The 144,179-nt window shown below is 39.0% G+C and overlaps 2 protein-coding genes across 4 annotated transcripts in view; one reads left to right on the forward strand and one right to left on the reverse strand.

Annotated features, from left to right (window-relative positions):
• Positions 1 to 23,440: 23,440 nt before the first annotated feature.
• Positions 23,441 to 103,870, forward strand: ARHGAP8 (Rho GTPase activating protein 8). Of its 3 annotated transcripts, XM_085324456.1 has the most exons (14): positions 23,481 to 23,522; positions 34,785 to 34,875; positions 44,179 to 44,290; positions 47,457 to 47,594; positions 57,209 to 57,296; positions 59,989 to 60,120; positions 63,026 to 63,112; positions 67,500 to 67,598; positions 68,721 to 68,831; positions 79,217 to 79,290; positions 91,074 to 91,151; positions 91,847 to 91,975; positions 95,398 to 95,501; positions 101,909 to 103,870. In XM_085324456.1, exons 3-14 carry the CDS (start codon positions 44,254 to 44,256, stop codon positions 102,104 to 102,106), a joined length of 1,275 nt encoding a protein of 424 aa, XP_085180582.1. In that variant the 5' UTR covers positions 23,481 to 23,522; positions 34,785 to 34,875; positions 44,179 to 44,253; the 3' UTR covers positions 102,107 to 103,870. The 3 variants fall into 3 exon arrangements, with proteins under 3 accessions (XP_085180581.1, XP_085180584.1, XP_085180582.1); XM_085324455.1 differs by lacking the exon at positions 34,785 to 34,875 and having other exon boundaries at positions 23,441 to 23,522; XM_085324458.1 differs by lacking the exons at positions 34,785 to 34,875; positions 59,989 to 60,120 and having other exon boundaries at positions 23,441 to 23,522.
• A 17,639-nt stretch (positions 103,871 to 121,509) lies between these two features.
• Positions 121,510 to 144,179, reverse strand: part of PHF21B (PHD finger protein 21B) — a 165,958-nt gene continuing 143,288 nt past the window's right edge. Inside the window, exons 8-14 of the mRNA XM_085324404.1 lie at positions 138,400 to 138,476; positions 135,573 to 135,627; positions 129,882 to 129,904; positions 128,335 to 128,493; positions 127,179 to 127,254; positions 126,117 to 126,220; positions 121,510 to 123,769 (exon numbers count right to left, since the gene is read on the reverse strand). Coding sequence (XP_085180530.1) covers positions 123,545 to 123,769; positions 126,117 to 126,220; positions 127,179 to 127,254; positions 128,335 to 128,493; positions 129,882 to 129,904; positions 135,573 to 135,627; positions 138,400 to 138,476 — 719 coding nt within the window. The 3' untranslated portion in view covers positions 121,510 to 123,544. The remainder of the gene's footprint in view (positions 123,770 to 126,116; positions 126,221 to 127,178; positions 127,255 to 128,334; positions 128,494 to 129,881; positions 129,905 to 135,572; positions 135,628 to 138,399; positions 138,477 to 144,179) is intronic.

The following is a 144,179-nucleotide window of genomic DNA, read 5'->3' on the forward strand; positions in this document are numbered from 1 at the left end:
GCGGTTCCACATAAGCCACTTTGCTTTGTACTTCCAAGAGAATTCGCAACAGGATTGCTCTTGAGAGCAGTCACAGAAATACCTCTAATTTCAAGCAATTGCCATACGTTTGACTAATTAACAGTGTGATTGATATGATGGAGTTTCTCTAACTTTGTGAACTGGAGAAAAGAGCTGGTAGCGAACAAAGACAGTACCRTGTAATCCCTGACCTCAGAGAAAGAGCATGTCAGGAGGCTGAAGCTGCACTCCTCTGATATAGACTTTGTGCAGCMAGATATCAGAAATACAAAAATGGGCACAATATCAAGTGGAAGTAGGGCACTCCAAAAGCCTTGGAGTAGGAATGTGGCAGGAACTCAAATACATGCACATAAGTTCACACTTTGAGCTGAAATTTTCAGAGACTGAAAAAACAGCAGAGTGGCAGTACTGTTTGTTTTTCATCTGGAGCTGAGCAAGCAACTCAGGTGAGATTTTTCTACGACTTCTAACCCGTGGGGTTTAGTCTCATCTCTTTACTTCCACAGAGTAGTATCAGAGAGGAGGTGCAAGTGGGCATCGCCAGCAGAATGTTTTCTCTTCACAACTGTGAAGACTCTCTTGGGGTAGGTGTAGTCAAAGTCTCACGGTTGAATATAGAGGAGAAACAACACCTGGAACCTGAATTCTAACTTCTTTGGCTTTTAAATCTTCTAAAATTTTGTATGCTTGCATTTGGCTCAGTCAGATCCCTAAGAATCTGACTAACAAATCATTCTGGTTCTCAGCAGTACTGGGGCAAAGCTCTTCAAACTCTTCATCTGGTTCTTAAGCCAGAGAAGCAAACAGGTTTTTTCTGTTGCAGGCTCAGTGCATGTGATATCCGGCAGGAGCTGGGTAGTACCATCAAGAGCTTTGTAAGAACAAAACAGGCTGTTAGTTTGGAGAAGCATATACTGTTATCCGCAATTGTCAAGGCAGGAACATTAGCTGCAAGTAGATGTGGATTCTGGGAGTGGTTTTTCCAACCACCTTTCCTTGAAACAACCTCCTCTATSCTGTCTGGAAATGCCCCCTGAGTTCCAGACAGGACCTAAGGAAAAAGCTTTCTCTGCATTAGAAAGTATTCTTATTAAATAGGTCCCAGCTTACTATGTTACAGGTAGAGTGTGGACCTGTAGAAAGCCAGTGCCAAAAGTGTGACCAAAGGTTCTCTGCAGCCTATTTGCTACTGCTTTTATTTTCTCATACACTGTTTGCAGGTGGGGGGGGGAGGTCTGCTGGATGCAAAATAGGAAATCCTTTTACTAAAATGAATTTGTAATACCTGTTAAGTGGCACTGCAGTATGGGGCTGTGCAAAGGGATCTAGAGGYAGGGAAATAATGGAGCATGTCAAATCACTGAGTTCTTAACTCTCTCACTGCGATTAGCTGCAAGCAGCAGTACAGGAACAATTGCTGCAGTTTCAAARACTCTCCTATTTACACAGAAGGTTTGAAATGAGATGTCTTTAAAAGATGGGGGGAAAAAAAAAAGTTCCCCCTGCTTCCACTGCTCACCTCAAATCTCAGAGGCAGCAAGCAAAGATATTACTAATCACTAACACCAAGTACTACTGTGTATTCAGCTGTATTCAAAAAAAAAAAAAAAAAAAAAACAAAACAAAAAAAACAGGTAAAACTCTGGTGAAAAGTTGCTATCTCTCACATCAGTTAGTAAATGAATATCATGGCCATAGAGACCATGGTTCTTAGGAACTAGTAATTGTAGGTATGAAGCTAAACCTTTATTTGCATTGGTTATACCATATTTGTACACAGTAAAAAAAAAAAAAAAAAAAAAAAAACAAAAAAAAAAAAACAGGTAAAACTCTGGTGAAAAGTTGCTATCTCTCACATCAGTTAGTAAATGAATATCATGGCCATAGAGACCATGGTTCTTAGGAACTAGTAATTGTAGGTATGAAGCTAAACCTTTATTTGCATTGGTTATACCATATTTGTACACAGTAATGCCCCTTTGCTTTGGTTTGTTTTTTTTTCTAAAGCAAGCCTGTGGTGAATTAGGAGTTCATACAGTATCTGAAGGCATTGCATCTAAATGCCTGTTCTCCACATGTTACTTTGATGCTCAGTGGAAGAGAAGGAGCAATTCAGAGCAGCAGGCTAACTTAGGTGCTCTGAATCACACTTTAGAGGAGTCTCCATCTCATTGCTAACTGCATAAGGAATTCACTGAGAGCACCACAGTCACGGGTGTCTATTGTCCTTCCTCCCCTTCTCACTCCACCGCAGAATGTTTATCCTTCAAGAATGACCTTGAGAAACTTTAGACTGTTTCTGGGAACTTTTCTGTCTTATGAAATTATTAACACAGTATGGAACTAACGGGGAGAAAGGGAGGAAAGAATATCAATACTCTGTATTTAGGTCCTCATGTATAAGGGCCCTTGTGGGTCCTTATTACTGAAAACAAGGAACAGTTCTATTGAGGCTAGACAAGCGATGAACAGACTGAATCCAGAGATCTGATTACCTATATGCTCTTCTTCCTCATCAGTAATGACACATGAAACATCACAACAACGATAAGGAGACCTAGCTTGAGTCATAGATCTTCGTACTGTTTAACCTACTTCTCTAAAAGTCACATATAGCACTTTAAAACTCTGCCTTAAGTAAAAACAGAAATGTATGTCCCTTAAGATATAAGCCCCAGATGGAAAGACTTTTCCCAGTGGTTCCATGCCAACAAGTCAGATAAGGCAACTGATTGGGCCTTAAATAGATGAAAATGAGAATCTACYGATCCATTTGTCTGGTAGGATTGCCCTCAAATGTACAACCTATTTCTCACCTCTGCTACACCAATGCTTTTTCTCACAAAGCTATTGCGCTCTGATCTCTTGCCTTTTAAATGAATTGGTCAAGCTGTCTGTATTACTTGAGCCTGGCACTGACTCTTCTGTCTAGAATTAATTCAACCTTAATTGGAAACCTTGCATTAAGTACTACTTACATGGCATTAAAAAATGAAACCACTAAGATAACGTGAAAGAAGTCAGAGAGGACTTTAAAAAGGCAGTAATAGTTATACACAGTCTCATTTCTGCTGTACATTGGAAAATAAAATAAGTTGAGCAAAATAATTTAATTGGGAAGAGAAGGGGCAAATTCAGGGCCATTTTCTGATTAGCTATCCACAAAGGTCTGATCTAGATCCTTCTGAAGTGAGTGAGATGTCCTCAGCAGTTCGAATGCAGCCCTAAGCACCTGAAGGACTGAAAACACAAAGACCCCTGGCTGCTTTTTSTGTGCCCTCATATAGGAAGCAATCACACTCTTCCGTGCTAAATATCCCCAAGTTAGAGTCATGCCAAGTTATAGCACTGCAAGTAGACAGTGCTGAAAGGATTGGAAGTGAAGCCATGCTACAYTTTATTAAGTGCCTTCATCATCATTCAGCAGAATTTATTTAGCAGTTAATGTGCTGAACACTAATGGCTGTAGAGAAGAGAGCGAGGTGGATGTTGCTGCCATTTTATTTACCAAAGATACCTGATTACAGACTAAATTGTTAGCACTTTTATATACCTACACATGGATTTACTAGGCCTCAGAGAGCGGCAAAGAGCTTCTTCCATTTGCACTCCCTTTTTTCTTCTCATCCACTAGAACTATACAACCACTATGTCTCATGTAAAAAGAGCAATTAAAAAGCATCCAATCCTTGATAAGTATGCTTATGCCCTAGTCTGGACAATTCCTCAATAACAGTCTCATTTGCTAGCATGGACAAGGGAGTGTTGGGTTACTGGCATTAAGATGACTAACTTAGACTGGAAGCAATTTAGTGGCCCGAAAAGTTTAGGGACAACTGAGGCAAGTATTGCCATCAAACTACCGCAGTCAGCTTCATGTAGCTGATCTATAGCYGTAAATGCCATAGACTTGCTCCGAATGTTGCCTCCACTTTGATTCTCTTTGCAGTCACTTGTGTATGGTGTCCTTCAGCAATAGCAGGCCTTCACTCAGCACTGTGATTTCCTTTTGGAACTCCTCCATAAAAGCCACAAATCTCTCCTCCAAGTATTTCTGCATGACCAGCTTTATTGCAAAAATATCTCTAAGAAATCAGCAGGCCAAACTGAGCCATAATTATTGAGAACAGATGTTTTCTAAAAAGCCATGTGAAGACAAAAACTGAAATCACTTKCAGTATAACAGAGTTGCATTTTGCACAGCAGCTAGCCTCCGTGACCATTTGGTCTTATTTTCTTCTGCTGTCCTTCCTTGTGTCATTTCTTCCTTTCAGCCCTTTGTTCACAATTCAGTCTGAGAGGTTTTGAGGCAGTGGGTGGGCTACTGCATGTAGCACATTTCTGCTCAGAGCCTCTCTGACAGAGTCTTCTTCCCTTTCTGCAAGGACTCTTTTTCTCTCTCTCCAGCTTCCTAATCAGTTGCAAGTACCCTCTGATTCCTTTTTACCATGCTTGTTTTTTTCTCAGTACCAAAATTGTCAGGATTCTACCAGATGCCTAAATCATAACCTGATACTTCAAAACAGGCTATGCATTCAACAGCTATTGTGTTAGGCAAAGAAGAGCTATCTATTTGAGTGTTGTGTCTCATCCTGCACTGCGCAGAATCATATCAAGKGTCCATACTACCATGAGCACTTTTGCCTTATTCTTAGATGCTGACTGCATCAACAAGAGGTGACAGGGAGCTGCAATGTGTCATGGTGTAGGTGCCATTTTGAGATACATGCTGCCACATGGCTCTGTGGTGACTCRTTGACTTCAAGCTATAGAGCAATGCTACAGCATTTCTAATTGCTAAATCATGATGCCTGCTGCCTTACACCATGAACTCACCAATGTATGCCTCTAGGCATTCATCTCTGCAAAATGAAAAATGCTCTATAAAGATAAAGAGACTTCTTGAGATTGTCTCAAGAAGAGACAATGCTGGAGACAGCCTGCAGAGAGAGCGAGAGATTATTGAAGTTTAGTTCTTTTCTGGATTCTCTCCTGTTAACSTGCTGCATAGCCCTTCCTCCTGCCCTTTTCATGTTTGGCAACAAAGTACCGTGTGTTGGGATTATCCTTCTGTAAGGTCATCTCTTGTGCACAGACTTTTTTGAATCAGTGGAAGGCACTGTAAGAATGGCCTGGTGGCTTTTGACAATGACAATGATTGGGAAGGAGGAATTATTTTCTGTCAATATTATGTTACATAACAAAAAACAGCCACAAGGAACCTGCTGACAGTTTATCACTTGGAGGATATTTATTTTTCTTTCTTTTTTTTTCGCAGTGTGCATTCAGTATTCTGAGTGGAGGAGGGGGACTAAAATTTTCTTCCCACGGAAGAACAGCAGTGGCAATCTCACTTCCATTGCCTAAACTGCATCATTTTACGTGGAGCAACAGACCTGTTCTTTCACTGGTCTCCTTGCTGAGGTGACTACAGTAGTTGGTGGTTGTGCTTATTCTGGCACAGATTACAGGCTTCTAGAACTGGACTGATATCAAGACAGATTATATGAAATGTGCTTTAATTTTCCAATTGATATCAGGATAGTTATTATTTATATAGTCCCTRAGCCAAAGTGCTCAGATGCTATAGTCAACTTGGCTTTTGGAGRTGATGCAAGTGACTGCCATGTGTGGAAACAGTAAGCTGATGTTGCCAGTCGACAGAGCTTTCTCTCTAGAGGGCTGGGCTTCTCTAGATGGTGAGCTGAAGCATTAGAAACAGAGAGAGGATGGCATCCYCGGGCTAAGGTTAGCCTTTGGGAAAGCATAAACAGAAAAAGACATGAGGTCTTCACTTGTATGGGGCTAAATTGCTCTGCTAAGAATAAAAAGTAAACTGACACATTAAATTATGAGGACTTTCTGTAAAAATTTCTGACAAACAATAGAATGAAGTCCCTGCCCTGAATCTAGATGGACAAGGCATTACGTTTGAGAAAAAGGAAGGTGTTAKGCATTTCCTCAGTCAGGAATTGGGTTATTAAATAGCGGAAATTTTAAAGATCTGAATTTCATCCTGTATTGATTCTCTTGATACCAGTGAGACTTAAATGGCCACCATGCAGAGGATGAAAAACCCATTCTTTGATATTTGCACAGCGAAGTGCACAAGAAGCCCAAGTTAGAGAAGAAATGTGGAAAACTTTGTACCTTCCTCCATTAAGTAATTCCATTTAAATAGCACTAAGAATATRCAAACACTAACATGAGCACATATGACTCTGCTCAAAGGATGAGGTTCTCGTGCTCCCTGCCAGCATGGATTTCTTCCCACTATTTTCTAAATGGCAGGCCTGTTTTTGATCTCTACATTGAAGCATAGCAACGTTTTTGGTTGCATTTTTTGTAAAGAAATATTTATCTCTTCTAATACCCTTCTTCCTCTCTAGAAAACTTCTTAAGCAATATCTCCCTTTCATCACTAAAGCAGAAAAGATGCTTTCATCTTCCATCTCTAGTTATACTTCTCTCACTTCATCCTTTAAAAGCAAAAATCCCCTTTTGGTAGCAATGCTGTTCAGAACTTTGTTGGCCAATTTGCCCTRGGTAATCTCTCTGTCTCCCAAAAAGGAAATGGGTAAACCTTCTAATTTGAAATGGTGTTCTGCTTGTGGGGACAACAAAGATAAATACATACTCTGCAATATTGGCCTACACTGTGTAATGATGCCAGAACAGAGGATGTAAACCGCAAAAAAGGCAGTCTCTCAAAATGATAAAGCAGCAAGGATTTTCTTATCAATTTTGGTAATTATTTTGTTTTACCCCTGYGAGAGAGAAAGAAAGAAACCATATAAAATTGCTGGGGAATCTGAAAGCTGCCCCTGCCCTGGAGAGCCTTCACAGTGCTGGGCAGCACAGCACTATTTCATGCCATAGCAACAGGTGTGTTGCAGGTTTCATTTTCCACATGGATATTCTTGCAATTATTATTTCAAAACATACATGGTTGTTCAACTTCTTTGGCCTAAATGATGTATTTCAGTAAGATAAATGCAGTTCTTTTCTCCATTTTCATCATGGTGTAGCTCCAGGGTATGTAACACTTTGCTGGTGGTAAATGAAGAAAGTGCACAATTCCCTCTAATCCCTGGGATATACTAAGGGCATCTCAGAGTGGCAGCAGCACTGAAAATGATAGAAAAAATAATAGCCTGTCRTTGTTACTCATTCAGGTTTCTTTCCATTCAAGAGACAGCATGTCTCTTACGTACTTGCCTGTGTTTATTTACCTCTGAACAACCTTTCTACAGTTTCATTTTTTTCTGATTGTTGTTGTTTATCCCATACTCGGTACATAAGGATTACCTATACAAATTAAACAGACACAGCTCTTTCCTTAACATCTTGTAATCAAAGTCCTATAGACTAGAAAAAAATTCTACTTTACAACTCTTAAAATTTTTATTTTGGTGGTACATTATTATTTTAGTTCATGCTAAACCAGGACAATTCGTTCAAAAGTGTTATAACTCATACTCATATAAGCTGAACTATAATAAGCTTGGTTTCAACTGAAAAAAGTGCCCAGGCAGCCTTTTGCACTTACCTATGCAGGTAGACCTTGTTTATATGAGACACCTAACAGTCAAAGGCCGGAGCCTAAAACAGGCTCTGGATTTCGTTGTAGCATTGGGGCCAACTATAGACAGGAGAGATGCAAACATAACAGCAAAAATGGTAAGAAAATGAAGATAGAAGGAGCAGGGTCACATATTTATTAACAAGGTAGTCATGAATAGTTAATTCAGATGAAGTTCTCCTGGTAGAGAGTGTACTTTTTTGCCTTGCAGCTAAGCAGTGCTTCCTTCTCACTCCTGCAAGCTTTTWTTCCCTCCTCCTAAGCCACAGGACCTGTGTGACCTTGTATTCAGGAAATACCAACTGAGCCTTTTTTAGCACTTCAGTGCTATTACATTTTTTCCAGCTCTATTTTGCAAGATTTAAAGACAGTAAAATGTTACGGTGTATTTAAACAGTAAGATTAGTTCAATTGTTCTTATCTTTTTGTTTAATAAATACACAGTGTTAACTCTGCTTTGTCAAGTTGGGGTATGTGAATGCATGTGCGTGAGAGGAAATTCAATGAGCTGCAGTGCTGAGAGCAGCAGATTATTTTTTGCTCTTCTCAAAACAAATAGCTGTGATTACAGTTCACTCTAAGAAGAAAAAAGAAAGATGAGTACAGGCTCTTAATGTGTGTCAGACTCTGGATTTCCATTTTGCTTCTTTGACATCTGACATGGATAGAATTATGTGGTATTTTTAAATTTGGATGGTGGCCTTTCAGCAACATTCATGGCCAGAGTTATGCTCTCTGCACACTATTGCTTAGCACCTCAATACAAAAATTTCACATTTACATAGTGAGTCTTGTAACAAGCTCTTCAAAGGTAGATTTTATTAAAGATAAAAATCTGTCTTAAARTGCTAAAACAAAATTTTGTGTCTTGAAATAATATCAGATCATGCAGAGTCTACAGAAACAGGGAAAGCAGGGGGCCCACAGAGAACTCTTAACAGGTCTCACTCAGTTTTCTCTTCTTTTATGCTGGCTGTTGCTCAAACCATCTTTTTCACATTCTCTTCACCTCAGCTTCTCTCCACACTTGTATCTCTTCAGTGTTCCCTTTCTTTTTGGTTAGATTTTTAAATACCACTTCCCCAGTAAATCCATGAGAGGAAAAATATAATAACCATAGGGTTGAGGGTTGCTATCACCTGATATGTTTAGCCTATTGGCTTATAAATGTTGTGTTGCGTAGACTACTTTGCAAGAAAAGGAACTATCTCTGGGTGCTCATCAGACACTACTACCCCAACAATCGTTAAAAACTTTATGTCAGCTGAGGATGTTAGCATTAGCACTAATTGGTGCAAGTCTGCTAACTTCACTTTACGTTAGAGCAATTGACAGCCTCTAACGTTTAAAAATCACTTTATTTGTAACAACATTTCATGCAGCATCTTTGTATAAGCTCTCACATCTGCCAGATGCATTCACAACAACACCAAAAAGCCTCCTTTAACTTTTGATCATGCTAATGATTCAGTATAGGTTCCAGCAAATAAATTTGCTTTCCTTAAATAGGTTTCAGAATAATGCTGCCATTCATGATGCTTGCTTTTGTATTTTTAAAGATTGCTTTGTAAAGCAAATATCCCTGGAACAGCAATATGTGAACACTGATTAATGTTTYACATATTGGGACAAGTCATTCCAGCTATGTCTGTGTCTTGTCAAAAAATAACAAAGCTAAATGAAAATGATAGTATGAAAACAGCATTCTCTTCTTCTGCCAAAGGTTCATTTTTCGGCCTGTCTGCCCTTTCCTACAAGTTACAGAGTCCTCGTTTCATCTTAAACATGGAAAAAGAGACTCAAAGACATGGTGGCTTTTCCTTTTAAAGCATTAATAAGTGACAAAATGTTAACATAAATGAATGGGACAAAACCAGTAATTCACTAGAACCTATGCGACATATGAAGGATGGGTGCACTTGAGCTTTAAATAATTACAAACCCCTTTCTGCTCGTAGTTACCTAAATTGCTTGAAAGACGGGTGAACTCAGTATAGAGGTTTTTTGTCTAAACATGATGATGAGCTACTTAAATGGGCTTYTGGTCTGTTCCTTAACTTTCAGTGCTTTTCTCAAGGTGACCAATCATAATTTACAGCAATGGATAGTAGCAGTTCCTAGAAAACAGGCAGTACCATTGATTTTGACCTAAGCTTTCAGCTGGTAAGCTACCAATTACTTCTATATAGGTTTTGTTGGCTCTGTGGGGAAGTACGCTCTGCTGGCTCTTTGGCAATTTGAAATGGTAGCATAGCCAAGGTACCAATTCTTTTCTTTTGATAAAGCTCCTTGTAAGAAGCTGCTGTAGGGCTACTTATAGGTCCAGCTGCGAGATGTTTGATCATCTCAGACTGAATACCTTTCCTGAGCAGAGTATTTAATGTGCATATATTCTTTGGCATTTATTGAAGAGTTTACAGAGAAAGTTACTAGCATATACTACAAACAAAATATCCGTCTCTTTTTGGCAAAAATGAATCAAATAGAAAGTAACCTAATACAAAATATCCAAAACACACTAGGCAAATCTTGAATAGAAATCTAATTGAAATTCACCACATGATGTTTGATTATATGCATAGGGCTTAGAGATTTTCATGCCAAATTTGGAGTCTCACTTTCTGTTTTTTTTTAATATATATATTATTTATTTATTGTGGGTACTGAAGAATCTATCTATCTTACAGTTTCTAAAGGTACTGTATAAAGGGTTCTAAAACTACTACTAATCACAGTAAGCAGATTTGCAAAATCCTTTCCTTTATGTGCAAAGTTCTTCATCAGATATAATATTCAACTGCCTGGAAAGCTATTTGATGACTTCTGATACCACTGGAAACTCCAGCTATATTTATTGCTAGAATCAAAGCTTAAAAAATAATAAACTGCAGTCACACACTAAAACACAGGCATACATAGAGGACAAAGAATGTACGTACGTCACATAGATGAGCTCTGCTTTAAGACAAAAGGTATTTTTTTAAGTTAGTCACAATTGTGTTGGTTTGGGGATTACAATATGATAGAATAACTCATTGCTGCTGCTGCATTACTGCCTGTGTTTTCGGTGTTTCTTAGATTGTAARTTCTTGGGGGTCTAGTTCACTTTTGGTTTGCATTTGTGAAGATCCTAACACAGTGAAGCTCAAGGCTTGAGTTTCTACAATACATGTAAAGAAAAAAAAAAGTTATAGACCAGAGATGGAGAAAGACCATCTATAGAATACATAGTATTTCCCCGGTAGTATTGAAGCTTAGTAAAGAAACTTGGGACTTCCTGAGATGAAAGTTTCCATGTAAGTACAAAGACTTTGAAAGAATTTCTCAGAACTGTACACCTTCTACTTAATGTTTTCTACTTTATTTCCAACGGCTTTTGACTTCTTCACATGCAATGGTTGTTCATAGTAATAAACCCTAAGAGAAAAAGCTAGTGTAMTGCTTCTGAAAATACAATAGATGCTTGTAATATTATTGCCCTCTCTACAGGGACTTCTGTAAACTAATTCCTTGCTGTATTCAGCATGTTAATATCCAGGAGCAGAATACTGTTTGTGGGACATACAATGCGACTAAGAATTCGAAAAAATKATCCATAGGGTCTTATAACTACAGCAGCTCCAAACTGTATGTTACCAAGCTGCCTCTACTCCACTGATTTTCAAACATGAAGTTTGCAGTTTGCATTTAGAGTCTGTTCTGAATAATCTTCACTTGGTACATCCTTTCTAAAAGATTGTCAAGGAGAATGATTATCTGTGAAGTACTGACATGTTTGGGAATACTCAGCACAAGTTTGGGAGTGTTATTCATATGAATGACTTCTTTTGTCACTGTTGAAATATTCAGCATCACTCTGGCAACCTCTGTAGCCTGGAAGGTGTGCAGCACAACAAGAGGTACAAATGAACGTGAATCAGGCAGGATGGCATACATGATGAAGGAGAAAAGAAATGTCATTAGAAAGGCTTAGGATAAAAACAAGATGGGAGAAATAAATCTCTTACACTGGAGTGAGGTGGGAAAATGGGGTTGGTATACCTTTCTACTGCCTTCACAGGTTTCTGGAAGTACATGCAAGGGCTTAGAGTGAAAACATGCATGAGAAATGCAGAAGGCCATTAAAAAACATAAACTTGTTTCCGGTGTTCAGTTCTGGCATGGCATTATTTCTCTCCTCTGACTCCCTATCATTTTCCCCTGATTTCTCAGAAGTTTCTATCAATAAAGTGAAATCCCCATGCTGCTCTGGCAGGCTTTGTAGCTGCAAACATATTTCTGGTSCAGAATCCCCTCTCTCCCCATGAGCTCTTTTGTTATAAAAAATTGTTTTCAGCCATAGAAATCTTCAGCAGTACTCACAACTCCTGTCACTGTATCCCTGCAGCCTCATCATCCCACTTGCAGACCCTGTTCATGAACAATAGCCTTCAGCCAGCTTCTTTCCAATACATCAGTTCTAATATCCAGCTCTACTCTAAGGCCAACATTGTCTTTGCATTCAGCCTCTACCTGTCTACAGGAGCATATTAAAATCATATTTCCCTCAGCAACTGAAAAGAAAGCAGAATTGCATCCCCTCAGCTAGCAGTTCTGACTTTTTATGATCAAAAATATTATAATCTCAGTAAGCAAAATGTCACCATATTTTTTGGTTTATATTTGGGTTTTCCTTATTCTTTTTTCCAGAGTGGTATCTTCAGYGCATGATTAAATGGATGAAATGGAATGCTTTTCATGCTAAATATTTTTTAAAAACTCTGACATTTGAAAGAAAGATAGTTCTATGTAGTGTGCAATGCAGTATGAATGTTTTCAAGAATAATGCAGGATGTTCATTTGCTTTTCATTGAATAACAAATTAAAATTTTACATGTTATGTACTCTTCTAGTCCTGTAATTTGGGAGAATTCCAAACTCAGTGCAAATCTGTGCAACAGTTTTTTTTTTTTTTTTTTTTTCCTATGTTTTTTTGAAAATGGCAGTATCTGAGCAGAATACCTTATTCCTATCTGTATCAGCATCCATTTTAAGAGATGGTTGTATTACCTTAAGTATATCAATATAGCTAAAGCAGTGTATTTTTTCATATTGGCGAGATATAAGATTGCCATTTCCCTTGAACAATCCGTCACCAATTAGGCATATATAAAGTATCAAAAAAAGTATATCTTTCAACTTACCTGCAACATATACTTTCTACTTTTAAAACAGATAGTAGGAGTGGGAGTACCCACTATTTTATATGCACTTYTAAATTGGTTGGTTATCTCATCCCTCTGCTAAGCACTACAAAAGCTCCATTCACAAAGTATTCAGTTAAGAGGAAAGTTCTTTAAGTACTCCAGACAGTTAAATCAATCCGGACAGTTTAAATCAATCTGCAAATATACTGGGAGGCTTCTGACTCTGCACAGCTTAATCTTACAGAACCTTACAGTTTTTTGTTAATCCTCACTGTCATCACTGATGGATTATAGACATCCCCCTTCCAAGTCTAACTGATTATCAGTCACATTCTCTAGTTCCCCATTATCTCAGCTGCACAATTATGAAACAATTAGACTTCATTTTCTCCAAAACAATTAGACTTCATGTTTTCCAGGCCCATCTAGCATTGCTTTGGCCAACACATGCTATTTGGTTTTAAGTATATACATTAGGACTAGCTTATGAGTATTTTTTGTCTTCTGAATCCCCTAGCTCTTTTTCAAATGAAAATAAACATGCTTTATGGTACTGCAGGTGTGGTTTCACAGAGTCAGTAAGGTTGGAAGGGACCTCCGGAGATCCAACCTCCCCAAAGATTTCCTGGTGCTAGTTTTACCGGGGCTTGAACCCAGGACCTTCAGCATGTAAAGCAGATGTGATAACCACTACACTATGAGTTCCAGATTTTATAACTTGTGTAACAGCATCACTGTCCTTTGCAAATACTGAAGTATTTGTCATCAGAAAATTACAAGTGCCATCCTTCCCCAAACACTCTGAAACTTAGTGTCTTCTCTGGATTACATTTTCTGAAAGATGTTCCATGACCAAAAGACAGGCTAGATAAAGTCATTATACAAATTTGATACAAAATTATTTGGGAAGATACTGCACATTTTATTTTCCTCTTCAGGATTATAGTGCCTGTGTCTAGGAACTGACCTTGTGCTCAGCATGGCAGTCGTTTACCCAGTTAGTCTTCCATGCTTGTGCTCTAATGTATCTTCCTCACAGGATGCCAGAAACACATCCAGTGTGCAAGGTCATTGGACAGCCTGAGGAGTCTCAGCTCTTTCCTTCTACATTGTTTTTGTTAGCTAGACCTAAGGATCTAGGAAATTCACTTTCAGAATTTCTGAAGACTGGTCATGTTTTCTCTACAACTACTCCTRCAAACCTCTTCCACATGATAGCTTTGTCCTCTGCAGTTCCTGATAGCACTGAAGTATTTACTTTCTGCACCTTAACTCCTCTCTCCTCTGGTTGAGGCTGCATAACTAGGAAAGCTTGTCCCATATGTGTAAGCATGTTTAGTAAAGAATGCTAATAATCCCACATCACTGGACAGTGATTTGTCTTTTTGGTTTGTTTTTGGTGGGGTCCTGGAGAATTTGCATAAATAGAAAGACAGGTAGGCATAAAGCAGTGATGAATGGATCTCTCAGCTTCCACGGTAAGCCGCAGCTCCAGCTTGAGCGATGAGCCCAGAGTATTAAAATGATTGCCTTATACAATAAATAGTGTTATACGTGTTCCCAGGGTGCTTCTTCAGCACTGGCAATTATCTCCGTTAATGATGCATTTGGAGTGAAGCTTGCTGGACTTCTTGGACACAGTTCAGTCCAAACATCACACCATCAGCTTCAGTGGATCTCAGCCCATTTAAATGAAGCCTGAGTTTTTTTGCTCCATGATTTACAGCATGTGATGCCTGGACAAAAGAGAACTGTAGTTGTACACTGGCTTTTAAAAATATTTTCACTGTTGAAAGAAGCCTGATTGATAAAGAATATGAGCCATAGAATAACATACCAGATTTTACTAAGAACACTCTAAATATGCAAATTTATGGGAGGGAAGCAATATTCTTACTCCTATTTAGGATGGTTTTGATAGACAGAAATAATTCTCTTGTCACTTGTTACAGAGAAGAATTATTAATTTTGCTTTGTCTGTAGAAAAGCAAAAGCCAGCAATCATGTTACAAAGTAGGCTGCACAAATTGGTTGACTTTCAATACCTCCTTCCCATCACATCTCGTACAGAAGAAAAGATTTCTTAATGGTGCCAGGTTCCATTAGAGCAGTAGCACAACATAGTTTTAATTGACGCATACTATGTCTTAGGAAAATAACAGGCAAACTCCCTGACCATTCAATTACCATATAAATAAGAATGCGCATATCTCCTCTCATATCAGCATCTTGCTTTTTTTGTTGTTGACGAAAATATGTTAATGGCTAAAAGCAGCTTTTCATTTGAATAATGACTTAATGCTTCTGTGAATTTCAGATGGTGGATTAAATGCTTTCTTTAAAAGTTTGCAATTTCCCTATAGTTCACCAGCTGCCTTTGCTCAAGGAGAAAAAAAAAGGAAAATGGGAGACTTCAAACCTCAGCACCTGCTAGGGTGTTGCTGTGGTTTATAAATCTGTTTAGGGAAATGAAGCATGCAAGTCCTCTGCTATCTTTTGTCCAGAGGACTGTCATTGATGGGAGAGARAGAAACAACCAGTGATGTGTTTTATGGTGTAGCCCAGGCTGCTCAGGGTGGTGGAGGCCTGGTGGGGGGGGAGAGGGGGATAAGCAGAGCTGGTGGTAACCATACGCCCCTGATAGTAGCAACCCTTTTTGCTAACTCTTTCATATAGACAGACACTTTGCACACTGGACATCAAACTTGCCTCAATCTAGCTAAAAAATCAGTAGCATCCCAATGAATATGGTACTGACATTGTGCAGTAGCACTCAGGCCAACCACAAGGCATGTGACCAGTGATACATAAAAGGTGCAGCTCAACAGCCAGCCTTTAGGCACTTCTTGATTTCTGGAGGAAAGCTCAGAAGTTCAAAGCTCAAACAGGTACCTCTGTTTAAATATGTCTGTATGTGGTTCAGATTCCTATTCTAGGAAGAAAAATAAAGGCAGTACTATGTTCCCCACATCTCAATTCTGAAACAATTTCGTCCTGTACATAGACTGCCTAACAGAAGTCTTAACCATGTGAGGCAAAGTGAGAAAGTGGTCTGTGGCTGGAGTGTGCATCAGTCGAGTGTATTGTCCCAACCTACAGTTACATGCTGGGATACATAGTAGTGTAGGACTGTGCTTGTAGTGGTTGTTCGATTAAGCTGATGGTTAAAATTGCAGCCTGTTCTGAATCAGCTGTTAAATAAAAAGCTTCCACTAGGTGGAAGGCTCTTCTTTCTACTTGCTCCTCATCTCTTCTGCCTGCTCACCCAAACTCAGAGCTGAAAGCCACTGTGCTCTGACTGTACCCCACATTGCTTGGAGGAGCACTTTTATTACATTGGCAATTCATTCCTGTAATGGCCATCTTCCAAGTCTGCTTTTCCACAGGTATACTTAGCACATCTCTCTGAAAAATCCAATCTGTTAATTACTAGCTCCAAGTGACATATATGTTCAGACTGAAAGCAGGAAAAGCATTGGGATCTTCACAACAGTATGATTTGTTTTTCCCAAGTGAATTCCTCAAAGTATCTATGCCTTTTTATCCCTCTTGCTGTGGAATAAGAATCTATGTCCATTCATCTTGCCAGCTAGGAAAATGATCTGTGTTGTACTATGCACTTGGAATGGTGCAAATAAAGGTATGTGTAAATAGGAATCTTTGTTTATAATTGCTGCCTGTAGCCATTGTATTTCTCTCTTAAGACCCATTACTGCAATAGCTGTGCTAAAACAAAAGGACCTATGTATGTCATTAGTTTAGAAGAGGCTTCCCTGGAAGAAGAGTAAGATTCAGCTTACCTATCATCTTTATCAAACAGAAAAAAATTAGGTAGGGTTCAAGTAAGCATGATACTGATTTAAAAAATCATATTTTCAAATCTGGATTGCTAATTTCATACACCCATTCTAAAAAGCAAAAGACTTTGTATTCTGTAATAGAGTACACAGAAGTTGAACATAATAGATACAAGACAGCAGAAGCCATATGGAACATGCATAGGATTGCCTTGCTTTGCTGCCCATTATCATCTTGGTCTTGTTCCATACGGTGATTGAGTTCTGTTTACATGACTTTGATGTCTAGGCATCTCTGTTATCGGAGCTGTTAACCAATTAATAAAATCTACTGCCATATGTGCTGATTCTACATTTAGTTGTTTTATTTGCATTGAAAACTGATTTGGGAAGATCTCTGTTCTAAATTCTATTCTGATCACAATTATGTCCCTTCAAATGGAGACTGTATTCAAAGCTGCACTTACAGTTTGTGCTTATTAGACAGGGAACTATAAATTGATGCAAAACCTTTGGTAGAAATTCAGATGCAAACAGTTCATAACCTGAAACAAGCCAGATAGAACTTTGGAACAAATTCTGATTAACAAATGCATGTCAGAAACCAAAGTTTAAATCATCACCTTACATGTAATTCAGGAAGGTGTTAAAAGAAAGGATAGGTGTAAAGATGAAGTGTTAAGAAGCTCATGAAGAGCTTTCTGAACAAGGGCTGATGAAACAGATGAAAAAGAACTTGGTTTAAGATTATTCATCAGTGGTTAATACAACTTGAAAGGGATACACAACCTCGCACTTCGGCTGAAGACCAGATATTTTAAGGATTCTGTTGAAAGTTTTATGAAGGACAGATTTTGTCATGCCTTTCCACTAGGAAGTGTACAACTTTTTTTGACCCACTTGGTTGACGTTTAGAGGCAGGGTGATCCATTCCTAGGTTGAGTGGATCATTGCTCAGGGCCAACGTATGTCCTCACTGAAGTCTTTGGTGAAGTAATTTCTCAGAGAAGTACATGTATGTCATCTTCCTCCATTGACCCCCACTTATCTCTGTCCTCCAGGAATTGCCAGACAGATTCACTTTGCCTTACGTTTACATTATCTACTAAAACAACAAATACATTTGCACAGCAATGGCTCAATACTACTTGTTCTATGTCACAGAAGAGTTCTCTTGCACCGCTATTCTATGTGTCATAATAAACTTGTTTTTGCCAGTGTAAAAATGTTTTCCTGCTGTATTCAGTGATGCTAACCCAGCAAATGAGGATTTGGCCCATATTAGAGTTCATTTCCGTTAAAAGAGATGACTTGGAAAAGAATCTGTGTATTTACCAGACTGCTATTACTGTAGCTCACCAATACTAATTACCATGGAATTTCCTGTTTGAGGAAATCCAGCTATGAGTTCATAAACATGTGGGAAGGCAAATGGAGAGGAAAACCAAAATTCAAACAACTCTTCAGTCACTTAAATCTTGCTTTTGAATCATAGCTTTCTTTCTGCATCCTATTCCATTTTGTAGCAATGAAAGGATCTGACAAGTTGCATGAACGGGAGAAGTATTAAAGAAACAAAACAAGAAAACAAGCAATTCTGTTTTACTGACACATGTATTATTTTTACTGTAAGTGGTATAACCTGAAATTTTCCTTGCCTTTTAAATTATGTTTTTGCTTTATTATGTATACAGTAGTACTGCATTGCCATTTTAGAAATTACACACACATTCAAAGAATACTGGAGGTTCTATTCAATCTGTGTATTTATGCTGCACTCATCCTGGTAACTGACTCATTATACATCATAAATGAATCTAATATTAAAGGATGAGGTAAAGCAGTTTTGCCTTAGAAGGCTTTTGTTTGTAACTCTTTCTAAAGCAAATTTTAACAGTGACTTACATTCCTTAAGTGGACCTGGATACAAATTACAGATTTACAGACAACAAATAATACATATTTTGTTATTGTTCATATAATGATAGGCTAGAATATTAGAGTCAGTTTGCATACACTTACTCTGTTTGTAAATACCACAAAGGAAACTGAGAACTCTCTTATTTTGAAGAAAAGAGATTACATGACTGATTAAGCTTAGCCTGGCAAGTTGTCACAGTCATACTAATTGATTTCTTGGCAATAAAACCTTGCTATTTCTACTCATATTTCTACCAGTTTGCATAAGGTCAGCTGGTCTCAGTGTTGAAACTCATCTTAAAGACCCAACATGCAAATACGTTTCATTTTGAAAGAAAAATGAATGAATCTTCTACAAATCTGTCGCCTAGCCTGGTATTACTTCAGATTTTTAAGCAATAAAATTTGCTTTCTGTAGGCAAAATCTAGTCTATATTTCGCTTTAGAGCCTACCTACAGACTATTGATTATCTATGGGTGTAGTTAAATTAACACCTTGCACAGGCATTCTGCCAACAGTAGATGCTGAATAGCTGTGCTGGCACCAAAGTCTTGCAACGATGACCCTGTAGCCCCTACAGTTATCGCTGCTGTGGTCTGACTTTTGCTGCTCAGAAGATTGCCGTGACTAGAAGTTCCCCTCTTTCAAATCTCTGAACTACCTCTTTTTTACAAATTCAGCTTAGTGATTACATAAGCAGGGAGTATATAGAGCTATCTCTAAAGAAGCTGTTTATTCAGACATGGAAAAGGACCTAGAGGGGCTTAGGTAYAACAGGGAAGAGTTGTACCTCAGTACAACTCATCATAAGGAAGATGGATGAAGGATATGGAAGTACAAAAGTCCAGCCAAAAATCTGGAGTTGTCTTCTTCCCTTCCCCTTTGTGCTACTGCTACAAGGAATTAAATGTCATTCTTCACAAGGACCTCACCATGGATGATGTCTGGAGGAAAGCATCCTACAATTTTATACCAGTTGGGAGCTAATTAAGAAAGCAGCAAAGTTCATGGAAGGAAATCTCTTTTAGACCAAACTAACAGTAGAGAATGCTCTCTTTGGGTTCTACAGAACAAACTGACACTTCTTTCACTCATGTACTTCACTTCTACACGTACTCRTGTACTTCTACATCTCCTTTTTCAGATGGCAGTTGGCTGCCTTTGGACACAAGTAAAATAAAAGTGTATTTTAAAGTAATAAGGTTTATTCTAAATTCACCCACTGGAGGTGTTACCAAAGGGAAACTGGAAGCAGTGTTCTACAGCTGCTYTTTTGGGGCTAGGGATAAAGTGCCAATATAATAAAAATAGAAATATAATGCAATGCATTTGAGACAGAAAAGATGTGCAAAGCATTATCAGCATATTGAAGTAACATACATAAAATCAAAAAGACATGAATGTAAGTAAATCTGGGAACTAAGCAATCTGAATGCATGGTTTTGCAAAAGAAACCTTTGAGACCTGCTTTGAAGTACAAAATGTAACATTTGGCTTTTTCAGATTGATGACTAAGCCCCAAATCAATGACAGGCAGCTGTATTTTAATTTGAGGTCAGACCTAGTGACCACAGCAGCCCAGAAAAGAAACAGAAAGGTCTAGAGACTTTTGTGGGGGACTTGTCCTCGGTGAGAAAAAAGGAGTGATCCAAGTAACTACAGGCTCTTTTATCTGACCTCATTAGTACACAAAGCTTTAGAACAAACGCTGAAGAAAAAACTAATTAAAGATGTGGAGGTAAATGGAAAGCTGGTTAAAATGCAGCAGGGCTTCACCAAAGAGAGAAAATGCCAGACTAAGTCAGTATCTTTCTCTGATAAATCATTTTTTTCGAACAATGAAAATATGGTAGATGAAATCTATCTGGACTTCAATAAAGCATTTCAGAGGATTCCAYGTGAGAAAATATTAATTAAGATGGAGAGATGTGGATGAATGTAAGAAATGAAAAGTAAGGACAATAGCATGTGCTGAAAAGGAAAGTCTAGATGGAAGGAGATTACTAATGCAGTTCCTTGGGGACTGATCTGGGAACAAATCTTAGTTAAAATTYTTATTAGTGACCTTGGCACAAAAACCATGAGTCTGCTAACAAAATTTGCTTATGACATAAACCTAAGAGCTGCTGTTATGACAGAAAAGAATTGGAATACCCTATAGAAAGAACAGGCAAGACTGTGGACAAGAGGAAGAGAAACGATATGAAATTCAATAGTAGAAATGCAAAGTTATGCAGTAGCAGAAATTCCTATTAATTCCAATAAAGCAGGGTGAGGTAGATGTCTGCGTCTTACGCAGACTGCAAAATCACACTGGACAGACATCACCTGTTTACCTCCTGGTCAGACAAAATCCGCTGTTGGCAGCACGGACCTCATCAGCAAGTACATGCCTCTTTAGATCACTGTAATGGACTATAAAGGGCTGATCCCCCCCCACACACACACTCTGTCAATATGTTCATTAATCCCTGCTGTAGTCAGATGGTGATGTGATGCTAGAAAACTTGAAAACTATTTTTTTCCTCTAAAAGGACGACAAAAAAAGGGGTTAATCCTTGCATCTTGTTTGTTTTTTGTTTTTTGTTTTTTTTGGGGGGGGTTATTTTTCTGCTGCCCCCGGACTAATTCAGATTTCCACCCCAGCCTACGCCGGACTTGGCCCACCAAATAGGTGGCAAGCTCGGCGCAGGACAGGGCAGCTCCGGAAGCGCCTCACACCTCGCAGGAGGAGGAGCCACCTTTCCCTGCCGCCCCATCACACGCGCGGAAAACGAAAGCGAAAAGCCGGCCCCGCGGCCCAACGGTCCAACGGCCCAACGGCCCAACGGCCGCGCCTCGGGGCCGGGGTGGGGGGTGGGGTTGGGAGCGTGGCGCGCGCCGCCACCTCCTCCTCGCGCCGCGGCCTCGCCCCACCCTCGCAGGTGAGCCCCGGCCTCGGCTGCCCTGCGGTGCCTGCGCGCTCCCCGCCGCTTGGCCAGGTAGGTGCGGCAGCGCCGGCGCGGAGGGAGGCGGAGCGGGACTGGGGTTCCCCGAGGGGCGGCGGCGGGCGTCCCTGCCCCTCCTGGCATGGGGGCGGAAGGAGAAGGAGAGGGTTGTGGCAGCCGCCCGCGCAGGAAGGCCGCGGTGGGGCAGCGCTGCCCCTGTCCTCCGCGCCTCGTCTTTTAGGGAGCATGTGTGTGTGGTAAACCAAGGATTTGGGGGTTGGGCTCTTGGGGTTTCTAATAGCGTGAGTAGTTCTGCTGCACTTTGGGTGCCCTATCTAAAGGTAAATCGCTTCTTCTGGGACTTTTTTTTTTCTTTTTCCTTTTCTCTCTCTCTCTTTCTTTTTGTTTTCCCCCTCCCCTTTGCCCCCGTAAGCCGCGATTGCACAAAACTCGTAACGGGAAAAATATGCTGAAGGCAGTGTTGCTGCAGCCGCCGGGGGAGGGGCGAGATTTTGGAGCGATCGTCTCGCCCTCCTCCCAAGCATGGAGCAGTTTCTTGGGGTTTGTCCRTGAAGACGAGCAAGAGAGGTTTATGTGGTTGGCCAAATGCGGATTTACAAACTAAAGTAGTTAACTTTGAGTTAGCCTTAAGGGGAAGTCTGGATGTGTACTTGCAGTGGTACACTGATTTTTTTCTGCAGTTTCTCCTGGTAATGTGACTCAGAGGTCATAGTGAGGAGCCGAGGTCTCTACTGTAGCAGGTATTTTATGGCAGGTGTTTTGCAACAGTGCTTACATTGCGACCTGAGAAGYGATTCCTGTGATTACTTATGCAAGTCCGTGACTCGGCTGAGGAGGATTTGGTGCACTGGGAGTGTGTGAAATAGTTYGCAGGGTTTGATGGCACGTGGGTGAATTTGCGCACTTGTGACTCTCCTCACTGACTTCAGGGTAGAGCTWCATAAGAGCAAAAGTTCCTGCTTATGTGAGAGTCCTGCTCGAGTCAATGGAAAGCATCGTAAGAAACAGAAAAAATGGGGCAAAGACTACAGTAATAACTGTTACTCTGAGTGAGTCACAGGTTGTGTGGTGAGATTCAACAGTCTTTAAGTACAAGCCATATAGTACATCGTAAAGAAAATGTGTAGCTATATAGTATACTTTTTTTTTCTTTCTCATTGTAATCAGTCCTATGAATCTATCTTCCCCTCCATTATTATGTATTTTATTAGTTAAATTTTCTGGGCACTTTCTAAATGTGTTGTATTTTTCCTTTAAATCTTAAAAGATTCATTTACATTGTTTATTTTCGTGGGACCCCTGCAGTCTTTGATGACCAAAAAATTTATTGTGTAATTACAATTCATGTCAGAGTGCACATGCAGGAGGGGTTGAATTCACATTGTACATGAAACTTTCTGACATTTCTGAACGTCTGCTGAGTGATGTTCCTTTAACATTATTATTTTCCAATACATCAGTTAAAAATGCAATGCAAAATTTAGTTAAGATTAGTTTAACTTTGGGGGAAGTGGGAGCTGTGATGGTCAGGAAGTACCTTCTGGAACCTGTTCCACTTGTTAGCCGCTATTTGCATTCCTGTAATTCCTTCCGTGCATCAGCTTCCAACTGCCCCTCCCCACCCCCGTGAAACAGTGGTAGAAGTCATCCAAAGGCTGAAACTTTTTAAGGCATTAAGGCAGAGACAAAAGAAGCTAAGCCCCCCTTCTCACRCTCTTGCACTGCAAGTAAGCAGCTCACCTAATATTTGAGGGAAAGGCCCATTCACAGGTAGAAGCCTTTCCCAATCTGTTAAATGTAATTTGAGTGCAGAACCAGAAATCTGCTGTCCTTCAGGTTATATGTTGTAATGATTGCCTTGCTGGGTTTAGGTTTTTGTTAATATTACTATTATTATTTCATATTTATTTATTTATTTTTAAACAGATGTGTTGTCGGCCAGCTACTTGAGCTGRAGGATCGGTGGACTGCTTTTTGTCTGGTCCTTTGCTTTCCAAATCTGCCCTGGGTGTTCAGCTGCAGGAGTGAAAGCTCCTTCTGGAACCGTGGTCTGTGTCCTTGAAGGTAAGACTTACTTTCACATCAGTGCCCTTTTCCAAGGAGAATGACCTCTGCGTCTGTGAGAAATTTCTGAATCTAAGCCTATTTTTGCCACTGACTTGTATGAGCCTTGATTTGTTGCCTGAAAAAGAGTGTGCCGTTTTATTGTAGATATGTATTTTTGGTGACAGTTTTAGTCTCAAATTTAGCAGTTTGCCGTAGAGGACTTGGAATAGAATTAAGAGAGGCAATGATGAGTCTGTAACTGAAAAACTTCTTTTAAAATTGCTTTTACACAAATAAGTAACTTATTCCAGTGTTTTCAGACAAATATTTGGTATTACTAAGTGGAACTAACTTTAATAAGTGAAGTGAAACTGACTTCCTAGTTTTGTTTTCTCCATTGTTAGAACAGGAATTCAAAAAGTAAATAAACACAATAAGAAGTGAACTGTATTTTTGAARTTCTCCTGGTTTGAATAAATGTTTAATAATAGTATCACTGAAGAAATGTGTAGGCAGTATTTTTCATACTCCCTTTATGAACTCTTAAGCTTATCTTTAAGCATAAGGAGGAACGCATGAAATCACTGTGCTACTGAACTGAATGAATCTATTCATAATTTAAGCCTATGTACTAATGTGGTTATCTGTTTAAAATTTAGCAGTTTTAAATTTAATAGTTTATCAGGAGTTTTAGGGTTATCAGTTTTAAATTTAGCAGTTTTACCAGTTTTACATTTAGCAGTTTTATCAGTTGAATTACTCATAACTGACTTTGGTGTGAAGGGTTTGTGCATAGCRTAGCTGTCAGTACTTGTGCTGTACTGTCTTAATTGGTTACATTTTGAAATTCAGATATAACAGAATATGGTCATTGTTTCACAGATATTGTATTATTGAAATTATAACTCCGGTTTTATTTAAAATAACTGTAAATTTGATTTAAAAATATGAAATATATTTCATATTTTTAAATGAGACTTAACCAAACGTTATACGTTTAGGTTAAGGGTGGTCACTCTCCTGACCATATAAACTGCAATCCAAAATGTTGCTGAGGCTATAGATGCAGTGTGCAGCTCTGAGAGGTAGAAATTGGGGAATCCAGGCAGAGGTTGCTGCTCAGGGCTGGGTCACATAGGCAAGCCACTCAGCAGTGGCTCCCCAGCTTTAGTCTTAATAGTTCTTGCTGCTCACTGTATTCACAGTTGGGATTTCAGATTACTTCGCCAGTGTCCACACCAATATAACCCACTGCCAGTCAAGTAATACTGACCTATCGTGGTAACCACMTATGACCTGTTTGAGTCATGTGAGGCTAGAGACACATAGGTTGTCTGCCACAAAGGAAGGAGGGGGAAAAAAAATCCACCCAACCTAAGCTCAGAAAAGTAGTAGTTACTTTCATGTACAGGAGTTAAGAAGTCCAGTTACAGATTTTTTTCTTTAAAGAAAAACTATATACGTATTTTTTCGTGAAAAAATAGACTGAGGCCAGTATCAGCATTTCAGTGGAAGAATAAATACTGAAAATTTTGAATTTGGAAAATATAAAAACTTACTRTTTTTAAATGTTATTTTAATAGCCTTAGAATGTGTAGGTGAAAGTACCGATTAAAGGAGATATTTGAGTCATCAATGCGTAAGACCAAAATGGAAAGAAGGTAAAAAGTAATAGTAAAAGAATTGCCAAAAGACCTTTATATTTTAGCAGTTCTTCTGGATGTTACTATACAAAGTGCAAATTCTGTTGTGCATATATGCTATTCAAGCCTGACAGCTTAAAAACTAACATCTCAATACCTTTTCAAGGAGACAATTATCCAAAAAAAAAAAAAAAAAAGCTTTCTTTTTATCAATGAGATACTGGCAGGTACTATTACCAGTACTAAGAATGGCTTAGTCGCACCATCAAATTTTCCCTGACCCAAACTAAAATAAGCTGTTTTATTATAAATTATAAAGCATTTTTAAAAGAAAGCTAAATGTAATCATAGGCTTATAATACCCAGTTAAAGAAACAAGAACATTTGAAAGCAGAAAAAAGAAAGAAGAAATGCTTTTCTGGTGCTACTACAAGTCTTTTGTTCACAGTTCCTGAATCTTACATTCTTTATTACTGAATTCACTTTATATGATATTGATGCAATCCACATTCCTTGAGAGTTTCTCTTCTTCCTCCTGTGCACTCTGTCTTTAGGAGACATAATCTTTGATCTATGATGACAATAATTTTCACAGCATATGCAGACAGTGACTGTAGATGGGGAGTAAGTAGCATGAACTGACGAACATGTAAGAAATAACAATCCTCTAATCATGCAAATGTGGAGTATGGTGGGTCATACTACACTTGCATAAGAAATTATGAATCCTGTGAGTGCTGCAGTTTACTTCAGCAGGGGCTGCAGGTACCTCTGAGAATCAAAGACTATGTGTCTGAATTCAGGCGTTCAGAACCAGTAGACAACACTGAACTGGAGCTGTTRTTTTGATTTTCTTTGACTAGTGGTTTTACTCAGTTTTCAGTGATTCTCAAACCAGCCCTGTATGTCAGGATACTCTCAAAACTCTCATTTGTTTGATGAGCAAAAGTGCTCCTTGCCCCCTTTCCTGCTCTTTTTTTTATATATATATATATATTTTTTTTTCAAAACTATTTTCATCCTCTTCCAAAAGCAAGTTTGGTACTTCTGTTTTCACCATCTGGGGAGCATGGCAGAGGTGTCAGTCATGGATAGCAGGCTAAGATCAGCTCTCAAGAGGGAAACACTCCATTAATACTAGTTGCGTGTTGTCTGTAGGCAAACTCATAGGTAGTCTTAAAATCACCTAAGATATATAAGTTTAGTTTAATGATTTACAAAGTATTTCACTGGAAACTGTTGGCAGAGACAAAAATAGAATCTGCATCTTTGATATTAGCTCTGAGACCATTTTTTTTGTGTGTGTGCAAGCCATAACACCATGATGATATTCTCTATGTTATTTAACAGGAGAAAGACAAGTCATCTTTTCATTAGAGATGAACAGTTCTCCTTCAGTGCTCCTAGATCACATTCTCCTGTGCTGTGACTGGGTAGGAATTCCATGGAAAGAATAAGCCTGTAATTAAAATGTAGTATTACACATGCACATAGGGACCTACAATATTGTTGAGGCAAGCTCAGCTCTGGCATTCCTAAAAGTTTGAGCACTAGACTTTCGAAGCTTATTGATGATCTTGTAACAAACTGTGTGGCTTTGTATGCATGTATAATCTTATTTATTTTTTTTAAAAGGTAATTTATTGTAGGACATTATATTAACGCCAGTGTAGGCTATCATTAAGGCTGAATCTTAAGATTAACCATACAGACTTCTGCGTTTTGATATGATGGAAATAGCAGTTGTAGGTTGCTGTTTCTAAGGCCAAGCAGTGTAAGTGGATGTAACAGTAGATGTGCTCATAGGATAGAAATGGTGAGACAGAACAACCTTAGGTTTCCTTTCAAGCTGCATTAGTGGGCACAGATGTTCGGCTTATTATCCCTGGTTGRGGTTCATTCAACTTCTCTCCTATCTCATCTTTTCTCTCTTATCTCGTTCAAATCCCATTTCTTTCACTTAGCCTTCTCAGTAACCCTTCCTGAACTCCAGTCTCACTTGCGTGCTTCTTTCAAGGTTGGAAAATTTCAGCCCACAAATAAAGTTGTGAAGAACTGAAAGTAGTGTCTTAGATTTGAAAGTTTCAGGTAGCCTTAATATATCAACTATGCTATGATACCAGTCTCGTCTATAATAAAGAAAATCCCCAGCAGTGTAACTTTATTGCCCTTCAGTGATGTCTGCCTCGAGGGCTGTTTCTTTGACTTGTTCATTCTCAAGATACCTTTTATTCTTTTTCTTACATTAATATATCCTGGGGATATTTCTTTAACTGTAAATTCTTACTGAAGACTATAGCTGATATTTTATGTATGCTGTGCAGTGCTTGCATTTCACTGAATTTTTCTAACTTTGACATTAACACCACTGGAGACTTCAGGCTTCTGCTTCTATGTGGCTTCTACTAACATCAGGGAATAAGGTACCTTTGGGATAACGTTGCAGGATTACACTCATAGGCTGAACATCAGACCTTCACATAGAAAATTCACCAGGAATCCTCATAGGGGATCATGGTGTTCATCCTCACCACAACTTTCTAAAACATACTAAAATCTATTAGTTATTCTGTCTAAACAGTGACATGGAATGGCTGCATAATGCAATGGAGGTAAACATGTAAGAAGTAAAAACATACCAAGTTTCCACAAATAGATTAAGATACTAATTTTCTTACTAAAATATTAAGGTTTATTATTATTATTTTTTGTGTAGCTTTTAAACCCCTTGTAGAGTTCTCAACATTTGAGCACCTACTTAGTAGCGCTTAGTGGGGATTTTGCTCGCTGTCACCAGCCTCACAGATATGGGCATGTGGAATTTGGGCTAGATGCAAAGAGAGTTACATAGGAAAAGGGTACTAGGTCTTTTACAAAGTAGTAGCCACATTTTTCTCTTTTCCAGTGAATAACTTCCAGATAGTCTCATCTTGTTAGTATTCTGCTGATAATGAATTACCTGTGCTATTCCTGGTTTGGATGATATTGCTCTTTTACACCTCTTGCTCTGTGCATACACACATGTGCGTGCACACACACACACATCTGAATTTTCTGCTGAGATCCCTACCAGCCTAGAAGCATTAGAGCCACCTCTGTGTGAACATTCAAGAAAAACCTATGCCATGTCACTTACTAGTCCACTGAATATGTGAATGCCTGATAATACGTGCACTGAGCAATCTGCTCTAGATGCTACATCCTCAAATACTTCATGGTAGTCTTTATTCCGTAGCTGAGAAGAATTAGATTAAATTCTGAACATCAGACTACTGAGTACATTTTTATTTATAAAAAGCCATTGAATTATTGAAGAAGAATGCATAACCTGCCATACAAGAAATTGAAAAGACTAAGATATTTCCTGTCACAGACTTTCTACATCCATCTTTTCATTCATCATTCAGAATTTTACCTGACATTTGAGTCAGAAAAAAGCACAAAAATGTATATTTTTTTTTACTGTATACACAGTCTTTAGGAAGTTTAAATGTATTACACATATAGCTTAAATGATTTAAAATTGCTAAAATGAATTGAAACAATGATAAAAGTAAGGAGTTGGATGTGGGTTCCCCCCTCTCCCTCCCCCACCCCCAAACAACCATCGTCTTCCTTCTCTTCTAGTTAATGTTAGTAACTGGTGTCTGTAGCAGAACAGAAGTTTCCACTTTTGGAAGCTGTCCCAAGCTTGGAAGAAGCTTCMTAGAAGCTTGAATCTGAGGCTGAAATTCAGAAGTTTGATATGTTCCCTCCAAAGTGGGCTTTGAACAAAGCCGTTGCAGCAAAGGGTAATCTCTGTAGCTTCAGAACTGAAACTTCTAGCAGCTCCTGTTCATTTTGGGCTAGCTTCAATAGGTGGTAACCCAGACACCCTAGTAGTTTTGGCTCTTTGTTCGAATATACTGTGCATTTTCATGCGGATATGATGCTTATTGTTGCCTATCAGATGAAATATGGATGAAAAAGCCACTCTTCAAAAAAAGTATTCCATTTGTCCGGGGGATTTTTGCTGTGTGTTTTAGAAGCTGAGACCTTACAGCTTCAACCTACTTGTTGAATCTTGGCTGAGAATGAGCTGTGTATTCAGGATGGAATGCTACAAAGTCCTCTACTGAAGCTGAGGTGAAAAAAGAGGGATGGCTCATCACTTGTACTAACAGAGTGTGGGCAATTCCTGAGCTCATCRGAAGAGAGTTTCAGTATAGGAAATGATCCTATATTTGGGAGAAAGATGCCTAAAACATAGGAGTGAGATCCTAATTTTTTGGTGTCAATATGAGGTTTTGGTGTTGATTTCACTGGGGAAGAATTTCGCTTTGTGTATGTAGGAGTGCCAGAATACAGGTAGGCAAGTTTTTAGTGTTAAACTTGGAACCTAGGAATGAAGAGCAACTGAAAGCTTTGTATTATGCCCCATGCTCTGATATGTCCACTGGGTGTTGTTTCAAGGTTTTTCAATCCTATTAGAGGTAGGAAAATTCCTTTGGGACAGTATTCAAGTATCAGAGTAAGTTGCTGTATGTTTGCAGCTTTGTTTGTCTCAGTGTCTGGATTTGCACATATTGCTTTGCTTGACAGAAAGATTAAACAGACTTGACAAGCTCACAGTTGTAATCTTATCTTTGCAGTCAGAATCCTGTAAGTCAGGATAAAAGATATGTTATTAAGATCTAAGGAGGAAAATATTGAAGGAAAAATGCAAAAAAAATTGAAAATTTCATGTTTGATTCAACAACTGTCTTTGGRTGTGGTATAATGCTGCATCTTGGTGTTACAAAAATGCTACTGATGTTATAGGTCTTTTTAATGAGTTTCTTAATTTTTGTTCTGTGTGGGGTGGCTTCCTTGATTGTTTACCATTACCTGGTGACATCTCATGGGTAAACATTTAATGATCTATTGCAGTTAGAATAGAAAGAAAAACTGCACTTAAAAACTTGGAAGAAAAATGCACTACTTCTCAAGCTTGGGACAGCTTCCAAAAGTGGATGCTTCGGTGATGCTACAGACACTGGCTAGTGATATTTWCCAGAAGAGAAAGGAGACTACGATATAAAAGAAAAAAATTGCACTGATGAACCTGAAAAATAATAATTTTAAAGCGATTCATTGTACTTAGTTTCACACACTGCRTTTGTTTCTGATTCCTCTTAACAACCTGTTAGCTTTTTTTCATCTCTTATTTTCTTATCACTTAAAAAAGAAAAAAAAAACTTGTCTTCCCTAAATGAAAAGACTCATGTGAAGAAAATGTTTAATTACTGAAGAGGCAATGAAGATATACATATATAGGATGWTACTAACTGTGCAAAGGAAATAAACTGAAAATTGTGGGAAAGAATCCTTAATTTCTTTTTTCTTATTAATATTTTTTTTTGCTCTTATATGTTCCCACACTAGGTAAAAATTTTCAGATAGAAATGTCGTTTTAAGAGTAAGATGCCTTTGAGAGGTTAAAATAACTTCTTGTTCCAGCCTTAGAAGTAGTAGGGTCCAGTTGTTCTAAGTGGGTCCCCTTTACAGTGCTGTCATTTTCAGGACTTAAAATATTCAACATACTCACTTTTGGTTTCTTTTTTTCTCTCTCTCTTCTTTATATTCCTTACCAGCAGGCAGGAAGCATGAATGAACTGGCTCTAGAGCCAAATGATCCTTATCTGCCTTTGGGATGACTTGCTTAAAACACTTTCTTCAGAGGATTTTAAAGTCAGATGATGAGAAGAATCTACAATAATGTTTATGAAGCCACATGAGCACCTTCAGAAGCCTGATTAAATTTATGAAAAAGGGAAGAGGGGAATCAGTAGAATTCATATACCAAAGACTGAATGGAAAAATAATAATACTTTATTCCTGAATTAYGCTTTTCAGTGAAGCACGCAAAGAGCTCTGCTGCATTGCTATTACTGAAACTGAATAGTACGTTCCTCCTTGAGGAGTCTCATTTATTTTGGCTGTCCTGACTACCAGCAGCTGGGTGCTGAATGTGGAAGGTTTGGATACTGCCAATTGTAGTCTGGGGCAGTCKGGGAAATTTCATTGTAATCCTTCTGGTACCTGGAGAAGTACTAGGAAGGAAAATGTATCTCAGTATGAGTTAGTGTGACAAGGCCTGATTAGGTGGAGAGTGGCAGAACTACTTTCTGATTAATCAAGCAGCTAACACTTCTTTGAAGCTTTGATTCATGAAAACCTTGAACACGTAATTCATTTTAGCTGGGCTTCTGTTGTGCGTATATTTGAGCTTATGTTTTATGGCTGTTCTGAATGCTTTTCTCAGTCTAGGCCTAATAGGATAGTATATCCATTTTACATTGATGCACAGYGAGTGATTTACAGGCATTTGTTCTTAACATATAACTAAAAGTGAGGAAAAGGATTAGTTTTTGTATTTGGAAGGAGGCAGAAAACATTGTCAATTGCTTCATTGCATTGATGGAGTTTCCAAAGCTTATGCTCGACTGTGTCCCTGTTATTGAAAACATATCTGGTAGGCAGCATGCAAGGGGTTATTTTCTGCTGAATAGTCTAATCAACCAAGAGAGAAAATGGAAGAGTTTTGCATACAGGCTTTGAATTCTTTGTAGGGACTGATGTCTAAGCTACTTCTAAAAAAGATTGAGTTGGCTTTGAAATACTTATTCCAATTGTTGCTTAAAGAATTAATTGACCGTGATCACCAGCTAAGACAAAGACAGCGTGTGTGTGTGTGTTAAAAAAAAAAAAAAAAAAAAAAGCACTGTAAACAAATGTGTTTTTTGTGTCAACCATGTGAATAAAGCAAATGTGTTATGCAGCATTTCTGGGGGGTAGGCTGTGTCCCCACATCCTTAGAAAGGGTATAAATGTTACTTAAGAAAAACAAGTGATTTAATTAAAATGTAAAGATTCAAATTATGGTAGTGAGAGGAAATGAGCCTCACCTGACAACCTCATTTAAATATGATCACTGCATTATGATCATATTTGATCATATTATCATCATATTATGATCATGAGCCCCAGGGCTCAGTAATGGGTCCCATCCTGYTCARCWTYTTCATCARTGACCTGGATGAGGGGATGGASTGCCTCCTCAGCAAGTTTACTGATGACACCAAGCTGGGAGGAGTGGCTGAYACACCTGAGGGCTGTGGTGCCATTCAGAGAGACCTGGACAGGCTGGAGAGYTGGGCAGAGAGGAACCTCMTGAGGTTCAACAAGGGCAAGTGCAGAGTTCTGCACCTAGGGAAAAATAACCTAGTAGGCATGAGTACAGGCTGGGGGCTGACCTTCTGGAGAGCAGCTCTRCAGAGAAGGAGCTGGGAGTGCTGGTGGATGACAAGTTGACCATGAGGCAGCAATGTGCCCTTGTGGCCAGGAAGGCCGATGGTGTCCTGGGGTGCATTAGTTGTAGGAACAATAGGAAGAGCGTTGCCAGGAGGTCGAGGGAGGTGATCCTGCCCCTCTACTCAGCCCTGCTGAGGCCTCATCTGGAGTACTGTGTCCAGTTCTGGACTGCGCAGTACAAGAGAGACATGGAGCTACTGGAGAGGGTCCAGTATAGGGCTACAAAGATGATCCGAGGGCTGGAGCACCTACCCTCTGAGGAGCGGCTGTGAGAGCTGGGCCTCTTTAGCCTGGGGAAGAGAAGACTGAGAGGGGATCTTATCAATGTGTATAAATAACCTGAAGGGAGGGTGTCAGGGAGACAGAGACAACCTCTTTTTAGTTGTCCCATGTTGACAGGACAAGAGGCAGTGTGCAGAAATTGAAGCACAGGGAGTTCCGCCTGAAAGTGAGGGGGAATTTATTCACTGTGAGAGTGACTGAGCCCTGGACCAGGTTGCCGAGAGAGGTTGTGGGGTCTCCTTCTCTGGAGATCTTCAAGGCCTGCCTGGATGCAACCCTGTCTAACATGCTCTAGGTGACTGTGCTGAGCAGGGAGGTTGGACTAGATGATCTGCAGAGGTCCCTTCCAACCTTACCGATTCTATGATTAATGAATACTTTTTATGTTCTCTGCTATATGGCCTTGCTGTTTTCTGCTGCTCCCTTACAGTGTTTTTGTCCCCTTAGTTTCTTCTCAAACTCTGTGCTGTTTACATACTGCTTATTAAATATTTATTAAACATATCAAAGGGAATATTTTGGGAGTATATAAAATGATAAACTGTTAGGTGCACAAGCYTTTCTTTGAGGTCATCTGAAGGGCTTGAGTCCCTGTAAACTTAACAGTTTTTCCCTCCTGCTGCATGAATTCACCTAATAAAAACATTTCATCATCTCTCCCTCTGCCTTGCTTAAAATCTTAGACCGTCATGTTACTACAGCTGTGGTAGTACTTTAGGCTATAACAACTCCAATGGTTATTTCTACAGATAGGGAATGTAAAATTTCTGTAAGTTTTCAAATTTTGTGATGTGCTGGCAGGGAAGAGTAATGAATAAGCAATGTGGTCTTGTTAGATGTTAGCATGGGTTGAAGTGAATTTACAGCTGATGCATTTGTATTTTTAGATTTGTGTAAAAACTATCTTGTTCAGAGTTCAAGAGCTGGATGCCAATGTAGTTAAGTACCTCTGAAGAACCTTCTAGTAGTGTTTGATAGAGATGAATGGGCTAATATGCATCACTGCTGTAATGTGTTACCAGTGCTGTATTTCTTAGGTGGAAGGCAGGATTTATTATTTTCCAGATGTTAGAAGTTTTGATTTTTTTCTAGGCTGATAATTTTTTTGTGTTCTCAGGGTGCAGTTARAGATAGGAAGGTAATAAAGCAAGTGCAATGACAGTAAGTAGTGTTACATGATAGGGGCAAGATTTCTTTTGAAGATGACTTTCATTAAAATATGAAAAGGGTCTGGTAGCAGAATCCTATTAATGATGATATGTCATAATTTCAGTCATGCTACTGCTTCATTTTTTTCCTACAGTCTCTTACCTGAGAACTTTTCTGTATCATGCATGAATATAGACAAAACCCTTTGGATGAGGTGATGTCTACAGGGTGGAAGCTTTATATTAAACAGTATAATAAGGCAGCCATTACCACAATCATTATTATGAAATACACATGCAAGCAGATCACCCAGCAATAAAAATGTGATCTCAGATCAAGGAGAGATGCACGGCCTCATTTCTGTCAAGGTAGTCAAAGTACATAGGAGCAGCAAATAAATCCATGTTTATGTCAGCTGCAGGAGGACAAAAAATACTTGATGTCACGTAAATCTTGCTGGTATAAAGTTAACCTGCCAAAAGTATTCAAACAAATCTAAATTTGTAGAGTTCATTTATGCTGGGTCATTTCTTTCTTTTGTGTGACCTCAGGTTTTTTGATCCAGTACTGAGAACATCAAGGTCAAATTTACTTATAATTGAACCATGACATGAGATGCTTCTCATCCGGATTTTAGCCAGTCTTTTGTAGGTCTGTGTGCCATGCCAGTTTAGAGAGTTACACCTGTATAARACTGAGGTATAATAAAGAAGAAAATGAACAGGAAGCCTTTGAGCTGTATTTTAAACCTAACATATTTTTTTTCAGCCTTTACAATTTAAGATAGATCTGCTTTTATTCAAGTCTTTCTCTTCTGTTTTTTTTCTCTTCATCTAGCTCTCTATAGTCCTTGCTGACCAGTTTATTATTTCAGATTTACACACTCAAGAATCCTTTGTGCTCCTCCACAAAGCTGTCAAACAGCTTTGATCAGAAAAAACAACAGCATAAAACGTTAGTTTCTGGTGAATATTAGTTTGATACTTTGATACATCCTGGTGGCAAAATGAGCCAAGAGCATTTTAGCATTGTTTCTGCAATTCTAACATCAGGAAGATACCTGAAACTCTTGCTATAAAGTCATTTCTCATTTTTTTGTTCWGTTTTAACCCCAAAACATCCTATAGAAATCTACCCTTGCATGGGATGTGATCTGAAAAATAAGATCCYGTTGGGGGATTTGCAGATGTGAATAGAGGTGAAATTTGAGGTGGATTAAAATTTAAGTTACAGAAGGAAGTTGAGCTCAAGGTTAGATCTGAAGTAGTTGTTGTTGCTGCCTGATTATATTGATTTTATTAAACATGTGAGCTGGTTTGAGCCCTATAAAGCCCCTTGGCACAAGCAGATCAATGACTGCATTCTAATCTGAAATGTTTGCTGGAGTGTTTTTGCAGCTTTGTTGCACTCACACATTGAACTCTTGTAGTAAAACAGTACCAGGCTTTGCAGTACTAAATGTCCTACATTGTACAGTAAGTTAGGATAAATTAGAAATTTTCTGGGAGGTAGAAAGTTTAATCTTGATACTCCTGACTTAGTGGGGAAAAAAATATTTCAAGCAAACAAATAACTTTATCTATAGTACACTGATGCAGAAACAGGTCAGTGCAAATGGAGAAACAGTGAAAAAATAGATGCTGTTATCTTCATTTTTGCTTGATCTTGATTTGAAATTTATAACTAAAGCATGGGCTGTATGTTCACCATGTAAAATGAGGTTTGGAATTCTGCTTCTTTGCTTTGAAGTACTATTTCATTTTGGTTTAGGGAGGATGTGTGAGGGGTGATGGTAAGCTGAATGAGCTGTAGCTGCATCCTGACAAGAAGTGGAAACACTGTTCTGTGTTACATAAACGCAAGCAAAATAGTAATTTATTTTAAAAGCCCTAATTTATTCCAGCCAGAGGAATCCCCAGTGAATAATTATGCAATTAAAAAACTCTATTATCATAWTATACCAACCCTTTGTCCAGTAACTTGTCAGATTAATTTAATTAAAAAACACAGTCTTAAAACTATACTTGTCTGTAATTGAAAGTGTTTAATCTCTTGAGATAGAAGCACTAGTTAAACATGAGTTCAGCCCAACATAATTCTGCCACATTTGTGTGCGTTGCAGTATATTAATTTAGAAAGCAAGTTCCGYAGATGACTGATCATTAATGTTTATTATGATTACATTGTGGTAATCTTTGTTTAGTCAATAAACATTTATTCTGAATCAAAAAGTGATGTTGTAGTGTGTCATATTGCAGCCATTTATCCGTGTTCAGATAATTTTGTCCTAATGATATAGCAAGCTTACATGGCTTTCTGTTAATTGGTTATACATTAGGTGCTTTTTTCCACATACTTGCGCTGTGCCAGATGAATGAGTGGGTGTGATAAGAAAATAGCTGCACTGTTTCAGACAACAAAAGAGAATTTCTGAAGCCTCTTTGCTCATAATGGGTAGAAATAATCCTTTTACTTCAATGCTTTCTGAACTGGGAATGGTTGATACATGCAGATATTTATACGCAGTAGGAAAACAATTTTTATTTCACTGGCATACTTAATTCTTCTCAAAAATAGATTTTTGACTCCTTCCAACAGGGGAGGTGATAGGGGGAGGGCATGCATAYGTGCTTATATTTTTCATGGTCTCCTGCCCTTTTCCCCCACTTTCCCTTTAAAAAGTGTCACTGGTTTCCTAGCAGAGGAGAAATTAGTGATGAGTAGTCTGCAGGTACAAAGTACAAGTTTTGTTTATCTGCCTATTCCAATTGTGCAACAGAGGTGATCACAGCTGTTAGAGAGACAGGCACTTTGAAATGTACTTTAAGATCTGACATAGTATATAACTGTAAGAAAAGGTATTATTAGATTAGTGAAGTCCATATAGCAGCCTGCAGTCTAGATCCAGCCCACAGGATAATTCCCTCTGTTAGCGTAACTAAGATATTTGATGGTAGTTACCCTTTCCTGGTGGGGAAAAAGTGGTATGGAGAGAAGCTAAGCCAAGATGAAGGAATGAGGAAGAAAGTGGAAAACAAGAGAGTAGTGGCAGAAGAGAAAACAAAGGGACAGAAAGGGGAAGGCCGGATAGGAAGAAAGAGAAGGGAGGAACTTGGTGGATAGGAAGACAGAAAGAAAACAAGGTGCAAGAAGCTAAATCAAAGGAGGAATAAAGAGATGAGCCACTTGAATGGGCACAGAAAAGTATGAGCTAAAGCTCTTGTTACAGAGGAACAGCAAGTAGCAGGTCACTGGTCCCCTTCCTTCTCCCTGGTGCTAGCAAGCACCAGGTTTCCCAGAGAGTTGGCATTTGGCTGAACAGAAGATGGGATTACCTCATCCCRGCTGCAAGTGGGAATGTCAAAAAGCTGGAGCTGAGTTGTCAGTGAAAATGGGCCTTGAAACCAGAGTCTCCAGGTCTGTAAGCATATATCAGTAGTGCCTGGGAGGAAGGAATGAGGGTTCTGAGGGGCAGGCTGTGTAGGTAAGTCAGTGCCATGCGTTGCAGGGCTTGGGAACACCGAAGTGCCGGATAACCAGAGCGCTCTGTCTGCAATAATGTCTCTGCCAAGATGAGACGTTAGCCAGGATTTCTGCGTGGCACTAGGCCGTGCTGTGAGGTCCTGCCGCATGGGGTTAATTTTTCATGGCCCAGAAGTATAGTGCGCACGTACTCTGAGTGGCCCAGGCGTAAGAGGAGCAAAGCTGTGTTTTAAGTGTGCCATCAAAACCTCTCATGTTCTTTCAGTGGAGCTGGGCTTTTCCCRTATGTGTGCATAGCACTTCCCTCAGTAACAGTGAGGTGTGAACTGTTGTCTCAACTTTATTATATCTCTTTTGCCAAGTCAAATTTGTGGTGCTTTCTTTTGCAAAGCTGTGTCCTCTGGATTGGTGTAACATTGCAATGTGCCTAGATGGAGCCAAACTATGTAGCATATTATGGAAGGGCTTTTGGATAGTTAAAGAATAATGCTTTATATGTTATTTAGGAATAAATACTGAAGAAAAATGGCTGCATGAACTTGTTTTTTTCTCTAGGTCTAGGATAATGTATACCAAGTAAGCAATATTCTCTGTGTTTTCCAAGCCCTAAATGGATGAGACTTGTATAAAATTGCTTTCAGAGAAATCAGTGCTGTTTAATCAGTATGTAACTTGGCATGATAGAGCACAGATACTCATCTCTCTCCTTTTCTTCCTTATTTTCAAGGCTATGTCTTAGTCTATCACAGGAATTAACCTTTGTGTATGCTCTGCTTYGGTCTACCTCTGATTATTACATAAAAAGAAAATCTCCCAAACTGATTTGATACATAATGGATGAAGTATTTATATGTGTGTGTGTGTTCTTTTTTTAGGCTATATGCATTCAGTTTTTGTTTTTACTCTTTCCCTTTAAGAGAATATTTTCATCATAGCCTTAAAAACAGATAAATTCATACCCTGTTTCCAGGACACAAAACTGATACTGGAGCACAATGTTACCTTGGAAAAGGTATTAGTATGTAAGAACCCAAATCCTTTTAAAACTTGCGCACAAATTTAATGCTGACAGTTACAGAACTATTTACAATATTTTGCCTTAAATTGTTGCATGATGTTTTTGTGTGTTATGTGGTGTTAAAAAAAGTTAATATTAACAGAGTTCAGGGCAATGATTATACCTTTAAAGTTGACTGAACTATCAATACATACTTGAATAATCTCTTTTAAACTTGCATTGGTGATTTCAAAGTAAGAATTATTTTCTCGTTTTAGAAATGAGTTCTCCAACCTGTACATGACCCATCATCCTTCAAATTCTTAAATAATGTTTTCTTAAAGATTTGTTGAATACCTTTTTTCTTTCAAAATGAAATYTTCATGGAACTTTAGCTAAAAATGTTCTGACATTTTGTAGAAATATGGTGAGTTCTCAGAATTTATGCCTGTTGATCTTTACTGCGCCAAAATCAATAGAACTTAACATAGTAAAATTAAGTGTATCAGAATTTTTAGGATTGCTGTGCAAATGGAAAATTTAATAAAGTTAAAGCTGTTTAAATTTTCTTTAATTTCAAGGTTCAGTAACACTTTTCATCAGTATTGATCTGTAGAAGTAACACTAGAATATTTGCCTTTACAGGCTTCATGGTATTTTCATTTTGAAAAGTACTGTGTTCAGCATTTCAGTGCTGTGCAAAACCTCAGATACAGCTGTGTAGCTGCATTTGCTGCATGCAAAATGCAGCAAATGATTATGCAACCGTCATCCTTGCAGAGTACAGGAGTCCAAACAGTAAGTTGTGTCTATGCTACTCTGAATGTGAAAAAGTCACTRTGACAAACTGGAGATCCACTTTATTTTAAGAATGGCTTCATCCCTCTGTTTCTTTTTGTGCTCGCGTGCTTCCCATTTCCGTTCTTGTCATCATAGCAGGATGGGGAATCCACATCGCAAACCTACGCAACTGTATACTGTATCGCAGRGTGCAGGCCTTGCATGCAAGCTGCTGTCGGATTGAGGAGCTCACTGACTCCTTCTCCCTTCATGGCTTGGGGTGGGCTGAAGCTAGAGCAGCAGGAGGATTGTGCCTGTGAGGCTGCRTTGCACCTCCTCTGCTCCCCGCACTCCCAGCTTGCAGCACTCCCCACTGCCTCTCCCAGCTTGTAGCAAGTGGCACTTGCACAGTGTCACTGTGCTGGAAGGCAAAAGTGGCACCAGCTCTCCCAGAAAAGTTTTTTTTTTTCTGTTTTTTTTTTTCCCACGAGAAATTCTATAGCAAGTGCCTCTGGCCATCTAGTGATTTTATATGATGAGGGAAGCTAGGTCCTACATGTAAACTTTTGCTGTTTGTGAGGTTAAGATACAACATTTAACAACGGCCTGACACAAAGGAACAAGAGACAGGAGAGAGAATAGAAGGAGCGAGCAGGAAAGAGGAGAGCTGGGAAGTGTTAGTATGATAGCTATAGACAAAAATAAAAAAAATGAGGCACCTGCTGAAAGATGAAACATAAATGTGATATGATAATTTGTAGAAACTCCAAAGAAAGGACCTTCCATAGTACTAACATTTTAAAATGTTTCTGTAATACTCCATACCTTTGGGTAACCTGCACCACAGACTTTTGCACAAAATCGAGAGCAGAAGCTGAGAGTAGGAATTGGATGGGAATTGATGCTGAGGGATCTGGGTCAAGGAGCTTAATGGAGGAAAAGACTAATTCATGAGAAGACAAAGCTATAGGAGGAAAGAAATGCTGGGATAAGCTCTGTTACTCATATTACTTGCATGAGTAAACGTACCGCTACTYAGCTGCTGAACCAGAGTTTGCTTTTTAAAAGATAAACCATGAGTGATGTGTGTGAAAATACAGTAATCCTCTGATCTTCTCTTTTCTTAGCCTGTCGTATGAAAATTGACCTGGAACATGGTAGAGGCTCTGAGTAGCCAAGTAAGCTTTTGGAATTCGCTGAACTGGACCCAAGTCAGTCCTTAGAATAAAGGATACCCAGAGAAGTACAGCTTGGTAACCCTCGCTGACAATCAGTCTCATTGGCATTTACATCCTGTAAAACCTCCTACATGGAATGCATGGTCTAGCTAATYTTCACCAGTGTATTGCCAACAAAAAAAATAGTATGTTGTTAAATGAAATCAGAGATGTCAAGGACTTACAACGAACTGCTCAGAAGGAATACAGGCTTTGTTCTTGGTATACCTTGTGTAAGGAATACATTGAGGAAAAGTATTAGATAATGCATACAAACCATGGGAAGAAAACCAGAATGTTTTGAATACACTTTTCACAAATATATTGTCTACTCAGTTCATATGTTTGTGTTTATAAATTCCACAGCAGTGTTGCTGTAATATTACAAATAATAAAATAATCTGAAAGTTCTCTTCCTGGTTTTGTAGGCTGTACCYGTTGGCAGATGTTGGGTGTACGTGGAATTGCTATCTTATCAAAATGTACATTTGCTACCAATGTTATGTGGYACACTGTGTTACACCTTTTAAAAGTCACAGGGACTTATCAGTGGAAGGCAAGAACATTAGGGGAAAAAATGAAGGGAAATCACAGTGTTTAAATTTGAAAAAGAACATATCTTGACAGCTGAATGAACAGAAAGAATAGGCAGCAAAGAAGTCAGTACGTTGACAAATGTTGTGAGGAATCCCTTGCCTTTGTTTGGAGCGTCCGGAGATGCTAGCTCATTGTCAGGCTGTTCTGTGCGCGACTGGCTGCCTTCTCAATAAAGSAGCGCTCTTTTAGGGATGTCAGTAAGTAATAACCTTGCCTGYAGATGTGGCATTTTGTAAAATACTTCCCCCCCCCCAATTTTTTTTTTTTTGGGGGGGGTGTTTGTTTGACTAAGTTTTTTCTTTTTTTGGGGGGGGGTTAGGTGGGGGAGGGCAATAAATCGACAGTTTACTACAAATGGTGACATGTGGCGTGGCTATTAAGGAGCTTATGTTATCTCTTAGGAACAGAGAATGCTGCGGTCAAAGGGAAATCAATTTCTGAGGGTGCTACAGTAAATTTGTCTTTGTAACTGGAAACTTTCTCATTGCTGCCCCAAGGGAGCAGTAAGCTGAAAACCAGGCAGATGGTTTCTTCCCCATCTCCCTTCTTTCTTGATTCTATCTAAATTATTTCTCACATCCTGGCAACTCTGTGCATTAACTGTYTTGCAAATATTTAATGCTACCATAGTTTTTCTCATTTGTGCAGTAACTTTGCTCTTTAAAAGCCAGATCTTTTCCAACAGATTTGGAGGGGGATATTTACATCTGTCCTCTTTGGATTGAGGAATGTATGTATATTGTACACTATAACTATCGTTATAGTGTATCAGTAATGTAGCTATAATGTAAGGAATTAGTGTTACGGAGGAATCAATTTTTATTCCATGCTATGTAGCAGAAAGATTGTATTGCCTTTTTTTTTTTTCCAATTAGAAGCTTAAGAAGGCAGCTTTTTTTCCTGTTCCGTCACTTCATTGAGCCTTTCATTATTCACCTTATCTGAAAAAAAATAGTGTCAAAGGTGCATTCCAGTTTTTATGACTGATGATATCATTTATGATTACAGGGTAAAATTCAGTATGAGGGAAAAGCTTGGCATAAATAGGTCCTGTAGAAGGAATGTGGTGCCCTATTTCTTTATAAGGGCTTTGGCATGTGCTAGGTTGGGATGAAGAGTCTAGGAAGATCAGATATATTGCATGCTGGCTTTCGTTCTTCTGAAAGTTTGGCTAGTGATAGTTTGTGAAACCTAAATGGAAGAACATAACAGAAAAACARTCTCTGCGTTACACAAATAACTGTGGTCAAGTTCCAGCTTCAGCAAAGAACTGAAAGGCTGCAGTAAATACCTGGTGTGATTTGGCGGGTAAGATGAGTCAAATATAAGTGTGAGCAGTAGAGTTAATTTGGARCTTCTTGAAAAAAAATCTCAGTATAAAAACTGAACATTCTTATGAAATTTAGGCATCTTATTTGGGGAAAGAGTTGGGCACAAAGTGTTAAGGTAGGAGCATTCCATTTTCTTGACCTTATTTTGCCACTGTGTTTTGCTTCAAAAGCTTTTATTTTTTTATGTTGTCTATTTGAATTACATACTTGTGTAGCATTTTCTTCTCGCCATCCCAGGTGCACGTGTTCAGATAATATACCAATTACTAATTGGCAAACTGTGTCTATTACTAAGCCATCTAGAATATCTATAACAAATTAGTTGCTAAATAAAACACACATTATCACACTAGTCACTAGTTGTTAATTTTAGAAATGTCTAAATACCACTGAGAACAGTAATGAAGAAATTAACTACCAGCTGGAATATCAGTCAACAAGTATTTTATTTGCATGATAATTTAAAAATAACAATGGAATTATTATTACAAATGCCATGTGGTAAGAATAACATGAAATGAAATAGATCTGGCCCAGAGTTGTGATTTCTTGAAAAACTGAAAGCAAAATTTTCTCTTTTGCTCTTTTGGGGACTTTTCCATCTGTGTACTTCTAAACTGAGAATTCCATGYGAATGGCAATAACTGTTTTCAATAAGAAACAAGTAAGATTATAATAAAGTAGTTGTTAAATTTTGAAAATCTTCAAAGTAGTAGAACCATGTTTGTATTTTATTTGCACAACAGCAAGTTGTAAAAATGCATAGTTGCCTTTGGTGGTAATTACTATTACATTAGCATCAGATCTGTGAAATGATGGTGAAAATTTATAGAAAATTTTAATTAGCCATCAGAAGTACTTTTAAATGTTAAGGTTGTTAGCAAGTACTTGTTTTACTGTGGTATTTGGGRGTTGTATTCATACACTAGGACAAAACTATATTTGGCCTGGATAAACCTAAAGCCAAAGGATAGACCTTGCAATAACCAGTTTACAGCCTGTCTGTAGTTCTCAAATATAAAAATTATGATCATTCTGTTGACTAGTCCCTGTTCAGTGAAATAGGTAAACATACGCTTACAAGTTTGCAGGTGTTTACTTGCTTTGCTGGTGTGGACATCTGTTGTATTTCTAGATAGCACCACCTCCACAACCACTTGAGTCCATTTTTTTTTTAATTTAAGAGAAGTACTCTTTATTTGCTGCTCAGAGCAGTAGCTTTGCAAGACAGATCTTCTAAATTGTGGTCTTGGTTCCTGATACTCTCTTTAGGTGTATAACTTAGTGTTATGTTTAAGAAGCACTCCTAAGAGCATTTGACAAAAAGCAGTGATTATGTGCAGGAGGTGCTGGGCTTTTATTTTTATAAGATAATACTCATTTGAAATTTTCATGTTGCTGTTTCATGTAAAATTTGAGGTTGAGAGCATTTCCTGTAATAAAATTTACAGCTACAATAGAATTAGGGACTGGCATGAGAATATAGATTTTCTTCGTCTGGGAAATAAAATATCTGCAGGTAGATTAAGATTCTGTTTCAAGAAGTGAAATACTTCTCAGTTCTGATGTCTGTCATCAAAACTTGTGTTATGCAAGTATTTTGAAGACAGAAAAAAAACCAAATAAATACAGAACACCTTTGTTAAAGTCCCATTGTTAAATGTAGTTGTCTTCTGGACTGCTGTATCAAAAGTATTTCATAATACTTTTTCTTGTGCAGAAATGATGCCCAAATGCAAATAAGCTGTTTCCTCTACAATAATTGGGTAATAGATTTTTGGGACTTTTGTTTTCTTTTTGCATCTGTGTAGTGTGTTARACATGCCATGCTATGATGACAGCTGCTTTTGTTTATTTTTATAGAGTTGATCCAAGGACCATTTCATCCTGCAAGAATCAGATAGCAAGATCTTCATAAACTTCCTCTAAAGAGGAAACATGTCTGAAATTGACTATGAAAAGTTAGCTGAAATAGGTAAATATTTCTTATTATACTTCAAATGGCATCTGTATGGAGTTGCAGGTGATTAAATAGGGCATCTTCACTACGTGAGAAGCTTCACCAGCCTTTTATAATACTTCTTGGAGCAATCCAGTGTGAGTTACAGCCACTATACTGATGTGTACCTTATGAAAGCCATTAGGGTTGAAGGTTAGTTTAATACATGCAGTCTTTATGAATTATTGGTATATGTTTCCAGTGAAATGCTAGGCTATTGGAGTATCACCATCATCACATATTTTGACACAAATGGGAGTCATTACTCCAAAGAGACAAGTATTGAATGAGTATAGAGATTGCTATATTGCATGTTATCTCCAAAGATGTTAGTCGAGCTGAGCAGTATGACCATGGAATTAGGAGGCTCATCAGTTTGAAAAAATAAAGTTAGATTTTTTTTTTCCTCCTATCTTTTAGAGAATACTGGCCTGAATCTCAGAGTGCAAGTCTTTCAGTTCTTCTTATTTATTTATTTACCACTCCTACCCCCCCCCATCTCCCTTGTCCCTCACCTTAGCTCTAATTTCTCTAAATGTCATGATTTTCAGCAACAGCAGACAGGCATCTTTACTTTTCGGGCCCAATTCAAAATCCATTGAAAGCAATTTTCCCATCAAACTCAGAAAGCTCTGAATCAGGCCCTTCATATTGTCTCCCAGTCAGGATTTAACACAAGTAGTAGTGCARGCAGTAACAGATGATTCTCTGCTATGGCTCATGAAGCAGGGCAATAAACTCCTATTATTTGCAGGAGAAAAATGGAGCTCTGGTCTCCATCAGTTCAGAACAACAAATCTTTTTTACTTGTATTTATTATGAAACATCTCTTGAGCACCAGTCCTCTTGTTCACAAACAACCAAACAAAAAAAGAAACAACCCACCTTTATGTCAGGGTAACTAGATTTTCAATGGTTTGTGATAGCTGTTGGGACTCTAGTGCCTGTGAGTAACTGGAATGCACATGAGCRTGCACATGTACTTTGTTTCTGCAGTTCTTTATCTTATGTCTCAAAGCCAGATGGCTGTCTATACTTGATCACAAATCCTTACCCCTTTTTTTGGAAACCTATTATTTTGCATAGTACAAAATAAGTTTGTACAGAAAGGGTTGGCCTCTGCCTCTTTATAACAAATGTTGTAATTTTAACGTGAATTCCAGTATTTCTTCCCTTTCTTATGTATTTAAATCATGTATTGCATTATGTTATGTTATTCTTCACAGCTCTTTGATCAGAATCATTCTAAAGTGAAAGAATACTGTTCGAGTTAAGGTTACTGTATTTTTTTTTTATATATGATACATTTTTAAAAGAAAAACACACTCTTGGTAGCTGATACTTCTATTTTTTGTGTATGAGGAAGACTAATGGTTTATTTCTAAAGGCAGATATTTTTTCCAAGACTTGCCAGGACTGYTGATTTATTTTCTGTGGAGACTTTAATGTGGATTCAGGGTAGACATAACTGGTATTTTTTTTATGTTTGTTTTTCTTAACTTCTTTTTGTCATTTAGAAGCCCAGCCATTAGTGGCATTTTTCATCCTAGTGAAATGCATTTTTAGTACAAATGTTAAAAATAAAAATGAGACAATAAAACTTTCATATAGCTGTTTATAGGATAGAAAGATATCGGGAAACTGTGAGTGGAAAACRTTCAGAAATATTTAGTAACAGTTTTTCTCTAACAGTTATTAGCTACTGTATATAAAACTGACTGAAATCAATACCTAATATATTCTTTCTGCCCTAATGTATCTTGGGTAGTGGTCAAGGTAAATGAAATATTTACGCAGAGGATCAGAAAACAAAACATTCTCAAAATACATTTCGAAGTAACACTAATGGTGTTACAGATAAAGCTGCTATTTCCATCTTATTATATAAGTTTATATATCTTACTATAATTTGCATGATAAAAGAGATAGATGATGTGCAGGAGGTGGTATGCTTTGGCAGAATATTAATTTGTCTCTTTAAAACATCTTTTCCTATTTTAAGCATATTTAAGTTATGTGTTAATGTGTCAATACAGTGTYATTCCGGTCAGTTTCTGGAGAACATTCATTTAAATACTGTAAAAACATTAGCACTGGTAATTCTTGCATTACACTCCCAGAATCTACATTCATTTGGATATGTACTTAAGATCATCTCTTTCAGAACCATGCAACAGTTTGGAAAAAGATTGAAAACAAAATAAAACCCCCCAAAAACTCTGAAGATAGAACCTGCTGTCTTTTTGTTGCATATTTAGTGCAGAGTAGATTTTGCCTTGAGGTTCTAGTCCAGGATATGCTGAAGTTGGGGGGAAAAAAGCCCATTACTCACTGGGTTTTTGTGCATATTTGCACCTTCATTTGGGACTTACCTGAAAAGTATACTGAATGGACATTTGACTGCTGTGCCTATTGCAAGTTCTGAAGGATAACAAATGTCAAGGATATGGTGGATTTGGAGGGAGCTAAGATGGGATTTTGTTTGTAGTATTTTATAGTGCTAAGATACAGTGCTARTGATAGGTCTAGATCTTGTTGTGCTAAAATCTGCAGAAGATTCAGAATGTCTGGTCTGAGTGAAGACTTACCTGCTTGGAGAAGTTAGTCCATGCTTAAGCTGTATGACAGTTTACAACACATTCCTCATATGACACTGTCAGCAAGCATTAAGGATAAATTGATGTAAGACAATGAGTCTGCTGTCAAGGAGTATTTACGTGGGGTGTTAATGTTGGAGTAAATGTCAGTGCACATGCTAGCACACTGAACACTGACTTCCATGTGCAGACAAGCTCCAAGTAAAAGAAAAGAAGCTGTAGATGGGTACAACAAGCAGATTGTGGGAGTGTAGGAAATGAGAAGACAACACCAGCATACCAGCTGTCCAGTCATTGTTGAGATTTTTGTGAACATCACAGTGGATACTAATTTTAAGGAGGACATGAAGGTGACTGTGAGGTATTATAGGGTTGATTTTTCCCACACATGAGGATGGGAAAAAGCAAGAAATTGATTTAAAAATATAACAATAGTYGATGAATTTTGCCAGAGCTGAGCTAAAATTCAGCCTTTTAATAGTGTATCAGCRGCAGTAGTTTTTCTTTGTTCATTATTATTTACGCATTCTTACTTGCTCCTTCAGAACTGCAGAGAGATGAAGCAGAAGATGCACAATCTGACCAGGAAAAATCATTTATTCCACCACCACTGGTAGATCCTGAACTAAATATTAATCACCCCTACTATGATGTTGCAAGACATGGCATCATTCAGTTAGCAGGTATGTTTGGAAAAAGTGTGCATCTTCAGCTTACTAGACCGCTTATCATGTTTTTCTTACTCTAAGCCTCATTGATGCATCAGAATCATGTTAATACTTTCAGCTTTCATCCTGAAAAGGTGAATAGTAGTAATATGTGATCCAGTGCTTTTCTACAGATGAATTATGAGCCRAATATTTGAGCTTAATCTTGCTTTAGAATATAACCATTACAATATATCATAATCTAAAGCCTAAATACTAACTGCAACGGGTCTGTGGTTTATTTGAGTGATAAGCTGTTTTGTTTTCTGAACAACCTGAAGTGTTATGAAGCCACACATGATCATTTTTATAGTCTGCCCAGGAAAGGGAGTGCAACGAAAGAGATATGGGTTACTGTATAAAAACTAATAAAACACAGAAAGGAAGCTGTTCATGCAATGATGGAGAGAAGCTGTGGGTATGTATCATATTTGAATTTTGGATTATTTGATGTTTACAGTTATTTATTTTAAAATCTCTCTGGTAACGTTAGTAGGACAGGTACACACATCTACGAAATAAAAGCACCTCTTTAAAGCATGCATTGCGTGTTTTCTTTACTTTTTGTTCTTTTTTGGTATTCATATGCTTGTTAAAATAACATTATAATCATACTCCTGAAYTTAAGAATTTTATGCAGTAAGAAGCAAGCAGTATGTAACACTGTTCACCTGCAGATTTTGTTATATTGCACAAACTTTTTGTGCATCATGTTATAATGCACCTAGATTGAGCTTCCTGGAAAGGCATGGACTGAAGTGTGTATGTATGTGCCTTCCTGAACTAGAGCCATAAACAGAGTGTCATCAATTCATTGGTTTATTAATACAGGTGATTGGAAACTTTAGGGAAACCATTTCTCTAATCGGTGCCGACTTGACTTCTGACTACAGTGGGAGAATTTCACTCATATTAACTTCTCATCTTAAAGCTAGTTATACACGGGATAAATACTATCTTTTACCTTCATCAAAACATGTCTACAAGTACCTGAAGGTAGGGTGTCAAGGGGATGGGGACAAACTCTTTTCAGTTGTCCCATGTGACAGGACAAGAGGCAATGGGCACAAACTGAACCACGGGAAGTTCTGCGTGAATATGAGGAGGAATTTTTCACTGTGAGGGTGACAGAGCCCTGGACCAGGTTGCCCAGAGAGGTTGTGGAGTTTCCTTCTCTGCAGATCTTCAAGGCCCGCCTGGATGCAACCCTGTCTAACATGCTCTAGGTGACCCTGCTTGAGCAGGGAGGTTGGACTAGATGATCTCCAGAGGTCCCTTCCAACCTTACTGATTCTATGATTCTATGAAAACCTCTTCTCTCAACATAAGACTGAAATCAATATACAAGGGAATAACAGATTCAAAATCTTGTGATTCAAAAACTACTACATACTATCCCTCTCGGATGTTTCTCACTGAAGCACCAGCATTGGGATGTGGGAAATACCGAGATACAGAAATTATTAATGAAATCACTGAAATAAATCTGACAGTGTGAAATAGTTATGTTAACAGACATACTCTTTTAATTTTTGGCTGGTGTTTATTTCAGAGRGTCCTTATTATGCTTGTCTTCTTTGCAAGAATTGTCATGATTTTTGCGGCTTTTCAGAGTGCCTGATGCTGAACTGAAACTTCTGTGTCTGCAGTTGAAAAAAGTTTTCTTTTCCATCCCTCATTACTGTAGGGGAGGGGACAAGTTGGCAATCTTTCTGTGTTCTACTCAAGTGGCCAATAAGACATTCCTTGCTGATTTAAGAAGGTAAATAAATAACAATTTATTTGCTGCAAAGACAAACAAAAACCTTAACCTTCTTATTGTCAGACTGACCCTGTCCTTTGACTTGGAGATCGCATGGTCGGGAAACTCAGAAAAGGGGGGAAATTTTGGAATGAAGAAATGAAATATACCGGAACAGCTCCTTTTAAAATTTCATGCTTTACTGCTGGTGAAATGGAGAACATGCAGTGGAGACAGAATGTTAACTAACCTTTCCGTTCCTGGCTCCGTTCTCACTGGGCTTAATTTTATGCATTTGCCTTCACTTTATTTCCTTATTGGAGAACAGGAATGTGCCTCAGTATAGTCCAAAGTGAGACCTGCTTTTTAAGAGAACTACTGGTAGCTTCCATTGTATTGTCTCAGAACCCATATCAATATTTGCTTGGAATAAATGCAAACATTAGATGTATTCCTGGTGTAACTTCAATGAAGCCAACAGAAATATTCAGAAGATAAATCTTGGCTGAAATGTGTGATTATCTGTAATGACTTTTCCTTAATGCTGTAGTCTTTGATATGGGGTTGGGGAGGAGGAAGTTCCCTGACTATTACGTAAACTCAGAAAAGAGTGAATTTAGCTGCTGCAACCATCAGAACTATGTGATGAGGTTTTACAAATACACTGCACAATTTAAATGCAAAGCACAAGCTGGCAGCAGCGCTTCATAATGCAGTATGCAAAAATAAAGAAATGATTMTGATAGTATAAACTTAGAAGGGAATGCAGAAGTGTGCGTATGAATGCAGAACATGCAAAAAGTAAAAATATCACCAGAAGACACACTTCACTTCCACAAAATGAGACTTCTCTGTCCCCAGTGTTAACTGATGTTGAGTCAGATTTCAATGTTTTCTGGATTTAGAATCAAGTGCAGCAAACGCAAGCTGTTCATAGCTCTTTTCCCATCTTGGAAAAAGCCAGTCCCTTTTGAGAACAAAGCACTTTTAAATGATTTGTATCTAGCTTATTACAGTTCATAATGATCTTGAATAAGACAAAGTATAATTTCAGTGTTTTGAATGGCTGTTTTAAGGCAATTCTGCAAGCTGTTCCTTATGTTTTAATTTTGTGATTGAAAGACAAYGAAATGTATTGTCTGCCGTGATTGAAGAATGACAACACAGAATTCAGGTGAAAATACTTGCAGTAATTTATGCATCTGTTACAGTGGTTTGGTTTCCAACAGTTACTTAAAAAAAACCCTAAAATTCTGCCTGACTTCCCATAAATTAAAGTGACTTGTACTTGCCTTCCATAACAATAGCTTTGACAGTAGCATTGACTGTCTGCAAAAAAGATTTTTTGAGTGTATTTTAACACTGTATAAATGCAAATTAATTAATAGGGGACATTTTTGAAAGGCACAGGTTTTAATAGTTGCTTATTACATAGTGATTTATCCCACAAATACTAATGTGTTGACTATTTTAAGCATTCATAAATGGCAGCAGTGCTGCAATGCAAGTATTTTTTATTTCAATTTTGAATTTTTAGACTGTTGCTTAAAACGAAATTAAAGATTTTATTTTTTGGAGGGGCAAAAATGAAAGGCATATTAAGCATATATGGTGCATCAAACTTCCTTATTTTCTATAGTTTGCTTTTGTAATATGATTGCTGATGATTTCTTGCGGTACCTTGTTTTGGATATGTGCTGATTAAGTAGAAGGCTATTTCTGAAACTTGTGATTGCATCCTTCATGCATTAGACTTAACTTGCTAATGGATGCAAAATCCATCTTTGTTTTAATTGTTATGAGGGGAACTCCAGAATAAAGATTGAAAGCAATRAAGAATGCTCCCTGCTCTAGAAAGAGGAAACTTACTTGAATCACAGAAACATAGGTTCAAATCCTTCAGGCGCAGACAGGAATTGAACTTGGATTTTCTACTTTCTAGACCAGTCCTCCTGCTGCTTCTTTCTCCAGCTGTTTTCTTTTGTGAATGTCAAAGGAAATAAATCCTTCTTTATCATGTTTCTTGCCTTTGAACATCAGACTGTTWAGTAGTAGTATAGTTTTTTTAAGATAAAGCTGAGTTAATTACATCAAAATATATGGACATGTTTTCTTACTGAATCTGAGAAAAAAGTCTGCTTTAAATATTTGATTTCAACCACTTAAGAGCAATAGGCTTATTAAAATAAATGATGTCTTGAAGTGCCAATTTCAAATATGAGTGTGAATTTGATTTTAGGATTGTATATCTTGAAAATATTCGAAAAATCATTCTACACCACAATATACCTTATTAAAAGAATAGCCTGGCAATATTTCCACTTCACAATGTAAGTAGATTATATTCTCTTTCTGGTTGAATATTATCCTGTTTCTTTGCTTTTCTTCTATTTCCTTTTCARTGTCTGTGAGTTAGCAAAATGTGTAGTCTTGATATTTAGTTTTGCGTCACTGAAACCAGTACTGACTTTCAATGTCTCTTTTAAGACTAGAACATCGTTTTCTGCTTTCTGCTGACCTGAAGAAAAGGTACTATGCAAAGTATTTCTCAAAAATGTAAAAACAAAACAAAAACAAAAACAAAAAAAATGTAACTGAAGGAATCTTTGCAGAATCTTTGTYTTCAGAAAGGAGTGAAGATGCAGAAAATGTCTTAAACAGTCGTTTGCAATCATTCGTATTTAGGAAAAACACCTGAGCATACGTTTTGCCTTAATTGCATTTTTAGTACTTTCCAGAGTCAGTGAGGTGCAGTCCTCTCAAAGTTTTTTTTCTRAATGAACAGGAGGCTGTGAGTGGAATTCAGAGTAGTGAACACAAAGAAGGAACTTTGCAAAATCAAAAGGCCTTGACTTACAGAATTCAGAGTTGGTGTAATTTTCTGTGTTTACTCAGGGGATCATGATCACAGATTTCACGCAGCTTGAAGAGGAAATATTAAAATATACATCATAATGTATAGATTGATAACAGCACARTTTTTTATAAAATGATGATTCCAATGAAAACAAATCTTAGAGCTGTTGGCTACAGGTTTTCATTTTGCTATCTTTGTAAGACCCATGAGGAGAAAATGGTGTGTGTTTGTTTCCATGAAGTTTGAGTGAGAATGTGGGAGAGGACAAACCTCGTACTACCCATCTGCATAGGGAGGGGGATGTGAGCTTTGCAGTTGATTAATGAGTTTTTCTGAGCTGCTTTTAAATTAAATTTGGGTATTTCTGGGGSATTCAGATCGAGATTGACATTCAAATTTAAGTGTTAGGGTGCAGTTTCTAAGTGCACTAGTCTCCAAGTTTGCTACGTAGATTATGGGGATTTAGAGCTCAGTTCTGTTGCCATACTAGGCAACTGAATTTTAGTGCCATTTGGGACCCCTTGGCATACCTGAGGTGCCTGCATTGGACTGACATTAAGATGCACAACCTGTGAGGCATTTAAATCAGAAAATGAGGATTCGGCTCATTTTCACTAGCCTAAATTACATGAGCAAATCAGAAATGTGAGCAAGTCTTTTCATTGTAACAGCAGGTCTTCTGGATTTTGGCCCTGTTTCTATTCCAGTTGAAACTAGAGGCAGAATTTCCAGTGACATTAGGATCTGGCTCTGCTGTAGTGTTATAATRACAAGTTTCAGTGAAGTAAAATAATGTATCACTTTTCACTTGTAAAATGGTATTATTTAGTATCATTGGAACCAAAGTTCTTAAGCAGTTGTGCTAAAATTACAGCATTCAGAAAGTCTCATTTGCGAATTGAAATGAGCTGTATCATTAGAAAAGCTGTATCATTTTCATTTGCAAGAAGCACTTAGTAAGTACTGTGCCATCCAAATTCTTAACAAAAAGTAGAACGATCCGTTTTCCCACTTGCCCTTCCCTGTGTCATTACTGTAACTTTTTTATTGTTGTTGGACTGCAAAGTTTGATATCAAAGGTGGTGTGTGATTCCTGTCTATTTCAGTGAAACACACAAATACAATCCCAGGCCTTATCTTGTATTTTAATGTGTGTAAATCTTACTATGGACAATATAATCTCTATACCCCTCCTTACTCATGAAGAAGAGGCTGGTTTTGCAGTAGGAGGCTAACTGAACCAACTCAGCTGTGRGCACAGTTGATAATGCTAAGGCTGTGGCAGTCAATAGTCTGCTGGGATTTTTGTATTACATACTTGCGAGTGTTTCTGCGTGATGCTGGTGGCTGATCTAAAGGCAGTAGTCCCTTAACCATAGTCAAGAGAAATCTAACAGAAGACTTTTTTGRTGCATGAGAGCAGAATTTGACCAGTTACTTTTGCCAAAATGAATAATATAGGGGTATAAAGATTGAAGGAAAAAAAAAAAAGTTGCTAGGAGTGTTTGAATGTCCAGGCAGTTAAGGCACTCGATCTTTGAGCGTGCTCCCTGCCTGAGTACGAAGAGCTCAAAAACAGTGCAGAAGGATGACAGGAGGAAAGCCTTTATATGGGCAGGGTGGGACTACATGCTCCTTTGAGCGTACAGATTCCTGCCATTCTCCACTTCACTTTCCACACCGCACTTTCAGATGTTTAGGGAGGAATTGTATCCTCAAGGTCCTGGGTGTCAAACTGTCTCAGACCGGGTAGCAAACGTGCTGGAGTGATGGGAATTTCCYGGAGTGGTCAGTCTTAGTCTGTCTGGTGGAGGGGAGGATAAGGCATGCCTGATTTGTGTTTGGATCAACACTCTGTGTGTCATTTTAAAACTAGATGTTTTTCAAAATGTTATTGATACCTATGAAAAATGATTATTGATGTGCATGAAAAAGAACAACYTCTTTCATTTCTCTAACTCTCATCACTAGTGGGAAGCTGACACTGCTTTATTTAGGTTTTTAAGTTCTTACAGAGGGAGAGCTGAGACARAGGTGTCTTGCCCATGCAATAAGTCAGGGCAGGGTTGGGGACAGAGCTGAGATCACACGTTTTGGTTTGTCGTCACTGCCTTTATAGCACTATAGGTGCTCTTCACTACTCTGCTGGTAATTTTTTGAAAGTTATTTTGCCTCAGCTTTCTCATCATTAAAACTGGGAAAAGGTGTTTGTTTATGTTCTGAGTGTATCTATTCACAGTGTTTTATAAAGTTGGTTATTTTTTTCTGCCTTTTAATGCAGGAAGTCCAGTGTAGCCAATGGTAACAATTAGTGRCTCATTTAGTAATTTAACTGGGAACCTTTCTTAGATTTAGAATAGAATATTCTACAGTGTATTGCAATGCAGTGTTTTTTCCACAAACAAATCATGAGTTAGAGAACAATCTGTTATTAATGTTTTAATTTAATTTTAGTACATCATTCATTTTAATGCTTGTCATGTTATAATGCCTTTATAAGTGCTCTGAGAACATCAAATAAGATATTTAAAAATAACTCCAGGAAATAAAATTATGACCCCTTTAAGAACAACATGCAGACATACCTGAGTGTCTGTAATTGTATTGTTGTGCATGTCCTTTCTCTAGGGGTGCTCAAGCACCTTATTTAACAAATGAGTCGGAATATATTTTTAATGATGGAAGGGGCGCCAGACCTTATGGGGTGAAAAAACACCTTCAAGAAAGGTAACAGAAATAAGCAGACAGCCTATAAGGARCAGGAAAAAAAAGAATGAGTCAGCAGAGAAAGCTGTGTCTTGGAAGTCAAAAATAGGGAGTTACAGTAATAATTGCCAAAAGTCAAGCTGAATTAGACCTTAAAARGATATTGAAGCGAATAGCAAAAGGTTCTTTGGTTGTATAAAGAAGAAGAGAACAACAAGAGAAAGTGGGCTCCTGTGAAATAAGGATGGGATGGAGTTACAGGTTATCTAGACAAAGTTGCCACAATAAACCTTAGTTTCCAGTATAGACAATGATGTTGATGTTTTGGGGAAATCCATCAAGTCGCCTGTGTAACATCCATCTGCAATTCATTGCCTAATACTGGCCACCTGTGTTACAGAAAGATGTATTCAGATTGGAGCAGTGTAGAAAATGGCTAAATCAGGGGATTGGTGACACTTAAATGAGACAGAAGAACTACAGTGTTTACAAGCAGTAAAATAAAGGCTGAGAGGGGATGTCATTACTGTCTGGAAATTTCTTCAGGAAGGTAAATAGTACTGAATGAGAAGAGCTGTTTCAGCTGAGTGATGTTATTGTCACAAGAACAAATTGGAATAAACTCACTGTAACTTTTGGACAGAAATTGAGAAAATAGGATTGCTGGTTGTCAAAAGCAGGGATCTCAGGAACAGCCTTGTAGCAGGCTTGGAATTGATAATACAGATCTCTCTCACTTAGTCTATGTTTGTATGTGGAAAGTCATTAAGTGTTAATCTTGCCTCTCCCTGCCTCTTCCCCCTGCACTTCTGAACTGGAATGGGTTTTAAAAGAAAAAACAAGTAAAGATACTGTCTCATCATGACTTCTGCAAGTACTGTTGAGCACAACTAGGTAGGAACTAGACAAAAGAAATACAGGGATRTTTTTTTCTTGGTGTAGAGTTTGTCAGATCAAGACAACCTCCTCTCCTGAATTGAAAGTAGGAAAGCAAATTACTATCTGTGGTGGTTTTCATGTAAAACATGGTTGTTTGTAAAGCTGTGAAGTACTTTGTTAGTTCAGATCATCTAATTTGAACCAGCATCAGTTATAYAAGTTAGAACAGCTGAGAAAATATATGAAGCTGTTCTGCCCAATTTCTGTAGAAATGTTGCAATGATTTTATTTATTCATTAAGTTACTCTTTTTCAAAGTTAGCTTCCTACATTTTGCCTATTTTCTTTGCTTATTCTAGTCATTGCCTAATTAGGGAGGGGAAAGAAACAAGAATTAGGAAGAATATCTTAAAAAAATCAAGTCTKAACTTTCTATCCTGCTGATATCAGAGCCAAACTTTGATACTTTAGGGGAGAAAATAGCTAGGATTAAGTATAATTTAATTTGAACAATGAAATTAGACCTAAGTATCTCACACGTGAATTAAGTCTTAAAGTTTTCTGGGGTACTTCTGTATTATTTTAACAGGAATGGTATCTTTCATGTAGATAAATGTTAGTATCGTAACACCTTCAGGGCAGAGTTACCCTTACCCTCAGTACAAACATTGCTTAAACTCCAAGTCTGACTTGCCAGATACCAAAAACCCTGGCACGAACAGCGGCCTTGTCTCTGCAGGCAACCTGAGTGAACYTGTCTTGAATCATGGGTGTAATGAACTTGGATGTAACAATATGTTTTGCAAGAGAGATTARGGGTATGGATTGTTAGGGATCTTCAGGTTATAAAAGGCCCAGATGTGTGCCCTGCTTGTTGTGTTTTAAGTGGGATCTGAATGTAGCGGTGCTTTTGTAAAAGAGTATCTAAGACTGCTTAAGTTACCTAAAAGAAAATCTGACCCAAGTGTGTGACAAAGCAGATGCCCGAAGTGCCTGTAGGCAGAGCAGTATTCTTATATGTTAGAAAAATAAGGCCTGAAGAGTTTAAAAACAGACCACTTTTACACTACTAGAGAAGACAGGCTTATTTTTTTCTATGACTGAATTCTGCAGGGGATTTTACTGTCCCCTAGCAGGAGCTGAACACTTCCAATCTCCTTTGAATATGACTTCCTCAGCTTACTTCCCTCCTTCACCAGACAGCTGCATCTTTTCATGCCAGTGGTGGGCAAATTGTATTTCTGAATACAACAAGTGATTTGACAGTGAAGTTTCACAGAGCATTTTAGGTAGCAGTGGAAGCTAYAAAGGCAGCCCCAAGTATTAGAAGATACGAGCCATTCCTTCAGATAATTGAGATCTCACTGCATAAATAAATGAGCATTGTCTTTACTGTTTTGTTCACCAGGTGACGACAATTCTGGAAGGAAGGTGATTWCTTTCAGTTGCTGCCGTATGCCTCCCTCCCATCAGCTCAATCACACCAGATTGCTGGAGTAAGTTTCAGTTTCCTGCTTGGATTACTTTACATTTTATATGTGATCTTCTGTTAGCTTGTTTCTAGGTGAATGAGCTTTTTGGGGAGGAGAAGCAGGGGGCAGAGAGTGAAAAGTTAATATTAAGTGAATGAGTCGTGGATAAAGCTGTCAGAGCTCCTTCACCAGGAATCTTGACTAGAAAGAGCAATTCACTGTTTACAGAAATTAACTTTGTGTATTGTAGTCTTTATATTATTAATGAATTCTAATGGTATTTAAATGAAATTTGTAATGAGAAACAATGAGATAGAAATTTGAGTATTTTGGTGCTCTGTATGTACATTCTCATGAATTGTAGGATTTGCCTTAATTTGTTATGCTTAATCTTCTAAGTCACTTAACAAGAAAGTTTCATTATTATGTCCGTTTTTCTTCTTTTATAAAATAACCTTACTTACTGTATCATTATGGTTAAACTTTTTTTTTTTTTTGTCTCACTTTGTAATGTTTGATTTTTGGGTTAAACGTGGTGAACATGAAAAATCACATTCTTCTTCCATGTAAACTTACTGCAATAAGGTGTCAGAACATACTTCTACCTGAATTCCCTGGCTTGTCACTACAATGGGGGCTGTTTTGTCCATATTCAGTATTTTAAACCTATTTTGAGTTCTTGTACAGACTTCATTACCAAAATATTTGAGCACCTTTCAGTATGCCTACCCTTACAAAAGAAGGAAGTGCTGTTATCTCAACTTTTCAGAAACAGAGGGGGATTAAAAAACAGGTTATTTGAGAGATGTGAGYGTTTGAAACAATGCTACTTAATTTGTATTCTCCTCACACTGTTAGCATAGTTCAGTAGTCTTAAGCAAAAGCTCCCTTTATAGTATAGGAGTGTTGGCTCCTTGGAGCAAGATCCACAGCAGTCAACTCCTCATTGGTAGGAACTAYCTGTACTGATTAATAGGTAATGTGAAAGAAATGTGCAACAACATTGCTATCCAGATCTTAAGAACCCTTCCTCAGYTCTACAAAGAGGTACCTGGATAAAACTAGAATTTCCAGCTCTGTCTCTTCTGGATTTGAACAATTAGGTGTTTTTCTGTATCTGAGACTACKTCAAATTCTCTTGGAAAGTCTGTGCTAAGAAGGCAGTTAATCTGAATCTGAATAGGAAGCTAGCACTKTGTCTGTCAGGTGATCTGTGCTTTAAGTAGCTAGACCAAGCAATTGAGTTTTGAGGAAAAGTCTGTGCAGACTAGGCCCGAATTGGTAGGTTGTTTGTGATTAAGCCACTTAAAAGATTGATCTGCTAAAGCTTTTATAATGTCTTTGCAATTGTCTTACAGCCTTGGAATAGGTAASTGGCTTTACAGAAATATTAGTTATTTTATGCCTACAAAGCCCTCTTCATTATTTTTGGAAGTACAGGCTTTCTGAATGCAATGTTTAAAGGAATTACATGGCATAAAATAGAGTATGAGTCTGCCTGTATGTAAGAAGATCTTTTTAGGTGTATTTTCATTTCAAGTCTTGAGTAATTGTTACTACTATTTCTATTAAACTAACATCTAATGCTTAAGTCAAGGATCAAAACTGCCTTATACTGATTGCAGTGGCAGTTGTTGTCCCAGATCATTCACAGTCTAAGATTTACAGTATCTGAGGGGAATAAGCAGATAAATGAGGCTATGGGAGTACAGGGTGACAGTGAAGTTGCATGCTTCTGCATACATGAATAGGCAAAGCAGCCTTGATACTTTCAAATAGCCACTGCCTAATAAACGGCACATGGAACCATCTATTTTATTAAATGAAAATGGCCTACGTACAATTAAGCACAATAGTTAGGGCTRTGCCGTAGAATAATAAGAAAGCATTGAGAATGACATGAGAAAGTTAAAATCTGCCACAGYAAGAGATGAGACTGGATTGTACTCCTCTGTTATTGCTTTATTTGAATCATTGAGCTGTGTAATAGACCAWACAGTGTTCTCAATTGTAAGAGAAAGGAAAGAGAAAAGCATCTTAAAGTATACCATAAAAGAATCAACACAAAGAAATCTGCTTATAAAACATACAGTATTATTTCAAGATGGGATAACCAGTGYAGTTACTTAAATTAGTTTCAAAGGAAATGATCTATGAAGACAGTTGCTGCAATACAAACAAGAGAAAGGCAAACATATTCAGGGAAAACAGTTTACAGTAACCAGTCCTAAYGGTCAGTAATTAGCTGATGGTTTTTTTTCAAGAATTTAAAATACTTTAAATTGGGAGGAAAAAATAAGATCATTATTTTGAAAAGTCAAAATGGTGGTATTTGCTYGGCTAATAAAAAGGAATTAACAAAGACCAGAAGAAAACAAAATACAAGTCAGTTCTAATTGTCAGTTAAAATGCATCTTTTTAAATTTCTTGGATAACATAGTCCCATGTTTCTTCATCTTTTAGTGGTCCATGAACACTGTACATCTTTTAGCAAAACATTTTTTTTTCAAATTTGGAGGTTATTAGTAATGTGGAGTTCATTGGTAACACTGCTACTAAAGCAAAATGAGCTTGTTTGGTAAATACTTGGAAGCAAGCATGAATTTACAGTCACCAGCATTCTGTGAAAAAATAGTACATTTAGTTTCTCAGCTACTGGTTTAAAAATCTCRTCCAGTATATTATCTTAAAACTAAAATGTTGCCTGTCTTCTCAGGTATTTAAAGTATACCCTGGACCAGTATGTAGAGAATGATTATACGATTGTCTACTTTCACTATGGCCTGAAGAGTCAGAATAAACCATCTCTGAAATGGYTGCAAACTGCCTACAAAGAATTTGACAGGAAGTATGTCTCCAAAATATTTGGTTTACTCTTTCTTTTTTGTAACGTCTCTAACTTCCATGAAAGAAGCATATATTTCCCAAACAGCTGTCAGGCTGTTGAGTTTATTTTGCCATTGCAAATTCTTGTAATGTTCTTGGTGCTTATGTTGATGCTATTATAAATGTCTTCCGTGCAGTACTAATCAACGTCCTAGGTGCTGAAATGGTTGTCAAAAAGGTATAAAAACAATTGGAACAAGCAGCATGAGCCACTGCTTTTCTGTGCACTGGTTAACAAGATGTTTGTGACRCCTTTATTAATTATCTCGCAGTTATATTTGAACCTTTAATTGTTCCAAGGCTACGTTGTATGTGTAAAAGGAGAGATTAGTTTCTAACAAGGTGTATCTCATAACCTTTGGGATATTTGCTGGTTTTTAGGTATAAAGCCCATAAGGGACCACAGAGTTCATAGACTACTGACCTTTGGAATAATACTCGCTACTGTTGAAGATCTCATGTTTTAGTTGGATGCAGCTTAGTCGGGTCCAAAGCTACTGGATAAAATTAATTTTAATAGTGGGAACTAAAGATCTAATGTTTATTCTCTGAAAATGAATGCTTATTGATGGAGCTGAAAGTTTTTGTTGACAGTAATTTTTCACTGTGTTTGTAAGATGTCTTTAAAACGACAACATGATCAAAAAGAGTAAATATATTTGAAAAAATATATTTTTTCTGATAGTGCAAGTGTGTGTGTGTGTTGGAAGGGATCATGCATCTCTGATTTTTTGTAATTTGGAAGATGAAACAGGAAGCAAATCTCAAAAAGATGCTGTGAAGAAAATTAAGAGGTGTTTCTAGACTAAATTGGATATTAATACCTGAGCGTCTCACAGGAGCATATAAAATTGAAATTGAATTGTGCCTAGTGCCAGAGCTCACAATCTTCTGAATTTCATTCCTAAGTATCCTGAAACCCTAACCACTAAAACCCAGGAAAATGAGATTGTGCAAAGCAGTCATGCAAGCTGCGGCATGAAGTTGTCATCAGAAGCCTGTAACTGCTTTCRTGTGATTTTTGCTTTTGGCTCAGCAGTAGWCTGAGAAAGCTTACTTTTTGCTAGTAGGTTTCTCCATGTGATCARTACAACATACCTTTTATTTCTGACACTGGGTAAAAARAAGAAGAAAAGGAAAAGGTGTCTTGYCTTCTGTGAGAGATTTGGAATGTTACATTTTTTTGCTGTGTTAGGACAATTTCTGAAAATAAATGGTTGTATGGTACTGGAAGCCTGCCCTATTATACTGTTTTCTTTCTGAGAGAATCCCGAGCCAAATTTACCSTTGCTGCGTGGGAAGCAGCAATACAAGGGCAATATCTTCTTCAGTTTCATTCCCTTCTGACATGCGTACTTATCAAGTACACAATGTGACCATCACATATGGCAGAAATCCATTTTTTTTTCATCTCCCACTGTGTCCCAGAAAGCTGGAGAATCAAAGGGAAACAGATAAGCCTGGGTAACTRGGTAAAAGCAGACAACCTACACCCATTATTTTACTTACGACTTTGCATATTGTCCTTAAGAAGTTCACAGCAATATTGGCCCAAAGTATATTTTAACTATACTAGCCAGAGGAAAAAAACATAAAATAATACATTTCAGCTTCTTGCATATGTGTGTGTTGARGTTAAGTCTTGCTTTTGAGGCTTACAGCAGAGGCTCAGGAAAGTCTTTCGGGTATATGACTGTAGTACAGGAAACCATCAAGCGTGTAAACTTCCACAAAAGTAGTGGCTTATACTTGTTGCTTAAAGGTACAAAACAAAATGTAAACTTCAGTGAAGCAGCTCAGACTTTTTGCTTGTTATATTTTGTTRTATTTGGGTTCTGTTTCCTATTCCCAGTGGTGTCAGTTGCATAGTGTCTGACACTTGTCTGCATGTGTATGATATTGCCTTTGTAAAAACACTGYGTTTTTTGTTCAAAGATGTGTAAGCCCAATTAAAATTGAGAAGGAAGAACTGCTGTAAATGCTACGTTGCTTCTCTCTTCCTTCTAATCATAACTTGTGAGAAGTTYTTCCTAGGAGTTTGCGATCATTTTTTACTAGCAATAACCCCTGAAAGGTGAACATTTAGGTGGAGTTTTCCTTACTGGGAAAGARACTTGAAGAAGTAATAAGGAACAGTTATATATAGAAGCAAGATATATGATTACTGCAAAATGGAATTTACAAAATGTGTACTACTGAGTAAGGTCAGAGTATTTTCATGCAGCCTGGTTTTCATTTTTGTTTCAGCCCAAATCCATTATTTATTGTATCATGATGTGACACTGCAGAATACAGCAAGGCTATCATGGAGAAAGATTTTCTATTTTAAACAAGGGGTRCCATCTGATGTAAATCAGTGTGCAGTTGGCTTCGTTTTTGGTAATTATGAACTATCAGAACAAGGTAAATGTAGGAAGAAAAATAAAAGATTAGGTATAATTTTTWCATCTGAAAATTTAGAATTTTCTCATCATGAAAATCCTTTAAGTGGAAAATAATGGGAGATGAAGAAAGTTTTTTTTTTTTTTTATGTGATAAAATTTTTAAGGACTCCTCCTCTTCTCAGTTCTTTGTCAGGTTGCCTTTTCTGCAATACTTCTTTCCCTCTCCCAGTARTTAAGCCCACAAGATAACAGACACTGGTTAGTAATATAATAAGTAGTATAATCTTAGCCTACTATTTTATTGTCAAAACTGACCATTTTTTTTATTTTACATTCAGTTTTCTTTGAATTGAGTCTTTTTAAGGTACTTAAAAAGAATGCTGTATAGTGTTCCAGTAATAAAACTTTTCATTCAGTTGTAGCTATTCAATTCTATAGTRTATGATATTAAAGTCTTCTAATAGTTTCATTTTCTTTTTCTAGGTATAAGAAAAACCTTAAAGCACTGTATGTTGTACATCCAACCAACTTCATAAAAATTCTGTGGAATATTTTTAAACCTCTTATAAGGTATTTGGCAGTWTATTTGAAAGATTTTCGTTTAGTTTTAAGATGGTTTGCTGTGTAATATGTTTCTTTTTAAAAGACTTGAGGTAAAATATGTCAGGTAACTACACAATACAAATATAAAATGTGGCTTGAACTAATGTACTTAAGCTTAAGTATGAATAATAGGGTAGGCTTTTTTTTCTTTCTAAGAAAAGGGAGTTTCAATTCRTAGTATGTTTAATGGTAAGGATATATGTTCAGGTAAATATCACTTTAAAGCACAGTTGCATGATAAAATCTGCAGACCATGAATGACTTTTTTGTCCTATTTTACAGCACTTAGCACAATAGAACTGGGCCCATGACTGGAATTACTAGGTGCTGTGGCAGTGAATATGATAAACAGTTAACCTTTGGTCTGAGCTCAAGTGCTGAGATGAATAGRAATGAGATTACTTTTGTGTTCAAAGTTAATGAATGTGCCCTGAAGTGCCCACAAGAATTTGAGATAAATGGTGAAGGTGGATTTATTTTACTGGTGGATRTTTTTCCTTTGCATGATAATAATTGATGCTATTTGCAATCTRTCTACATATCTACACAAATATTAGTGATAAGATGATTAGGCTTTGTTGACTTTTGCTCCTGAACTCCTACTGCTTTCAAAATACTTYTGACCTTTTTTGGATTATATTCTGAATGTCCTCAGGGTTGAAGGAGCTAAACAGCTTATYTTGGGAAGCCATAATGAACCAACTAAAATGTCCATTGCAGTAACTTGCTATTAATTGAATTTTTGACTGATGGAAAGCTAATGAAYTAGGGTGGTTTAATTTCTAGGCAGATCAAGACATGCTAGAAGCATGTGAAAATATAAATGACTAAAAATCATTATGGAATATACTGTTCTTGAAACAAGAAGAATACTATAGGTTTTTATTTTAACTGGCAGTAAAAAGATGCCAGCGATGGAGSATGTAAACTAATGATAAGAAATGTGTGACTGAAGCAGGAGTCCAGTAGCTCTTTGTACTTCAGGAATGAGATGGATTTTTTTTTTCCTCATTCCCTGTTAGATGGATAAGGACAGCTTTCTAATAAGAGGCTGAGGAAGAAAACAAGCAAGCATTGCTTGATACATTTGTCAGTTCTCAGGCAAAACCTTTTCCTCAGAGGCTGCAGAAAATTTGGGGGGAATAGCCCCAGTGGAAGTCTGCTGAGTGGGATGAGGGGGTTAGGTGGATCAGATCTGTGAGTGCCTTGCAGCCAGGGCCTTCAGGGTGGATTGAGCTCAGCTCTGCAGAGCACAAGGGCTTTGATGAGCATTACCATACGGACACAGGTCGGCCTGTTAGGCTGGAAAACCTCCGCAACAGATCTGTTCGGTAGCTCTCAGTAGAGTTTTCAATATAAAGATTGAACCTCTGGTTCAATCCCTGAGGCTRTAAATTTTTGGAAGTAGGGAATATGTTCTGGGGAAGGATTACCTTGTGCTTTTGCTTGTATGCACTTCTGTCCATGTCTGTTGTTAGTCACTGTCAGAGGAAGGAGACTGTTTAGGTTGGCCTGGAATGGCCATGCATACATTCTTATGAGGTAGTTTTCAGCATCAGGCCTCRGAAGTTAAGCCAGGCATTGCATGGTTAAGACAGAGAAGCAGAATGGGCGAGGATTCCTTGTTACAGCTATTTCTGGACTGTAGTCAGTGATCAAACTACAGCGTGGAGGCGGGACTGGCCCTAGATTTTGCCTTTCCCTGCACGCATCTGTACTTCTCCTTGCAGTCCTGGCAGGAGTAACGCGTCTTGGTGTTTATGCAGCTGGCAGAGCCGCAGCTGCRCAGCATCCATACTGTTTGACTCCGAATAGTAATTGGCTGCTAATTCTTACCCCCCCCCCCAAAAAAAAAAAAAAATAGAGATACCTCTTCCAAGTACTCATTTCTCTTGAATCTTATAGGATATCTACACAAATAAGATAAATGCTTCCCCTCCCCTTTAACAATATAATGCTCTGACTTTTACATTCCTTTTTACTTTGGATGTGAAAATGAGTAACACTGATACACTTAAGCATTCATATCTGGCACAGAAATTTGGAACCGGGGTGTGTCATCTTAGATGCATCATCTTCTTGACCTTTTGAATACCCAGCATTCTTGTTTGCATTTGACTTTTACTACTGTGTTCCCACATGCTTGTTTTGATTCTAATTTAGTACTGCTCTACTCCCTGTTGTTAGAATATGTGATGAACAGCAACGAATTTATTCATATACTGGGACTGATGAAATAATTAAAAGCAGCAGTAAAGTCTGAATAAGTCCATAAGCCAGAAGGCCAAAAATTAGCTGAAGCTGGAGAAAAAACCATTTTCAGCAGTAAAGAGTGTTAATTATCAAACACTCTCCTACGTTCATGGTTCAGGTAGACTGCCTTGTTTGTAAAGCAAGGGGAAAAGTAAGGATGTAATTTTACAACTGAARTGTGAAAACGTCCATGTATGATTTGCCTAAACTGTGTTCTCATTTAAGACTAAAACTTACTAACATCATTCATATAGTAGAATACTGCAATTCAGAACTTGTTCACTACACCTTCTTTATCTAGTTTAGAATAATCTTAYCTTTGCACGTCATGCTGCATGCTAAATGTCAATATCAACCAAAGTTCACAAAAAGGAGTGAAAAATCCTCTGTGCTTTGTTTCATAACTTTACTGAATTATAGCCCAGACTCATTTGTGAATGGTGTTTGCCAGAAAAAATCACAATTGTAAAATAAATATCATTGTCAAAAGCCTCCTTTTGTCTTTCTATTTCTTAGGAACTTGGCTTGAGTACTTTTACATGAACAAAGCATTTGCAACCTGGGTGAACAACACAATTTTTAGAGTGAAGAACAAAAGTATTTTAGCGTAGTTGTATTTGAAAGTATTTAAGAAAATGTAAATATGTGAAATTTTTCAAGCTGCAAAAGAACTTGATTAATCTCCTTTGCAGTCCCAAAAGAGCAAGAAGGTAATGCGTTGTCAAGTGTGTTTTTTCCAAAGTGCAGACAAATGCCAGAACAGGAACTGTGTGAGCTAGCAAAAGCTACTTATCTATTATTAACATAATACACTTTGCTAGTGGTGGTGAGGTAGCATTTGTAAAGAACAACAAAAATTACTAATCGCTCATGACTTAGTTACAAATTACCTCTTTTATAACATATTGTGCGTTACTATCGGATGACTGATTAGAGAATTTATTTAGCCCGTTGCTTACTTACGATGTTGAAATCGCAGGCCATTTTGGAAAAAATGCAAGCTGAAGATCTCTGAATTTGTACACACTCAGACTGAAATCTATCAATGTTGCAAGATTGCTTTTCTATTAGCAAATTTAACACTTTTTTTTTTTTTTGAATTAAAAGCTTGTTAAAATGCTCAAGTAACTTACGTTTGTACCATCTCCCACTAGAGGGAGTCTGTGGATATATGTTTGACAATTCAGTGATAAATTCATTAATGGAAGAGAATTTTTCTCCAAATCCAGTATCAAAGTAACCTGCAGCAAAGTACAGTTTTATCATACACACCTATTGCTTTTCTTGACACYTCATTACATTTTATATTGCAGAAAAATAGGGAATTGATAACTCTGTGTAAAAATGTATCCCYGAACCATGCTTAAACATCTTAGCCTGTATCTAATCAACTCTGGCTGAAACTCAAGACCTAACTAGTGATACCAGAGTCTTCAAATTCGGAAGTCTATATTGTGCAACTCACCTGAAGAATCTTATTATTCAGGATATTTTTTAGAAGCCATAATTGAAAAATCACCTTTCCAAAAAGGATAAAACTAATTGGCTGACACTTGGAGTGGTGCACACAAAACATCTGTGAAAATTTTACATGTCACTTAATATTTTATACTATGTATCTAGTATACTATGTATACTATGTATCTACATTTTGTCTCCTGATAGGGAGGAATACCTTAAAAAAAACACACAAACAAACAAACAAACAAACAAAAAAGACAAAACTCCTAAGTGTGTTGTCCTGTTGCCCATATAATACTTTCTACAAAGTTAACACGAGTCTTCTATACAAGTTCTTTTAGTAAGCTTTCAAATACTGTGTGAAAGCTGTTTCTCAGTGTTTTTTAAAGCAATGTTTTTCATATCTATGCAAATCACAAAACRTTCAGATGGAAGTCAGTTATTTTCATTCAAATCAGACTCTCAGGCAGGCACTGTATATGTTTGATCATATGAAATGAAATACATCTTATGTCTCCTGCTGCTTCAATTACAGTCTAATTCTGAGTTGCATCAGCACTTACATTTTTGTAATAGAAACTAAACCCTTCATAAATGTTCCTCCTATGCTGATTTTTATTCTTCCCTCCCATTTTTTTAGCCATAAGTTTGGGAAAAAAGTCACTTACTTGAACTATTTAAGTGACCTGAGAGACCATCTCAAGTATGACCAGCTTAATATCCCTCAAGAAGTCATCCGGTACGTGGCAAGTTTAACATATCTTGTCTCACCTTTTTTTAGATGGAGTTGTGGCATTTTCTTTTTATTCTAGACAGTCATTAAAGAAATAAGATTAGATTCTAAAAGTCTTAATTTACCTATTTGTGTTTTGGTTAAATTTAAAGGCTGCATTGTCATCCAACACATACTGATGAGTGTCATATGTTTACAGAAGAGAATGCTATATACTTCTCTACRGATCTGGAACATTTAAGTCTCAGGTGTAGAATGTTTTCTTAGTATGATTGTAGCCTCTGTGTAAGCATTAAGAAAACCAGTCCATATGTCAGTACTGCTTTTGAGTACCAAGTAATATTTGTGGGCAAGAATACACTCCTGACCTATTTATTTGCATATTAAAACAGATCAAGTGACCTTCTTTTGCTAAGAGCATTTGTAATCAGTTCAGTGTTAACTGAATTGAAACCTTATGGATATATCTTTAACAGATCCATGACTTTTATATTGTGTACATGTGTGTTAGGAAACGATACTGGAGAAGGAACAGGATAGAAAAAGAAATACACAGGGCTGGAATTGTCAAATGCCACTATAAGTATCAATGACAGTCTTTCTGACACAGTGTTTTACATGGAAATGCTTTGATGTACTGACAGGAAGTGATTTTATGTCACTACTGAATGAAAGTAGCTGGAAGCTTTGATTATGACTGTTACTGAAGCCTGGTGAGTTTTTACGCACCTTTGTGTAAATACGGAATAACAGAAAATACTTTACAGCTCTAAGGTTGTAAAATGGATTGCATGGTTGATGAAGAAAGGGGAGTTGTTTTGAATAACAAATAGTCATGAATTTTGCTTTTAAATTATAGTGCATTCCAACTTTTTTGGACAAATCTATCACTGTACTGTGTTGGCTGAAGCAAAAGGTCTTCTATATCTTCCTTAAATATTCTCCCACAAACGCTACTTAAAAATTTCACTAATGCTCAAATTAATTTTAATGTAAGTTCTCTAGGACCTGCAGAATATTCTCTGTTGTCAGGAGATCAGCATCATGATCAGTACTGATGGCTGTTCATATATGTAGTTTTATCAGCTGTGATGCACTGAAAAATCAATGATTTCTTCATTTGTGCAGACATGATGAAAATCTTCGGGGGAAACAGAAGGGAAAACTGCCACCTGTGATGAAGATTCCTCCACCAAGACCACCTCTACCTACCCAGCAATTTGGGGTCAGCCTGCAATAGTAAGCTATGAGATTTGTAAAGCGGTATCTCTCCATTTTATCCCACAGTCTTTTATAATGTGTGGTTTCATGGGACAGAAAGTCTGCACAAGTTTTTTTAGTATATGTTTAGTTTCTGTGATTCTCTTTGAAAGCTATAAAACTGTGAGGCTAGATAGTAGCTTTTATGAATTCAGGACAGAAGTCTCAGTCTATGACCTACCTGGTCTTCATGTTTGCAGTATCTTTATGGTACTTACTGCTAGCAGGGCTGCACAATTCTCCCAGTGGACAGAATTTTTCACCATATGTGACAGAGCCCTGAGGTAATCTGTTGCTGAGGGATGCTGGCAGGTATGAAAGTGTTTTGGTGGTATTTAGATAGTGGGTAGCAAAGCCGTGTCAAAGCTTCAAGCTCCAAAATGGGTGCATAAAGCCAAAATGAATGTTTGAGTCCCTATAGATTGTTGCTTTGCTGCTCCTATGTTGCTCTGATTAGAGTTTTATGAAATAAATAAAATAACCCTCTGTTYCAGAAATGCCCTGACAGCTGTTTACATAAATTACAGCAATGTATGTGGTGTAAGAAGAAAGATTTAGTTTACACAAGGAATGGAATTGCAGTGGTATTTGCAAGATTCAGTTTTGATTTAAAAAATAAATACCTCCCCCCACCAAAGCCCTACAATAACAAAAAACTTTTGGCTTCCCATCTGTAATCATTTTATTTAAGAGCTACGTCAAACTCTAACTTACTATGTCATCCTGCTCAAAGGCAGTTGAAAAATACCATTCACATTCAATGAAGACAATTTTGTCTATGTTAGAAATGAATTCTACCTGATACGTGGACAGTTGCTGGATCCTCTCCTACCCACGCTCCACTTTTCTGATTCTAATGATTCAGCTGTAAATGAGATATAAAATAAAATCTTCCCCTGGTTAAATGTTAAACATTAGTCCTCTCTGGAAGGCCTGAAATTAGAACAATCAATATCTATTGTGTAAGAGCTACTATGATGTTAACTTTTATGATACCTCTTTAGAGTTCAACCTAACACTGGAAACATGGCTAACTCACTTTCCTAATTCAGAAAATATCTTTTGGGTGGTCTCTTCTGGRTCATTAAGAAGGACAGTGTTTTATGGCACAGCTTCAGTACTAAAGATGAAACTATTTGCAGGCATCAAGGCACACTCCGTCATTTACTTCAAGCCAAGCCTTGCTGCCCAAGCACCTCCAACCTCTCACAGGCTTAGGCGATCTGGTAGCGTGTTTTATGCCACTCTTAATGCTCCTTTATTTCTGTGACTGTCTCTGAACAGTGCTTTTCGCTGGGCCGCGTGTGGTGAGGGTGTTGCCTGTCTTTCCAAGCACTGCTGCTTTCCAGCTGTGTTAGCATGAGCAAACCATGCCCTTTCTGCATGCCTTAGTTTCCCCATGTCTGAAAGTGTGGCTTTGAGATCTGTCAGGAGAAAAACGCTGAGAGAAACATTGTTATTATTTTTAATCTCTTGAGCTCCAGCACTGTCTAAGGAGGTTTTGAACTGATGCCATCCATATGTAAGTTCAGTTCAGAGCGCTCATGTGTCAAGAGTTCAAGCACACAAGGATGTGCATTCATTGTTTGCCCAGCGTTATCCAAAATCTGTCTTTCAGGACAGTTTGTGCTCTGTGACCATATAAAAATCAAAAACAAATCCCCCAAAGCTATTAAATGAGAAATAAATGAATTAATTTAGGTTGTATTAATTTAGATTGAGGAAAGATAAAGGTAATGGAGGAGAATGACACATATTGAGAGCTTCTAAAGTCTGAACCAAAAAAGCATCGACTTTTATCTTGATGAATGAACTGTTGTTGCTAATTCCTTCTCTTCTTATGATCTCTATAGCCTGTAATGGCAAAACATCAGTAACCTCACACCACTCTAGCAAGGAAGCAGATTTGAAGTCTTCACCTAGGTGAAGTTCTTTCCATTTTCTGAAGTGTGATACAGGGAGACTCTGGTTTTATTTTGTGTAGGTTTGGGGGAATATATGTACTATGTGCTGTGTATTTTGTAACAGTCCAGTAAAAATAGTACTGTCAGAGATGCTCCTGAGAGAAAGCTGCTGCTGTTAAAAGACTGTTCCTCTGTAGAGGTTTTTTGTTAGTTTAAGGAAACAAAACAAAACAAAAAGACCTGTAGGCTTGAGGCTTCTTCGGTTTTAATGCTTCTGGGATGACTGTTTTTATCCAGTCTATAAAAGAATGGTGAATGGGATTTAACCAAAGCCCTTGTAGATGGCCTAATTTTGATTGTATGTGTAGTAATGGTACCCCAGTGACTTCTGGCTGCAAAAGCGATCAACCTATACTTCTACTTAAAAGACCCATACTCATACCTTAAAAGCAAATGCAGTGCTTTCTCCGTAAACACTTTCTCATTTAACTTTTCTGTCAGTTTGTATTTGTTAATATGTTTGGTTTCCAGAGATGTACTTAAAAAGTAGAACAGCAGAAAGTGACAAACACTGTTTCAAGATCCCTCACTTTTGTCTTAAYGGACAGCAGGAAAAAAACTGTTTTGTTAGGGCAGAGAAACAAAGCTTAAAGGAGGTTTTCATCTAGACATAAATAATGACTGGGACCAGTGCTTCGTCTTAGAGGAATCTSTTAAATCATGTTTTTAACCCTGTAAAGTGGGATTTTCAAAACAATATAAGGCAATTGGGCATTCAAAAGTCTTGGAAAATCTGTGAGAGCTGGAGGTATAGTTCTTTGAAATGTCATCTATACTGAATTGGCTTTAATTTATGAGTGAGGTGAAAAGATTATTGTCGGGTTAGTTCAAAGCTTTTCGTTCTTATGTTAGCCTCAGCAGTTCAGGGTCCTGTATCTGAATTTAAAATGGTCGCATTTGATCTCTTTAACCTCTCAAAGTCRTCTTAAGCTCTTAAGAGGTACAGGGGGAGGGGGAAGCATGAAGCAGCAGAATGACTTTTATCTCTTTAAAGAGCAAAATGATCTTTATATTTACTCCCTGAGGTGATTGTGCAAAGAGGAAGAAAATCAGTGCCTAAATATGTAGGTACAGTTGAAGGAATATGAGATGATACTTGTGTGATGTGGGCCATAGTTAGCAGTCACCATGTTATTCATTAGGAATATAGGCAGAAAGAAATTATTTGGTCATTCCAACCATCTCAATATAAAAGCTTTATACAGCAGCATACCCTGAATCATTTCGTTTGTGTCTCATAATTTAAAACATCTGTTTTGGACATTTTCAGAGAGTTTTTCAAAATATGCTAGTTTCTGTGTCTGTCTGTTAAGTGCAGAGAGAACCTTAGAGATTAGACTTTATTTAGAAAAGTTTTTCAGTGAATCGAGAGGTTGCTGTTGTATGGTGCAGGAAAATCGGTGGAACTGTAGATGGGAGCTCTGATTAAAGTTCAGAGGGGAGTTTGGTCATACCTTTTTTTTACAGTTTGTATGCACTATGTTATCTGTGTAGCATAGATCAAATGCATGCTGTGCACGTAGAAAGGAATATATTAGGTGGTTCTTCCCAGGAGCTAGGATTTGCCTATAGTCCACATCTTGCAAATGCCTGTTAACAGGGAATTGTGAAGGAAGCCAGAATCTTGTGCAGGAGCAGGCTTTATTAGAATAACTATTTTAGAATATACTGAAAATATTCAGTATAATTAACTGACCATCTCATACTTGTGAATATTCCTGTGCAGTATCTTTTAATCTTCCACAAAAGAACAAGACAGTAAGGGTATGAGACTGGAATTCAGGAGATCTTGAGTTCTGTTCTGGGCTGTGTTGCTGATATTTATCTGATCCTGAGCAAGGTGTTTACATTGTGATTCAGCTAAGATCTTAAGTGTCTGTCCAGCTTTAGTTAAATTTACTTCTCTGGGATTTAAATGTGTGCTTTACAGTAGGCAGAGACATAAAGTGGAAACCGTTGTCATTGTGAGCTTCCATAAAATAAGGACTCAGTTATTTGGTCTTTGCAGCTAAAACTYGGATGTAGTACCAAGTGGTCCTGAATTTTTCACTGAAGCTACCGTAATGCAAACAATAATAAATGAACTTTGAACAATAACAAATGAATGTAATAAAGGCAATTAAATCATCCAGAGGTGACTTACAGGATTTCTTTAGAATAGARTGTGAGGGACTAAAAAAGATTGTCCCTCTCTCTATTTAATTCTTCATGCCTCCCATGTACACAGTGGACCAGCATAGTTGCTGAACTATGCAGTCTTTCCATACAATTTCTGGTTTCTGACTTAGATTGCCTGAGAGCCAAATTCTGCCTGTTTCAGTGTCCTAAAACGTCTTTAAAGATTTGGAATCATATTAAAAACARTGTGATTTTCTTGGAAACATAAAATAACCCAAGTGAAACTAGTACTTAGCTTCATGGATTTATCAGAGAGAACAGTCAGTCCTGTCTGCRCTTATTTTGAAGAAGAAGTCTTGTCTGCACTTAYTTTTCAGTCATGATTTAATAGGAATCTATGCTCCAATTTGACAAATTCATAATGTGTAGCTCGGGGTGGTTGGRATAGTTTGCATGTTTGAAGTTTATCATGTCGTCATCTGTTTTGCTGATTCACATTCTGTATGTGCAACCACAGTGGGCAGATTAACAATCATGATGAGTTAGTTTAAAGGTTATCAAGCCTCGAGTCCTTTCCTCAACAGTGGGCAATAGCAGATGCCTGGGGAACAGAAGTAGAACAGGGTAAGTGTATAGTGATACATATATAGTGATATAATGGCCTGGCTTCTAGCGACTGGAGACTTAAAGGACCGCAGGGTACRTGAAAGTGACTTTCTGTTACTCAGCAGTAGCTATCATTTCTATAAATCCAGGTGTTTCAAAGAAACTACATTTATGTATCAAGATTATTTTTCTCTTCATTCAGTAATGCCATCTTCACACACAAAATGTAGAAGCAGCAAAAACRAGCTATTCAGAATATACCCTTTCTATGCTGTGCTGTGTGTCGTGTCAGGGTGTAGAAATAGGTTTTTCATTTTAAAAAACATTAGTAAATATTTTATATTTTAAAAGACAAGAMAAAAATTAGGGTGTACTCATATTAATTAGGTGAACACAGTTAAAATGCATGAATGAAGTTTGCTAAATTTGCAACACTAGTAATTGACTGTATGGGCTAAGCTGCACCATTGTTTTCTGTTGTGTTTTGAAAGCTACTATGAACCCCTGTTGCTTTACTCTATTGCCTTTGTAATCAAGGAACACTACAGCTGAGCTCTAGTGCAGAACGCAGAGTTGACCTTGAATAGCTATTGACATTGTTCTATTTYCTCCAATTGGTTTTAAAATCTAAAATTAAATATCTTTGGGGAGAAGAAATGTCTTGTTTTTCTAGCTATTGCGATGGATGGGGAGAGGGGACAGAAAAATACACAGAAACACAAAATGTTTGCAACAACTGTATAGCTTTTGCATGTTGAATTGTTATCAGAAATGTTTCAGGGTGCTTTCTTTTTGGTCATAATCTTTCTGCTTGTGCATGCTGTGCATGCATGACCAGGGAAGAAGAATACATTCTAAACCAAATCTCAGCATGTCTCAGTGGGGAAAAAATGAAAAGGAGAGGAAAAAAGAGAGGGGGGGGAGAAAGATTATCAACCAAGAATACTTAATGATGCTTCAGAACAATGTATAAAGGCCTTTAGTGATAACTGTCCACAGTCTAGAAATGAGTCATTGGATATATAACATATTGCAATAACTTAATCACATGTTCTCTAGTGAGGAGTACTCTTCTTGGCTACCGTGTTTGTTGGAATGGACCRCTTTTGAATCTGACATATTGTTGCACGATATTGTTCATGTACAGGAATCAGTTATAGAAAACTGTACTGTGCATTGAAACGCTTTGCTGTTGTCTCTTAAGCAGAAAGTGTAAGAGAGCTCTTATTCCAAAATGCCTAGAGTAGTGCCTGAGCTCCAGTGTCAGTTTGCTTTATCCATCATAAAGCACAGCTGCTTATCACACCATCCTGAACAAGGAAAAAATAATGCAGATTACTTGACAGGATCTGCAAATAGAAGGTAGAGGTGTAATTTCATTGATCTCTGAGCTGGTCTTATTTACATTAGGTGAGGTGATATCCCTATTATTTTCTATTGTCTTAGGTCCAGTACTCTGAACACTATGTCCCACATTGTGAAATACTGTGAAAATACACATCCCAGTTTTCCCCAGAGGTGGAAAAATGGAACAAACCTCTGCATGTGACTTAAAGTGAATATTCTACTCTATTTTAAAATACCATTTATCTTGAAGACCTCTTTCATGTATTAGGATTGGAAACAAGAATTCTGTAGAAAGTAGTAGACCTGCAGAAACTGTATCTTCTTTTTTTTCCCCAGAAACAGAAAAATTATGTGTAGATTTTATTATTGTAACTTACAGCCTGTTATTTTTCTCACCTCTCTGACGGATAAACTAGTTCTCAGCAGAAGCGAGTGTTATAAATAATCAGTTTGCTATTTATATGCTGAAATGGGGGAACACAATTGTGGGTAACAATAATTAGAAAACATTTATAAAAAAAATGCCGGTTGCTATTTAGTGCCTCTGGAGTGAGCAGYTGTAAGAAAGTGAAAACAATCAGTGCAACTTTGGAGAGACTGGGAATGGGCTTAAATTGTCAATAATAAAAATGTAACAGCTTCCAAGCAAATTAAATCTTGATGATGTTCCCATTTAAGTGAATTAGTCTTTCCACTAATTTTAATAAAAGTTGCCCTAAATGTTTAGGGTACTGATTTGACTATATGAAACAAAAGATTTGACACACAAGGAATGTGTCATAACTCATCTATTAGAAAGRTATAATAAATATTTTTTTCCTTGTCTTGATTTGCTGCAAGTTTTTCTTCACTGGTATGCCAGACAGAAGTATTGACCTCATCTCCCTCCCCCTTTTCTTGTTTAGTCCCTTTCTGGAAGATATCCTTTCCCCAGGGATTTCAACTTTGCATGCTGTGCAGAGAACCTCTACTAAGGGGGGCAGGTTTAGCTCAGTTGGTGAGAGCRTGGTGCTGCTAATGCCAAGGTCGCCAATCCCCGAATGGGCTACGCTGAGGGTTGGACTAGATAATCTCCAGAAGTCCCTTCCAACCTTACCGTTCTACGATTCTATGACACTTCCTTYCTGATACGGTTTATTAGTGAGGCCAGTTTACTAGAAAGGTCGCACAATCATTGCCTATTCTGTTCCATTTTTTGCAGTAGGGTTGTTATATAGCACTGATCTACTGCAAGAGCAAGTAATTCATGTACAGAATAAGCTTTCAGAACACTGCATGTGTTTTTTGTTTTTGCTTTTTTTTGCATTTATGCAGCTGCATTCCTTTTGCTGTTGCTGTGGACAACTTTTGCAGGGGCTAGTATGAGAGCTCATGGTATTGCAGYTGAGTAGCTTGTTAATTTCTCCTCTTGAAGATTTGAATGGAAGTCGAGGGAAGGGGAGAACAGCCCAAGTCTCAGAGCTGTTCTGAGAGCACCCCACAACYCTTGTGTGGTGGTAACACTAGCACTGACTTTCAGCACTACTTTGCCACCAACATACACGAAACCACTGCAAGACTGTTGAAAGTAACCTTGAAGCAGAAAGTAACAAGAACCAGCAGAGACCTGGTGCTTTAGGAGTGACAGAATTCATCTCCTGATGAGTTTTGGAGAATTTTGGTGCTGGAAGAAAYGTCTGACTGAGGTACCTAGTTGTCACTGTGGTAAAGAAAAGGATGCTACTCTGAGAGCTAGGTCATAAACTTTGTCCTGGTAGCATTTCAASTTGTGACAATCTCTAGTTGTGTGAGTTTTATCATGTAGTACTTATGGCCTCTAGGTTAGCTCTTGCAGACATCTGTGATGAAGATGATGATTGAGGTTGGACTTCGTTTTACAAGTCAGATCATAAATCTTTCTTCTTTCTGTTAGCATGTTATTTTGATACTGCAATGAATGATTACTATAGCAAGTTCAGTACTGTTTTGTACTGAAATTAATGGTGCCTTGCCAATGTGTAAGGACAAGAAGTTGCATCATTGATCTTGCATCATATGATCTTGAGATCATGAATACAAGCTGCAACAAATGATGAGAATTACTGACCTGTAGAAGTTCATACTTTAGGATTATCTGAATAAAACTGGTTCCTTGCTTGATCTTTTTCTTTCTGCCAGTGCATTCCGTATACATGTTGAGTTTATTTGATCAGATGTCTAAAACCGTCATGTTGTGAACATGGTAGGTGAAAGTGAACTGTATTCACAGAATCACAGARTGGTTGAGGTTGGAAGGGATCTCTGGAGATCGTCGAGTCCAACCCCCCCCTGCTCAAGCAGGGTCACCTAGAGCATGTTAGGGTTGCATTCAGGTGGGCCTTGAATATCTCCAGAGAAGGAGACTCCACAACCTCTCTGGGCAACCTGTTCCAGCGCTTCGTCACTCTCACGGGAAAGGAATTCCTCCTTGTATTCAGGTGGAACTGCCTGTGGTTCAGTTTGTGCCTGTTGCCTCTTGTCCTGTCACATGCAACTACTGAAAAGAGTCTGGCCCTATCCCCTTGACACTCTCCCTTAAGATACTTGTACACATTAATAACATCCCCTCTCAGTCTTCCCATCTCCAGACTAACCAGCCCCAGCTCTCRCAGGCTTTCCTCATAGGGCAGRTGCTCCAGCCCTCCGATCATCTTCGTAGCCCTAYGCTGGACTCTCTCCAGTAGCTSCATGTCTCTCTTGTACTGGGGAAAAGATTGAGGTCAAAAATTAGGCAGTCYACATACCCTCTTCTAACATGCTTCATAGGCATAGGGAAAACATATGGCAGATGAGGGGGAGGAGAGGAGGGTTTGGTTTAGCATTTGCCCACACTTCCATGCTGAATCTTATTGCTGTATTGGTTATTTTAGTGTAGGTTTTTGCATGTAATGTAGATACAAAATCAAATATTGGATTGGCCATTCTACRTGACAGTGTTTAAACAGTTGTATCAAATACACCTCAATTATTATTAGTTGTTTTATAATAATACAGTAATAAGCGAGCTTGGGGCGAAACAAAAGAAATGACAATRCTTTAAAAAGGAAAAGACTCTAAGAATCATTCTCATCTGCAGGCATGACCTCAATTAATAGTACTAGGTTGAGGGGATGTTTAAGTGCTGTGTGTACTTGTAGAGTGTAAACATCTCACATTTTCTGTGGATGAGCTGCAGCAATTGCAGTCTCTTATAATAAAGTCACAGATCTCTGTGCTGTTTTGAGCTGGTGCTTTAGAGTTTGTCAGTAAAGCTGATCATGTYTTAAGTATCAAACATAAAATTGTACACAAATATATTTCAAGTATACTTTAAAATCTGGTATTGGTMCTTTATTTTGCTGTTGATTACTGTAAGAACGTAGCAGAATACCCAGCAGATACTGACCGACTTTTTTTGTTATGCTCGGAAGATGTCAAAGTCTTTTTTTAAAAAAATAAGGAAGATAATTGCAGGATTTTCTGTGCTGTCTAGATCAAGAAAATGTTGTGTTCGATTTTTGCCTCAACAGCTCGCTTRTGAAAGAAAAAGAAATCTCATTTCATGGGAATCATTCAAAGCTTTAATAAACTCAATCTCACTGCCTCACTTTGCCTTCAAAATAAATAGTACAATATCCTTTTAATTATACATACATAGTGGCTTAAAAAGAGACAAATAACAAAGAAAAATCCGCATGATAAAAGGCTCCTAAACTTGCAGCATCCCTTGATCAGGACTTTTTGTAAAACATTCCCTGCAAACTCCTTCCTTGCCTTCCTCTAAGCTGCCTTAAAACCAYGATCCGCTAACAATGCACAGCCAAATCCAATCAAAACTGTCACCATTGTGGGCACTGCACTGCGTCATTGTTAAAAGCAGCCCTGCTAGGGTATGCCAATTGCGGCGAGCAAAACTAGAGCAGAAGCAGTCTCAAGTGGGAGCAAAGTTAGCCCAGAACACCATTCTCTTGCTTTGTCCTTGACTCTGGGATTCTGTTTCSGTGTAGTAAATAGCACTTACTTATTACTCATCCCCATTGAAGTTATACTGCTTTTCCGAGGGAGAAGAAGGCAGTTAGGAATGGCTTCTTGAATAGGACTCCAAGTCACCTGTTTCAATGGCTCCTTCAGGGCCTTTTGTAATGGTGGAGATCCCTTGTGTTTGGTGCAGGCTTCTTGATTTGTGGAATTAAAATGTATGCTTTCAGATATCCCTCAGGAGGGGAGAAGGTTGTTGAAACTGCTCTGTTTTGATTTTAGGTTTATCTCTTCATCTGTAAATACCATTTATATGTTATTTTTTTTCTTTATGTATTTTTTTCCTTCTAACAGTATCAAGGACAAAAATGAAGGTGAACTTATCCCACCAGTACTGAAGCAAACTGTGTCCTACCTAAAAATAAAAGGTGAGTTGTTTCTTGGGGGGTAGGAGGGCTTGAAAGTGTGGGGATTTGTCTTTCAGAACCAGGACAATAGTATGAAGCTGTGTAAGTACCCATGCCTGATTCAGCAAAGTTTCTGGAAACATCCTAAATTTGAAGCATGGGTTTAATTCCTGAAAACTTGAGTGGGAAATGGGCACTACCTTGAGAGCTTTGATGAATATGGAAGATTTTATTATCAGATCTTTGCCCACTGGAGGGGGAAAAAAAAAAAAAAAAAAAAAACCTTTCACGTGGAGGATTATATTAGGGAACACAAGTGACAGATGTCTTATCTTTAACTCATATTATATGATTGATTTTAATTAGAACTCCCAGTAAAAAACTAATTCAGAAGTTCTGTTTTTATAAAGCTGGTGGCCAKAAAAGCTCATTGAAAAAACTTACTTTGTAGGCATAACCGTGAAGTCCTCTTTTCATAAAATATTTTTAGTGACAGTCAGTCAAAGGGCTTTTAACTGCAGTTCATAGCTATAATTATATCACAATAAAAATTACAAAGTTCTGCATTTAAAATTGGGGCATCCAGTTGTTAGTTCACTATATCAGCTTCATGTACTGGACAAAGAATGAATTGCGTCAGCAGCTGGCTGTACCAGTGGGCTCCCCAGGGTGCTCCAGACTAAGGAGGAAGTATCAGGTGCTATCTCTAGGGCAAGTGCACGGTATTCCCTGCATAGGGAGGAAGGTGCGTGCAGGGAGAAAGTCAGAGAGGGGATTGTAGTCCTGASAACCACAACCTGATTCCTGTTACTTCGTCAGTATAATACAATTGCACATTTTGAGCCTTAATTTTTTAAGGCAATGACAGTAATATTTCCATAGCCTTTATATTCCAAGATCTCAGAGCTTCACAAATGTTCGCTAAATCTCACAGTACCAATGAATCTATAAATTAAGCGACATTTATCTGACAGGCGACAGAGCAGAAACAGCATAGCACAGTTTTATGACTGGCACAAAATTACACAGTGGTAGAACTGGGAATGATATGACCTCTGAAGAGTATCAGGTTTTAATAGGTGTGTTTGTAGAGACAAGTGAAGAAAATTAAAATGTGTTTGGTTCACTTATTTCAGAAAAGAAAACATCACCTGGACTTTAACATGTCATTAGTTTTTACAAAGTTTGAGCAGTGTTTGAACAGATTTTGAAGATGGGCATGATTTTTGTTAAGACAAAAATCAAGCTCAAATCTGTATCTTGCTGTTAAATATGGTCATTTTAGCAAAGATTTTCCTTATTTAAAAACTGTTTGTATTGATGGTAAAAAATAAAGAATATAATATATGTATTATTTTTAATAAAATTCATCCTTCTGTAGAGAGAGGCTTTCCCAAAACCTATGTCCCACAAAAATCCTGATTCTTAATTTCCATCCTTGAGCTGTCATTCTGAACAAGGTGAATTTTGCTTTCAGTATTGAAATATATGCATCATTTCTCTCTGCTCTTTTTAACTATTGTCACCAGGCTTATTTTGAGTTTATTTGAACCCTAAGTGAGAAATTTTAAACTTCTTTTAAACTCATACAGRGGAGACCTCACATGGGAGTGGTGGAGGAAAGTCTGATTAGGAGGAGCAGAAGAACACTGCATTTCTACTCTAGTACTGATTCCCAAGAGAAATTCTGGCTTCATTTAAGTCAGTGCAAGATCATACTGAATTAATTGATGCTGGAACAGACCCTTAGTGTCTTGACCTYGTTACTAGGCTATGCTCCTTCATATTTTAGTTTATCTCTTATTTAATAAGAACATTAAATAGCTGCTCATTTTATTCTTACTTGTTTCATACCTTGAGTGAACCTAATTTGTGATATGAATAGGAGAATGAAAGTCAGTCAGTGGATACCTGCTGACAATTGGCAAGCAGTGGAACATAGCATCCATAAGGATGTTTACRTACAAAAGAGTTGGCTCCTTTCCTCATGAAATTGCTAATTTATCTTCCAAATACCTGCAGCAATCAGAGGCCAAATACCGGATTCTGCCATTAAAATATCTACTAGTTTGCAGTAGAGGAAGAGTCCTTAATATACTTTATTGAAGATCTGTTGGTCCAAAGTCAGGACTTCTGCTCAAGCTCATGAAGCTGTTTGAATGTGCTGTTTCCAGACTAGTGTTAAAGATGAAAACTTTGCAGGTGTAGCATGCGTCAAATATCTTATGACTGGATACAGCAAATGTAAACTGTTCACTACTAAGAATGTTGAAGGCAAGTGATTGGCAGCTCGAGACAACCCCTTTAATTATAATTGTAAGTGGATAATTAGAGCTTGTGTAGTGTGTCAGTGTATCCCCCATCTGCAGATAAAAGCTAGACTTTTTTTATGTCTTAAATTGTTATGAAACAATCATCCTTACATATGTTTAGCTCATTTTAATAGGCAAATACCTCTTCCTCACTAATCCACTAGAGCAAAGAGAACTAAATCAAGGATGAATGTGCACTAATATCATTACTTTTCAGAGCTGTTTCTGTTTAGAAACTGAGCAAAAATACAGTCACTAAAAGTATTAATTAATTTAMACCTGGGAGGAAGAGGCTGTATATCTGGTGCTTCACTGGACCCTTAAAAATTTTAATAAAATTAGTGTTGTATACTCATTACTATATTTTGCTTGTGACCAGTGTTTCACTAGTAATTTTGTGTGGTGATTTGACACAGTGGTTCCTGCATAATCCTGTTTTTGTTCTTTCTTGATRTTTTTTTGCAGCAATCTCATACTCTTCCCTCTCACCAGTTGTTGAGTCCAGCTCAGGTGCCCAGTTTTTGGAAGCAACAAAACTGTGCAATACAGGAAAATTTTCATGGTTGTGATGAAGTACAAGGTTTTTTCCAACCTTATTGTGGCAGAATTTCTGTTAGATTAAATATTTGTTATTATGAAAGCAGTCATCRTCCTTGTTTTTCTCTAGACTATTTTTTTTATTCTTTGGCTAAAAATAAGTTCAAAAATTAATAATTCCAGTGCAGTATCAGCACAGTCTGTAAAGGGTGGTCTGTGATGAAATGTAATGAACAAAAGCTTTTGTCCTGGTCTATGGATATATGCAAGTCAGCGGCATGGTGATTCTGGTTACTGATACGTAGTTCAGCCATGCACTTGCTAGCCTGGCAATCTTATTTTTTCCCCAGCTCTCTGTCCTTACATGCTTGCATGAATGAAGGGCATAGACTCTGCCAATGTTGTTATTTTCCAACCAAGCACAAGTTTGTTCAGAGCTGACATATTCCCTATCATAAGGAGATCTCCACAAAGCAGATTTACAAGGAAAGATGGCTTGTCAGGTAGAGGATTTTTTGACAGTCTCAGCCAGCTGATAGTTGAAAGCCAAGTACCTGCCATGCCAAGGCTGTTAACCAGGAGGTGATAGACATGCACTTGATTATAAGTGTGCAGGTATCTGTTGTACCTGCTGTCTGCTATGATTTTARCTCTTTGTCTAAATCTGGAGTATCTCAATTCTGCCGTCAACTTCAGTGAGTGTCGGTTCCAGTGCTGACAGCCCGAGGAAGCTGACTGGCAGCATTCTTTGCACTCCAGACGCAATCGTAAGCACAGTGAAAACTTCAGTTGATCTTCCGGAAGTGACAACGATTCACTGTCATTACCCCATTCCTATTCCTTTTGATTTTGACATAGTTTTTTGTCCTCGTAGAATTAGCATAGTTTGCTTTTTTTCCTGTTCTCTTTTTTTTTTAAAAAAAAAAAAAAACACTAGTGCAGTATTTTCGCTCTTTCTTCCCGTCGCCACCTTTTCATATCCATGTACCTGAAATCAATTTCTGAAACTCTGACTTAGATTATAASCACTTCTGCAAAATCATGTTTCATCAATTGGGTTAAGATTTCTTAAAATATCAGTCTCTCTCTCTGACATTCCCAATTCTGTTCTGTTCTATTCAGGCTTTTGTTTATTAAAAAAATCTGATGCAAGAGCTGTGATGGTACTCAAACTTGGCACCAGCCTGCAGTCATATACTACCACGTTAAGGAAACATTYAGTCTGTAATGTTCAGCTAGCCTTTTTCATCTTATTGACTCCAGTCGCTGTGGCAGGTTGCTGCATATCATATTTTTTCTCCTCGATATTTACGTTTTCTGCCTCAGTTTCAGACAAMACTGTTTGCACATGCCACAAGTGTTTGTCCCAGCATGGAGGCATTCTCATCTCTACAAATATGCTGCTACTTCAGAAACTATTACAATAAGCATGATAAACTAAATTTATTAGTATTTTATAATAATTTTCAAGTTATTTTTTCAGCAAAGAAAGAGAAATTAGGCATGTCACTACTTTTGTTCTATCTCTGCTTTAGCATGAAAGATGCTTTTAATACTGAATTTAAAACTGCTTAATTTCAGTGCCTGCTAACCTTCACAGAGAAGAATTGGTTTCCTAACGTGAGTTCTGAATGTCTGACAAAGTCATCAACTCATTAAGACTACATCTTAGAGTCTGTCTTCTAGACCAAAACAGGGGAGTACTCTTAATTTCGAAGTAGAAGTGTCAGTGTCATCTGAAGCCAAATGGTAATTTAGACAGGCAAAAGAGGAGGGATGTGTATTGTGTATTCACAAGCATAACATGTTTGTGAATAGATCTTCATAGTTGCCCAGAAACAAGAGGGCATTTCTTTTTCTATGCTCAGCCTCAAAACCACAACCTGTTTATCTGTCTAGTTTATGAATACAGGGCTTGACATCCCACTAAATAAGACTTGTGTGGACTACCTTATCTCTACCATGCCATGAGCAATTACCCTTGTTAATTAAATATTCACTCTTTTGTCAGAACAATTCGTAAGTACTTCTAACCTAATGTCGTTCCTTTGGTGGTAATGATCTTGATGCTTTGCTAACAGACCCTTTTTCTCAAAAAAGCCCAGCTTATGCCAGAGGGTAATAATTTTCTTTCTTTGGTTAATATGTCCCCGAGTGTCCTCAGTAGCCTATTTTGTTCTGAAGTGAGGTTGTAAATGGGAGCTGTCACTTCTAACAGATTGTTTTAGTAACCACGTATGTAAGTAACGCTATACTAGGGAACGCACGTCTTTGTGAATAGCTTCCGTAATGCTTGGAAACTGAACTGTCTGCATGGCTAAAGCTGCTGGTGTTCCCCGTACCAACAACTGAACAGATGTGGGCTGCCTGCTTCAGCCCTGGTGGCAACATTTTATCCATCAGAGGCTTCCAGATTCAGAAAGTGGGTAGCAATGCACTTCTGCTTTAAAATTTAGTGAGATGTCACAGCAGAAGTTCTTTCATGTCTTTYACTTTGTATTTCTCTAGAAAAGCAGGTTACATGTTATATATAAGGCATTTGATAAATTAAAAGCTAGGTGGTGTATGGCTGGAGGTTTTGATGCTTTTTTGGATCAGCATTAACACAATTCAGAATGCTCTCTTGCTTTTTAAACTCTGACCAACAGTTTAAGTATAGAAATCAAGATAATCTAGCCCACAAGTAAAGCTGGATAGCAAATTCGTATTCTATTTGCAAACACTCCAATGACTGAAGGTCAAAAGAGAGCTTTAAGGGAAATTTTAATTGATTCGCTGTAAAGGTGGGTATTAACTGCACTATTGAGACCCGCATTAAGATGTCAAATAGGTTACAAAGGGGCAGGCATGTTGCTGAAGTCAGTCTCAAGTATTAATACATATTAGTATTTATAAATAAATCTAACAATTTGAAACATAGATTGTAGAGTGGAGTTATTCCTATTAATAGGATTGGCGTTATAGATTATTATTTTWAATGTATTTTTATTGAGAATATTCTCAAAAGTATTGGTTCCCTGTTAAGGCAAAGGTAATCTCTTGGGATTATTACAGAAATTTCCAGAATTTGAAAATCTTTGTGTTCTAAAGAGACTGGGCAAATAAAGCAGCAGCTGTAAAAATTACATAGAAAACTTAAGAGAACTGGTTACTAAAGAGACCATTTGAGATCAACAGCAGCTCAGAAATGATGGAACAGACCAATAAGCTCATCATGAAGTAATCGCACTACAGAGTTGTAAAATAGAGAAGATAACTGTCCCCTGTAGGAAAATTATCTCCTAGTAGTCCCCACAAGTGAGTCTTTTTCTCTTACCTCATCTCTTTTGTTGAGTACAAGTGCTTTGCAGTACAAACTTTTTGTTTCATGTTGTCTAGTGGTACCACAGGAGAGTCCTGGGTGATGACAGACTTCTAAATGCAGCAGTAATAACCATGCTACAGTAGTTTAATGATAAAGTAATAAACACCTTGTAGTATGGTTATAGTGACAACTRACACTGCCCTTTATCTGTTCAATAGCAAAAGTAGTGGTAAACAGCAGTTAATCTTTCCTCCCCATCCCTTCATGAACTACAACAAATCTTGCTGAGGGAGAAAGTTTTGGTTCCATTTTTTAATGTGGATGAATACATCTTGGCGGTGGTGGTCAGAATAGATAGAGATAGATGGTGATGCATTCTGAATACGCTGCAGCTTAGCGAATTTGCCACCTGGCCTCTACTTCTTGCAATCAATCAAATATCTTTTAAAAATGCAGCAAAGAGAAAACCTGACATTGGTCGTATAAACGTTTCTGAGTTGTTGGCTCTTTCTATTTTCATTAGAATATTTTTACCAAGGATTCACGGAGATGAGATAAATCTCAACACTAGTTCATGTGTCACCAAACAAAAATGAATCTTATAATAAGCACAGTTTTTGTTTCTGGTGCTCAGGCATTGTAAATAAAATATATTCAGAGATACCAAGTGTAAACTGAGAATATTCATTCATAAATTGAAAGACCAGGTATGCTGTTCAAAACAACAAAGCCACAAATACACCTTGTTTCTGTGGAGACTGTTCTATTTCTAAATTCTTGCTCTGWTGGTCAGTTTTTCAGTAGGACTGGAACTATACATTTCCTTCTTTCCATCTGTCCTTGTTTTTCTGTGTGCCTTCTTGCAGTGAAAATCATCTTTACAAACTGCAGGCATCACACTTGCTTGTTCTATATTCATTGCACAGACTACCAGGGAAGGAAGGGCTGTGTAACATCCTCCTCAATCTTCTACTGTATTCTAGCTTTAAAAAAAAATCTCAATTTTATTTTATACATATAATTTCACAATTGCTGTTACTTTGAACAATTAAGATGATAATGGACATTTTAAATATGCTATAAACTCATCACTTCTTGGTGTAGAAATAAATAAGTTTAATTTTTAAAAATTAATTTTAGAAATAGTTAATCTGYAAGAAGATCCCTAAGTCAGTTGTATTAATGAGAAAGAAAACTAATTTCAAGTCAGCATGTATACTTACTGAGACTTGATAGGACTAGTAATCAGAGACACGTTTCCAAACTCGAATTGGGACAGAAAGAATTCAGATGCTCATTTCTTGCTGCTTCTCTTATTAATGCAGACAAATTAACAAAGGTTTATGATGCCAGCAAGCTTCAAATTGAGGATGATTGAAAGTAAAAGAATATAATTTTCTCATCTCTTTTTCCTTGACAAGTTTTCAGCAATGTGACAGCATGTGTTGCTTTTAATATGTCTTTATTGGTTTTGATTTTCTATGTTTTTCCTTTGGGATAACAGATCAGAGGGGTAGAAGGGGGTAAGTATTTTTAGCAACAAGTTATTAATTCCAAGTGTGACACAGTTGTGTCATTGCACTGTAAAATTTTGTCTACCATGGTAAAACCCATCCTATTTCAATGTGGAATGAAKTACCTGCCTGTTTTCATTTATGAATACCGACATATCTAAATAATTACTCAGTTAAGATCTCAATTTTGGAATCACTTTTCGCTGAATACAGATGACACTTTTACTATTCAGATCACTGTGTTGTTTTATGTGGCACTTAATATTCTAAAGTAAAACTTAGCTGTCTGTGGTCCAGAGAGCCCAGTGTAGACTAGCAAAATTTATCTGAGGTATATACATACACACATACATACATATATATATATATATGTATATATATACACATACATACAKTTGCCTAGTAGTGTTCTACAAAGTATTGTTAGTCCAAGGTCTGTATTCTCTCTGGCTGGGCTGTGTTGTCCATGCTGTTAGTGGCAAAATAGTTCAACTTGTATACAAAAAAGAAATTCCCCTTCACGTTCAGGTGGAACTCCCTGTGATTCAACTTCTGGCCATTGCCCCTTGTCCTGTTACTTGGCACCACTGAAAAGAGTTCAGCCCCATCCTCTTGACATCTTCCCTTCAGATACTTATACACATTGATAAGATCCCACCTCAGTCTTCTCTTTCCCAGGCTAAAGAGGCCCAGCTCTCRCAGCCGTTCCTCATAGGACAGGTGCTCCAGCCCGCTGATCATCTTTGTAGCCCTACGCTGGACTCTCTGCAGTAGCTCCATGTCTCTCTTGTAGTGGGGAGCCCAGAACTGGACACAGTACTCCAGATGAGGCCTCMSCAGGGCTGAGTAGASGGGCAGGATCACCTCCCTCGACCTCCTGGCAACATTCTTCCTATTGTTCCTACAACTAATGCAGCCCAGGACACCATTGGCCTTCCTGGCCACAAGGGCACATTGCTGGCTCATAGTCAACTTGTCATCCACCAGCACTCCCAGGTCCTTCTCTGCAGAGCTGCTCTCCAGAAGGTCAGCCCCCAGCCTGTACTGATGGCTACAGTTATATTTCCTTATTCCGTAACTATTGGCTCTGGTATGTATTCTGTCTGCAAAAGAACACCAAGTTATTAATTTTATTTTAGTATGGGTACRTCATGCTAAACAGTGCTTAGTTACAGTAGTTCCAAGAATTACTTTTTTTTTTGCTGTGGTGACATAAGAAGAGAAGATGGATTTGGAAAAGGTATCCAGGCTCACCGTTTTTCACCTTCAGTAGCATAATTACTGTTGACTCATGCCTTCGTGCTTACTGATAGGCTGAAGTTATGACTTATGCTTTATTTAAAAATGCTATTATATATTATTTTCTGATCTGAGCATCTTTTAGGCAAAGAAAAAAATGTGCACCATTTTRCTGTTACAGTTCTTTTATTTTAGAAAGAGAGTATGACTTTTTCTTTCTTCCTAAAAATTGTTGCGCTAACTTAAACATCCTTAGTATCGCTTCATTTGGATGAATTGGTTGTACATGTGAGTGTCCGGAAATGTAMGAAGGATTGGAGATCCTTGCTTTGGTAGTTGGCTTGTTGCCATGTGTGATCAAATAAATTACCATGTATTGATTCAGTTTCAGCTGAATTTTGTTACATTTGAAAATTGAATTTTGGAAGAAGCAGAAATAACATCACTATTCCAAATTTCTACAGATAAAGATAGAAGTTGCTTTTTACCATTAAGACCGCGAAAAAACATATCCAGCAAAGAGTTTAGTATTATGTGCTATTATAGTAACATTGATGAGATGCAGGGCTAGACAAGTTGAGCTACTGTGTGCACTACAGATTAATGCTTTTAATTACACTGTTTAAAGGATAGCCAATAAAGGAATAAACATGGTAAAAATAGATATTTATTACACTATAGTTTATACAGTGAGRTTCGCATCAGTTAAAAGCATTAACTATTAAATTCCTGCATACCAAATTGTAAGCATTTATGATGTCTATCCTCAGAAAGGCTTGTTTCTATAGAAAACTGTCTAGTCCACTGACAGCCAGCATAAAATTCTGCCATTCTCAGGAAATCACTGTATTTCTTGTTTGCTGTGGGCAATGCCTTGATGAATTAGCTATTCAGTGCTGCCACTTTCAAAACCATGTCTTTACACAGGCTGTACTATAAATMTAAAGGAACAGTTTTACTACAGTGATGTTATTTGCAGTAACTTTATTCAACTGAAATTGGTCTGGTTGGGAATAAAACAAGAGTTCAAGTAGATTATGGTTACTGTCTGTTTGGTTCCTTTAGTGAACACACATAGTGTCTTGCTTAGATATTGCCATTTTAGAGTTAGTACTCCTTCCAGACTTGAGTGCATAAGCAAATGTTTTAATATTCAGCTTTGAAATTAACAGGCAAGGACATAAATCTCTAGAAAATAACTAGGAGTCATATTCAGCTAAACTCCAGCTAAGCATCTAAATGTAGTCAGTGGAGCACTTTTAACAGAAGTTAGGTTTCCTTTCCAAAGCCTCTGAAACATGTTTGTGAAAATCTATTTCTAGTGTACATTATCAGTTCTTTTAGTATACTGATCTACATTCTTATGAACAATATTAAATCTTATTCTGTAAGGAATGAGTTGATTAAGGAATTTTATAGTAATATACTAATTTTTCATTTATAAAGTGTATTCTCATATGTGTCTTAGATGGATTTACAAGAATGACTGAGTAATCAGTATATGACCTCAAACTTTCTAAAACAGCCTAAAGATACTTGATCATGCAAATGGATATATGTATACTTGAAACGAAATACACAACTGTTGATTTCAGAATGGCTATTTATCTGCTGAAAGATAAGCATGACAAGGTATGAAAGTCACATACTCAAATACAGAAACACTTACACAGGAATCCCTTCATGTAAAGGATGGTCTGCCACTCTTCTCAAAAGGTCAAAAATTCTTCTCAAAATTTTGTGTTGTAGCAGACCAGCACAGACTATAATTTCAGACCACCATGCTTCCAGCAGTAGTCTCAAATAGAGAACACACATGAATGAATTGCATTACCTGATGGGTGGAAATAACAGCACAAATTGTAGAGAGAAATGGTTTTACCAAAATTAAAAGTAGGAAGTACCACAAATCTCAAAAAAGTACTGCTTCTTATTCCAGCCCTGTTTTGCTTAATACCTCAGATAAGTATCTCACCATAAAAGTTATAATCTGAATTAGGTTGTTATTCTATGCAGTTTACTGCAGCTTATCCTTTGTAGCTGAAATCAGCTTTTACTTAGTCAATGACATGGAAGACAATTAGGTAGATACCTTTCAGGGAGTTGTTTCAGAAATACCTCAGGAGTAAAATCACGTATTTCAAAATATCGTAGGCAGGCAGAGTGCTATATTCCATTGATTTTCAGAAAGAGATGAAAGGATCAGTGGTCTGCTCAAAACTACTTTTAGGCTGGGGAGGCTTCTATCTCTYTGATGGCAAGAAATTGGCTCGTAGATCCAAAGCTGTTATGAATCCCCAGACTAGAGGATCCCATCTCAGCCACTKACAGAAGATGGAGTTTAGGGAGCCAGTCTTTGCAAATACCCTGYTTAGCTTTTAAAATGCTGACAGCATTTAAAAGTAGAATAGCTGATTTATTAGCATGGTGTGGGTCTTGGTTTGCTGGTACAATCAGTGAGAGCAAGGTACATAAGCAGCTTGGTGAATCTAAATCTTCYGCTTCTATGTCACTAGACTCTATTGAAAGCTACTTCTAAAGAAAAAAAAATGGTAAGGCACTCTAAAACATGTAAGGAAAGGTAGTAGTATTTCTGTGAGACACATTAAAGAAAATGCTGTAGGCACTGTTACAGCATTATTTGATTCTATATTCTTAATGGCTTTGTTATGAAGAAAGAAAGTGTGTCAAATGAGCATGTCCTTCCATTGAAACTGAGATTGACAGTACAATAAAGTCAACAAAATRGTAGTGTTTGAGAACTAATGGTTTCTAAATCTGCTAGGTGGGCCTGTCCCCAAATGTTCTTCCTTTGTTCTGTTTTCAATTGAACCCATTGAGAAAAACAAGAGAGTGGCAGCTTTCACGGATGGGACCTACACAAATTGTTTTTTTCAGGACTACGAGTAGAGGGCCTCTTCAGAAGGTCAGCCAGCATCCAAACTATCAAAGATGTTCAGAAGCTCTACAATCTGGGTAAGCTGTCATCACGCCATTGCCACAGATTAGTAACAGTGTGAGGGCTCTGCTAATCTTTTATCTACAGAGTAGTAGTAACACTAGCTTTCTTCTGATTATGTAATCACGAAGCCATTTGAAGACTAAAATGTCATAGAAATAAAAACTCTGCTACAGAAGCCTGAAAGATAACAACAGGCATTTAAAGCTTACTGCATAGTGAGTCATCAGTTGATGTCAGACCGGAGCTTCCAAAATCTGTAGCAGCTAATGAATGGTGAGGTTTGAGTCAAAAATGGTCTGTTTTTTTCGTAAATACTTGTATTGCTCCTGTGCACTTTAAGTTACTGCAGTTAGTTAAAAATTACGGAGTACAATGTCTTCTTCTCATTTTGCCTCTAGCATTTTTCCATGGTTATGAAAAATAAATATAATTTTACCTAATAATTTATGAAATGTATGAAAGTCATTCTGAAAGTCATTGGCTTGCCTGTGAAGTCATTTTGTGAAATGCCTTTCTGGAGAGAATCTCTTGCAGCCAGATTAATAAAACTATGAAAAATAGAAAATGCTAAGACTTACTAGCAACTAGAAAGCCAAGAGGTTTTCATCTCTGTGATGTGAAACAATTTTTATACAGGATTTTTTTAAAAAAAGTAAAATACATTACTRAACACATACTGAACACATTTTATCTTCTTTTTCCCATTTAGGCAAGTCTGTGAATTTCGATGACTATGATGATATCCATATTCCTGCTGTTATCCTAAAGACTTTCCTTAGGGAACTCCCTGAGCCATTACTAACCTTTGAGTGTTTTGATCATATCCTTGGAATCACCAGTGAGTATAAATCAGTTTTAGGAGAGTTGTAGAACAAGTTGAACTGGACCTAACTAATTCATAATCACTGCTGTTTGCTAACCTTGACACAGTCTTGGCTATATATAATTAGTCCTTCACTACAGCTGTTAATGGATACCGTCATAATCTGTACCAGAGCAGGGCTGAGAGTCCATCTGGTAGAGGACAGTGGTGCTAGTATCTTGTTGGGATTTTAAAACATGGGACTTCGAAGTTCTGCTTTGTTGAGCATTGTTGGCTGTTTCAGAAATCTGACAAGTATCTACAAGCTGGATATATAAGGGGCAAATTTTCCAACCACCACCACTTTTTGCTTCTTTTTTCTTGGTTTAGCCTTCACTATGAAAGTGCAAACACATTATACAGTTAGATAATGTTAGTGCAGACAATACAGATTGCATTGTAAATGTATGAATTATCATTTATGTGARTATTAGTGCCATTTTGGACAATACTTTGTCTAGTAGGAGCTATAGAAGCAAAGAAGTACATGTGCAGAAATTAGAAGTTTGGTAAGTGTGCACAAGAATTAAAAAAAAATCTAATACCTAATATGTTTGAGACCTCTCCTACCAAATTTAGCTGAAATTACCCAAAAGGTTCAAGTATTACTGCAAGCAAATTCAGATGCATGCGCACACATACAAAGCATTTTCTCATAAGTTTGGTAGTATTCTGCTAAATAGAAATTGTTCTGGCACAGTTGTCTTTGAGTGTGAAAGGTGACACTGCATCAGAAATGAGTAGGAAGTGTTCTGCTTAGCTGTGAAACCTAGTAGGAATTTTGGACAGGACTACCAAGACAAATTCTAATTTTCCCATAAAGGAAGACATTGATTGTTTAAAAACTTGAAACCACACTAATCTACCAATCATAAAATTCTAATCATACAGTTTTTGTCACGCTGTGAAAGTTTTTACTGCTGCCTAGGCAACCCCATGTAGTCTAGAATACCTGAAATTTAGTACGTGGTAGTTGTACAGACTGGTATTTTGCCATCCAGGCTACAGTCAAGTGAGCAGGGAACAAGTGGGGCTTGCAGTCACAAGCACATGTTGTTCCAACACCTGCTTTTTGAGGAATGCGTATCTTAACAGAGTGCAGTTTCCTGTAGAGTCCAGTAGTGTGCTTTTGATAACCATGGGGTGATGCTGTTGCAAAGGTTAGGTTATCATCAGTATTGTGCCTGTTGCTGTTGGGTTAGGTGACTAAGATAATTGAAGTTGGGGAGAAATTTCAATTACTGCATCTTTACATAAAGTGTAGTGAAGACCTAATCCTGAGATTCCTGTATAATACTGCCTTTCTCGTAACGATATGACAAGTTTACCTAGATATACTGTAGATGAATCCTCTATTGCACCCATCAGTGTAGCACCTCCAGGTACTTTCCGTATAATAAACTTTATTCATGTATTTCAATGTAAAAAATCAATCAGATCACATTCAGAATCTTCTGAAGTTCTGTACTGTTTTGCTGTTGGGGAATCTTTAGATCACCACCTTAAAAATCAAATATTCATCTATCCACACAATAAATGTCTTAGAGCATTGAGAAAAATATATCTATKCACAGGTAGCTTGTAGAAATAGGAGTAAGAACAGTCACTTTAGGAAGAATAGTCCTTGGAAAAAGGACTTATAAATGCTAGTTTTTAATGAATTATCTTGTTCTTTCTGGACTTCATGTTGCTAGAGCTGAGTGAAAAATGGGAATAAATATTAAAGGAATTTGAAGACACTTCATTGTCGCTCATTTTCCTTGCAACAATAAAAAACTTTTGCTTTGCAAAAACTTGTGAAACATCCATTCCATGTAATTTTTGTTCATCAATGTCTTAAATGTTGACAAAATATGTTGAAAAGTCATGTTTAAGATAATTCCTCCTTGGGCTTTCTTGTTATGCAGTAAAATGCGCACTGTCATCTTTTTGGTGGTGATTTCTGGATCCTAAAAGATCTTGAGCTTGAGAACCAAGCTGGACTGCAGCAAATGCATGTTCTCGGTGAATTCAGCCCAGAAGGGAATTTTGAAGAGGTGCAAGCACAGGCAGCTGTCTTGGGATGATTTAAAGTTCTTATTCTGTCTTCTGGAAATCAGCAGAGCAGCACAGTAGCAGTGTAATGTACCTATTGCATCTCTTATCCTGAAAACCTAGAGATACGCTAGTCCTGCTTTACAACACTTTGAAATGAAAGTGAAACTTTTCACACCACTATCTCATCTGAAACTGTTGAAAGAGTTACTAATGGGAGCTGTGAAATAAAATGACTTAGTATTGACTAAAAAAATTAATAGAAACTTGAAAGCTTATAAGCGTAAAAGAATTTCTTCTCTGGTCATGAAACCTATGAATTTGAGTTCCTTTTTCCGCTATTGAGTCCTGAAATACTGCCTCCTTTGCAGAACACTGACAAAAAAAAATCTTGGGACACAGAGTATTGTGTCTTAAACTAATCAGCAACTTTGTAATAATAAAAATACAAAYGCAGCTCACCAGGGTATAGCTTCATGTATTTAATTCAGAGCTCAAGGGAGCATTTAAMGTGCTGGAATTTTGTGCCTGCGCGCATCCTTACGTGAACCTCTAGCTGTTTTCTGAAAGAGAGAGAAAAAGGCAAAAGTAACTAACATAGCATCAGCACAAAATGAACTAGTTGGATCAGGCATGATTGTAGTCTTTGGACCTTTCTCCAAATTCTTGTTAAACTTCCACAACTAAAATAATTACTATATTGAAGCATAATATTTCTGTTACCTGGAACAGCACTTAAAATATATTCCAGTGTTAGTGTAAATTTAAAGCAGACTCTTTAGGTGGTGCAAGAAGTCTTGGGTGCAATTATAGCTTTTGCCTACATGTAGGAATAAGCTAACGAACGTGTTCAGGCTCATCCCTAGGAAATTCTTACCCTCCCACGAGACCATCTCATAAATCTTTGTCTGAGATGTAAACATTTCCTGAAGAATCACAAAAGTGGTTTTGTAGCTAGTGGACTGTACAAAGAGCATTTTGGACAGGACTGTGTCTCATCAGGAATAAAATTTTTGTATAAAAAGTAGACATCTGGACCCAGTTTATGAAGCGATAATAGGATTTAAATCAAAATTTTTGAAAGTCCTTTTTAGTAAAGAAATTATTTTGGTTATTTCACTGACCGGAGAAAATACTCTGAGAGTTAGTCTTAGCCAAATACATGATAATACTAAATATGATGGGGTAATCCAAAGATATAACCTCAATTATTGCTGTGGTGATGGTGATTTTTTAGAACCAAATTCTGTGATCTGTTTTATGGATGAATATCCAAAATAATTCTAGCAGATACAAATAAGATGTAATTTATTTGGTGATATTTTGATGTCTGGAGTTAAATTACACTGATCTTGACATTACAGGTGTGGAGAGCAGTTTACGTGTAACCAGATGTAAACAAATCATTCAAGGACTTCCTGAACACAATTACGTTGTTCTGAAATATCTGATATGCTTTCTCCATATGGTGAGTAYAAGCAAAATTTCCAAAGTTGAACCAAATTTTTTTTTCTAATTATATTCTTGTTAATTCAACATTTGAAATCACCCCAGAAAATGAAATTGAAGAATTTAAGAAGTATGATAAGGTGGTTATGCATTAATTGCAAATGCAGAAGACTCAGGCTGCAGGACTGTCCAGCTTTGATAGAAGTCAGTGTTAAACAATGGTCTTGGCCAAAGGTTCACTGCAGAATTCCCTAGAGGCAATAAAAACTACTATGTGAATACAAATGAAACTGCATCTGCACCAAAATGCTTTGAAGTCTTGTCCCCTTCCACTCCCCACTTACACATGTAAGCTTTACTGATTTAGTTTGATTTTTCCTATTTTGGAGTGAAGACGTCTTTTAAAGACTTGAAAACGGGTTGGTGAGCCTTTGGTACTAGAAAAAAACTGGATTAATTCACCTTTTTTTTCCTCCAATTTGTAAATCTTCGGCTGCTAAAACACCAAATGGATTCATGTGCTTTTGGAGAAAGATGAAAATATTAACGAGCTTTGGAATATTCCAAAATCGTAAAATACTGTATATTAAATCTTTAAAATAACATTTTCTTATTCAGAATAGCCTTTCATTTTGTAACTTACTGCAGTGTTAACCTAAAAACTTTGACTATGTCATTTTGCAAGTATTTTGGTATGCTTCAGGATAAATCAAATCATGCGTCTTCTGCCTTAATTTTCAACTTGCTGATTATTTAACCCATTTTCGGCCCACGAGTTTGGGAGTTTTGGGAACTTCATTAAACATAGCTCTACTATTAGCCTAGTGATATCCTTTTGCTACCAGTTCTGTGTAGGAAAGGACAGAGATAGGAGTGTAAATTTCCCTCCCTTCTGCCTTATTCAATGCTGCATTTTTCAAAGCCAGGTGACTAAAATTGGGGCTTATGGTATCTATTTAACTGACAACTAAATAAAGTGATCTCGCGTTCAGAAGTCCTAACAGCCTACCAAAGCAATGACGTATGTGAAATGATGATGATTTTCACCAGTGAAGGAATTAGCCCTCAGTAGCTCTTCTTTGGCTAAGACATATTTGCCATAGTCTAGCCAGTAGCATATTTCCAGAAACAAGTACATTTAATCCCTTTTTATATCAAAACCCTACAGAAAAGCAAGATTAAAGGAAACACATTGATACAACCCTGACTCAGACAGCACTAGCAAGATTCATGTAATATCTACATGTTCACTTATTGCTACTTAGCTGAACTCTAATGCTATTAAGAAAATCCTCATGTCATTCGCTATTATTTTAGCAACTGATATTTTTCCTCGGTGTTATGAATCATGTAAGTGACTTTGTTCCAATAATAGATGCACCGTTGCAACGCATATCTTAAGAGCTGAGCACTTGAGGTGTTAATGAGGTGTGCAGAAGTACTACATAGTGTTTTCTGTAATTGGGTAACAGAATATAGCATTATTTTTGAGTATGCCTTATTATGTAAAGCACAGCATCAAGTTGATACTAGTGCTCAGATCTGTAATTTTTGCTGATCCATAGCTTTTCATCCTTAATGTCTCAGGGAATATTTGCATTTGGAAAGGTCAAGGGAACATGAAAAAAATCTAGAAGCTAGAGATTTCTATTCATTGCAGATTGCTGTGTTGTGCAAGCTGCCACAATTCAGACTTCAACACACCACTCTTCCAGTAATCCTGGTTTTTACCTACAAGCATCAACCTTCTTACCTTTAAGAGGCAATTTAATTCTTCCATGAGCTCAGCCTTGAGTAGTGCAAGAGGTACTTGTGGTAATTTCATGAAGTAGGATGAATTGTAATCACTGGATACAGGTTTTGAACACTTTGAGTTTGATCCAGGCTTGTGGAAGGAGAAAAAAATCCTTATTTTCTGCAGTCTCCACTTCCTTACTTAATGAAACAGCTCTTTCTAATCCAAGAATACTACACAAGACCCATATTGCTCCTACAAAAGAAAAATCTTGAATTTTTGAGAATAGGTCCAAATCCTTTAACCCCAGATTGGCAATGAATGATTGTGCCAGTAATAAGCCCAGCATGCTGTGGAAGGTGCAAGCTGTCCACCTCCACTCTGAGGTGCGTATGGCTGCTGGAGAGTGACCTGCTGGGGCATATGGTCCCCTTGTATTTGAAGTGAACTCCCCAGACGAGGTCCATAGGCATAATCAGGCAACTAGAAGTAAAGAGAAAAGCAAAGGCTTGTTTTCCCYGCTTGGTCCTTTAATTGTGTCTGTAGAAGTTTTCCATGCTTGCTCAGCTGCTCTCACAAGAGATGAGTCACAAGCATTTGTGTTCTGCACAGCCTGCTTTACCTGTGCTGTGGAGTGGTATTGTGAATGTGCACACAGGTTTGCAGGGTTTAGAGAAGTTTTCCTGCAGATTACTTGGCAGAACATGCTGAGGTTATAGCTTTACARTTCTGAAGTCAGAAACTAATTATAGTTCTCATGGAGAACTGTAATTGCAGTTTTCCTTGATAGTTCATGGTTAGTTTGTAGAGACAATAGTATCTTTTAGGTTGTGTTTTTGTAACAATGTCTTCAGTGTTAGTACCACTTCATRCAGCCCTCTTGACTGTAAAGAAAAATTGCCAGAAGTCTTGCCAAATCGAAACCTCAGCCTTGCACCARCTAGGAAAAAATGGACAAGGCTTTGGGCAGATGAGCTCTTCTTCATATCTATAACTAAAGCAACAAAGATAAACCCAAGTACAAGCTGGTAAAAGTCTCTCTGAATTAATTTTTTGTCTCAAGTCACTTGTTCAGTTAAGAAGTGTAATTAGCACCACTAAACCTAGGGGAAGTGGGGGGAGGGTGGGCATTAGGAAGAGTTAGATGACTAAGCCTCATTGAGCAGACACAAGGCGTTGGCACCTATGCAAGGTTAGCAGAGTTGGGGATGGAAACTAGTATTGCCAGTCAGTTTGTCAGGTGTTTTAATAACTAATAAAATTAATTTTCTTTTAACAATATTTTGTGGGGGTCCCTTCAGCATTGAAACTAAGATGTCAGAGAGATGGTGATGTACTTACATGTTTAAAATGTGATGATAATTAGCTTTTTCTACACTCTATCATTTCTCTGTGTGAGTTCATTATGTGTATAGTGGCTCTCTGGTTTCATTCCTGTAGTATCCATGAGGGCACTAGGACATGAAACACGTGACACGAAAACTTCAGCGTTTACTTGATACTTTTAGCAGCATATAAGTTTTACTTGAAGACTGAGAGGACATTTTCTAGACTTTCTTTCAATGTAAGCTGTCATTATTTAATGATTTTGCTGTACATGTTACAATGAAAGGGGAGAAAAGCAAGAAAGTGGAGCTACGTAGTTCTTTCTTGTAATATGTTTCTGTGATGTTCAGATGATTCATTCAGAGATATGATCTCGGTCTTTGGAGAATTGTCTTCTATTAGCTTGTCAAATTGGCAGAGCGAATGTATTCCCAGTTGACACGGAGGTGATGGTTACTAACTTTGTGCTGGACTCAAAGAAAGAGTCTAGGGGTTTATTCCAAATGCTAAAGGTGTCATTTGTATTTCTTAGATAGATCATAGCTTAGAGGGGCAGCTTGTAAAAAGGTTCACTGACTGCATGCCACCCTTCCATGGTCTAGTGTTAGAAGAAAACATCAGCTGCCACTGAGAGTGTCATAGATGAAGTGGATGTATTTGTGATGTTTGTGAAAGAAATGTGACCTTAGAGTAGTGAGGACTGATGCTGTCCGGGAGGGATAAAGCCTTTACATACCACCATGACGTGGCTTCCTTGCTTGTTGCTCTTGATGAGCAGGCAAATATTATTATGGCAAGAGAGTAGGATTTGGTCGCACATTTTTTCTCGGATCTGCTGAGGAAGGGATTACTTTATGTTTTTGAGTGAAGCAATGTGTAGTATCTCCCTTGAATTCCTAAATGCAGCCTAATTGATGACTCATGGATAAGGCTTAATACAGCTCTGCCTTAAGTTTAATCATTCGAAAAAGCTGTGACGTGCATATTTTTGTTGATCCTTTCACCATTGAAAAAAAAAAAGGGTAGTTCTCCCAGCAAGTCAGTGTCGTTGCTTTTTGCAGAAGAATAGGCCTTTGAAGAGAACAACTAATTCCGGCTGGATGTGTTTCAACCAGCACTCAGACAGAGCACCCATACATGACTAACAAAATAGAATATGTCGAGGAGCACTGCCCAAAAAACAACGTGGACAAAATTACAACAGGTTTTGTTCCTTCTACCCTCCGCTATCCTCCAGTATTATACCACAGGCTTTTGTACCATCCCAGGGTACCTGCGCTGTGTACACGTAAGGTACTTGCCTTAGGGTATACAACACACGTCTTATGGTTTTAGACACTTTCAGCTGAAGGAAACACCAAAAAGAATTTATCCTAGATCTGTAGGGGTTGCACAGGAAAATGCTATATAGGTGAATGAAGCCAGTGCAGGCCATTTGACCTGAGGGGCCAGATTGCAGTCCCTGACCCTGTTATATTTAGCAGTATCCAAAGGCCAGCTTCATTGTCTGTCTACCACCAGGGTTGTACCTAGGTCAGTGTCTCCTCATTAACGGCATAGACATTGTTGTACGGATCGTTTTTCCCTCATCAGTTATTTTAGTAATAGTTTAGGATTTGCTACATCGCTGCAGTATAATGATCTCTTGTTTAAACTGATCTCATCTGAAGCAGATTAAATGAACAAGATGGGCTTATTTGTTTTTCTTTATAGTTAAATAGTGCATTGAGAGCTGCATGTGAAGGTCAGCAGGCTATACGTGATCAGTACTCTAGAGAGAATGGTGTGGTTTTTGCTTGAGGTCATGAAACAGACATGGCTGTTTAATCTGTCATCTTTTTATTTTCATGTTGTGAACCCATTCCTTCAGAAAGGCAGCTATGATACCAGTATCACTTTATTAACAACCTCTCCCTGTGTCCAGCCCTGCTCCATGACCTTAGAAACAAATGAACCCTTTAATACTTGTAGCAGACATAGTAGCATTGTAGCTCTGATGGCCCAAGAGGGCAATGCAAAGACTGGATGGAGAAATAGTACCTCTGATTGGGAAAATTAGTATGGCTGGGAAGAAAATGCTAAGCTTTTGGGCACATAAGCTCTTCTTCATGTCTCCCAAGGGAAAGACTTTCTTCCTGTGACTAAGGGACATGAGATCCCCTTATGGCTGAGCAAGTAGGCTCCTCACTAGGTTGAATGCTGAGGAGGAGGAGACTGTGCTCAAGGAGATAGAGAGGAATGAATGCTGCTTTATTAGGTAAAGGGAACTGATTTATCCACACACTAAGAAGCGTACAAGTGATCATAATGTTTTTAGGACTTCTAGGGCCCTCAGACTTTTAGTAATACCGGAGTTGCATTTTCAGGAGGCTCTACAGCAAGGCAGAAATAGACAGTGAGAAGCAGAACTTCTGCTTTCCTGTTCCCCTTGAAATTGTAGCAGGAAGAATGTGTGGGAGATTTTGCCCAATACCCTGCTCTATTCTGAGATGACAACTTCAGGGTAACTAGTACATCCCAGTTTGTGGCAGGATGATCTTCTAAGGACAGATTACCAATCAAGCAACAACTCCAGCCATTGGCCTGGAAAAAATTGGCTGAATTACCTAGGCCAGGAGGAATGAAGAGCGCCTTCAGCATGCTGGCTGTTTAGAACTTGCCAGATAGGACCCCAAGGTCATACTGGGTGTTAAATACCTGCCATGCAATGAAGGAGGGCAAAACACCCACATATTCGCTGCCAGGCTCACACAGGAAAAAAATAAGTTCCTGCTACCCAGTCTTGTTTTCACATCCACAGATACTAGTAGGAGACATCAACCAGGTACAGAACAGATTTCATGGCTGTGCATCTTACCTACATCCTGCTTCCAGCTCCACTGCTTTGGAGGAATTGGGTCAGAGTGAGAGGACTTAGATGCAAAGTCATGCATCAGGGGGAGAAAAAAAAGTCCGTCTAAACCCTTGCAAACTACTTAAGAAATCCTGGAGGTTATTCTGTAAATGACATAGCACAAAAGGATGGAATAGCTGTCCATTTGCACTGTGCTTCACACCACCTCCCTTCAGAGATAACAATAGATTCCATAAAGACTTAACACATTTTATTTTCCTAACATGAGGAAACATTTAGTCTTTTTTTTTTTTTTTTTTTTTTGCTTGACTTACTGACATCTGATATGACCTGGTGGACACAGATCCTAGTGACCTCAAAATCCAGCTGAAACTTTTAAGAACCTAGTGATGTTCCTGTGGTCAGGGACTACTCCAGTCAATTGGTTCATCCTAGATAGCATATAGTATCTTCTCTCTGACTTTCAGTGGCACATGTCTACATATACTTACTTATGTTCATGTTTTTCCAGGTTTCACAGGAAAGCATATATAACAGAATGACAGGATCCAACCTAGCCTGTGTCTTTGGTTTGAATTTGATCTGGCCACCTAAAGGAGCAGCCTCTCTGAGTGCTTTGGTACCTCTAAATCTCTTCACTGAACTTCTTATAGATTTCTACTCCAATATATTCAACTCCCGAACAGTGCCTGGTGAGATCTTACCTTAGCGCTCCTGGAAAAGGAAACAGTGTGTGGCTGCCTGGAGGAAGAGTCTCCATATCTGAACTTACGTGAGCCTTATATTCAGGGCTCTCTGTTGTAGAGAACATTTTCAATGCACAGTAAAGTTTCTATAACTTTCCAAATACCAAAGATGCTGGGAGAAGCACACTTCCCAATATGCTCTCTTCACATGGGAAATGTTCCAAATCCAATAGCTAAAAAAAATCATGCCACAGGGTGCCACTCTGTTATTTCTTTAGGGATATGGAGATCTCACTACCTGCCATTATTTTCTGAGGCTATGCAGAGCTACGTTCTGGACCACTCCTGACTATACAGCCTTTTTTATTATTACTTATTTGGTAACAGGTTTATTACAACTTTATCTAATAAGTGAATAAAGATGGAATCAATTTTTAAGATACTAAAATTTTGAGAACTGTTTTTGATACATTTAAGTGYCTGTACATAAGATGTTGTGTGGAGTTGTGACACATCAGGTTTGCAACTGCCATGGAGAGTGAGGTATTAAAGCTGTGCAGACAGCTAGCTAATTATGCTTGCAAATATTTAATATGCCCAGTTAATCACTGTAGCTGCATATGCAAAGTGTATGGAAGATTTTTTATAAGTTCAAATGGGGAGTTCAAATCTTAGTTTTTTTATTTAAGTACTTGGATATTTTGTTTACATCAATGACTGCATAATTCAGAATATAGAACAACTTTGAGAAGAGCATTGCTTATGTCTGGGCTGCATGCTTAGCAGTTTGAGTTGATAGAAATTGGCTCTTCAAATCAGTTTCTCTAAAATGCAGTAACAGCAACAACTTGAATGATATACCTAATGTCACTTTTATACGTTTAAAGTCTGTTATTAATCCCAATATGAACAATTAGCCAAAATAACAAGGGAATTTTCAGTGTTTTCTAACTATGCCATTAATGGTACTTGTATTGGATGAACTCTAACACACTGCTCGTTCATTGTTTAACTCTGATAACGGGGCGGTGTAACGGTTATCGTTACAGTTGCTTGCAAAGCAGAAGAAAATGAACCAGTGGTGACAAAGGTAAGCAGTATTTTCCCTAATGGTCTGCTCTTGTACAAAGCTACTCAAAGAGAGAGATCGTTCAGGCTTTGATAAAACTTCAGGCCAATTTAGCCATCCCCCCCTCTGTAAACATAAAGCCACTTTTTATCCTGTAGCTTCTAGGTAGTTGAGAGTTTGTAATCCTTACCTTCATCTCAGCGGTTATGAATTATCCATCCATGTGGAAGATGTAACAAAACTGCACTGCAGTGGATAAAAGATGATTTGTTCTTGTCAGCAGTTTAGGGAAATAACCAAATATTTGAAAAGCTGCAGAATGCTGGATGTGTCAGGCCTTCAGTTGCCCAGTAGGTGTCATCTATAGCATTAGGTAGTGATTAAAATTTGAAAAATACAGAGGCTTTGGAGCAAGGTATTTTAGGACGAACTTCTCAAATTATGGTGATGTATTTTGCTCAGTTCCTCAGGTGTCTCAAGGACAACTTTTTACTCGCAAATGTTTGTAAGTAATAAGCAAACCTTATTCCTATTTAAATGTAAAATATTGCATAATACAAAGAGAATAACTTGTATTCATAATTGTTGCATTTTAGCAAAATGAGATTGCAAAAGATAAAGCTGTCTAACTTTTGTACTGCAACTAGTCTTAGACCTGAATTATCAGTGACAGCATCGTTGTCTACTGTGTTATGAAAAATAAACACAATTGTATGCAGTGTGGTTCTGTGAATCAGCACCAAGTACCTACGGGGGGGGGGGGGGAGGAAATTTGGCTTTGAGCCAATGACCAAGGCTAGGAATCAGCGAAACCTGATTATTTTGCCACTATGTAACTCCCTGACCTTGGACAAAATATGTGTGTCTTAGTTTCCCTGTCTGTAAAAGGAAGTAGCATTGAAACCTGGCATTTGAGAAGTGCTTTGGGATTAAATGCTAATAAGTACTAGCTGTATTTCGTTTTCCCTTTTTTTCCTCAAAAAATCTAGCAAAATTAAAGGACATTTTAAATTTAGTAGTCTTCAGGCAAAGTTGTGTAATGGGAATCAGAGTACTGAGCAGTTTTGGTAAGGTGACTTACCAGAGCCCTGTGGAGTGAAATCCTAAGTTCCTGAATATCAACTTTGCTTAAGCCAGAGCCCTCAGACTGGGGAGTTTACCTCATAGTTTTAGTTTTCTTACTTTCTTTTCCTTTCCTAGGTTAGGAGAGAGCAGGAATTTCCCAGCGTAGTGGGAGTGTGCTAGTGAAGGGAGCTGCTAGGCACAGCTGCCTCCTATCCCTGCAGTAATTCCTGCAATAGTGGCCATGGTGTATTCGACCTTTTCTTTTCTTTTATTCTATCTTTTAGCAAGTGTTGGTCTTAGGCATCAATCACCTATTGCGTGAATCAGCAACAAGTAGAAAGTACAAGCAATGAGCTTCACTTTGGCTATTTTGTCTGCCAGGAGACATGGGAGATATTTAAAATCAGACTCACACCATACATACAAACTATAGGTCCTCCTTTTAGTTCTTTGTGAACTATCATTTTGCTGGAATTAATAGCTCCTATCATTTACTGAATGAAGAACAAAATGGCATTTTCACATTCCAAGGTTGCTTCTTTCTTGAAATAACAGATACCATCTGTTACCCATCAGTTTGGGAAATTCGATGCTACTTAAGCAAAATGGAGCCTCTGGTTCTGATTGCCCTAAGCCCTCGTGCTGGCAGGGACAGGTGCTCTCTCTCTGTGTTTCCTTCCTGCCTCTCCCGGATGCAGCCATGAGAAGAAGGAAGTATCATACCAGCATCAGCCCAGCCTTTTCCTGCAAGACGGGAAGGGACTTCCCCAGATGAAGTCGCAAATCACTCCTACAAGAGCTGATCTCCATCCCCCCTGCCCCAAAGGAGCCGGCAAAATCTGACATCTGCCGCAGAGCCCCTGATCTCCGGCCTGAATACCAGATTTAACTACAGCATTAAATCAGCACTCATGAATTATTCAGAAGAGTTTGGAGTGAAATTCGTGTTAGAGAAATATATGTTTCAAATTTCCTGACTCTGAGAGGAGTCCTGGAGGTGTCCCCTGCAGTTACTTTGATAACAGTTTCCCTTTACAAATGATAATTGCGCGAGTCGAGCTTTTGTACAGTGTGGCCTTGTGAACTCTTCTTTCATATCAAAGAACAATTTTCAGATCATTTCCATAGCAAAAAGTGATTATGGAGATAATCTGTTGGAAACACATACTGGATTTCAGTTTAAAACAATAAAATACAGTCATGAAATGAGAAATTGAATGTTACCTGGCTTACAATATGCAGAAAATAAATTACTTAAGTATTTTAGTTTACTGAGCTGTTAGGCATTTTAAAATTGGTCCCAAGGTTAGTCTGATTATCAGATGCCTCTTCAACAAGCACTAAAGGGGGAAGGGAATACTTTTCTACTCTGACTCTATGAGGAAGTGTAAAAAGATTGAACCATGTCATTAACCAGGGGAGTCTTTACAGTCCTTACAAAAAACTTCCATGAATGAATATCACTTAAATGTGTGCAGATGTTCTGTATGTGTATGCTGCACTCTAGCAGCATCCATGTCTTGCAGCCTTATGAACTTTAATATATTCCGCCAGTCATGATGATACTAATAATAGAAAAGCCCCAGATACTTTATTCATGTATTAGATGTGTATTTAGATAAAGGAGCAAGTTGAACTTTTAACTAGATTCAAGGTATAGTCATCCAGCTTCATTTCTTGAATTGATCATCCTTATAACCCTGGAAAACATAGGTTTGCCAGCACCTATAGTTTTTTAAGTTAGAAACTCACGTTCAAATGAAGCTTGACTGGCCAGTCACACCTCCTACTCGTATTCTATTCATTTCTAAAATATTTTTACTTACAAAAAAGAAGCAAACAGACCCTGCTTTAAATAGTCACATCTCCATTGAAGACAAAGGTATGACACTGCGAAATGTATGAATTGTATGTGTTAAATGATCTCTGTGACTGGCTGGTGTAAGTTCGCATTCTGCCTTTCCCAGTGGAGCAATACTTATTTTCACCATCTGAAGTGTCTTGATTTTTACCTTTATAATGCACATACTGGAAAATCATTTCAGTGTGTTGTGCAAAAAAAAAAATAAATAAAAATAATAAGTGCTATTCCAATAGCATTTAATATCATCTAGGAGCAGTGAAGGATTAAAAAGGTGTATGTACTACAAACACTTCCATCTTTCTTGAAAATGGAAAGCTTAGGTACTCCATTCATCAGTGGAATTTCTCTGAGGTTAAGTTCATGGCTTGGACAGAGAACTAGCCTACAGACTAAGAACAAAACTTTCRAATACCAGGAAAAGATTACTTTTCCACAGTGGGTTGCAGACCTGTCACCAGCTAAGAAGCATTACCTAGAATTATCACTATAAGCAAAATAGGACTTTGATTTGCCTTTCAGAGAGTGTGAGCTCTATAAACAATACAATTGGTAGACAAGTTCTTCGTACTCTTCCTAACGGATGTCTGTTACTTTAAATGTTGTGAGAGCCAGGGTGCGTAGAAGGACCATAGCCCTACTACCCTGGCTTTTTATCTCTAGACTAGCTGGCAGTTGTACCCCAATAATAGTTAACTATTTGGGAAGTGTTTCTGTTGGAGTATGCCAACTCAACAAAAATAAAAGCATTTTCTTATTAGTGAGGTTCTTGCAGCAGTCACTGAGGTCTTCAGGAGGCCTATACAACTTCCATCAAGCAAGGTGTCCCCAGGCTTGCAGTGTCCCAAGCTCCAGCTCAACCTGCCAGCTGTGCTGCTCCAAAACAGGGCTGAGTTCCCCTCTGAGGGGAAAGGAGCATTGCAGATTTTCCTTTGCAGTCTCTTTTTGAGATTGAATTACCTTCCCGTACGTGGTGCTGGAATGATTGCTTGGGACAAGTAGGGAATTCTGCGGGAGCTGGGGGATGGGGGGAAGGAGGCACACATGACTGAGTGATCATTAAAGTGGAGGACTTTTGTGGCCCTGATTTCTCCATGGTGTAATAATCTCACAGCAACTGCTTTAATGACTGGCAGTCTGTTTGCAGTCCCCCGAGCACCAGCTTGTCAGTCACAGGGTTAGGATTTGTGCCTGTGCTTTAGAGTGGCTGAATCTGATGGCTGACCCAAATGCTCATGTGGCAAAGCTGCAAAATGAATGCATGCTTTTCAGGAACAGCACAGGGTACTAACTAGTTCCTTTTCTTTTACTTCAGTACTCAAAAACATATAAGCTACCATTAGCACAAAGGAATTCCCAGATTGATGCTGACCTTCCTAATACCAAATCAGGAGTTCTCTTCCATCTTTTTGGTTTTTCGTCTATTACATGGATCAAGTTCCCCAATACAGAAATGTACAGTCAAAYGATTTCTGCGCTTCGACATCTCATCACCTGCAAAAGCAGTTTACAGCTTTTTATTCTTGTGTCATAAAGAGTATCCCCTTAATTAACAGGACAATAAAAAGCAACTTCAAAATGCACCAAATGGCATCATCTTTAGCATATGAACATAATTTCTGCAGCAGTCAATTGAGAGTCTTCTGATTAGTGAATTTTTGATGCTTCACTCAACAAATTCTTGATCCAAAGCTCTAAAAATAGGAAGGGCAGGTAATTAGTTTACTGTTTCAAAAACTTCCAAAGGAATATCATAGAATCGGTAAGGTTGGAAGGGACCTCTGGAGATCATCTAGTCCAAACTCCCTGCTCAAGCAGGGTCACCTAGAGCATGTTAGACAGGGTAGCATCCAGGCAGGCCTTGAAGATCTCCAGAGAAGGAGACTCCACAACCTCYCTGGGCAASCTGYTCCAGGGCTCYGTCACTCTCACAGGGAAGAAATTCCCCCTCATGTTCAGGCGGAACTTCCTGTGCTTCAATTTCTGCCCGTTGCCTCTTGTCCTGTCACACGGGGCAACTGAAAAGAGTTTAGCCCCATCCTCTTGACACCCTCCCTTCAGATACTTATACACATTGATAAGATCCCCCCTCAGTCTTCTCTTCTCCAGGCTAAACAGACTTAGCTCTCGCAGCTGTTCCTCATAGGACAGGTGCTCCAGCCCTCTGATCATCTTCATAGCCCTATRCTGGACTCTCTCCAGTAGCTCCATGTCTCTCTTGTAGTGGGGAGCCCAGAACTGGACACAGTACTGCAGATGAGGCCTCAGCAGGGCTGAGTAGAGGGGCAGGATCACCTCCCTCCACCTGCTGGCAACACTCTTCCGAATGCACCCCAGGAGACCATTGACCTTCCTGATGATAAGGGCACATTGCTTGCTCAGAGTCAACTGTCATCCACCAGCATTCCCAGCTCCTTCTCTGCAGAGCTGCTCTCCAGAAGGTCAGCCCTCACCTTGTACTGGTGCATGGGGTTATTTCTCCCTATGTGCAGGACCCTGCATTTGCCCTTGTTGAACCTCATGAGGTTTCTCTCTGCCCAGCTCTCCAGCCTGTCCAAGTCTCTCTGAATGGCAGCAGAGCCCTCAGGTACATCAGCCATTCCTCCCAGCTTGGTGTCATCAGGAAACTTGCTGAGGAGGCACTCTGTCCCCTCATCCAGGCCATTGATGAAAAAGTTGAACAGGATGGGACCCAGGACTGAGCCCTGGGGGATGCCACTAGCCACAGGCCTCCAACTAGACTCTGCATCGCCGATGACAACCCTCTGAGCTCTGCCTTTCAGCCAGTTCTCAATCCACCTCACTGTCCACTCATCTAACCTACGCTTTCTGAGCTTATCTAGGAGGATATTATGTGAGACAGTGTCAAAAGCCTTACTGAAGTCAAGGTGTACAACAGCCGCTGCTCTCCCCTTATCTACCCGGTCATTCCATCACAGAAGGCTATCAGATTGGTTAAGCAGGATTTCCCCTTGGTGAATCCATGCTGACTACTCCTGATCACTTTCTTTCCCTCCACATGTTTGGAGATGACATCCAGGATGAGCTGTTCCATCACGTTTCCAGGGATGGAGGTGAGGCTGACTGGCCTATAGTTGCCTGGGTCCTACTTCTTACCCTTCTTGAAGACTGGAGTGACATTGGCTTTCTTCCAGTCCTCAGGCACCTCTCCAGTTCTCCAAGACCTTTCAAAGATGATGGAGAGTRGCCTGGCAACAACATCCGCCAGCTCCCTCAGTACCTGTGAGTGCATCCCATCAGACCCCATAGATTTGTGAACATCAGGCGTGCCCAGAAGATCTCTAACCTCATCCTCCTCGACCAAAGGAATGTCTTTCCTTCTCCAGACTTTATCCCTTGCCTCCAGGCTCTGGGATTCTTGAGGGCTGCCCTTAGCAGTGAAGGCTGAAGCCAAGAAGGCATTCAGTAATTCTGCCTTCTCTGTAGTCTTTGTCACCAGGGCCCCTGCCCCATTCAGTAGTGGGCCCACATTTTCCCTAGCCCTCCTCTTGCTATGGATGTATTTGAAGAAGCTCTTGTTCTCCTTGACATCCCTTGCCAGACTTAATTCCAACTGTGCCTTAGCCTTCCTCATCACATCCCTGCATACTCTGACAGTGTTCTTACAATCCTCCCAAGTAGGCTGTCCCCTCTTCCACATACTGACTGTGTACTTTCGTCTTCTGTCTGGGTTTTGCCAGGAGCTCCTTCCTTATCGATGCAGGTCTTCTGCCCCCTTCGCTGAACTTCTTACTCACAGGAATGCACCGTTCTTGAGCTTGGAGGAAATGATGCTTGAATACTAGCCAGCTCTCTTGGACTCCCCTTCCCTCTAGGGCCTTAACCCATGAGATTCCACCAAGTAGGTCCCTGAAGAGGCCAAAGTCAGCTCTCCTGAAGTCCAGGGTTGCAATCCTGCTTGTTGCTTTACTTCTTACCTGCAGGATCCTGAACTCCACCATCTCATGCTCTCTGCAGCCAAGGCTGCCCCCAACCTTCACATCTCCAAACAGTCCCCCTCTCTGTTGGTGAGGACAYGGTCCAGTGGGACATCCTTTCTCCTAGACTTCACCACCATTTGTGACAAGAAATTATCATTGATGCATTGCAGGAGCCTCCTGGACTGATTGTGCCTAGCTGTGTAGTCCCTGCAGCAGATGTCAGGGTGGTTGAAGTCCCCCAGGAGAACCAGGGCCTGTGATCATGAGGCTACCTCCAGCTGTCTATAGAAGGCCTCATCAACTTCCTCTTCCTGGTCAGGTGGCCTGGAGTAGACACCCACAACTGTGTCCCTCCTGTTAGCCTGCCCTTYRRTCYTYACCCATAAGCTCTCAACTGCCTTCTCCTCCTCCACCCCTAGGCAGAGCTSGATGCATTCCAGTTGCTCTCTCGCATAAAGAGCAACTTCACCACCTCCCCTCCCTGGCCTGTCTTTCCTAAAAAGCAYGTAGCCATCCATGACAGCWTTCCAGTCATGYGAGCTATCCCACCRTGTCTCTGTGATTGCAATGAGATCATGGCCCTGTGACTGCACACAGATATCCAGTTCCTGATGTAGCTGCTTGTACCAGGACTCTTCTACTTCCTTTGCTTGCATCCGCTTTGACTCCCCAGCTCTGTTTTGGCTGGGTCAGAGACTTTCATGGCTTTTCTGCAGCTRGATAAGTTGAGAAGAAAGCACAAAGGTTTGGTTCCCTGAGGAAATGTCAAAATCACAATGGCTGAGCATGTGAAATTGCCCAAAATATATTTCTCTTATCTCTGAAATAGAAAGATAGTTATGATTTTGATTTAATAACCCAACACTTGTTGTGATGAAGGGAAAAAAAGTTCCCCAAAGCTTTTCCTTTCCATTTTGCCCACTACTCCCAGGCTGCCTCATCAGCCTCTGTCTTTGGAAAGCATACCATACTGGTGCATACTTGAAATGCAGCCACAGCTGATGTCTAGTCRGGGTAGCACTGTATTTAACAGCCGCATCCAGAGTGAAAACAGCATCCCTTACAGGCAGCATAGCTTTTCACTCCAAACACCTGCACAGAGTTGATTGAGGGACCCAAGTACGGGCTAGTGTCAGGGTCTGCCTTGTTCCATACAAGGAACCTGAAGAGAGGATTTATTTCCCTCCTCCCTTTCCTTTGCCACCCAGTAGCTCCCTTATGCTGGCCTAGCTGGGCTACCAACCATGAGCTGCCAATAGCCCCAAATGCTTATGCATAGGGCCTTCTGCATGGAGTATTTAATGCCACTGGAAACAAATATGCAAGTGAAATGCTGAAATCTCAGTAACCACTTCCACCTTTGCAAAGGGATTAGAAGATGTCTGCTGCTTTAAATCTTGGATGAATCTTTTCTCTAATCTTTGCCTTGTGACTGAATTCCCAGGGGTACTGCAGCAAAAGTCTTCTGAGATTTAAACTGCTCACTAAAAGCCCTGATGGGTAAATGGCCAGAGCACAAGGACAAAGCAAATCCATGCCAAAATAACAACAAAAATCAGTAAGATAATATCACTATCTTCTGCACCAAAAGAGCTTTTACAAAGTAATATAAATGAGAGGGTGAAAATAACAGGAGGCTTTGTAGAGCTCACTCGCAGGCCCTGACACCATGTGTACACCTGCCAGGGAGGCAATGAACAGCCCACTCGGTGCATGTCACAGCATAACAACTCCTTGCTGTTATTACCCCTTGGAAGCTGATAGGAGTGACAGCTGTGTGGTTCATGTCCCCAGTGGTCACAGGGGTGTCACGGTGAAAGCACTGTCTTTGAGGATGTGGTGTCCGAGGCTGCCTCAGAAAGTGACCGGTTTTCYTGTGGGAAACTCAGTTGCACTGAGGCTCTGAAGAAGAGGATGGTATGTAGAAGGAGAATATATCCCTCTCTTTTGCAAGGATCATCGTGGAGGACACCAGCRAAGAGCAGGAGCAGCACAGGCAGCTGGAGAAAGTGAAGTTACTCAGTTAACCTCACAACCAGRATGATAAACTAAGCTACTGCAAGAGACACTCCATCTCCTGAAACTCRGTCTGGTACCTCTGCACTGCTCCAGGTATCCAGCCACAGGGAATGGTGCCCATTTTTCTCTATCAAGCAATGAACATTTTGCTTGATTTTGCACCAAAAGCAGAATAAGCCGGTACCTGATCACCAAGGCAGWTTACAGCAGGCTTTTAACAAAGCTTTAATTTAGTTTTATCATGACTACWGGAAAAATAATGATTGTTTTGAAGGCTCTTATGTGTCAAACTAAATGTAGCAAAATTGTACACTAGAAATGGCTACTAAAAAGTAATTACAGCAGTCTTCGGATTGAGGCTAAGAGGCAAGGAAGSTAATGTAATGCTGTACCACCAGCATGCTTTTCTGTCGTGCAGTTCCCCTTGGGCTGATGCTCTTTAGCCTGGTAAATCACCTGAAGCTGGTACCTCTTGCACACTATTTGTGTTTCATTATCACAGCATTTGGGGTTGGAAAGGTTTCAGACTAAGTGTGCCCTGTACAGAAAACATTTCAATGATAATGCATTAAAACCTTCATCCTTCATGTGTTTAAATACAACCATTAGACTAATTGAGTACACAAATCAGTATGAGCGTACATCTGCCACAGAAGATAGCCAAAGCTGTTCTGCTTGAATTTACTACAGCCCTTCTGCCAAATATAGGCGGATTGACACTGCATCCAGTTTGTCGAGACCTTCMTACTCTATATTTTAGTATCCTATCTCCCTTGATCTTTCCATTAGGGGGTCCCAAAGTTGAGGAGCAGAAGACAAGGTCGTTAACCTAATGATGTGTGTCAGAACATGTCCTGTAATCTGGGTAGCTAATACTTTTATGTAAAGTTACGTATTGACATGTTCCTTTTGTTTTTGTGCACAAGTACAGACAARGGCAAATTAACTTTTGATTTGATCAGCATGAACAACCGATCAGCTCCTGGGAAGAGGATTTTTCAAAGACACTTCTGGATGTACTTCATTTCAGTGGACTTCTCCACCCACCTATAAGGGATTTCTTCCACACTGCTTAGTCTAAGTAAAGCTCTGAAAAATGGTCTTAACTATCTTGTTTCACAGATGCACAACAAAGAAACATGCCCAGACAGGCAGCAAGGAGTCACAGTCACTTACATACACCCTGATGTGCCACTGACTGCATTTTGTCCTGCAATGTATTTCCTCATGCATTGAAGAAGAGGGCAGCACAGAAGTGAACCTGAGCCTGAAGCAGAGTGTTTTTGTAAAGCTACTCTTGGCAAGCATATATGCCATGTCGCTGGTGAAGTCTGGAAGAAAGCCTTGTTTTCCAGCATTTACCAAAATTTTGCTCTGAATGAGCTGGTACCGATGAGGAGCCTTACAGACACCCCATAGTGCTCCAGCAAGGTTATGAGATACCTGATCTCCACCACACTTCAACATCCAGTTTATTGCCTTCATAGCAAGTATCCTGTCAACATCCTCTTCATAAAGCAAACCTTGGTCTTTAAAATGTGTTATTTTATCATCTGAGCCAAATCCCATCTGAGCCATTTCTGGTACCTGGTGAGCAAGGCAGACTGATAAGCTAATATCAGCAGACCGGTAAATTTTTCATTCCCATGTCTTCCCTCATCCAGGACTATGACAGTCATTTTATTTGCCAAAGACTTCCTCCTTCRTGTTGTACAGAGAGAAATTATAAAGATGGCTGAAATACCCAGAAATCACATAGCAAAGAAAGTCGAATTAATTATTAAAAAAAAAAAAATACTCCGTGGCTGGTTTTTCTCCAGCTGCACTATCAAAAAAGAGCTATCAAAGAAAACTATCATTAGTTTTTAATTCAGAGCAACTTCAGAAAGCGGCACTGACGCTTCGGCTGACAGCTTCGTGGCAGCCTTGTCATCTCCACGGGCCCGTTGCTGTCACTGGTGGGCGCTGCGGCGTCGCGGGTGCAGGTGGCTCACACAGCATCCCACTGCTGCGTGGACGCAGGCACCAGCCCTTGCGCGCGCCGCAGGACCGACTTGCTGCACGAGTTTATGTGCCAGCAGCTGGCACACGCGTGAGCAATAGGAGGCCCAGGCCGACACCGGCCACTGCTGGTGCGAGCTGCAAGCAGCGCCCGGGTACGTCAACGCTTTGGGGAAGAGCTGCCCYGCAACGCTGAGATAGTTTCTCTACGTGGTTCCTTAAGGGCAAACGGAGGAAAAGAAAGGGYGACAAAGCCCTCAGAGACACAGTTACAACGTGTACAGTAATTTTTGTCATTTCACCTACCACCAGCCTCCTGTTTTGTTCTTTGATGCAGCAGAAAAAAGAAACCAGGGAGGAAAGTAAGTGTTGTAAAACCATCACACATAGATCAGTTCAACTTGGCAGAGGGATCTGGGGACAGATGTAAAGTCTGAAACTACTTTTAACTGAAAATATTTCATCTTGATATAGTTCCTTTACTTGTGTAAAGCAAAAGTTTTGGGGGCAACTGCCTCATTTTGGACACATTCCACCCCCCCCAGCTTCTTATAGAAGTTGCTTAAATTAGAGCTGTTTCCTGAGCATAACTTGTTTGCCTGGACCCTACAGATACCAGATAAGATGCTAAGGAAAGCAGTATTTAAGAAGATGAGCGTATTTAAAACTAATAATGCTTATTTGAGGGTAGTCATCCATTTGGATTTTGGCAGAGAAACTTTAGTCTACAGCAGGAAAAGTTTGAAGAACAGGCTTCCGTGTGRGTCTCCAGTGTTTGTTGCTCTCCTACTTAAACAATGCTGTATGAAAATATATATTGTTTTGTATTATTTATGTATTAATATATTAACTTACATAGTAGTATATCAATAATATGTATTAACAATAACAGTTGGAGCCTACAGGCCCCAATTCTGTAAAAAGGAGACTGTAGAGGAGATTATACTCACAAAGTTTCCTGTCTGTAGCTTCTTCAGAGACCTGCGCGTTTGCCTGATGCCATTAGAGGAGAAAAATAAGATCTTTGGGGCCTCCTCCGAAATGTCGCTGGGTCTCCTCAGCCCCTGAGGCAGGGTCTTAGTGCTCTACCAAAGAGGTGGCGATCAGCTTGATGCACTGCTCCAGCTGTGCCAACAGCTGGCAAACAGGGCACCTAAGAGTTCAGGAAGGGAGAACGACAGTCGAGGTACTTGAAAAACTACCTGCAGCAAAAAATCCACATGTTCGTCGTGAGCTTAGAGCAGCAGGGCCCCCTCGCCAGCGCCAAACACAAAGACAGACGTGAGTGCACACTGTGCGCACGAGCGTAGCTGACGTGTGATGACACAGATTGCATTAGCATCACCTGATGCTGCTGCAGGATGTCTCCTTCCAGGGGGGATGACCACTTCTGCCTGTAGGAGAGCCCATGGTGTTGACCTGGCAAACTTCCTGACAGAAAACTCTCAGAAGAAAAGCAGGTGTAATGGCTAAATGATGCCTCTGCACCGCTGATAGTTTTCATGCTCCAAGCCGTGCTCTTTCATGGTATCTTCTCTGCCCAACCCTCCTGACTGCTGCTTGCAATGTTGGTTTCAGTAAAATAGTTACTTGTGCCGCTCATTAAATGAGGTTTTGACCATAGAAAACAATTTGGTGACGAGGGACATAGAAAGGAAATTCGCCAGCTGCCTTTCTGGGGGAAAAATGGCACTGCAGCCAGCGGCAAGTCACAGGCATGGGTGCACTTTCCCACGGCTGCCCCACCGCACAGCTGGGCCGGGAGAGCACCGGTGCAGCAGCAGCAGCCCGTTTCATTTAGAAATGATGCAAACGCCCTCTTGCTTAATGCATAGCCCAGAAAGGGAGGTACAATGCTGCGCTGGTGTTGTCCTACAGTAACAAATGCTTTAGTTACTTGATACCACTTCATCTTCCAGGTATGCACAGGCTAGGTGGCATTTGTGCAAGGATTTATTTGTATTTACAGCCCTAAAGAGCTGAAGCTGTGATGGAAATACTCCTACTGCTCTGCAGTGCTTTTAAGTGTTAGCATGCAGTTTAGCCATGGCAAAACCTGCTGCTACTCTTTACTCTGTGGGTCTTCAGTTTGGAATGAAAATGTGTGGAGTAAATGCAAATAGGGACCCTCTGAGTTGGAGCCCCCCCCCCCCCGAGGCAGTGGCATCTGCTGGTCTTTGATAAGAGTTTCTGCATGTGAGAGCAAAGCACTTAGACTGAAATTAAAAGCTTTGATCTCTCTTTTTTTTTTGTTTCATTATTATTTCATGTTTGAGGCCTTTACATGTTCTTTGCAGCTCTTATCTGGCTGGAGTATTTAGCACTCCTGCGTAGTGCGTTCGCAGGTGGAGCAACGCACCAGCCAGTTGGTCCCTGGCAGCCTCCAGTGGGCTACAAATGCACCCACGGTTACCTTTATGTGGGGCTGCTAGTGGCAAGCAGGCTTGGCTGCTGTGGGGACGTTTAATAGTGGTTTATGCCTCCTGCAGCAACCATCTCCACTGCAATCTCCCAATCCCCAGCAGGAGAAACCTTGCGGSAATCCCGACAGGGGAAGCGGCTGCGAGCTGATAATGCAGAAAAACTATTTTGGGGACCCTAAGCCAAGCAAGGTGGGATATTACTTGGGGGGGTGGGGAGGGGCTTAACCACTTTACCCTTGCCATGGTGCCACAAATGCCTCTGAAAGGCAACCACCAGGCAGAGAATGGCTGAACTGTGGCTAGTTTTGTAGCTGTTTGTGCATGCGTGGTGGGGTGCCAGAGTGCAGCCCCAATACGCACTCCCTCATGGCACTCAGCTATCAAAAAAGCAAGGGGTGGAGAAAGGATGCCAAGCTGCCAAATACACTTTTTAAAGGGCCCGGTGCATTGCAAAGCCACGCACAGGGACTGCCATGACCTGCCTGTGATGAAAGCGGCACCTGCTCAGGGCCACCACCTTGCTTCAGCATCCTCAGTCCTTAACCATTTTTTTTCAATGGAGGTTTGATTGCCCATTGCCTTGCCTGGTCGCTGATGCAGGGGGCTGAGGCCGAGTGGTTTGGCCAGGGGGGCTGGGGAGGGACAGAAGCCTGCGGAGGGGAGCCAGGCATCGCAGAGAAGCAATGGAGAGAGCCAACCTCTTCCCAGTGTCTGGGAGGAAGGAGGGACACATCAGACTTCCCTTTCCCCTGTCCCATTCAACACTTCTGCTTCAGTGAAAGACAAAAAAAAAATTAATTCTTTTAGAAGAATAAAATTGTTGTGGGGGGACAGTTCTCCGAAGAGGATGGGCTGGGCAGGTAAACTAGGAGACTGCTCAGGGTGATTGTGGTCCATTTGAGAAAAGCTCCTGAGGTCACCCAGGAGCATTGCAGCCTTTCCAAAAAATAAAATAAAATAAAAGTAAGTAAGTAAGTGAAGAATTCAGCTTCTTGGGAGCCTTTCCAAAGTGTATTCAAAGCATCAGCTGGGAAACCATTAAATGCTTTCTTGCTTCCATGAGCTTCAGGGAAGCCAGATAAAACAGAGGAGCTGCAAAGGCAAAGTATCAACCTACCAAGGTAAGCAAAAGCTTTCAGCAGGCTGGCTTAAACATGCTTAGCAGCACCATCCTGCAAGAGCTTTGAAGGCTCATGTTGACGTTTCCTAGCATCTCTCTCTCTCTCTCCCTCTCTCTGTTGCTGCTGCCACCAGGGGTTGCTGCTGGGGCCGTCACCCAGCTGCCCCTCAGTCTCTGCAAGGTGCTGCCTGCCACAGCCCTGCTGGGTGTTTGGTTCCCACTCACAGGCTCGCAGCTAAAACCCATGCATCAGAGACCCTCGCCCCATGCCAAGCACGGGACCCAGCAAATAACACAGTGACGCTCCAGGGACAGCCACAAACCATGTGTGTGGGGCCAGGGAGCCGAACTGCAGCCATGGAAGAGCAGCCACATGTAACCTGTAGGTGCTGGCTCAACACAGTTTCTTGTACGGCGCYAGTTCAAACCGCCAGAAGTTTGTTGGGAGTTGTGCTAAGTGCACTTTGAACAACATCACTATTATCCAACCCAGAGCTTCACTTTTCTCAATTTTACTGCTTCAGGTGCTGTTTTCTAATGCTCTCTCTTCTTGGTTCGCCCTGGGTTTTTGACTGAGGCAATAATATTTCCCCAGCCAAARAAAGCAGAGGTGTTCGCAGGCGAGAGCCCTGACGATGGTGAAGTGCAGTACGCAGGGACACAAAAGCCAGTCCAGGTGACAAACTCTTGGGCCGTGACCAGTGCTTGGCACAACACCCCCTCTCTCTTTCAGCAGCTACAACTTAAATCGTGACAGCAGGCTCCGATAACGTGGAGAGCATTGGAGGCCCTGGGTGACAGGGATGGTTTTGGAGAGGGAGCAGTTTAAGGCGGTTTCTTAATGCAAGATCTCCTAGCTCGTCCGGTACCTCCACGTTTGCCTGCACTTGGCTCAGAAGGTAAGAGGCAGCTGGTGCTGCCCAGTGCCGGTCGCTGGCGGTCTCCGTATTTTGCTCAATCATGCGAAGGGGCTTCCTGGGGGCTGCACTTGTGCTGTCCTTCGCACCCCTGAACAAACCTTCCCCACCTCGGAGAGAGAGGCGTTGTGGAGGAAAAGGCCATTTTGCAAGCGATGCTGGCCTCACTCCTGAAATCATTGTTTAAGACTAACCAAACAGACAACAAACTATCGTTGTATCGCTGCGGGGCGGCCGCGGCCCGAGTCAGGCGCGGGGTGGGACAGAGCGCAGCCACTAAAACACAGGCCAGCTTTAGCACCAGCAGCCGGTCTGGCAGCCGCAGTCAGCTCTGGTTCCCGTGCAAGTGCTGAGCTCGTGCTGCAGCTCACTCCCAAAGACAAACTGCAGAAGGGAATTAAAATTTCTGCCTGAAGTATTTAGTGAGCAAAGCTTTATTTGTGTGTGTGTGTGTGTGGGGGAGGATAGCATTTCTGCTGCATTCAAACATCTGCAGCTGGTCAAGGAAAATACAAACAACTTCAAAGAGCAATACTATTCCCCCCCACTCAAACCAGCTAGAATTTCTATGTGCTTGCATATACTTTGTAGTTTTTTTTTTTTTTCATCATGACAATTTAATTTTTTGTTTGCTTTTTTAAGGGAAGGGGGAAAAAAAAAAACGACTTTTGCTTTAATGATAGTTGCCACAGTAAACTTGAAAGCAGCTCACAGAAGCAGAGCTCTGGCATTTTCTGTTTGCACTGCTCAGTCGCTGGCGATTGATCTCAGAAGCCAGGCTTCATTTTCTAAGCAAAGCAAGCGGCGGTTAGCAAACTCTGATTAAAGTGAGTAGAGCTTCATCTGATGTGGCTGTTGCCACTCATTTCCGCATCGTCTCTCTTTTTAACTACAGAGGACCTGCAGAAGACAGAACAAAAAGCACGTATCCGTCTATAATGCACTGTTGTGAAAGTGTAAGTGTTTACTAATAGGCCATCAAACTGTGAGGAAACCAGCAAGCGATGAGTGTGGCTGCCTGCAGAAGAAACTCCTACAAGCTCTTGCAGAGTTTGTACGACATTCTTATCTAGCGGCCTAGACAAGACAAGGCGCTCGCTGGACTGGTGATGCTGCTAAACCCACCACGCAAAACCTGCCCTTGGGGCTCAGGAAATAAATATTAAGAAAAACGGGGGGACTGGGTTCTTGAATTTGCTTCCTGATTTTTTTGAGCCTTTAGGGCATGCAGATCTATTACAGCTTCTGCCTCATAGGAGCATGAAGCCTAAAAGCACCTGCGCTCCTGCCATAGCTGATGCTGGCCTTGCTCGAGCTGCTCCCTGGGCAGGGGCTGACAATCTCTCCGCAGCAGCTCACGACAGACCGAATCTGAGTTACTTTGCCTCCTGTTCCTGAGGAAGGGGAGACGGCAAGGAAGGGCAGAGAAGGCGAAGCTGCRTTCAAAGCGGTGCAAATACAAAACCGACAGGCTCGGAGATGATGTGCTTCCTTCAAAGGGCTGTTCACGGAGCGGCTCCTCAGCAGGATAACTAATCACGTGTGAAAGGGTCCAAGGCACCAAACACCCACTGGCACATTGCAACAAAGTGCTCCGAAGCTGGGAAGGCTGGCAGAGCTGTACAAATAACTAACTAACTTCCCCATGGAAGGGGAAGGGGCCTCCGCTGCTCCCGACTCCTTTCAAAGGCAATGCCCAGTGTCACAGCAGGCAACGTGGCAGCTCCTGGGGCTTCTACAAACCTGCACCGAAACCTTAATTTAAATTACTATCAAAGATTAAAGGCTAACACAAGCCCACCCTCCCTTGCAACCGCATTATTAAGACAACACGTTGAGCTCTGTAATTGGCTCCCGTCTGTCAGCACAGCGCTGGGTTGATAGGTTAGGACGATGGCAGGATGCTGATGTGGGTGACACGGGACTTCTGGTTTTGCCATTTTGGGGAAGAGCAACACTGGGGAAGACAAAGGTGCTCGGTCCTCGGTAGGGGATGGGAGGAAGGGGGAACCGCAGCTGCAACGGAAGCCATGGAGCAGTTCAAAAAGTTCAGTACAGGGGCTCCTGCTCTGTGTAAGCAAGAGCACTAACACAGATTTTATGTGGTTTTAAAATTGTTTTCCCTTCCTTTTGCTTGCTTTCCTGAAGACGTTCTTTCCTTCCACCTGTCAGAAACTGGACAATTCCTGCCAGAAGCCTGATCTCTCACCCTTTAATTACTATGTTTRCCCAAAATGGGCCCTGTTCTCTCCTCTAAAAGCCACAGCACTAAAACCAACCGTCTATCAGCATGTTGCAGCAGCGAGCTGTACATCTTCAGCCTGGCACAGGGTCCTTTCCATGACCTCGCAAGAAGCAAATGYGGCTTTGCCCGCTACATGCACGAAGTAGCACGCGCAGACGGCYTGCCTGATGCATGTGAACATGTTGTGCGTGGCGACCTTCTCACGCCCCTGAGCCCTAGGCTTGCTCCCCAGCTAACCCAGTTCACTTCCATTTGGGCTAAGCTAGCAAAGTGTTTCAATTCTGGTGAAAACCTGGGAACGCAACCCGTGAGACATGGAAGAGGAAGAGAAGTCTGAGGCATTGCCAGCATCATTTTATGCCTCTGCATTTAGATACGAAGAACAGTGAGACAGGGGAACTACTCAAAGAGGTGGAAAGCCAAGAGAGGGACATCGGGACAAAGTGTATCTGCCCARGAGAAACACTGATCTTGGAGAGAATATCTTAGATAATCTGGAACAACAAAAGTTGAAAGAAGAAAAAAAAMCAGAAGAATTCTAGGCATTCTGTCACAGTTAAATTTCAAAATTTAATAAAGTGATGGCAAAAGCAGCACTGGTAACTTCCCTTGGCAAGCATTTGGCCAGGAAGGGTCCTTTGGCTGGTCAGCAGTGGGTCCTGAACAGGTCAAGCGGTATCTGCTCAGCACGAGTACCACAATGACAACGCCATTAAATTGTCAATCAAGTTTAATGCATCATAAAGAAGTAAAACTACATTGGCATATTTAAGACAAACACTTTTTTTTTTCTATGCACACTATCCACTGGACAGTCCCCTTTTCAAAATAACTACTTTTAACAGTCCAAGACACTTCTTCAGAAATTCTTCACATATTCAACCTTCCACACTTTTCCTTTTTTTAATTTGTCTGAGAAGGAAAAAAAATCATTAAACCTGAAAACATTTACATTGCAAGCCACATTAGAATGCATAACTGGCATACAATAACCAATGTATAACAATTGTGTTTTACTTAGTTCACTTTGTTCATCAATAAAAGAATATAAAAATCTTGTTCAACCGAGTGTTGTGTATTAAAATAGATTTGTATAGTACTGCACAGTTTCTCCCGGAGTTGTGAAAATGGTTGAAGGGACCATGTGCTGCCTAGTGATGGGCGCCRGAAAAAGCCAGTCCCTCGTTTTTTGTTTTTGTTTTTGTTTTTTTTTAAAAAAAAGGTATTCGGCACCATGTGATATGCTGATGTGAGAGACTAGCCTTGCGTCTTGCTCTGGTGGCTTCTTGCTTTCTTCACGTACCTGTTGTGCTAACTGGCTGACAACTCAGAAAAGACGGAGGCGATGGCATCTGGTGTGTGTAATTTGAGCAAAACTGGGGTGCCCATCACTAACTTCCGAGGTAGGCCTCAGGGCTGCAGGAAAGGCCTGGGGCCTACTGAGGGGCCGGCTGGACCCTTGGAGTATCAGGAAGACTAGCTAGTGAAACAAGCAGGTGCACTAGGATTTTCTCAGGCTAATGCTAAACACCTTTCAAACGTGCTGAAATGCAACAAAATCTCAAAAACGAATCAAGTTTCCAAAAAAACAAAAAACAAAAAAAGACCAAACCTTTACAATTTTCCATAGCCTATCCCTCCCCCAAGACTCTTGATATTATCCAATATGAGAAACAACCCCTTGAGGCAGTTTTTTTTTCCTGTACCATTTTATCTGTACAGAAATATCTGTAGCAGATATTTCTGCAAGTGAAAAAGAAAAATTAAAAAAAAGTCGCATTATATATTTTTAACAATAAAAACGCAGTACAAAAATGTAAAGTTATCTTTTTGGCATATTATCTGTACTGGCAAGAAACAGAAACAGAATATTTATTTGCTTTTTTCTTTAAAAAAATCAAAAATTAACAAAAAAGAACCCCCCCAAAATAGTCCCTTTAATAAACAAAACCCAACCTGCCAAGGATATCCACTATTATGGTTTATGCTAAATCTTGCACAAAAACTCCATGAGAAAAATACACCAATAGCAAAATAAGTAAAAAGGACCTGCAAAAAAGTAAGGAGTTTTACAGTCATACTTTTTTAAATACTTCAGAACGCATATACAGAAGCATCAGCATGAAAATACTTCAATATTTTACTAGAAATGCTAACTTCATACAGTTTCTTTATTTAAATATCTGCAATTCTCAACTATAATAATACTGAAAAAAATGATCTTTTGTTTCAAAGGCTCTGTGAGTGTCCATGACGTCATTCTTGTCAAAACAGCCCCGTTTCCAGTTCACCTGAATCGATGGGGCCAACTTTGTTCATTTAGTAAGAATCCATGTCAAGTCCTAAGCAGTTCAGTTTCTTCTTTTTATATTACCAATTTCCCTCCTACAAATAGCTTTCAACCCAGCTACTTCTCTACTAGTTCACTAACTCTTTGTATTTAAAATTTTCCCCTTAAAGCAGAACTGTAAAATTGTCTGCCCCCCACAAAAGGATATTCCACTTTCTATCGGCCATACTTTTCCTGTTCATCCTTATTCATAAATACATTAAGGCCAACATAACAAAAAAATCTCATAAGCACTGAAGGTCTCGGCAAATACAAAACTGCAGCAAAAACCGCTCTGTGGGAAGTTGCTGCCACAGTGACCTACAAACTGGACTGATTGGTTTGCAAGTTCTATGCGTATAAAAACTGAGATTGTTTCTTCTTTCCTTTGTTTCAGGTTAATCTCTCCTTTGCGCATGTGTATAAAGTTTCCCCCCCTCCCCTTCCTTTGCTTTCTCGCAGCCAGCTCTGTCAGTTGTTACCCTGTGATTGCTGCAAGGCTTTGTGCATGGCAGCAGAGGCAGATGAGGGTTTGATCCAGGGGACAGTTAGCAGGGAGGAGGTGGTGGTGGTCGTCATGGTAACCTGAATCATCTGCTCATTTTGTATCAGTCTAATGAGGGTTTTGAGACGTTCCAGTGACGACTGAGTCCCTTTCTGCTGGGCCAACAGGCTGTTTTTTAGCTCTAAGCATTTCTGTCAAACAAAGAGAAGAGGAGAGAGAAGGAAAGACTGAGAATACATTCAAATTGGTGTCAAACATCTCTCCAAACATCCTTTTGTGTCTTGAGTGCACGTCCTTCACAAATGAAGTATATTCTCCTTTGGGGATAGCAAAAACACAGCTTAACGAATGGAGTAATCACCAATGCTGCATACACCGCAGCAGCTGTCTAAGGTAACAATATTCAGCCAAGTCCACATGCATTCAGAAGACATTTTTGACCTCATCCTGTAGAAAGCCTGGCAGAACTACCTTAGGAATTCAAAAAATCTTATTGGCACAGAATCGTTATAGCTGTATTACTGCAAAGTACTGAAGCCACCAATAACATCTCTATAGCTTACCAAATGGCACTCATAAATGCTTGAGGGGGTAAGGCCCACCATGATGTATTTTGAATCTGCCACTTATTTTAGGGAGTCAGTATTGTGAAGGTAAGTTGCTTTCTCTAAACATGATTTCAGTATTTTGGGGGCATAAAACTTACTCTAAGCTACTACTGATATACCACTATAGTCACAAGAAAGCTCTTTTCCATGGAGTGCCCAAACTGCACACCATAATCACTTTAAACATTTCAGAGGAACCTTCAAGAAAATGAGCACCACAGTAGGTGAGAAATGAAAGCTTCCAAAATCTTCTCCCTCTGCTCCAGCAAGAGATAAGTGAGAATCAGTAACTCTCCTTATATTCCCCACCTCCATATGCTGGGCATCCCATTCTTTACACTACCAATTGGCCTATCAGTGACTTTGTGACAGACCAAAACCTTGAGCCCATCTGCTAGATGGAAAGGGACTGGGCTCTCTAATATCTGAAATGTCCTTTTTTCTTTCTTCCAGTGAGTCAAGGGACCTAGCTGGCAAAACTGGTTACTTGTCTGCAGGTTGCCCCGCCTTGGCTATATTCTTGACTACCTGGCAGGGAAGAAAAAATCTCTAGTTCTGGGGAAGTGGCAAATGCTCACTTGAAAACCAAGTTCTGTTTGTTTGAAAAGCAACTGTGTAGAACTTCTCAAATATTTGTTTAAAAAGGTGAACTCTCAGGTGATGGGTAAATCATGTTGTGTTTTTACAATACCATTTCTTCTGTGATGTGTATGTGAGTTTTCCCTTTAATAAGATTTCTCTTCAATGTAAATCTTGGTTAAGGAAAACATCAGGTATGAAACTGCTCTGTGCTGGAACAGCTTTAAGTGCTTTTCTCCTTTCAAGTGGCTATGTCTCCAATAAATATAATCATTGGCTGATATTACCATTTAAACAAGAGACAGTGTTTCGCACTGAACAAATCTGATTCTGCTTAGATAGAACTCTTGCTGATGTTGGCAGTAGTGACATAGACCTAATAGCTAAATATATCCCCAAATGCCTTTCATTTTCCAAACACCTCATCCCACTGCACTGTCCTACCCACATAAGATATTCTACACCCTAGTGTCACTCCTTCCTCCATAGGTATGTTTCCAACAGTGCTGATGGTGGCTATGCATACTTAAAGGTACTATTCCCCTCTGTGATGCTTTTTAATAAGTTATTGCTTTTCCTTCCAGTCTGCTTTAAATGTAATAAATATTTTAATGTGCATCTTCTGCAATGGTAAAAAATGTAGTGACCAGTTACTCTTGCAGCTACTGCTTTAATTTTTTTAGGGTAAGGAAGTTTGAAACATTTATTGAGATTGTGATGCAAACTAACAGCCCTTAAGATTAGGCCCAAGGTGAGATAGCCCCATAAGAAACCCCTGAAGGATAGGAATTGTGGCTTTGAATTCAGCCTAATCAGTACTGTCAGTGACTGGTCCTCATACCAGAGGATGTGTGGGAGCCACTTTCAGCATCTAGCATTGGAAACAATATTTTATGTATAAAATCATTGCGAATCCATCTCCAGTCACAGAGAGTTTTTACAATGTTCAGCCTTTAAGAGACATAATGGTGGCTATTCCTATCTAACCTCAAGAGTTTTGAGTTGACGGACAAGCAGTTACCACTGGAACTCATGGTTGTGACTGATCTTTTCATCAGATGGAAATGCCTTAATGTCACTAGGCAAATCAGAGCTGCGTATGGCACTAAAAGGAAGACAGGCACAATTTTGCGGGTTTTTTTGTGTGCAATAGGAATTCAGTCACCGGTGATTTCTTCTCCTCAGTCTGCCAAAGTAGCTTGCTTTTGTGCACGAAGAAAATCCATGTGCTTTTCCTCAGAGAGAAACATATCACATGTGAACATCCGTTCACATATCTATATGTTTTTTCAAGCATAAATTCTTTATAAACATCTCTGTAGGAGACTGTGTCCCCAGTCAAGAGTCTTACCTTCACCGCATTGTTGAGAAGTCGATCTTTTTCTTCTAATTGTCTATGTTCACTCTTTAGCTCACTGCCTCTCTTTAATAACTTTCGCTTCTCCTCTTCTTTGACTGTGGAACAATAAAATTAAGGATTCGGAAGTTAAGAAAAGGATAGAAGGTAAAATTGTTTGCTTGACAGTACAAACCAGAAATGTGCATTTTGTAGGGTGAGTTTCAAATCTAGTTAGTCTTTTGTCAACAAGAACTGTTGAAGAAATCTGAGTTTCTGTTTGCACACATGTTTCTATGTCAGTGGCTAGCACCTAGGGCAACCCAAAAGTTATAGTGCACCTTTGTGATTAATTAGAATTAATCCTTGGACCACATGTGGCCCTGGAAATCTCCAGAAAAGAGGTGAATGAAATTTAAGAACAGGTGGTTGGCACGGCCATAGTTCTGTGATCCTCACTGAAAAGCACTGATCATACAGTGTCAGACCTCTGCAAAGCTCCTCACAAACATGGTCTAATGCCCCCAAAAGCCCATTTTAAGAGTGCAATGGGGAACTAAACAAGAACARTGCACATATGAAGACCATCAGATATCATATAATACCTTATACTAATAGCCGTGCTACCAAATAATACCAAAATAATTAGGTGCTGCTATTACTGCAGTATGTATGATACTAATCTGGCATGATGCTACATACACTTATACGACTGCCTAGCCTGAGAGTCTCTCTCTGCTTCACAGCCTGACTATGATTATGCCTCCAAACCCTGTTTCAAGACCCATTCCCGGACACCACTTTCAAGACAGCCTCTTCCACAGAGTGAAGTTCCTCAGAGACTGATCTCCGCTTCCTCAAAGAGTGAAAATAGGCAGGTAGCAGACAGATAGTAAGGGGAAAGAAAGTGACCTGCTGTTCCCAGCTACAGGCCTTTATGGCCCTTTGTTCAAAATGTTTAATAATGGCAGAAAATAGCTTTAAAATACTTTTTTGATGTCAGTGACATGAAAGATTCAAAGAGTATCACTCATCATGAGCAGAGAATAGCTTGTCAATAGCTACGTTAATGCCTACCTGTTTTATGTGTAACATAGGAGTGAACAATAGCCAGAGTTCCAGTCCATGGCACATTGTCGTCTTTCTTTAACACCTACAAATCCAGGATACCAAAAAAAAAATAAAAAAAATAAAAAAAAAATCAGTATTCCAAAGACACACATACATGTTAATGTTTTTCTTCCTCCAACCTCACAGTTCTGCAGGACCAGTTATAGGGTCCTTGTCTCAGAATTCACAAGCTGAAAAGCAATGAGATGATAGTCATTTGAACAGCCATCTCTTTTTCACTTCACTATAAACAGTGCTACCAAACAGTGCTGAAATAAGTTATAAAATCCGAATTTCTTGTTGCCATGAGCAGAAGATACTCTTCCCCAGTCTCTAACAAGCAGACCTTTACAACGTCAGSAATATTGCGTTGGTACTTTTGTCTACTGAGTTTGGGACAGGTTGTTGGACTGTGAAATACAAGTGTGTTGACCTAATCCTGGGCTGCTCTGCTCTCTACAGCTAACATTCAACAATCTCCTCTTGACATTTTCAAAGGAACATAACAGTGATCTCAATGCAAAACACAGAGAATTCTGAGGCTCAAAAATTAAGCCTCCATTCTACAATTTGGTGACATTGTACTGTACTAGTAATTGTTTTAGTATCAATGCAAACAGCTTTTTTCACAGCAACTAGGCAAATTAGCATTTCTAACATGGCTATGATCAGTAGCTATGTGCAATAAACAGGATTTAAAGAAAATTAAGTACTCTCCTTAATACTTTCAGATCCACTGGCGAACAGTGTCTCCTTCTGACACTGTCTTTCTCATCCGTAAGATCTACATTACTTGTTTTGCAACCCCACATGCTGGTGGCTTTATTGTAAAGAAGGGAAACAAGAAAGGACATGAATAGGCATTTTAAATCTTTTTCCAGGACAAATCTTGACAGATGTGATTACTAGGAAGCTAAGATACTACATGTATATATAAATTCTAAGTCTAGCCCAATGAAAATACCAGAAACAAAACCAGTAAACTGCTCAAAAAACCCCCAGGACTATTTTTGCTAACCTGGTGCCCTAAACTGTGACTGTAGGTTAGATTAGTTTAGTGGTCAGCAAATTCAAGGTTTCTCCCATTTTCTTTTCTTGGTGTGCTATGCTTCATGTAGCTTACCTTCTGTTGGCACTTTGGACAGACCCAAACCCCCTTGGGGGCAGATTTGAGGGGTGGGTCCAAGCAGTTGAGGTGATATGCTCTGGGACATGTGCCACAGGGCTGCAAGTTAACACCACGCTTGCATGCAGTGCAGTGTTCATCATGGTGAATCTCATTCTGCAACAGAAGAGAAAGGATAGCTTGGGTCAAGCCACCCCATGGAGTAGTTCTCCCTGGACAGCACTCACAGCAACTATCGCAGYAGACAGGCTCACTCAAACACAAAATGTAATTGTTAAAAGTACCCTGGCTGCTGTAGAAGCAAAACAAAAATAATGCTGTATGATAACAACAAAAACAAACAAACAAGCCAGAAGCAAGTTCCATAAATGGAAATAGACAGAAAAATAAAAACCAACTAATCAAACACAGAAGGGAATCAACTAATATAGCCAGCTTGTGATGTCAGAATTGTTTCACTTGTTATTTTTGATAATGTGTCACTCCAACACATCTATCACCATGTGTAGTTCTATTTTGAAGCGTGGGTCAAAGTCAATATGTGGATCACTTGTCCTTCAAGTCCAAAGTAGAAGGAAGCAAGCAAGCAAAAGTTTCTGGGGAAAAAGCACAGTTCCATGTTTTATGTACATTGCCTTGAAGAGCAGCGAGGAAAACAATAGGCTTGAACACAACCTCTTCCCATGTATGTACCCTCTTTTGTGAATTCCTCTAGAGGGCTCCTCTGTCCCTCTGTTCTCCTTTCTGCTAATTGTTTTCTGCTGACTCTCTCTGATAATCTTTCTCAAACAAGATTGATTAGTACTTTGTCTGAAGCAATATATAAATTGAACTAAGACTCATCAACAAAGTTACAATGTCATGTAGTAAATTGCTATGCTAATCTGGTGGCAACGTTAATTACGCTTTGTATAATTAAGTGCATTTTAATACAGCAGAGACTGATTTTGAAACTCTCATGGTTTGTGAATCATTATAAAAACCCTCAAATTTCCTAGTACTTTTCCAGAAAGAATAATAATTTCATACCTCTGTTAATTCCATAAGCATATTTTCATTTTGGGGGATATTAATTATAATGTTTCATGATAATTTTAGCTAGGCTTAAATTGTGAATTTTAAATTAGTCCTGTCAGAAAATAGCTATCCAAAATATTACTGTTTAAAAATTACCTGCCTAAAAAGTCTTAATTTTAACTTCAATATAAAAAGATTTAATCTATACAAAGTAAAACACTTACTTCTTTTTCTTAAAATGTTCATTAAAATCACAAATCTGGACTACCAATTTCTCAAGCAGTGGATTTCACAAAAGGATTAAACTCAAGGCTTGAACATGAAAGCCTATGAGCTCGTCTCTCTGAAATTCTAACTTACAGGCTCAAAGATTAGTTAAGTGGGAAATGTTTCACAGAAGTAGTATGAAAGGCAAAGAGAATACTGCAGTTTTGCACCTTGATAGAGACTACAGTAATCAAAAAAAAGTACTGAATTGCACAGTGATGAGGAAGACACTGGTAATACAGAAATCTTGCTAAACATACCTTCCAGAACGGATCCTCATTTGCTAGCATATGAAAGAAGGGCAGAGAACAGATTAGTGGGAAATACATCAGTGCAATGAATGCCAGTTCTCAGCTATATGAGTAATTTTAGTCAAGCAGTGACATAACAGATCAGGACATTGCCAAAATAACCATGGGCAGGAAAGAACGCAACAAAAAGCAGTGGAACTAGAATCAGTAAGTATTTTTAAATTCAAATTTAAAAATTTACATTGCAGGAGYAGTCTGTCTGAAGGTCAGATGCTAAAATACCACAGTATGAAGACTGCAGATTCTATTTCAAATTTTCAGTAGAAAGGATTTCTCCACATCTCACTTATGAAAACAGTTTTTTATGGACTTCACCCTGCTGAGTGACAAAYTGTCTGGTCCCAAACCAGCAAAGCACTTAAACAGGCGCTTAACTTGGAGTATGAAAGTGGTGAGTGCCACTGACTTACAGTTAACCACATGTTTAAATGTTCAGCTGATTCATGACTAATGTGTTTGGCTACTTGCAGGAGTGAGCCTTGTATTACTATCAACTCTTCATCATCAAACTGTTCACACTCAAAATGCCAAGATTATTTGACCTTTTGATGAACTGAGTTTATAGTGATTGCAGTTCACAGCCTGATAGGAGCAAAACCTGTCAGATCCGACYGGAAAGCAGACTTCATAAAAGTATTTCTGAAATGCTTCACACATTGGTCCAAAAATAAAAAGCTGGAAAATTTTAACAGCTTTATGGAAACTACACAGTGGGCTGCAATGTTTGCTGCTGACTCATAAGAGATGCATGCATACTCTCCCTGTGACAAACAGCTGATGGAGAGGCCTCTCTTTAGACTAAAATGGCGACAACCAAACTGATATTTCKGTCTTTAGCTCTCTCAGTTCCCTCTCCAATCTCATTTGGGGATACAGCTGCCACAGTGTGATCCCACCCACGTGGAGTAACCTGAGACTTCAGTTGCCACCTGCTCTCACATAGTAAAAACCTAATTTGTTATATCCATCACTATACACACTCACCTGCATATGCAAACACATTCACACCCACACTTGCACACGTGAAAACAGGAACATCAGCCTTCAGCCCTCTGATCATCTTTGGAGCCCTATGCTGGACTCTCTCCAGCAGCTCCATGTCTCTCTTGTACTGTGCAGCCCAGAACTGGACACAGTACTCCAGATGAGGCCTCAGCAGGGCTGAGTAGAGGGKCAGGATCACCTCCCTCSACCTSCTGGCAACRCTCTTCCTAATGCACCCCAGGATACCATTGGCCTTCTTGGCCACAAGGGCACATTGCTGGCTCATAGTCAATCTGTCATCCACCAGCACTCCYAGGTCCTTCTCTGCAGAGCTGCTCTCCAGAAGGTCAGCCCCCASCTTGTACTGKTGCATGGGGTTATTTCTCCCTAGGCGCAGAACTCTTGCACTTGCCCTTGTTGGACCTCATGAGGTTCCTCTCTGCCCAGCTCTCCAGCCTGTCCAAGTCTCTCTGAATGGCAGCASAGCCCTCAGGTGTATCAGTCACTCCTCCCAGCTTGGTATCATCAGCAAACTTGCTGAGGAGGCACTCTGTCCCTTCATCCAGGTCATTGATGAAAAAGCTGAATAGGATGGGACCCAGGACTGAGCCCTGGGGGATGCCACTAGCCACAGGCCTCCAACAGGACTCCACGCCACTGATGACAACCCTCTGAGCTCTGCCTTTCAGCCAGTTCTCAATCCACCTCACTGTCCACTTGTCTAACCCACACTTCCTGAGCTTATCTAGGAGGATGGTATGTGAGACAGTGTCAAAAGCCTTGCTGAAGTCAAGGTACACAATGTCCACTGCTCTCCCCTACCATCTCCCATCTACCCAGCCAGGCATTCCATCATAGAAGCCTATCAGATTCGTTAAGCAGGATTTCCCCTTGGTGAATCCATGCTGACTACTCCTGATCACCTTCTTATCCTCCATATGCCTGGAGACGACATCCAGAAGGAGCWGTTCCATCACCTTTCCAGGGATGGAGGTGAGGCTGACTGGCCCATAGTTGCCTGGGTCCTACTTCTTGCCCTCCTTGAAGACTGGAGTGACACTGGCTTTCTTACAGTTCTCAGGCACCTCTCCAGTTCTCCAAGACTTTTCAAAGATGATGGAGAGCAGCTTGGCAACAACATCCGCCAGCTCCCGTGGCTGCACTCCATTAGGGCCCATGGATTTGTGGATGTCTAGCCTGCCCGGATCTCTAATCCTATCTTCCTCAACCAAAGGAAAGTCTTCCCTTCTCCAGACTTTCTCCCTTATGACCAGGCTCTGGGATTACTGAGGCTTGCCCTTAGCATGAAGACTTAAGCAAAAAAGGCATTCAGTAATTCTGCCTTCTCTGTAGCCTTTGTCACCAGGCCCCCCGCCCCATTCAGTAGTGGGCCCACATTTCCCCTAGCCCTCCTCTTGCTATGGATGTATTTGAAGAAGCCCTTCCTGTTGTCCTTGACATCCTTTGCCAGACTCAATTCCAACTGGGCCTTAGCCTGCTTCGCAGCATCTCTACATACTCTGAYTGCATTCCTRTAATCCTCCCAAGTAGCCTGTCCCCTCTTCCACATTCTGTGTATTTTCTTCTTCTGTCTGAATTTGGCCAAGAGCTCCTTGCTCACCCATGTATGCAGGTCTCCTGCCTTTTTTGCTGCACTTCTTACTCATAGGGATGCACCACTCTTGAGCTTGGAGGAAATGATGCTTGAATACTAGCCAGCTSTCTTGGACTCCCCTTCCTTCTAGGGCCTTAACCCATGAGATTCCACCAAGTAGGTCCCTGAAGAGGCCAAGGTCAGCTCTCCTGAAGTCCAGGGTTGCAATCCTGCTTGTTGCTTTACTTCTTACCTGCAGGATCCTGAACTCCACCATCTCATGGTCACTGCAGCCAAGGCTGCCCCCAACCTTCACATCTCCAAACAGTCCCCCTCTCTGTCTGGGTTCTCCTCATCCTGGAGTGCACTGTTCTTCAACTGTAACTCCAAGTCTACAGGAGTATTAGCGGCCTTTCTTCTTTTTATTCGAGAAGGAACTAGTTTCCAGCCTTCTTCAACAGTGATTTGCTGTGCTATTTCACTCTTCACAGAGCCTTCCAGCAACTCTCCTGCTGTAGGGGATTGGGACTCCGGGAGCAGTATGGTCTCTAAGAATGCCCTTTCTATCTCCTGCTCACTTTCTCGCATGYGTCGCAGTCTACTGACCTCATCCCGCAACTCTTTAACTTGACAACACAAATTGTCAACAACARCACATCTCTTGCAGGAGGGTGGACCATCGGTCCAGGCCTTCTGGAGAGGCTCCAAGCACTCCCTGCAGCCTGAGACCTGTACGGCATCATCTGCCATAAGAGGCTCTGTCTGGGTTGAAGCTTCTGACACAGTTGATTCCCACAGCTACTGGCAAATATGCTTTACGGTGAGTTATAACCATGTTTGCAAGAGTGGGCACTACTAGCGCTGGAAAAAGAAAGATGTTCTCTTGCACCTAACTGCRTTCCTCTTGCGTGAACTGCTGCGCAAACTGCTCTGTCTGTTCGCTGCCTCTGTTTGCTGTGTTCATAGGGATTTCTTACTTCRTTCATTTCTCTTTTCAGCTCACTTTTACTGAAAATGTTTAAACATTTTAAAATATGTTCACTTCTGCCTTCTAGTTGCTGAAATATTAAACTGAAGATTTTTTTTTTAARGGAGTATTACATGATTGAAGGGACAGTTAACTATGCATTGAAGGCAGACAATGAGACTACTGGAATTCCATGCTGTCTGCGACAGCAGCTACCTTTGGTTCTGAGTTTATACAGCATCTACCACATCGGTGCCCAGTACAGCAATTGCATGTAACTAACAAACATCTAAGGGTGGGAAGCTCTGCTATAAATAAGCCCAACTTAAAATTGACAGAATATGAAGAATCTGAACTCTGAAAAAAAACCCACCGAGACAGGACTCAAAAAAGAATGAACTATTAAGGAAGGACTGTGCTGTCTTCCAAGYAGCCTTGTTACAGTCACATCATCGGAACTTTCTCACTTTTCTACTTCCTTACAAAATAAAGTGGGAAATGTGGAGGAAAGAAAGTCAGAGAAATCAAACCCTACCTTATAAGAAAACCATTGACAGGCTAAGATATGGCTTGCTAACATCATCAGTCTCACTAGATAAGCATTTATGTGGGAAAAACATGTACTTTGATAAGACAAATGATAAATTACAGTTTTAATTTCAGAGAGAAAACTAAGCTAGGAATATTTTTTTCCCCTGAGGCTCACAGGAGCATGGGCTCTTGCTAAGAGGCATGTTGTCGTAGCTATTTACTGTGTAATATCCTCTATCATTCTCTGAGACTCTATGTATTAGAGGCATATTGTAAGTAGGCCAATTGTCTATATCTAGGACATGAAGTTTTGAAGGTGAAGAGAAGCACCAAGAGCATGTAAGCTGCTGATCCTGTGGCACAGGAATGCAAGGCCAAGCCAGAAACACAAATTTTAAGCTCTAAACATGACACTTGACAGGTATCGTAGAATTGTAAGGTTGGAAGGGACCTCTGGAGATCATTTAGTCCAACCCTCAGCGTAGCCCATACRGGGATTGAACCTGCGACCTTGGCATTAGCAGCTCCATGCTCTAACCAACTGAGCTAAACCTGGTATATCAAGCAAACACTGAAAATATGTTAAAATTTTATGTCTTCATTGAAACAACTCTTGTTTATGTTCCTTATCCTGAAATAATACTTGGCTTAGAAAACTCCCTATGTTCCCTTAACTATAATGTACCTCAATAGAGCTTAGGTTGTAAAGGCAATACCAGGGCAAGGACATTCTTTACCAGCTTTCTCTCCTCTTAAATGTATTCAAGCTTCTCACTTTCTGCCTTAAAATCCTAAACACCTCCCATTTCAAGAATTGAATTTCATGCAGTTCTCTCAGCTCAATATTCTCCTTGTTTCTTCTCTCACTCTTGACTTTGCCTTTTCTATATGTTGTGCCTTTTTCCTGGAATGGACTTCTTGACATGAGCTAATCATCATCATCTCCAAATGGCTCCTCTGAAATGTTCATTCTCAAAGGCTTTAACCATGAAATTTTCCACATCTGAAGTTCTTAAAAATACAAGATTGGAAGGCATCTTCAAGGCCATCAAATCTAGTTTTATGGCTCAAGCTCTTGGAGTCAGAAAAAAACGTTTTTCGGGTATGTTTTTTAAAGAAAAAGATATGGTGAATTTCTAGCCCTTGAGGATGGACAGCAAGTTCTTAAAGCTGACAAAAGAGAGATAAATGAAAAGCCTAGAATACTATTACTATTTTTTTAAATCCATGTATTTCAATACATATTTTTACGTACTTGGGGTTGGCAATACTGTCTTCTTCAATTAGTTCTCCTACTGCATAGTGATTACAATRCTAGAGATCAGATTTTTCATTGATTGAAGAGACTTTGGATCAGTTTCTATATAGTTTTGACCTTTAGTCTTATTCCTTAATTGTTTTTTTTGCAGCAATAACATCTGTTTTCATGGCACACGGAAAAGAGCAGGGACAGGACACAAAGTTACACTTTATGATACTCAAGCAGTAATTCATAAGAAATCCTACTAATAAATATTTAATATAGCATTAAAACAGTAGTGTATTCATCTACAAATATGCTTACCTCTTGCTGAAAGAAACAAGGGGTTATTCAAATAATTTGACGCAAGGCGTTTCCGCTGCAAGGGAAAAGAAACTAGTCATTGAAAAGTGCTCTGTCTCTCACTATTTTATATTAACAATCTCTAAAGGGCTTCCTTCATACATAATCAAGAATACAGAAGCTAATTCTGTGATTTAGAAGATTTGCTGCTAACTCCTAATTTAAACAGTTGCACTATTTACCATTCTAACAAGTCTTTCATAGAGCAGCTTTAYGTGCACTAGATTTTATTAACGAGAGATAAGCATAAATTGCAAATGTTATTAATTGAGTTTCAGGAGACCTTTCAGAGTTTAGTAACTACAAACCAGGAGATAAATGACGTTCATAAAGGAAAAATTACATATTAAATTGTTGCTATGTGACGACWTTTCTATTGGTGTACATCAAAATGGTTATAGACTTCCCACCTGCAAAAAGACATCACTACTTTCTGTGACGGTTGCTCATAACTATAAGGAACATATTTGGTTTGTAAGTTGCGTACTATAGCCTAAGCAAAATACTTCTCCTTCAGAAGTTAATACGTACAATCTCTGAAAGCTGGCAGTCATTTCAATTTCATGAGGTCACCAAAAAGACTTTCAAACCTGAAAACACAGTCCACTGGAAACACAACTGAGACGTTTAACTAATGTAACGTAGTCCATCACCAGCTTGTCAGAGGTAAAAGCTATTGGTCAATAGCAACTTGGGCTTCATTAACAGTCTATATAACCTCTAATTGACTTTTGAGCAGGACTGGAAWCAGTACCATTTTCCTCAATTTGATATTGTTAGACTCTGCTTGGAAGAAAATTAGAGGGTGTTTTTTTGCTAATAAATGATTTATTCTGTGATGAGTAAACTGTTCTCTTAAACGTGGGTGCCTGGCAGTTTGTTAATAAATTTTCAGCTGGCATTTCTTTCTTCAAAAAACATCCAGCCTGAAACTTAACCCCTTCCCATGCAAAAAATAAGCCACTGAGGGTAGGAGAAAAAAAATGTATCTCAAAAACATAAGAAAACATTGAAAAAGAAAAAGAACATCATTCACGTGAAGACATAAGACTGATCACATTTTTGTAATCAAGGGAGTTAACATCACTACTACAGATGCTGAGCTCCAGTCGTTTGAGGGGCGTTGGCAAATAAAAAGTCTAATTTACATGCAATTTCAATTTAAACAATCATGAATTAAAGATCCTTCAGTAGACTAACTGTAAATTAAACTGCACCAAAATGCCTGAAATGTCACAAAATACCTCAACTCACTGATTAGCAAATCAATCTGAGCAGCTAATTGATCAGAGAAAAACCATCTGCCTCCATTTTCCTTGAATGGCATTCCCCATGGTCAGTATTTAATGGCAGCTCCTAATGAGGACACAGATGATCAACCACAGGACTCTTTAACAGACATTCTCTCTATGCGCTATCCTTCACTTTAGGATATGCTTCTGRGAATAGATCTAATGAGAAATACGAAATAGGGGTGCACTAGTCCTCCTCCATTACCTCCCGAATCCCTGCTTAAAATAATAGAGTTTCTCAAAATACTGCTCAGAGTACAGCCACAAAACTTTGCAGCAAGTGTTTTAACAAAATCATCAGGACAAACCAATCTCAGAGGAGACAGCACAAATTTAACACCAGTAAGGCTAAGGTTCCGACAATGTTAAATACTGGTTGTATGAATATCTGTATTTGCTCTTTAGCGTTCACTAGAGAAAAATTCCTTAGTCTGGAAGAATTCAAGAGTGCAGAGCTGGTCTAGAGTGTAAAACACATCAATGCTTTCAAAAAGGAACAATTAAGCCACTAAGCAGCTTGACTACACTGGTGGATTTCTTCTTAGCATCATCTGCTTGCCCTCTGCCAGTAAACTTGGAAAACCTGAAACACTGGTAGACCAAAATTTCTGCATTGTTGATAATCTAAACAAAGAAAAATCAGATTCTTTAGGCTTAAAGAACTCGGAACACAGAGAAATCTTGCTTAAATAGAGAATTGGTTGCAAATAATTTTAGTTCTGTTGAAACAGAAGTTCAAATAGCTTCCATTCTGAAGTTCAAATACTGACCCCCAAATTGGGGAGAGATTTTAAAGGCAGAATTTTAATATAGCAAAAAATGTATATACTTCAATTCAGAAACAAACTAAAATTTAATTTCAGAAAAAAGTTATATTCTACTTATATTCTGGTTTTAGATAAGGTTTGCAATCTGGAATCGTATAGGACCAAATTTTGCTACTGTCGTAAATGTGACAGTGTATGTATAAGAGGTATCAGAGATTTTCCATAGCAGTTCTATTTTTAATTGTGCATTATTATATTTATTATGCAGGCTTCCTTCCCACTTGCAGAGCACACTGATTCTTAAACCAATACATTCCTTTTATGAATATGTTACTAATATGAAAAGCAAAGTTCTCCATTTATTCTTTAGCACATATGAAAAGAGGAATAGCAATGCAAGTTTCAATGTAATGCCTCATTTCTGTTCCTTAGTTCCGACCTGCAGAGACCTTCTGTATGGATAGAAAAATAATTAGGACCAATATTAATTTAGTCCTTTTGGCCTTTATTAAAACTAACATGAATTCCAGTTTGAAGCAAGTGATGTTTTGGTGTGAAAACTGGTTGCTTAGATACTGAGATGAAATCTTGTCTTTCCTTTCCACATCAGTATCTCTTTACAAGTGAAAGCATGGTTTTGCATTCATATATACTTTTTAAATAAGAAACACTTAAAATTTTTATTAATGTGAAATAGAGCTGTGGTAGAAAGAGTGAATGATAAAGTACCTCTGTTTCCAAGAGTCCACTGTAGGCTGGATTTGCTGTGCTTCTTCTCTTTCTTTCCTGACGCTTGCTCTGGATTTCTGTAACCATGGAAAGAGATATGAATTGTGTATTTCTCATTCATCGGGGAAAAATGTAGATCTAGCTTGTTAAGCAAGATGCTCTTACCCTCAACCCCTTGGGTTTTGTGTTTAGTTCCAGTTTCTAAAGTATAATTGGGTTGCATCAGCATTGATATTTGTTGCAGTTCAAGGTTTGGCATTAATAAGCTTTTCCTTGTAAGAGTCAAAACACAGGGATTTTTATTTTTTTCCTCCAAGATGGACTAATGCTGCTCTACAAGATTTTTATTACGATCCTTTTAGAAACACATTTAGTAAGCATCAACAGAGAGCTTTCAAAACACCATCACCGTCTGCTATTAACAAAAATGAATCATATAAAGCAGTAAAGTCATATCAGATGAAAGTACAAGATCCTTTTAAATTTCATTTACCTTACTTTTCTCTGTTAAGATTAGAAAAAGTATGGTCATAATGAGAAGGTTAGATTCAGTTCTAACTAGGGAGTGATGATTTATTAACCCAAAATACACAACTTCATGACTTTGAGCATGCAAAATTATACGAGCAATCCATGTCAATGGGAACAGCACACAAAGATAGGCTCACTGAATTGCAATACTGTTTGGAAAAGGGTGACACACAAAATAACTCCCTTACACTAAATGGTAACACCTATTCAAGACAGTATTTACTCAGCAACAACGAGTCATATGCRTACTTCTGAAAGTAGTCACAGAAAGAGTAAGCAAAAACCTGGCCCACTGAAATCTATGGGTTTAACATTACTTTTCCCTCATCTAGGGTTTAATTTCTCTCATGTACTGAATTTTTCTCCAGCTGTTCATGTCAGCTGAGAACAGTAAGATTACTATAATAATATATTTTACAGCCTTTATTTTTATTTTGATAAGAAAGTAAGAGCAGTCATCTCTCAGAAGGAAAGGAACTGGCAGGAAGACTGGCTTGTCTGCTGAGCCAACCAGGAGCATGCCCAACAGAAACTCAGGACACTGCCTGGTTCTGCAGAAAGTCTGGCATCTTTTGTCAATGTCTGAGATAAAGAAGTGTATCTCAGTAAGTCCTCAGTGCCAGAATATGGCCTTCAGGATATCATGCACTATCTCCCATTTGCAATCCCACAGTAAAACACAGTTCAGCTTTCAGGATATTCACGATACATGGGAACTGGATTCCTGATATATAATTGTTTCTAGGCACCCTTTCCAAAGGTTCATAACCTCTCCACAGAATAAAAGGGGCCGTGTATCACTTCAAGTGTTGCTACAGTACATGGTATTAGTATTATCTGTTACATCTTGGACATGGTGTCCTTAGAGACGAGGCTAACACTTTGCAGATYTTGTACTGCTCTGAGAGCCAAGATACTGATTTGGAACTTTTCATTCACGAAGGACTGTAGGCTAAGCCCCTGCCCTTGGAAACAGAAACCTATCAGGAGGAAACTGGACAGATGAGAAAAAACGGAGGAGCAGCTACTTGCATATTCCTGCCAGGTTTTCTTACTGACAAGGGAGTACCTCACCTCTCATGCTTAGAAGGTGTTGCCTAGGTATATTCAAGGCATATAGTCAGGTCTGCATTCAGTCAGACATGAGATGGATGTAGGCTGCCATGCGGCCCAGTGAGCTATACAGATCTCACGATGAAGAAATATGTGATCTTAGACTGCACTGAGATGCAAAATGCTGATAAACTCTTTGGCTGCAACCACTGGCTGGTGTCTCTCCTAGCACATTTGGTGCTAGGAAAACTCCACTCATGAGGTTATTGGATGGGTAATATATTTCTGTCCCACAGTGAAGGTATTTTCTGTGAAGTGCTCTTATGGCTATGTACAAATTACAGTCCTGAAGATTTCAAACTCTTTGGCATCCTCTGAAGGGAAGCTGGCCTCAGTGGCAGGATCGGTTGATCAATGGATCCAACAACCTGTCACAGAGCCACATGAATTAAGATGGTTTTTCTTGATGTCAGTTACAATCCTTTCAGTAACATGGGAATCAAACATCGTTAGAAGGTGGCAGAGATGTCACAAGAGTGGAAATTGTGCCTCAAGGCTAACAGAGAAAAGGAAGAAGTGGACTTCTGCTGACTTTTTACTTTGATCTTAACAGTGTGGGCTGTAGCCATGGTTCTTGCAGCCAGTGCTAGCAACTCAGCCTCTGTGGTCTACAGATTCTCCATGGTAAGTGAATTTGGGGTTGCAACAATCTCAGTGTCCTTGTGATAGAGCAGTGAAATGGCTGGAGTTAGGATTACTCAGCTGTAGTCTTTTTCAGAGGTTGTCACAGGAATGCAATATTGGGATTTTTCACTGGTCCAGAAGAAGAAGAAAAGAATTTCACATGGCAGAGCTTCTATGTGTCAAGGTGCAAAACTGGGCTAAGTGTCTTCACAAGGAGACCATGATGCATCTTTAGCTCTCTGTTCTTATGTGTTCCAGTTTTTAAAAAAAGAATTTATTTGGTACATACTCTCACCAAGCAACAGAGCCATTTGATGGACTCTGACCCACACACATGGTATAGGCCTGGAGTACAGCTTTCAAAGAAGCATCCCTATGGGGCAGAGGATAAAAGAACAAAGCTGGCTGGTGGCAAAAGGAATAGAAATGGTGAAAATAAGAAGGAGGGAGTAAGGAGCAGTGAAGAAGCTTCATTATACGTGACCACTGAGTGTTCCACCTTAAGTGAGTGAATGCAAGGAACTCAAAGGGCACTTAATGTACTCCACCCTACCTACCCATGCACCAACCATCAGGGAAGGCAGGTAGATTTATTTATTTACAGAAACTGTGAACACAAAAAATATCTGGGCTCGAGAGATAAGGAGTAATATACTTTAGGGTATATAAGTTCAATCTAAATGCTTATCTAGATGCTGCTCTTTCTGCTAAATTTGGCAGAAAGAGCTCTAGCTAGTATCAGATGTGCACTGGATTTTAGTGATGTGGACAACAATTCACTGGAAATGGGGCTAGGATAACCGTGTTCATACCACACAGGGCACTGATGAGCTACCACAGAATAACTAATTGTATTTAACTGTGATGCTGGGATAATGTAAAGCGAGATTACTTTTCATCAGAAAATTTAACTACACCAGGTAGTTTTGAAGGAAGGAAACAAAAATACTAAAGTTTTGCAATAGCTCTGGCTAAAAATATTACAACATTTTCTATGGAAAAATCAAAACATTTTGATATGTTGTTAAATTAAAAAAAAAAGAAGGCCTGATTAATTTTTAAACGGCTTTTTTAAATTAAGCCAAAACATGGCTTAATAAAGTAAAAATAAACAGTTTCTATTAACTTATTAAAATGTGTCAGTAATTCAAACAAATATTTCATTTTTTTCCTTTTCTAAGGTAAAAAAAGAAGTTCAGTTTTAGAATGAGCTGAACTGAACAATCCTTGTAAACATTTGGTTTTGTATCTAAAYTTTTTAAATTTGTTTCTTTTTACACAGTGGTAAGTGTTCTAGTAGCTTAGAGAAAAAATTTAGCATGTCACATTCATATACTACATCATAAACTTGAGAGGCCTTATTCCTTAGTTTTTATATATATATATATAAAATCCAAACAGGAAAACAAAGCTAAACTGTATTAAATTTGACAGAGATTAATACACTTGAAGATAAGTTTATGTTGGAGGCAAAGCTTCAATGAACTACCACCATCATCATTCTGTATGGTCATTCCGTGATGCCAGTAATAACAATTTATGTTTAGTGAAATATCTGCATATCTTGCAGAATGTCACCAGAAGGTTCATTCACTGTAAAAGCCCTCAAAAGATGCCTCACATTTGATCTCTGCAGAACAGTGGTCTGTTTCCGATACAGGGAAAGACATTCCTTTGGAAATTAGATGGCAAGGCTGCTAAGCTGATGCAGAACTCTACACAGGAGTGAATCAGAGCCCCTCACCACAAAATTAATGAATAAAATGAAGAAAAGTAGAAACACGGCAAATTAATGATACTGAATGAAAAGGCTTTTAATGACTCAATCTTGATACAGTTYAATTCCAAAAATGTAAAATTGAGAAACACATTAGAAGTACTAAAGTAAATTGAACTGTGTAAGGACCACTACTTCCTGATAAATAGCAATGGCCGATAACAGTAAATACGACACAGCACTAAAATAATGATTCTTCAGCATGTGAAAGCTGTAAGGCTATTTTTGACAGTTGTAATCACCAATAGTCATGAAGAAATATCTTTTCTATATAAAATAGTCTGATGTTGGAACCACTTAGTTAAAGCTAGTAGGAATATAAAAAGTGAATTTGTCTGAAAGAATTGATTTTGCAGGATTAGTACTGTAGGAGTTAGGTTTAAAATGTGCATCTCTGGGCTTACTGTATAACAAACAGAACGGTACTTGGTGTTTTTAACATAAACGCTAAATCCACACAAACAATTTATTAGTTCCAATAAAATCAAAGGGTAAAGAATTATTCAAAATGAAGTTCTCTGTGTTGTAGGCATAATTTGCACTTTAGCACAATTTCAAACGTTGTCCTATTTTACTTACTCAAAGAAAACCTGTCATCATTGGCACTTTTTGGATTAGAATTCTCCCCCAAAATTGCTGTAGCTTTTTAATTTCCATTTCAATCCATTACCATTAAGGGATTAAAAAGGCCAATGGCTTAAACTTTCTTTAAACTGCTTCCAAATTCTCAGTCACTAGGACATTAAACAATTTTCTAAAATGCAGATTTAAGGAGGAGAGACACAGAAAAAAAAAAGCAACAAAACCCACAGAAAACCTGCTGCATATATTGGCAAGACCTTATAATTAAGATGTTATTTTCTCCCTAATTTACAATCTATTTTAAAACCAGGGAAGAGAATCTTATTAATAAGAAATTAAGCTGTAAAACGGTAACTCAGTCTCTTGAGTCAGCAAGATATCTAGGAATGTGGCTAACTTTAAAGCAGATAACCAGTCTTGTTGATTTCCCTAAAATTCATACACTGGAAATTCATAGATTCATAGACTGCTAAGGTTGGAAGGGACCTCTGGAGATCATTTAGTCCAACCCTCAGTGTAGCCCATATGGGGATTGAACCCATGACCTTGGCATTAGCAGCACCATGCTCYAACCAACTGAGTTAAACCTGCGCCTGAAGGAACTGTTATTAGGAAGTGGGATACTGTAGAGGTCTGCTATCATAGAATCAGTAAGGTTGGAAGGGACCTCTGGAGATCATCTACTCCAACCCTCAAGTGAGTGGCCCATACGGGGATCGAACCTGCAACCTTGGCATTATTAGCACCATGCTCTAAMCAACTGRGCTAGTAATTTGTTGACTAGGGTTCATGGGATGGGTGGTAGATGTCAATTATCATTAACATCTTTTGTAATCAGAAATCATTTTCAGCTGTCACAGATATCAGATTAGTTCTCCATATATCAATGGAACACACCAAATTATATTCACTGAGGATAAAACTAAAACATCTCAAGGTGTGGATTTTTTTTTTTTTAATATAAGAATAATGGCTGTATCTATTGCTCTGTCCACCAGAACCAGCCCCTTCTGTCAAGAAATCCTCAAATCCATTTCATCCTTTTGGCATATTTGCTGAACAAGCTCTTTTCTTCCCATTATCTACATTTTCTGATGGGACAAAGCTAAAACTAATAAAGATTCAAATCTCTTAATTCTTGAAAGTATTTTTG

Source organism: Rhea americana, unplaced genomic scaffold, assembly GCF_003343005.1.
Source record: "Rhea americana isolate MKP2758 unplaced genomic scaffold, rheAme1 scaffold_91, whole genome shotgun sequence".
Lineage (NCBI taxonomy): Eukaryota > Metazoa > Chordata > Aves > Rheiformes > Rheidae > Rhea > Rhea americana.